At 43.0% G+C, this 144,179-nt stretch overlaps 1 protein-coding gene and 2 non-coding genes across 3 annotated transcripts; all 3 read right to left on the bottom strand.

The window, feature by feature from the left end:
• Positions 1-38,940: 38,940 nt before the first annotated feature.
• LOC119935750 (glutamyl aminopeptidase) lies at positions 38,941-123,825 on the bottom strand. Its single transcript, XM_038755228.1, has 20 exons — positions 122,996-123,825; positions 111,506-111,647; positions 109,852-109,983; positions 103,540-103,660; positions 97,282-97,436; positions 95,236-95,349; positions 81,802-81,936; positions 76,775-76,840; positions 70,554-70,619; positions 70,319-70,470; positions 65,145-65,224; positions 63,418-63,548; positions 63,230-63,285; positions 52,506-52,656; positions 48,505-48,578; positions 47,626-47,727; positions 47,361-47,531; positions 45,906-46,046; positions 41,916-41,994; positions 38,941-40,266 (listed from the first exon to the last, which is right to left on the bottom strand). Exons 1-20 carry the CDS (start codon positions 123,598-123,600, stop codon positions 40,129-40,131), a joined length of 2,811 nt encoding a protein of 936 aa, XP_038611156.1. The 5' UTR covers positions 123,601-123,825; the 3' UTR covers positions 38,941-40,128.
• On the bottom strand, positions 91,696-91,833 carry LOC119935979. Its single transcript, XR_005453574.1, has one exon. It is a non-coding gene; the product is annotated as a small nucleolar RNA SNORA7 (small nucleolar RNA).
• On the bottom strand, positions 120,972-121,109 carry LOC119935952. The gene has a single exon (XR_005453548.1). It is a non-coding gene; the product is annotated as a small nucleolar RNA SNORA7 (small nucleolar RNA).
• Positions 123,826-144,179: the final 20,354 nt, after the last annotated feature.

Here is a 144,179-nt window from a genome sequence, read left to right as displayed (position 1 = left end):
TCAGGGCCCCCGAAGGGACCTGATGACCTCTAGTCCGTCGCTAGAGGAGCAGGGTCCGCCCCAGGCTGCCGGACATAACCCCGGGGGGAGCCTCCCACTTGCATTTCCCACGCAAGGCCACCGATCGAGAGCCTGGAGCCGAAGCGAAGCCGGGGTCCTGGCTATGGGTGGGACGGGGGAGGGGGTGCGTGTGTGGCCTCGGGAGCCAGAGCTGGGACGTTTTACCATCCCTCTCTCTGGGCTTCGACTTGTCCGGCCCCCTCTCCCCCCTCCAGCCATCTCAGGGGACCCCCGGATTTGAGGCATTTGAGCCAAACCAAACCAGCGCGCCATGGCTTCATCTTTCTCAACCCTATCAGCTCCCTGCTCGGTGTACAAACACCCGGCCTCTCCCGGAATCGCTTTACAATTGTGGACCTTTGACACAACATGAGGCTCATGGACAGATTTACTCCTCGGGGGGGGGGGGGGGGGGGGGAGTGTAGGGGGGAGACTGGGGGATGGGGAGGAGCTGGGTGGAGGGGCCACTGATAATCGGGTCAGGCCTCTGCAGTGGGAGGGGGATTTAGCCCTAGTGGAGTTGGAGTCACCAGCCTCTAGGTGACTGAAGTTATTTTTAAGTACTCCTTGAGGATAGGACACCCGGGGCCCATCTTGAGAAGCAGCAAGTCATAGTGGATAGAGCCCGGGACTGGGAGTCGGAAGGTCATGGGTTCTAATCCCGGCTCCACCACTTGTCTGCTGTGTGACTTCGGGCAAATCACTTCACTGAGCCTCAGTTTCCTCATCTGGAAAATGGGGATTGAGACTGTGAGCTCCTTGTGGGATAGGGACTGTGTCCAACCCAATTGGCTCATATCCACTCCAGCGCTTAGTACATTGCCTGACACATAGTAAAACCTTAGCAAATGCCATTACTACTATTATTTATCTTTTGCAAGGGAGGGAGCTCTTCCCTGCGATCCCAGCCCCTCCTTCAGACACCCTCATCTCTCCCTTCAGATTACCCTCATATGTCCAGCACCCTCCTCCTTCCTTCTCCCAGATCCTGGCTGTCTCCACCTTCCCCTCAAAATGTACCATCCGGTCCTGGGCGGTGGCAAGACCCCCGTCCACCCCATAAAGCAAGTCTGGGAGATGGAGGCCTTCATGGCCTGCTTTGGCTTGGTTAGTACGACCTCAACTCCCTCCCTAAAGCAAGGAGGGGTGGCTGGTTGGATGGAGGGATCAATTGGGTTTGGACCAGGCCACCGGGAACACGGGCTGCAGTGTTAAAAGTGCACGACCTGCCATGGTCCCTCGTGTGCAAGTGTGTATATGTGAGCGCCCACACCACTGAAGAGGATTCCTTTTCAGGTCCCCTTTGGGGCCAGGTGGGACTTTGCTTTAAAGGAAAAGGGCGCGAACCTGGTTTGCTTGGAGTGCAGTGGAACCCGTTTCCAGCTGCTGTCCTCCCTCTTCCACCCACGGGTGTTGGTGTTTGTGTGTTGCAAAAAAATCTGATTACAAGAAATTGTGCTAGCATGCACAGTTGCCCCTTCATCCCTCCAGATCTCCTGAAAACCACCGCTTTGGAAATTCAACTCCAGCTTTCCAAGTGCTGAAATAATAATAATAATGATGATGGTATTTGTTAAGCACTTACTATGTGCCAAGCACGGTTCTAAGCGCTGGGATAGATACAAGGTAATCCGGTTGTCCCACATAGGGCGCACAGTCTTCATCCCCATTTTATAGAAGAGGTAACAGGCTCAGAGAAGTTAAGTGACTGGCCCAAAGTCACACAGCTGACAAGTGGAGGAGAAGGATTAGAACCCACGTCCTCTGACTCCCAAGCCTGAGCTCTTTCGACTAAGCCACGCTGCTTCTTGCAGCCCTGCTCCTCAGGGGCCCCCCAGGCCTTCGCTTCGTGGAGGATCTCGACCTCTCCCGCCCCCCACCCCCTGGGAAGGGGCGTCTCCCCCGCCTCCTCTCCCCCACCCTCCGAGGGCGCACAGGTAGTGCTCTGCGCACAGTAAGCGCTCAATAATAATAATAATGTTGGTATTTGTTAAGCTCTTACTATGTGCCAAGCACTGTTCTGAGCGCTGGGGGGATACAAGGTAATCAAGGTTGTCCCACGTGGGGCTCACAGTCAATCCCCATTTTACAGATGAGGGAACTAAGGCCCAGAGAAGTGAAGTGATTTGCCCAAAGTCACACAGCTGACAAGCGGCGGAGCCGGGATTAGAACCCACGACCTCTGATAACCAAGCCCCTGCTATTCCCACTAAGCCACGCTGCTTCTCTTATAAATACGATTGAATGGATGCTGGAGAAAATGCCCGGGGCTCAAACTCCGCGTTTCCCCGCGCAGCCTTACGCGCCGCCCCCGGCCCAGATGGAGAGTCCAGTAAGGGACCAGAGCCTCGGGAGATGTAGAGCCGGAGCCCAGGTCTCCGAGCCCGGACAAACCTGCCTCGATTTAGCTTCTTTCCTCCCCTCGAGACCCTCCCACAGCCAGGCCGTCCTGTTGAACATTAACCGTCGGAGCTGCTGGATAGTGTAAAGCGTTACGTATAAAAATGAATAATCCATCCGACCCTGCACACTAGCCCCTTCCAAGGACGGCCCACCTGGGTCAGCAGCCTCCCAGCTCTCCATCCGTGAATACCACCTCGACCCCAGGGAAAAGCCCGGGAAATGGGTAGGGCTCCCACCCATCGCTTTGCTTCCTCCAAGGTCCCCTGGGGAGTTTTCTTTTCTTGGTCGGTGGTCATTCATTCATTCAGTCGTATTTATTGAGCGCTTACGTGTGCAGAGCAATCAATCAATCGTATTTATTGAGCGCTTACTGTGTGCAGAGCACTGTACTAAGCGCTTCGGAAGTACAAGATGGCAACATATAGAGACAGTCCCTACCCAACAGTGGGCTCACAGTCTAAAAGGGGGAGACAGAGAACAAAACCAAACATACTAACAGAATAAAATAAATAGAATAGATATGTACAAGTAAAATAAAGAGTAATAAATATGTACAGACATATATACATATATACAGGTGCTGTGCACTGGACTAAGCGCTTGGGAAGTACAAATCGGCAACATATAGAGACTGTCCCTACCCAACAACGGGCTCACAGTCTAGAAGGGGGAAACAGACCACAAAACAAAACGGGTAAGACGGCTGTCAATACCATCAGAATAAATAGAATTATAGCTTTATACACATCATCAGAGGAGCATCGTGGCTTAGTGGAAAAGAGCACGGGCTTTGGAGTCAGAGGTTATGGGTTCAAATCCCGGCTCCACCAATTGTCAGATGTGTGACTTTGGGTAAGTCACTCAACTTCTCTGTGCCTCAGTTACCTCATCTGTAAAATCGGGATTAAGACTGTGAGCTCCCCGTGGGACAACCTGATCACCCTGTAACCTCCCCAGCGCTTAGAACAGTGCTTTGCACATAGTAAGAGCTTAATAAATGCTATTATTATTATTATTATCGTTAATAAAATAGATTAATAAATATGTACAAACAAACACAAGTGCTGTGGGGAGGGAAAGGGGGTAGGGTAGAGGGAGGGGGGCCGATGAGGAGGGGAGGAGGAGAGGAAAAAGGGGGGCTCAGTTTGGGAAGCCCTCCTGGAGGAGGTGAGCTCTCAGTAGGGCTTTGAAGGGAGGAAGAGAGCTAGCTTGGCAGATGTGTGGAGGGAGGGCATTCCAGGCCAGGGGAAGGACGTGGCTCAGTGGAAAGAGCCCGGGCTTTGGAGTCAGAGGTCAGGGGTTCAAATCCCGGCTCTGCCAACTGTCAGCTGTGTAGCACTGGGCAAGTCACTTAACTCCTCTGTGCCTCAGTTACCTCATCTGTAAAATGGGGATTGACTGTGAGCCCCCCGTGGGGCAACCTTATCACCTTGTAACCTCCCCAGCGCTTAGAACAATGCTTTGCACATAGTAAGTGCTTAATAATTGCCATCATTATCAAGGACGGGGGCTGGGGGGCGACGGCGAGACAGGAGAGAAGAGGCCCAATGAGGAGGTTAGCGGCAGAAGAGCGTAGGGTGCGGGCTGGGCTGGAGAAGGAGAGAAGGGAGGTGAGGTAGGAGGGGGCGAGGGGATGCCTGTCCTGCCCCATAGGAGGGGAGGAGGTGACCCCGAAACTAGGAAAGGGACGGAGAGGATACCCAGGCCGGGCAACCCTTGAAGAATCCAGCGGATTTCGGGAGCTTTGGGGCAGAGGTCGGGTGGAAAGCTGGGTCCTGGGCGTAGTAATAATAATAATGGTATTTGTTAAGCGCTTACTATGTGCCAAGCACTGTTCTGAGCGCTGGGGTAGATACAGGGTAATCAAGTTGTCCCACGTGGGGCTCACAGTATTAATCCCCATTTTACAGATGAGTCACAGAGTCACACAGCCGACAAGTGGCGGAGCCAGGATCAGAACCCACGACCTCTGACTCCCAAGCCCGTGCTCTTTCCACTAAACTACGCTGCTCTTCCTGGGTCGGGCAAGGGGGCAAGCCTTTGAAGGCAACCCAGGCCTACTCGGTGGCAAAGTTTCCCAAGGGAGGGATGGGTTGATTAAGAACGAGGTTCTCATCACGAGAGACGGTCTGACTTTGTTTCCTTAGGCTCAGGTTAGGGGACTTTAGCGCGCGCACTCATGTAAAGACACACAAACGCACACACATACACACTTTGTAGCATCCAGATACTCGGTGACAAGCATACACACGCGAGTGACACACATGGTGTGTGCGCTGTGGGTGTGAAATCGTCGCACAAATTTTTCACAATGCCTAGCTTCCCGAGTTGCCCAGAAGATGCTCGGATCCTTAACCCGCTTGATCCGGGCGGGTGAAAAGTGTGGGGAGAGTGGACAGTAAGCAACCCGCGCTGCAAAAGCGCTAAGCTGTAGTTTTAATAGAAATTATGGTATTTGTTAAGCGCTTACTATGTGTCAGGCACTGTACTAAGCGCTGGGGTGAGTACAAGCAAATCGGGTTGGGCACAGTCCCTGTCCCACGTGGGGCTCACAGTCTCAATTCTCATTTTACAGATGAGGGTACCTGAGGCACAGAGAAGTTAAACGATTTGCCCACGGTCACACAAGTGGTGGATTCAGGATTAGAACTCATGACCATCTCTACCCGTGCTCTACCCACCTCCCAGGACACCCAGTCACCTATTATAAGGGTGACTTCCAACTGACAACTTTGCAGTAATCCCGAAAATGACTCCTTGCTATCAGACGCGCCGTCCTCACCATCCAGCGCTTAGAACAGTGCTTGGCACATAGTAAGCGCTTAACAAATACCATTATTATTATTATTATTATTATCCTATAGTCCACGAGTGCGAGCACACACTCACACCTTTCCTACACCCTTGAATGCACACCCTACTTCCCTCCATCCGCTGTTCCTTTTTCCACCCAGGTTAGATTTTCTGGTGCCTAGAGCACGGGATCAGGAATCAGAGGACCTGGGTTCTAATTCCGGCTCTGCCGCTTATCTGCTCTGTGACCTTGGAAATATTAATTGTGATATTTGTTAATAGCTTACTGTGTGCCAAGCTCTGTTCTCCACGCGGGGGAAGATCCAAGATAATGGGGTCAGACGATAATCTCTATCCTTCACGGGGCTCACAGCCTAAGTAGGAGGGGAGCAGGTACTGAATTCTCACTTCAGAGATGAGGTAACTGAGGAACAGAGTAGTTAAGTGACTTGCCTAAGGTCACACAGCAGGCACGTGGCGGGGCTGGAATTAGAACCCAGTTCAAACAGTGCTTTGCACATAGTAAGCGCTTAATAAATGCCATTATTATTATTATTATTCCTCTGATTCCCAGACCCTCGCTCTTTCCCCTAGGCCACGCTGCCCCTCAAATCACTTAACTTCTCTGTGCCTCCATTACCTCATCTGTAAAATGGGGATTAAGACCGTTAGCCCCACGTGGATCATGCCCTGTGCCCAACTTGATTCTGTATCTTCTCCCAGCGCTTAGAGCAGTGTTTGGTACATAGCAAGAGCTTGACAAATACCATTAAAAAATCTATCCAGCTGCACGGAGTCAGGCTGATGGGGAATGCCCAGTACAGCCCTTTGTACACAGTAAGCACTCAATAAATATGATTGAATGATTGATACGGAGAGAAGCCACGCGACCAGGGAAGCAGCAAGGTGTAGTAGACAGACCAGGGGCCTGGGAATCAGAAGGTCATGAGTTCCAATCCCGGCTCACCACTTGTCTGCTGTGTGACCTTGGGCAAGTCGCTTCACTTCTCTGGGTCTCAGTCCCCTCATCTGTTAAATGGGGATTGAGACTGTGAGCCCCACGTGGGACAAGGACTGTGTCCAACCCGATTTGCTTGTATCCACCCAGAGTTTCGGATAGTGCCTGGCACAAAGTAAGGGCTGAACAGATACCAACACTATCAAAAGTGCTTAGTACAGTGCGTTGCACACAGTAAGCGCTCAATAAATGCGATAGAATGAATGAATGAGAAGCAGCGTGGTTCAGTGGAAAGAACACGGGCTTGGGAGCCAGAGGTCATGGGTTCTAATCCCGCCTCCGCCACTTGCCAGCTGTGTGACTTTGGGCAAATCCCTTCACTTCTCTGGGCCTCAGTTACCTCATCTGTAAAATGGGGATTAAAACTGTGAGCCCCACGTGGGACAACCTGATCCCACGTTGGGGAGGGGGTCGTCGGAGGAGAAAATGACCCTGTTATCCGACACCCTCGATCTATTTGGGTCTCAGCCGGGTAATTGACGGGCTTTAGTCTTCGGGTGACCGGAGACGCGTGTGACAAGGAAGGAATCCTCAGGGGAGACACGACCAGGGACAGAAACAACCAAGGAGCCGGATTTCTTTCTCTCCAAATGTCGTCCCAGCATGGTCAAGCCCCTCCAGGAGGTCATACTATTAATCGTATTTATTGAGTGCCGCGTACTGTACTAAGCGCTTGGGATGAGTAATAATAATAATAATGCTGGTATTTGTTAAGCTCTTCTTTTATGCCAGGCACTGTACTAAGCGGTGGGGTGGATACAAACAAATCGGGTTGGACACAGTCCCTGTCCCTCATTGGGTTTACAGTCTCAATCCCCATTTTACGGGTGAGGGAACTGAGGCACAACGAAGTAAAGTGACTTGCCCAAGGTCACACAGCAGACAAGTGGTGGAACCGGGATACAGTCTAACAGAGTCGGTAGACAATTTCCCTGCCCACAAGGAGTTTATGGTCTAGAAATAACGGTATTTGTCAAGGACCACTAGGTGCCAAGTACTGTACTGTACACTGGAGTGGGTACAAGACAATAATAATAATAATAATTAATAATAATAATAATAATAATAATAGTGGCATTTGTTAAACGCTTACTACGTAGCATGCACTGTACTAAGCGCTGGGGTGGATACAACCAAATCGGGTCAGACACAGTCCCAGTCCCACATGGGGCTCACAGTCTTCATCCCCATTTTACAGATGAGGTAACTGAGGCACAGAGAAGTTAAATGGCTTGCCCAAGGTCACACAGCAGACAAGTGGTGGAGCCGGGATTAGAACCCATGACCTTCTTCTGATTCCCAGGCCCGTGGTCTATCCACTATTCCATGCTGCTTCCCAGCGCTGCTTAAGGGCTTACTATGTGCCAGACACTGTACTAAGCTCTGGGTTGGATACAAGCAAATCGGGTTGAACACAGTTCCAGACCCACATGGGGCTCGTGGTCTCAATCCCCATTTTACAGATGAGGTAACTGAGGCAGAGAAGTAAGGTGACTTGCCCAAGGTCATCTAGCAGACAAGTGGCAGAGTCGGAATTGGAACTCATGACCTTCTGATTCCCAGGCCCGTGCTCTAACCACTACATCATGCTGTTTCAATCAGACCCAGGCCCTGCCCCACATGGGTCTAAGAGGGAGGGAGAGCTAGGATTTAATCCCCATTGTAGAGATGACAAAACTGAGGCATATAGAGAAGTTGACTTCCCCAAAGTAATAATAATAATGACACTTGTTAAGCGCTTACTATGTTCCAAGCAGTGTTCTAAGCACTGGGGGGATACAAGGTGATCGGGTTGTCCCACATGGGGCTCACAGTCTTAAACCCCATTTTCCAGATGAGGTAACTGAGGCTCAGAGAAGTTAAGTGACTTGCCCAAAGTCACACAGCTGACAAGTGGCGGAGGCGAGATTAGAACCTATGGCATCTGATTCCCAAGCCCGGGCTCTTTCCTCTGAGACACGCTGCTTCTCCAAGTGACACAAAGGGCAAGTGGCAGGGCAGTGTCGGGATTAGAACCCAGGTCTCCGGGCTCCCAGGCCTGCGCTATTTCCTCTAGGCCACACTGCTTCAGTCTAACGGCGGACAGGGCAGCTTATGCCCATCCGTCGAACCGGTTTCCAAGAGGAAGATGAGCTACATAATTAGGATTTTTCTCTCTGTCTCTCCCTCTCTTTTTCCTCTCTCTTTTTCCCCTTTCCTCGTCCCAGTTCGTCCTTCCCTCCCATTTTTCTGCATCCTCCCTCCCCCATCATTTCCCTGGCTCCCAGGTAGAACCTGTTGGGAAGGGATGGTCTCTATCTGTTACTGAATTCTACTGTCCCAAGCGCTTAGTACAGTGCTCTGCACACAGTAAGCGCGCAATAAATACGACTGAATGAATAAATCTGCGGCCACTAAGGCCACCTCGCCCTCTCCATCCACTGGCCAGTCCTGCGCTCAAGTTCGCCATCCCCTGCTCGTTTTCTTTGGATTGAAATGAGGCCGGAGTCCGGGATTTTCAAATGCGCATTCCCAAATCGGGAGGCGGGGGTTTCGGGATTCAGATGGAGCGAGCAACTATCCGAGAGTTTGCGGCCTTGTGAAAGCTCAGCCCCGTGGGAGTGGAAAAGTCCCCAGGGCCGGGCGCATCCGAAGCCTAGCGAAAAGCGCTTTCTATCTCCAGGACGTTTTAATTGCTAAAAGGGGAGAGCATATTCAGAAGGAGGTTTTCATTCCCTCCACTTTTCGGCTGCTTCCCGGACTGACACTCGTTACAGGGTGGAGTGAGACAAAGCGTCGCCTCCTGGAAAATTCACTTTTTTCCCCCTCTATAGCTGAGCGGTTTGTCCCAGAGGACCGCCTCGGGTCAGGTGATGAAAGTCCTCTGAGGGGAGACAATTTAGCGGGAATTGGAACTCACCGATTCGGTGTCAACAAAAATCCTCCAGTGATCTGAATTTTTTTCTCCCTTCCCTGGAATATGCACACGAGGGCGAAGAGGGCATGGATATAAAGAGATATAGATAGCTAATGTACATCTATAGATATAGAGATTCATATCTATATAGCTATCTCTATATATAGATAGAGGTATAGATGTATATATATATATAGCTATCTCTCTATATAGAGATAGCTATGTAAATATATATTTATATAGATATATCTCTACATAGAGAGCGATATCTATATATAGCTATATAGATATATATCTTTATAGATATCTCTCTATATATAGATATATATCTTCATAGATATCTCTCTATCATTAGAGACATATACCTTTAGATGCATGGATACATATCTATATAGATGCCTCTGTATCTATAGATAGCTATATAGATAGCTATAGATATAGATATGATACATCTATATCTATCTTTATAGCTACCTATAGATAGCTATATGGATTGCATATATATATAGATATATACACACACACACACACACACACACTCACAGGTATCGTATCTATATCTTAGCTAGTTGATAGGAAAGCTCATTTCAATAATCAAGAGCAGATTACTGTTATTTTTACTGCTATTGCAATGAATTACAGAAACCAAAGCATATTATTAAGGAAACTTTTAACACGGGAAGACCACTTGTTTTTCTGAAATAGTTTGAGAGCACAGTTTCCCAGGTATAGGGCGATGGACTTTACAACATTTTGAGTGCCACTGCAGAGCCCATATTTTTCTATTTCTATAAAGTTCTAGGAGCCATGATGTCGTGTTATCGACCCTATTTTTAACAGTGGAGGTCATTATACTTAGAAGCATGATTTAATTCAATTCTCATTTTAGAATATATTAAAAATATCTCAGCAGTAGTTAATAAAATTTCAGTGTATGCTATGGTGAGCATGGAATTTGGGAAGTTGAAATGTCAGCAAAGAAAAGATCACCTTAATTTCTAAAAATTCCCTTTGAGCAGGGAGTTTACATTTCAAAGCAGCATTTCTTAGGAAAATAATTAATTGGGTTTTTCTCTGAGCAATGGCCCTACCTGAGATCCGAAAAACACAAAATTTGCTGGCCAAAGAAATATAAACATAAATACTTGCTTGTCTACCCTTTAAACACTTTGATACCCGAGCCCCACAGCACTTAACATACACATTCTTATACTCTCCCATTTATCTTCTCTATAATTTATTTTAATCCCCCTTTAGGTTGTTAGCTCTTTGTGGGCAGGGATCATGCCTGCCAACTCTATTGTAGTACACTTTCCCTTGCATTTAGAACAGTGGTCTGCACAGAGTAAGTGCTCAATAAACACCATTAATGAATAAAAAAAATCTTTGCAGTCATTGCAATGAGCAACGAGCAATGATAATGCTTTCCAAACTCTTAGAAAACAAATATCTCTTTAAACGAGTGCCGCTACCTTCCTTCAGGTCTAAAGTCACTGCCCTTTTCAATAAGGCAATGAGGTAATGGGCCCAATCACATAAGATCTGCCACTAATAATAGTTGTGGTATTCGTTAAGTGCTTACTATGTGTGAAGCACTGTACTAAACACAGGAGTAGACGCAAGATAATCCAGTACCACGTGAGGCTCACAGTCTAAGTAGAAGGGAAAACAGGCATTGAATCCCCATTTGCCGATGAGGGAACTGAGGCCCAGAAAAGTTAAATGACTCGCCCAAGGCCACACAACAGGTATATGGTGGAGTCAGGATTAGAACCCAGGTACTCTGGAAAGGGTGGGAGTTGGGAGTAGAGGTTTGTGGAGGGGAAGCACAGCAACCATAGTGGGAATGGTGTGATAAAGAAGCAACATGGCCTAGTGGATAGAGCACAAGCTTGGAAGTGAGGAGGATCTGGGTTCTAATCCCTGCTCTGCCACTTGTCTGCTGTGTGACCTCAGGCAAGTCACTTAAATTCTCTATACCTCAGTTACCTCACCTGTAAAATGGGGATTAAGATTGTGAGCTCCATGTATATCTTCCCTAGCAATATGTGGTGCTACCTACCTACATAATACAATAGGTAAAAATACAGTGCCTGGCACATAGTAAATGCTTAACAAATATCATTAAAAAATAGGTAGCTCACGAAAACTAGCATGGAGATCCTGCGGAGGAGAGTCTCCAGGTCTGGTGAGAGGCTTGGGGCTGGAGGTGTCCTGAATCACTGTAGTGCTCTGGATTGCAGGGTGATTTAAGGGTAGCTGCTTCAGCTGAGTTTTGAGGAAGAACAGTGTGGTGTGTCTCTACTGCTGGTTGTTGATTGGCTAGAAACCCCTGACACATACCCAGGCACTTCTGATTACCAACCAACATCAATGCTGCCTTATTATTGTAGCTTCATTGACTCCCATCATTTAGTCATTGTTCTGCACATGTTAAAGACCACCAAAAGTTCTAGCTGTGAGTTCAGTTGGCCACATTCCATGTAATTGTATACCACCTGAGCACCACCCATCATAATTAGGCCGTTAGGTACCCCCCACAGCCAGGAGTGGCTTTTTTGGATTTCTCCCTGGAGGATTGGTGAATAGAACTAGATGGGCTTGTAGCATGCCAAAGAGGATGTTCTAACAGACTGGAGAACACCTCAGGAGTGTTTGCGGAGTCTGGTGGTGAAAATACCCAGTCCTTGGTTGAGGGGCAGAATGGCAACTACTGTGGACTGAAGGAAGCATAGGAAGCTTATTTCTGAAACCCACATCCTGTGAACTTGGGGGCCAAGATTTTAAAGGACTGCATTCCCCAGAATTCTCCAGGAGTCTGGAACTTTCTAGGCCAAAAAGAAATGAGCCAATTGGAGCTTAAGAGTAGATCAGTCAATCAGAAACCAAGAGAAGAATTTAAGTTCAGGATAGGTGGCTATGTGATTTCTCCTCTCTCCCTCTGAATCAATTAATCAATCAATCAATCATATTTATTGAGCACTTACTGTGTGCAGAGCACTGTACTAAGCGCTTGGGAAGTACAAGTTGGCAACATATAGAGACAGTCCCTACCCAACAGTGGGCTCACAGTCTAAAAGCAGTTGATGCCTCCAATGCATGGTAGGCCAATCCCAAATGCTCGGATTCAAGAAAACACATGTGTTATTAAAGCTTGAATATTGAAGCCTTAATAATAAAGGCAGTGTAAGATTTAGGATTTAACTTTTCTTTCCCTTTTCTTTCTCTCCTTTTTTAAAATTAAAACTAGATTCTTCTGCCTAAGACTTCTGTAGTGATTGGAGATTGGCTGGAGGGGCCATTAATTTTTCCTCAGTTCCTTCTATCATTAACTGATTGACCAACTTTCACAATATGCCACATGGATTACACTTACCGTGAGGTGGAACCTGGATATGAAGAGCTCAGACTGTCAGGGATGAAACAGTTTTTTTTTTTTTTGATATTCCCAGAATTAATCAAAGGATTGGAGAGCTGGCTTCCACAGAATATCACGATGGCAGGGTTAGTTGCTCCCATGACAGTGTTCTCGGTGATGCTTCCTTATTTTTCTTCATCCTTTTTTTTTTACTAAATCAGAGGAAGTGCCAGTCATTGTAGAATGCCAGGGGACCATAACAGTTTATATAGTAACACCAAACAGCTTATTGCTCCTTTTTTTAAAGCACCCCAAAACACATCAATATCAAAATTAACAGCATTTACTGGACACTGGAGTAGGTGCTGCAGAAATACACAGGGGTAAAGACATAATTCTTGCCCTCAGAGATGATGATGGTGATGTCAGTTGATGACTGCTTAAGGTTAGTAGAGATAATAATTATGACTGAGAGAATGGCTATAATAATACACATAGTGAATAAATGCATAAAACAACTAAATAGAGGAAAGCATGAGCTCTGAAGTAGCTGATAGGATGGAAAGACAGGGAAGGAGGTTGAGACCAAGATTGAGTCAAGTCAACATAACACAATCTAAATTGAATTCTTGGAGTGGGGATTCAATGACACTTTTCATGCCCTCCCTGTCTTTAGCCCAGCTAGCATTCCAGCACCTTTGCCCCTCCTCCAAATGAAAGCTGGGTCTAAGTAACCTAAAGCAGGGATTTCAAGTGGAGGTGCCATTTCAGCAATACTTATCACATCACTATGATGTTCAGAGGCCCAGAGTATGGATACTTAATTCTGTCATTATGTGAAACGCTACACATACAGGAAGACTTCCTCTGAAATCCTAGCTTTGCCAATATCACTTCAGAGTAGTGGAGTGAAAAGAGACAGGTAACACAAAAAAACGTAAGCAGAATATACTCCAGGGTCAGAACCCCGGTTCTGTGTCAGATTTTTACTGCTGCTTAGCCAAACAGTGTTATCCAGTTGGGTAATTTTCATGTGCCATTTAGACATCTTGGAGAAAGTTTTCACGGTAGTTTAGGGCTTCCTTCTTCTGAAGGAAATTTCACATTGGCCTAAGTGCTGATTTTTCACTTTCCTGTTGGGTGGTCTAGTGAAAAATTTTCCACTGTCTGTAGTTCTTGGGTCTATAGTTCTACCCCCACCCCCTGGGTCTTCCATAAACCCAAGGGTTTAAAATATTTAAATGTGTAATCTAAGAAGCGTTCTGCAAAATACAGACTCTGATTCAATGATATCCATTTTGGGATTTTTTTCCCATTAGGAAAAGGTTAAGGATTTCTCAGCCCATTCCATAGGCTAAAGACTGTGCCACATTTGGGTGTGAAAAATCACATTTCTTCCTTATCAGACTGATCCAAGCCCAGTCTCCTTGAAACTTCATCTGCTTTTTCCTACCCCCAATTTGTTTTTTGATCTTACTCTGAAAATGAACCTTTAAGACCTATCCTCAAAAATCACAAAGATTCATGTCCCTTTCTACACTTAGAACCTGCCTATTTAATAGAGGACTTTGATGTGCTTAGGGAAGAGAGAGATATTGAAAATTTCACCACTAGAGTTGAAGTTGCAGAGTCCTGCATTGTTTTCCCCGATTTATGTCTTAGTCATGTTTCAAGTTCCTTAATAGGAAAATGGAAATTATCATAATCCTTCTTCTCTATTTCTACAGGGTTTCAGACATTGAATGAATCCAGGTTTCAAAAGTTCTAGAATTATTTGTCTGAAGTATAGAAGTACTGTGCAAAAATGATCAATCAGTGGTCTTTACTGAGCATCTGCTCTGTCCAGAGCGCTGTACAAAGCTCTTTGGAGAGCATGCTAGCAACAAAAGACACAATGCCTGACCTCAGGGGATTTATAATCTAATGGAGGGGGGCAGGAAGATATTTACAAATAGAGGAAGCAGAAGGAAGAACAACGATGTAACAGGTAGTGATGCATGTATGTTAGGGTGAGGTAACTGAATAAATAATTTGATATGCAATTTAATATATGTATACACATAAGTGCTGAAGATGGCTGTAAGTACATATGCTTTAATAGTAATGACAATAATAATAAGATTAATAGTACTTGTTAAGTGCTTACTATGTGCACAGCACTGTACTAAGCCCTGGAGTAGATGCAAGATAATCAGGTCGTGCACAGTCTCTGTCTCACAAGGGACTCACAGTCTAACTAGGAGGGAATACTTTCCCAAGCACTTAACAGAGTGCTCTGCACATAGTAAGCCCTCAATAAATATCCTTGATTGATTGAAAGGAGGGAGTTAAGCTGAAATCTCGAGTTGTACTACCTAAGATGTCACCATAAAATCCTTAGGCAGTTCTATCATTACTCGCCTTCATTCCAAAATATATTTAATATGCACACATGTCAGGTGGATGATGTTGCAGCTTTAGAAACCTTTAAGAAAGTGATCATCTTCCTCAGGAACAATACAAATGGTAAGCTCAGGGGTCAGTGCATCTTAAAAGGCCCCTTGAAACACCTTAAAATTCTCTGATTCTGTGCCTGGCTTCCCCATTAGGGGTCATTTAACAAGCAAGACCATTCCAAAAGTCTTCCTATTTGGCATCAAATCACACTGGGTGGGAGGGAGCCACTCTGTGAGCAGGTTTGACAGTGGAAAGAGCCACATGCACACTCCACTAGACTGTAAGCTTGTTGAGGGCAGGGAACGTGTCCATTATTTTGTTATATTGTATTCTCCTGAGAGTTTAGTACAGAGCTCTGCACACAGTAAGTACGATTGACTGATTGATGGGACTGAACAATTCTAGATGGACCTCAACTGCCGAACTATTGAGCATGGTTGGTTTCCAAATGGATACCAATTGGAATGTCCTTTCTCTGCTATTCTGTGGTAATTATGCACTTCAAAGCTTTGGTAGACTGGGCTATAATCAATCTTTAATGTTTGATTTTACAAATTGCCCTCATTAACTCCCAACTTCTGGACTATTATCTACCCCTGAGAGACCTATATACTGCAAGCAAAAAAATGAGGTTTTCTTTGGCAAAATATCTTTACATCTCTTCCTTACCTCGATAATTCAGCTACCAGAGTTGATTTAGTTCAGTGGATTGAAGGAGTTGTGTCTATGTTGAATGGCTTTCTCTGCCACATGAAACTTTGTGAATGAGGAAAAAGAAGTTTATGGCAGGCATGTGTCAATTTTTTTATTCTGAGTGTGGGAGGAAAAAGGGTGGGGCTTGTAAGAGGTGGAAGGGAAAGAGTATGGCATTTGGGAATAGTGCTATTGGGTTTTTCCAGCCCCTTGAGATCTCTTAGCTCTTTTCAGACCTATTTAGAAGTTCTCAGACTGGGATGAGCTATATTGGGAGTCTTGCCCTAAAAATTGTGAAGGAAAAAAACCAGAAGATTGGTTTTGCTTCCCACAAACTAAGAACAGTTGGGGAACACACCTCTCTCTTCCCCCAAGAGGTCCCCCACAGAGTTGTCAGCTAAGGTAGTAGAGTTCTCTTCCTTCTGTTACACCTAGGCCTTTCTTCAGTCTAAGAATTAAAATGGCTTCTAAGGCAGGCATGATTCAACCACTGACAGCCAGAGAGACAGGGCCAGTGAATCAGTATGACTCATAAAGTTTAAAATTAACTATGCACACAACAAAGTGTAAAGTAGATGTGTGTAAACCATCTTCTCCAGTGTCACAAACAGCTCCAAGCTTAAAAGATGGCAGAGCATCTTCCGGGAGCTTGTGAGGCTCACCAAAGCATCCATTAAATGTCATGTATCTTAGTTATGAACATACAGTATTTCAGCCAACTGCTCCAGAGTACCAATTCCTCATCTTACTATGGCACATAGAAATAAGTTGCTTACCCAACATTACCCTTTGAATCACCGGCAGTTTGAGCACTTAACCAGGGTTTTCTGGATCTGAGTCAAAATTACTTTATTCCAGGTGGGTTCAAATTGTTCTTCACAGAGAGAAATCCTCTGTTACTTTTTTCTCTAAACAAAACTCAAGGTAAAAGATGTAAACTCCGTCTAGACTGTAAGCTCATTATGGGCAGGGAATGTGTCTCCTAATTCTATTGTATGGTACTCTTCTAAGTGCTCTGCACATAGTAAGCACTCTAAATACCACTGATTGACTGAATGGTTGATAAAACACGACATAGGAAAATGGTTCTAAATATTCCTGTTAAAAGACTATTTATGGCTCCATCATTCAAATGATCATCATCATCAGCATCGACAACAAGTATTATTAGTGCATTAAAGGCACTGTTAAGGCAAACACTCATTTTGCCATAATGTGCTGACACTTCAAAAGGATCATAAATGCTACCAGCATTTTTCAGATTTCTCATTAGAAAATGAACCCAGAGCTAAATACTTACTCTCTTTGCAGTTCAGGCCAATATCTTTTCTCATTTTCCTCTCTTGTTCAGTTTCTCCAGCAGAGTTGCGGAATGGATGAGTGCAAATGGGGTGAGCGTTGAAGATGAAAAGCATATATTGATTTGTTTTAAAAGGGCAATTTTCTTCCATGCTTAAGGTACTCCATATAACTTTCACTCGCAATAGGATGTGTTTATTCTTCTTTTTAAGCAGGAATTTTTAAACACATGAGGCATCGGTGGGCTAAGTTTACTTTGCCCCTTGCCCGGTGATTGGCTCTTATAAACATTCTTAAGTTTCTGCTGAGAAAAAACTTATAGTAAAGACTTTTCAATCTGAGAAGGGGTCTCCCCCAATTTTTTTCCTGTTATTATGAGCTCTAATCTCTCGGGGAAGGAGAACTGGGTTTGCAGAAGAGTGCAGATATTCGTGGAGGGGGTATAAGCCCTGAGGGTTTAAGTGTTCTTACCGGTGGGGTGGAGAGAGAACAAGGGAAGGAAGAGACCAGAGGGTGTTGCAGCTCAACTCTGCTTCTTTAAGGCAGGCACGGTCGTGTCCCTTCAACTTAACCCACAGAATCAGGTCTGGGTTTTTTTTTTTTTTTAATGTGATGTGGTCTGGATAGGTTAAAGGAGATATGACTAGAGAAGGAAATGCATTTAGAAATACTCCATCCTGCTAACTTGGGCCCTCACCTTTAAAAAAAAATTGCCATCAGCATACCAAAATTTTAGACACTGGTTCAAACAAAATTCTTAAGCTCTTTGTTGCATAACTGAAGAGGAATGTCTTTTTTTTTGAACTCCCTGGAAAACGTATTCAGATCAGTAGTTATCCTTTCCAGCTTCTGATCCACTGTGATGAACAGTGGGAAATTACAAATTTCTCTAGAGCTGAGGACCTATGTTTTTTGGGCAGATACAGGTTCTTTTTCCTTGCTGTGGAAGAAGGAGAGAAACTTCATCCATTCATTCATTCAATTGTATATATTGTGTGCTTACTCTGTGCAAGGCAGTGTACTAAGAGCTTGATGAAGGACAATATAAAAACAAACCTACACATTCCTGAAAAACTTTAGGAAAACCTCATTTTTCTCAATGGAAAAATTATCATCTGCATCATAGACTTTGAATACTTCACTTTTGTGAAACAACTAAACTAGGAAAAGGCTGAAATTTGAAAGATTTTCCATTTATAGTAGTAGGGTTTTAATAATAATAATAATCATAATAATGGCATTTTTTAACACTTACTACATGCAAAGCACTGTTCTAAGCACTGGGGAGGATACAAGGTGATCAGGTTGCCCCATGTGGGGCTCACAGTCTTAATCCCCATTTTCCAGATGAGGTAACTGAGGCATAGAGAAGTGAAGTGACTTGCCCAAAGTCACACAGCTGACAAGCAGCGGAGCTGGGATTAGAACCCATGACCTCTGGCTCCCAAACCCGGGCTCTTTTCACTGAGCCACGCTGCTTTCCTTACTTTGGTTTAAAGGCAATGCTACTGACGGTGAAACTGAATGTATCTTGGGAAGTCTGTTGTTCACTTGCTCATTTTATCCATGAAAATACAGTGGTGCACCTTTTCTGGCTCCTTGGCATTTGGGTGAGCATTGCTCAGACACCAGTCACGAAGAAAGGAAAGGTATGTCCTACCTCCAGCAAAACATGTGGTTGAGTGGTTTTTGCCATAGTGATAATGATTCGCTCTTCAATCTTCCACACTCTCTTGCCTGGTCCTCCTTTACCCAATCAATCAATCAATCAATCAATCTATGGTATTAATACGCTTACTGGGTGCAGAACACTGTACTAAGTACTTGGGAGAGTACAGTATAACAGAGTTGATAAACATGTTCCCTACCCACAAAGAGTTCTCAGTCTAGAGAGGGAGACAGACACTAATATAAATAAATTAGGGGTATGTACATAAAGTACCCACTGACAAGCATGGCAAATTTTTGAAGAGTTAGAAATTGTGAAGGTGAAAGCAAGATCCTTTAGGAAGGTATCAAACATTTTCAAGTACCGTTTGCAAAAAAATGAGTACATTTTAATGCAGTTTCAATTGAGCAGGGGTTAGCTTGAAAACTATTCAACTGACAGTAATTTTGAAGAACCAGCTGGATACTTTGGATAAAACCAACTAAGTGCCTCAGAAATAACACTGTTAGCAATCTATTATAAAATTGAAAGGATAATTATGTATTGGCCTACTTAGCATACAAACTTTTCATAGCAGCAGTTAACATCAATCAATCAATCCATGGTGCTTATTGAGCACTTACTGTGTGAAGAGAGCATTGTATTAATAGTGCTTGGGAGAGTAAAGTACTTCAGAGTTAGTAGATCTGTTCCCTGCCCACAACAAGCTACATCTCAGAACTCTAGAGAGAAGGTAATGTGAAATAAATGCAAAGTAAAAGCTCTATTCCCTTAATTATGCAAATTCATACTTCATAGCAATATTACGGACAACTGTTTTAAACCACTCAAATGGCAATAAGGGATAGAAACCAACTTTCCTGTCTTAAATGAGGCCTCTAGAATGCCTTTCTAGACTATTTGATTGATGATTTATTTTCTTTCTATGTTGACATCTTAAAATACATGTTCCTCTTCCAAATTTCCTAAAGTAATTCTCAAACCAGTGATCCCAACGTAGGCAAAATCACCATTGACATTAAAGGGGAGTTTTGTCTGCCTGTGGACTATGAGATCAGCTGCAATAATTTTTTGGTAATATTTTCCCTAAACGTTTCCATTTTAATTCTTATCAGCAATCAGAATCAACACACACAAAAGTAAATATTCCTATATCCCTGAAACATTATTTTATAGACCTTTAAAACTGTATATTATAACAGCTCATAAAACTTTGGGGTTTACTCTGTATATCAAGACTGCTCTGGGCTGTCTGTTATTTCAGACAGTGAGTCCTGGGTTATAGAGCAAATCTAAGTTTAATAGGTTGAGTGTCGGACACATCTACTGACAGCTTTGACCCTGACTACCTCTGTGACCTTGGATAAGCCATTTAATCTCTCTGCCTCAGTCTCCTTACCTGTAAAACAAGGATAAAAACGAATGACTACATACTTTACATAGCTGTGCAGATTAATTACTGTTTGGAAAGAAGTGTATATGTGCTATCTCTCTATATTATTATTAGACCTTGCATTGTGCTTACTGGTGAAAATAGGTGGGGGTAAAGAGGTTTGGGAAGGACACAGAGGAATTCAGTTAGGAATCTCCAGTCCCCACCCATATCCACATCATTTTCCAGGACACAAATACTTAAATAGAAATACAATCAGGCACCCACTCCTACTGGGACCACTATCTGCTGTTTGCTTTCCTAGAATCTGAACAAAAAACTGGCTTATCCTGTGGTATCCCAAAGTGCTTCCAGTATATCAACCTCTTTTAAAGAACTCTCAATAGCTGTCCTTTCCCCTTGCAGACAGTAGCTCAGAAAGAGAGAAAAAATCCCTTGCCAAAAACGTGTAGAGTATATCAAGTTTTAAGTCTAAACATCTATTTAAAGTTGAGTCACGTACCGCTAAAAATAGGAGATTATAGTGGAAATGTTGACAAGCCTGTCCCTCTAATGTCACCCGTGATAACTATTATAGCACTCTTTATGAATTTGGGAGTTTACGTTTACATCAGAAACTCAGAATCTAGCTGGTGTCGTTGCGGTGGTGGTGGCGGCGTGTAATTTTTAAAGGATTAGATCCAGTGCCAAGATTCAGTGTTTAATAATTCTTCCCCTCCCCCCCCGCTTCTCTCCTCTAACAGTTACAAACTTGTGAAAATTAGAGGGCTTGCGCTGGAGACGTTGTGGAACACCGCATACTTTGCACTTAAAATAATCTTCTTGCATTGTGTAATTTTCTTTTTCTACACGATTGTGATAAAAGGAGCATAGGTAAGCCTCAACAAATCTGTAAAACTGGTATGTTTTCATTTAGACTTTTCCCATGGATTACTTGATCTCCTCCTGCTCCCCCTAAAATTATCTAGGATTTCTTAACTCACTACTGGGTTACCTAAGCATCTGGGTCTCGTTTGTATTGACTAATATTCCGAAATGGAACTGCTCCCTCTAGCGGTGAGAACGGTTTCGTGTCCTCGCATATGCCGCCTGGTCCTTCGTTGTAACATGTCAATCAGTCGCATTTTTTGAGCGCTTATTGTGTGCAGAGAACTGTACTAAGCGCTTCGGAGAGTCTACAAGCCGTCATAGATTGTACTTGGGACTGTTAGTCATAAATATTTCATTTGGGTTTTAAAACATTAAATATTTAATTATTTATTATAGAGAAGCAGCACGGTCTAGGGGAAAGAGCACGGGCCTGGGATTTAGAGGATCTTGGTTTCAATCCCAGTTGCCTGCTGGATGACCTTGGGCAAGTCACTTGACTTTTCCGTGTCAGTTTCCTCATTTGTAAAATTCATTTTTGAGCGCGTACTGTGTGCAGAGCACTATACTAAGCGTTTGGAAAGTACAATTCAGCAACAAATAGAGACAATCCCTGCCCATAATGGGCTCGCAGTCTAGAAGGGGGGGAGGGAGACAGGCATCAAAACAAGTAAACAGGCATCAATAGTAAACAAGCATGGATTAAGGCTGTGAGTCCCATGTGGGACATGGACTGTGTCTAACCTGATTATCTTGTATTTACTCCAGTGCTTAGTACAGTGCTTGACACATGGTAAACCCTTAACAAATACCATAAAAATTGAACTTCTATAAAAAGTCTTCTGAGCATTGCGGAAGCCTTCTCTATTAGTCAATTAAATAACTCAGCTTTAGTGCATTATTTCAGAGATCTCTAAAACTCTTCAGGTGGCTGGGATGAAGCAATTCTTTTAATAATATTCATTTCATTTTAATGGCCACAGCTAGGTTCACTCCAGCTAGGAGAAGGAGATAAATGACTCTGGTCTTGTAGTCTAGAAAGCAGAGGTTTAAGCCCCAATATTGTTGCAGTATACCTAATATGATCATAGACAAGTCATTCAATTTCTCTAGGACTCAGTTTCTTCAGCTCTAAGAGGGGGTGGGGCTAATAACTGTTCCTCTCTAGGTAATAACTGTTCCTCTCTACTGCTTAGCAATGCTGGGATTATGTAGGAAATAAATGCCAGGAAATACTATGAATTGTTTGGAAGGTATTATTGAAATCCAAAGTACTAATTAATATTGCTTTGCCGCAATCATCAGGCTATTTCAGACAAAATCTAATTTTCTGTTGCCCAAATTTTCCAGGTAATTGTTTCCAATTTCCAATTTAATTTGCCAGCACAGACCTAAGGTGGAGGAATTGAGCCTAAAACTGTGTCTACACAGGCAGAACCAAGTACAGCGGACAGTCTCCAACATGCTTAGCCAATCTTGATAACTCAGCCCATTCTTTTCCCTTTCTCTTCAGTTGAAAGGGGTTTTCTGATCAGAATCACAGGGATGAATGTCCCAATTCTCCATTTCCTTCTGCCACATAGACACAACTGTTATCACAATGCAGTTTAATTTCAGTAAAGGTGGATGGCTTGTTACTAGCTCCAGCAATTCTTTTTCCCCCCATGAAATAATACCACAAACACCACTGATGGTTGTACAGCGCGTTTTACCTTCCAAGTACTTTCCAAACATTTATTAATCCTCACTGCTCTCGCTCGAGGCCCGTGCGAATTATTAATGAACAAAATACGGGGAAACCGAGCCTAGAATCATTGACTTGCAAGCATGGGGCAAGGGCTGGTAAGAAACAGAAAGCATCATCTAGAATCATTTACTTGCAAGCATGGGGCAAGGGCTGGTAAGAAAGAGAAAACCGTTGAAGGGATCGCGCTAATTAGTTGAAAATGAGCTAATATCACTTTTATGATTTAATTTCCTTTGAAGGTGAAACCTCTCCTCTGGCATTGCTCTCTGGTGAAAGCGACTGCCGAGTTTCCTCCCCCCCAGCCCTGCCCATCTTTTTTTCGGAAGGACTGAACGATTAGCAGGATTGCCATGGAAACGGGAGTGACTCAGTCGTGAGCAAAACCCTGCCCTCGTCCCGGAACTGGGGCGGGGAAACTAAGGCAGCGCGGGTCACTATCCAGAGATGGATGCGCAGGGAGCGGCCCATAGTAATAATAATAGTAATAATAATAATGACTGTATTTGTTAAGCGCTTACTATGTGCCAACCACTGTTCTAAGCGCTGCGGTAGATACAAGGCCATCAGGTTGTCCCACGTGGGGCTTACAGACTTACTCCCCATATACAGATGAGGTAACAGGCACATAGAAGTTAAGTGACTTGCCCAAGGTCACACAACTGATAAGTGGCGGGGTGCGGATTAGAACCCATGACCTCTTACTCCCAAGCCCGTGCTCTTTCCATTGAGACACGCTGCTTCTGATGGCATTTCTTAATCGCTTACTATGTAGTAGGCACTGTACTAAGCGCTAGGGTGGATACAAGCAAATCGGGTTGGACACAGTCCCTGTCCCACGTGGGGCTCACAGTCTCCATCCCCATTTTGCAGAGTAGATAACTGAGGCCCAGAGAGTAATAATAATAATAATAATAATGGTATATGGTAAGCGCTTACTATGTGCCAAGTACTGTTCAAAACGCTGGGATAGATACAAGGTAATCGGGTTGTCCCACGTGGGGCTCACAGTCTTAATTCCCATTTTACAGAGGAGGTAACTGAGGCCCAGAGAAGTGGCTTACCCAAGGTCACATAGCAGACAAGTAGTGAAGGAGGGATTAGAATCCATCATCATCATCAATCGTATTTATTGAGCGCTTACTATGTGCAGAGCACTGTACTAAGCGCTTGGGAAGTACAAATTAGCAACATAAAGAGACAGTCCCTACCCAACATTGGGCTCACAGTCTAAGACTGAGAGTCATGTCCTCTGACTCTCAAGCCCGTGTTCTTGCCACTAATTATTATTACTGTTATTATCCGATGGGACCCCCGGGGGCAAGGCGGGAATTCCTGTGGGCAGGGAAGGGGGCGAGCTGGGGGTTGCGTGGGGAGGGGGCAGCTAAGTGTCTCTGTCGGTGGGTTTGGGGCTGTTCTGGTCCTTTCCGCCCTCCTCGGGGAGCTGCATCTTGGACCCTCGTCCTCCCTGTCCTACTGGACGTCCGGGACGCCTTGGTCCCCAGGTCCGCGCCCCCAACGCCACCTCCTCCAGCTCCCCCTGGAGCTGACGCCCCCAGTCTCCAAGCAGGGCAAGGGAAAGTCGCAGCAGCCCAGGGATGGCCGGAACGGGAGGGACACGGAGGATGGGGAAGGGTCCCTGCAGCCCAGGGCCGGCCATGGGGTGGGGATGGAGAAAGAGTGCAGGTATTTGGGGGTTAAAGGGAATGGAGAAAGAGCTCAGAGATTTTGGGGTTGAAAGGGGTGGAGAAAGAGTGCAGCTATTTGGGGTTGAAGGGGATGGAGAAAGAGCGCAGAGATTTGAGGTTGAAGGGGATGGAGAAGGAGCGCAGAGATTTTTTTTTGGTATTTGTTAAGCGCTTACCAAAGCACTGTTCTAAACTCTGGGGGGAACACAAGAAGATGAGGTTGTCCCATGTGGGGCTCACAGTCTTAATCCCCATTTTACAGATGAGGGAACTGAGGCACAGAGAAGTGAAGTGACTTGCCCAAGGTCACCCAGCAGACATGTGGGGGAGGTGGGATACGAACCCATGACCTCTGCCTCCCAAGCCCGCGCTCTTTCCACTGAGCCATGAGGCTCAAGGGGATGGAGAAAGAGCGCAGAGATTTTGGGGTTGAAGGGAATGAAGAAAAAGCGCAGAGATTTGGGGTTGAAGGGGATGGATAAAGTGTGCAACTATTTGGGGTTGAAGGGGATGGAGAAAGAGCGCAGAGATTTGGGGGTTGAAGGGGATGGAGAAAGAGCTCAGAGATTTGAGGTTGAAGGGGCTGGAGAAAGAGCGCAGAGATTTGGGGGTTGAAGAGGATGGAGAAAGAGCGCAGAAATTGGGATTTAAGGGGATGGAGAAAGAGCGCAGAGATTTGAGGTTGAAGGGGATGGAGAAGGAGCACAGATACTGGGATTGAAGGGGATGGAGAAAGAGCACAGAGATTTGAGGTTGAAGGGGTTGGAGAGAGAACGCAGCGATTTGAGGTTGAAGGGGACGGAGAAAGAGCGCAGAGATTTGAGGTTGAAGGGGATGGAGAAAGAGCGCAGCGATTTGGGGTTGAAGGGGATGGAGAAAAAGCACAGATTTGGAGATGAGCTGGGACACTCTCCAGCGCCCTTGCAGTAGGAGCCCATGACCTTTGAGGCTCGGGTAAAGCGTGTCGGGGTGTCGAGGTAGAGTGGGGCTCTGGGAAGGGGCCGCTTCGGTTAGCACAAGGTGGGGAGGGGAGCAACGCGGGAAGCGGCTCCAGGGAAGCCTAACTTCTCCTCCCATCATTTCGGGGACACCCGCGCAAACAAGCCGAGGAGAGCCATGCCCTAAAGATGGGTGGCAGGGAAAGGGGGGAGAAAACACACCCATCCATCAGCATGTCATAGTGGCTAGAGCCCTGGCCTGGGATTCAGAAGGTCATGGGTTCTAATCCCGACTCCGCCCCTTGTCTGCTGTGTAATCTTGGGCAAATCCCTTCACTTCCCTCAGGTCCCTCATCTGTAAAATGGGGATGAAGAGTATGAGCCCTTTGTGAGACAGGGACTGTGTCCCAAATTGCCTGTCTACTGGGCTGGGTGTGGAACAAACAGAGAAACAGTATTCACTTTCTTCTCTCTCTCACAGTTGTGCTGCCCCACTGTGAAAAAAAATGTCAGTTCTTACAAAGACTGTAAGAACTGTAGGACTATGAGCTCATTCTGGGCAGGGAATGTGTTTGTTATATTGCTTTAGTGTACCCTCCCTAATACCAATAATAATAATAATAACAATAATGGTATTTGTTAAGAGTTTACTATGTGCCAAGCACTGTTCTAAGCGCTGGGGAGGTTACAAGGTGATGAGGTTGTCCCATGGGGGGTTTACAGTCTTAATCCCCATTTTACAGTTGAGGTAACTGAGGCCCGGAGAAGTTAAGTGACTTGCCCAAAGTCACACAGCTGACAATTGGTGGAGATGGAATTTGAACCCATGATCTCTGACTCCAAAGCCCATGCTCTTTCCATTGAGCCACGCTGCTTCTCTATGTGGATTAAGACTATGGGGATTAAAGATTCAGACTAAATGGGGATTAAGACTAAATGGGGATTAAGACTATGAGCCCCACGTGGGACAACCTGATTGCCTTGTATCTACCCCAGCGTTTAGAACAGTGCTTGGCAAATAGTAAACTCTTAACAAATACCATTATTGTTATTATTATTATTATTGTTATTAGGGAGGGTACACTAAAGCAATATAACAAACACATTCCCTGCCCAGAAATAGCTCATAGTCCTACAGTTCTTACAGTCTTTGTAAGAACTGGCATTTTTTTCGCAGTGGGGCAGCACAACTGTGGGAGAGAGAAGAAAGTGAATACTGTTTCTCTGTTTATTCCACACCCAGCCCAGTAGACAGGCAATTTGGGATATGTAGGATCAATTAAGCCTGGGGGATGTGGGATGCACCCTTTCTTCTTTTCTTTTTGTTTTCTTACCAGAGAGAGGTGATTGCTGTGGACCCAATTTCAATGCAGCATTCCCGTCTTTAATTCATCAGGCGTCATTTCTTTCAGCTAATCCATTGATCTTGGGAGTTTCAAGCAGCTAGATCATTGGGTTCAGCTCCAGTCCAAGTTGGAAATTAAAATAATGGTTCAGATTAATTATTTCTCACGTTTGAGTTTCTTTCCAATTTACGTTCCTTTCGAGTTTCTGAGGCTGTGAAATGCAGTTTTCCCAGCGAACGCACACACGAGACCTTGTATGTTCATAAGGATTTCTGGTTTCAATTTATATTATTCCTGCAATGCCAGACTGTAAAAACGCCTACTTGTCACTAGAGGCCGCTCTCAATTCACCGATGAGCCAAGAAAAAACCCCCACCAAGTTATTGAACACAAGTGAAAAAACTGAAAACATACGCTTAAATTTCTGGAAGGCACTCATTCTACACCATTTTTGTCATTAGATAGAGGTTTTCAAGTTAGGACATTTTTTGGTCTGGCTGTTGTGTCATTCACGAAGAAGAAGATGTTGTTTAAAACTAGAAATAATCCCAAAATGTCCATGTTCTACTATTATTTTCGTTATTATTAATAATTATAATAATTATGGAATTTGTTAAGTCCTTACTATGTGACAGACACTGTACTAAGAGCTGGGGTAGATACAAGCAAACTGGGTTGGACTCAGTCCTTAGTTCCCCTTCAGTATGGGGCTCACAGTCTTCATCATCAATCGTATTTATTGAGCGCTTACTATGTGCAGAGCACTGTACTAAGCGCTTGGGAAGTACAAATTGGCAACATATAGAGACAGTCCCTACCCAACAGTGGGCTCACAGTCTAAAAGTGGGCTCACAGTCTTAATACCCATTTTAGAGATGAGGAAACTGAAGCACAGAGAATTGCAGTAACTTGCCCAAGGCCACACAGCAGACAAGTGGCAGAGTCAGAATTAGAACCCATGACCTTCTGACTCCCAGGCTTTAGCCACTGCGCCATGAATTATATTCATTCTAACAGTTTTGACACCTGTCTACATGTTTGTTCTGTTTCCCCCTTCTAGACTGTGAGCCCGTTGTTGGGTAGGGACCATCTGTATATGTTGCCAACTTGTACTTCCCAAGCACTTAGTACAGTGCTGTGCACACAGTAAGCACTCAATACACAAGATTGAATGAATGAATGATTATCCAATATTAATATCTGCTTAGTATTCACCTGCTTAGGGAAGCAACGTGGCTCAGTGGAAAAAGCCCGGGCTTGGGAGTCAAAGGTCATGGGTTCTAATCCCAGCTCTGCCACTTGTCAACTGTGTGACTTTGGGCAAATCACTTAACTCCTCTGTGCCTCAGTTACCTCATCTGTAAAATGGAGATTAAGACTGAGAGCTCCATGTGGGACAACCTGATTACCTTGCACCCGCCCCCCCACCCCACCTGAGCTTAGAACAGTGCTTGGCACATAGTAAGTGCTTAAGAAATATTATTATTATTATTATTATTATTATACTTTCCTTGATAGAATCCTATTGGATAAAGTACTACGTTGGCCCAGTTCGAGGTCTCTTTTTTGCTCTCAACTGTTAAAACCATGTTTTTAAAATGGTTATGTTTAACACTTACTATGTGCCAGGCACTGTTGTAAGCGCTGGGGTGGATACAAGCTAATCAGGTTGGACACAGTCCATACCCCAACGTGAGGCTCACAGTCTTAATCCCCATGTTACAGACGACGTAAATGAGACACAGAGAAGTTAAGTGACTTGCCCACAGAGCCAGTACTAGATCCCAGGTCCTTTTGTCTTCCAGGCCCATGCTCTACCCACTAGACCATGCTGCTCTCATACACACGTAGCTGAAAAGGGAGCCAGCCTAGGGATATAATGCTCTCTGGGAATGGACTGCACCGCTAATCCTAATCTGGCTTCCGTCCCCTACACTCCCTTCTCAAAAGTCACAAATGACCTATCTATCCTAATCCTCCTTGACCTCTCAGCTGCCTTCGACATTGTGGATCACTCCCTTCTCCTCAACACGTTATCCAACCTTGGCTTCACGGACTCAGTCCTCTCCTGGTTCTCCTCTTATTGCTCTGGCCATTCATTTTCAGTCTCCTTTGGCTCCGGCCATTCATTTTCAGTCTCCTTTGCAGGCTCCTCCTCCCCCTCCCATCCCCTTACTGTAGGGGTTCCTCAAGGGTCAGTTCTTGGTCCCCTTCTGTTCCCTATCTACACTCACTCCCTTGGTGAACTCATTCACTCCCTTATCATCTCTAAGCTGATGACACCCAAACTTACATCTCCGCCCCTGCTCTCTCACCCTCCCTCTAGGCTCGTATCTCCCAAGATGCATGGCTCAGTGGAAAGAGCACGGGCTTTGGAGTCAGAGGTTGTGAGTGACTTTGGGCAAGTCACTTAACTTCTCTGTGCCTCAGTTACCTCATCTGTAAAATGGGGATTAAGACTGTGAGCCCCTTGTGGGACAACCTGATCACCTTGTAACCTCCCCAGCACTTAGAACAGTGCTTTGCACATAGTAGTAGCTTAATAAATGCCATCATCATCATCACCACGCACTTAGTACAGTGCTCTGTGCACAGTATACTCTCAATAAATACGATTGACTGAATGAATGAATCAGCTGTCTTGCAATGTCTTTCTCTGATCAGAGGGGAACTAGGCCAGAGAGTGTGGATGGCTCTGCCCAAACCAATATCATTACTGAAAAACACAATTTAAATGCATGTTCTTCTGGCTTTGGCAAGTCCCTCCCCATTGCCCTTAAATGTGCAAATAGGCCATACATTGATTGTTCCAAAGCTGGAGGCAACAGCAACTCTGGCAACACTCTGAATATTTGAGCATGCTTCTTAAGTGATAAAATACTCACCCCTAGTAGTTTGAGTCTAGAAAAGATTCCCTAGTTAGTTGTGCTATTTATTAAGCACTTGCTAAGTGTTAAGGATTGTGCTAAGTATTGGGGTAAATACCAGATAAGCAGATTGTACATGGTCTCATTTTGGGGCTGTGAGAAAGGGCAGACATTTAGGACAAAGGAACTTCCTTACCAAACTCAAACCTGGGTCATTAGATGCTTACTTTATCTTGCCACTTGATAGGATTGTACTATTGGTAGCATTATCTTTTTTTTTCTCATGGCATTTAAGCGCTTACTATGTGTCAAGTCACTTAACCTCTTTCCTAACAGTATCACTAAATGAGATCTCCTGCTTTCTCTCAAAATCCATCCCCTCTACCTGCACATTCAACCCCATTCCCTCACAATTTATCAAAACACTTGCCCCCTCCCTTCTTCCCTCCCTAACAGCCAACTTCAACTGTTTCCTCTCCAATGGCTTCTTCCCCACTGCTTTCAAACATGCCCATTTCTCCCTTATCTTAAAACAAAACAAAACAAAAACACTCCTTTGACCCCATGCCTCCCTCCATTTATGGTCCCATCTCCCTCTTACCATTCCTCTCCAAACTCCTTGAGCAAGCTGTCTACAGCCATTGCCTCAAATTCCTCTCCTCCAATTCTCTCTCTGACTCTCTCCAATTTGGCTTCCATCCCTTTCACTCCATTGAAACCACACTCTCAAAGGTCATCATTGATCTCCTTCTTGCCAAATCCAACGTCTTCTACTCCATCCTAATCCTCCTCAGCCTCTCAGCTGACTTTGACACTGTCGACCATTCCCTTCTGGAAACATTATCCAATTTTGGATTCATTGATAACTATCCTCTCCTGGTTCTCCTTCTATCTCTCTAGCTGCTCATTCTCAGTCTCTTTTGTGGGCTCCTCTTCTGTCTCTCACCCCCTAACTGTGGGTGTCCCTTAAAGTTCAGTTCTGGGTCCCCTTTTATTTTCCATTTATACCCACTCCCTTGGACAACTCATTCATTCCTTTCTTTCCTGGCTCTCTCTTCCTTTTTGCCAAAGTGTCCTGTTACTGTCTCTGATCTGACTGTTGTTTTATACCTACCCCAGTGCTTAGCACGTGACATGATCATTATTAAAGTCAGGTTACAGGAGTCTCTCTGATTCTCTAACATTTCTTTTGTATGAATCGCTCATGTTCTTTTTGCAAGAAAAGCACTGACATTCCAGAATAGTGTGAGTATGGAGGCAGCCATTGCAGCTCCTACATATTTTCGTTTTAAAGAAAAATGAAGTTGTCTGAATGTAAAAAAAAATAGAGTACCTTGTCATTTAAATTAAAACTCACCCTAGGCATGTATGTTTCGGTAAAACATAATTTAAGATGACATGCAGTTACATTTAAAGGAAAACAAAAACCCTCCTTGAGGCTACACTCCTTTGCCTCCCCTCCTCTTTCTGTTCCTCAGCTCTTCCCATTATTCTCCCTTTCACCATTACCCAACCCCACCCACTTGCTCTTGGGTATTTCCCATCAAAACAGATGGAAAAAGTAAACTGACACAATGCTTGACAACTGGCTGGGTTGAGATGAGGAAGATCGCTGTCTCTGGGATGTCTGACTTCTATTTTTCTCTTTCTGTAGGCAGGAGCAAGGAGGGAGTGATTGATTGCAGCTACAGTGCGTCCCAGGGTTTTCAGCTATTTTCCAGAGGCTGGCTGTCCAACACTGTGATAGTCGTCAACCTGAACTTGGACAGAACACTGGGGGAGAGAGAGGGATCGTTTTCTGTGCTTTTTGGTCAATTTCCACCTGCTAATGAGTGGCCTAGGCCACCTAAACCATCTGAAGATTTAAGTTTTCATTGGGTAACACAGAACAGAAAGTCTTTGCTTTCCTCTTCCAAGGGATACTGAGAAGATAAATCTGAGCGGAAGTCCAGTTCTCCACTTTTGCATGCAGGAAGGGGTTAGCTGTAGCTGACCAATGGAAAGCTGGAAAGGTAAGTCAAGTGGCTGTCGAATCATTTTTTTCCCTACCGTTTTGAGATAGCTAATTCCTTCAAATCCTGTCAGCTCCTGCCCCCAGTTTCCCATCCCTTACCCTCAGTCAGGAAAGAGCTAACGGCAGCAAGGCTCTTTTTGCACTCCAACTTTATAATCCTGCTTCCATTTCTTCCCAAGTAGTATGGTTGTGGAGGGGGTTGGTGAAAGGATGTTTTGTACTCAACCCCATGGGAGGTGACTCTGGCTATTTGGCTGCCCTTCTGTTTGTAAAAGGATAATAATAATAATTTCTTAAAAAAACTGGGGCATTACTTAAGTGATTACTCTGTGTCTAGCACTAGACTAAGAACAGAGCTTAGTATGAAAGACATTGTAAGTATTATACAAGTATACAAGATAATCCAAGTCAGGCTCAGACCTTGAAGCATATGGGGCTCCCAAGGTGAGTGGAGGACAGGTATTTAAGCCCTATTTTACAGATAAGGAAACTGAGGCACAGGGAAGTTAAGTGACTTGGAGTCTGACCCATGCCCACTGCCTCACCCCTTTCTCTTTCCCTCTTTCTTCCAGCCAGGAAGAGCTTTCAAATAAAAGTATTGAAAGGCACAGGTAGGTGTGCATTTGCCATGGGAAAAATAAAAGAAGTCAGATTTGGTGCTAAGACATTCCTGAAGAGTTTAGTCCTTGTTTAGGACTATCTGTTATTGAGAAATGCATTAGGGAGATGGAATCAACTCAAATGATCAAAAAGCCTCATTATGGTGATGCTCCTGACTCTGATCATGGCAAAAATAATCATTTCATATCCCTTATTAATTGTGATGCAAACTATTAAACTGAAGTCCCTGGAAGTAGAGTTGAAATAGTGATGGATAGACTTATACGCCAGGATCAGGTTGGATTTGTGAAAGACAGATTGATTGCAGATAATAAGAGGGAAGTATACAGCTTAATACTACTTGATAATAAAATGAAAATCCCCACCATAGTTGTAATCTGTTGCTGCTCAAAAGACATGGATAGGCCTGAGTGGCAGTTCTTTGCAAGTGAAACTAGACTTTCACTTAAATTTGGAGAGAACCTTTTTGGAGAAGATTTAGTTGGGCCACATTTTTGTGTTGGATTCTGCCAATGCTCCTATGTACAACAATAGGGCAGTACTATATATTTTACTGATTTTACAGATGTGAGAACTGAGGCACAAAGAAAGTGAAGTGACTTGTCCCAGGTCCCATAGCAGGCAAGTGACAGAGCAGGGATTAGAACCCAGGTCCTCGCACTCTCAGGCCACTGCTCTTCCACTGTGCCACTATGCTTCCCCACATGAGCCCAAGTAATCCAGTGACACAGCATAAGCCATGCTTTCAAAGTTTACATGATAGAATATGTGGGTTGGATGCTTAATAATAATAATAATAATTGTGATATTTGTTAAAGTGCTAACTGTGTCCCAGGCACTGTACTAAGTGCTGGGGTAGATACAAACTAATCAGGTTGGACATAGTCCCTGTCCCACATGGGGCTCACAATCTCAATCCCCATTTTACAGATGAAGTAACTGAGGCACAGAGGAGAGAAGTGACTTGCCCAAGGTCAGGCAGCAGACAAGTGACAGAGCCAGAATTATAACCCAGGTCCTCTAATTCCCATGTCCGTGCTCTCTACAAGAGGCCACACTGCATCTCCTGTTGCACATTGTTTTGTTCCTCTTCAGCAGGTATTCAGTATCCATCCCAAGTGGCCACCTCTGCCTTTTCAAGGGAAAGTTTTTAATTTTCCATCATGTGCTTTTCCTCTATTTGCCATTCTTTTCTTTATCCTCAGAAAATACTCGAGAGGTTTTGCATTATTGGAAGCTATCCCTTCTCAGGAGTGAAAATGAAGTTGCTTCCTCTTGGACCTTAAGAAATCTATGGGCTCAGGACCTGTTTTTTAAATAGCCACTGATTTTGATCTTGTGCAGACACAGTTACTGTATAATTGTCCATCCATACCTCAACAAGGCAGGAACCCATTCTGAAACAGCATGAAATAGTGGATAGAGCATGAACCTGGGAGTCAGGAGGTCATGGGTTCTAATCCTGGCTCTGTCACTTGTCTGCTGTGTGACCTAGGGGAAGTCATGTCACTTCTCTGTGCCTCAGTTCCCTTATCTGTAAAATGGGGATTGAGACTGTGAGCCCCATGTGGAACAGGGACTATGTTCAACCTGAAGATTTTATCTACCTTTTATCTTTTATCCACCCCAGCGCTAAGTACAGTGCCTGGGACACAGTAAATGCTTTTAGCAAATACCACAATTATTATTATTATTAATAATAAACATCCAACTCACGTGTTCTATCACGAAAACTTTGTGAGCATGGATTATGTGGGATGCATTTGGGGAAGCATAGTGGCCTCGTGGAAAGAGCAGAGGCCTGCTGTGAGACCTGGGACAAGACACTTTGCTTCCTGTGTGCCTCAGTTCTCACATCTCAAATTGGTAAAATATACAGTACTCTCCCAAGAGCTTAGTACAGTGAGCACACATTAAGTGCTCAATAAATGATTGACTGATATTTAGACTGTGAATCCCTTGTGGGAAAGAGACTGCATCTAACCTGATTACCTTTTGTCAACTCTGCTGCTGAAACAATGCTTGATAAGTCATAAATGCTTAACAAATATAATAGTAGCAACAACAGCAATAATATTCTTTTTGGTTGATGCTTTATAACACTCACTTCTTCATTGAATTCCTTTTCTCTGTTTCAGTGTACTTAAGAAAAGCAGTTTAATTCTCTTCTCCATTAATCTTCATGGCCCTAATACTTTTATCTTTACTAACATGGGAGTCTGTAACTTGAGGGAGAGATCAATGAAAGTTTTTCCTATTCTAGGCAGTCTGTTTCCTCCTTGTTCAAAACTTTTCATGAAGCCATTTGGAACCAATGAGAAATGCTACTTTCCAACCTGACCCTTTTCTTCTTCACTTTATCCCTTTTCCACTCATTTCCTGAAATCAATTTCACAGACAGGGACTCCCTTATCACTCTCATTTCAGTCAGATCCTCCTTCCCCTGACCCTGTTCACCTTTCTCCAGCTCATCAGCTCACTGCTAACTGTAGATAAGAACAATAATTGTGGTGTTTTTTAAGCACTTACTATGTGCCAAGCACTGGGGTAGATAGAGTGCAATCAGATCAGACACATTCCCTGTCCCACAGAAGGCTCACAGTTTAAAGGGGAGAGCAAGTATTTAATCTCAGTTTTACAGATGAGAAAACTGAGGCACAGAGAAGTTAAGTGACATGCCCCAAGTGACACAGCAGACAAGTGGCCAAGCCAGGACTAGAATTCAGGTCCTCTGACTTTCAGTCCTGTGTTTTTCTCCATTAGGCTACACTTCTCAATAAATGAGATCAGTGCAGGACCCTTCAGATCAGTGGCCTGGCAATGCCCAGCATCTCCAAAGTTCACCCTTTGTCCTGATTACCCTGCCTGACACTTCCCCCACCTCCTTCGTTAAATTGTATTATTTTAATGTGTTAAACGATTTACTGCTCTTGGAAAAAATGAACTAAGTCCTTCTTTTTCCCTGGGAGTAGTGACAAAACAACTTCTGGTCCATGGGTTATTCACAGCTCTGCCCGATGATTCCCAGCTATATGATATCAAAACTTGAGCTGTCTTTAGCAGTAACTGACAGTCTTGCAAAGCTGTACCAAAACATACATAGCTCTCGTCTCATATTGATCAAAGAGGACGAGGCTGATTCCAATGTAATTAGTTCCAAATGTGGTCAATGGCCATTCCGCCAACCCACTGAAAAGGTTGCAGGAAAATTCTGAAAATATTTTTTTCTGAGTTGCTTCTTTTGCACTCCCTTTTTCAGCCTGAATTTTCTGGGTTACTCTTGATCACCAAAGCTGCAGAAACAGGCACACTCTGGACTAAGGCTTATCTGTTGCTCTGGGAGACTGGTAGAAAGTAGAGTGACCTAGTGGACAGACCACAGGCCTGGGAGTCAGAAGGACCGAGTTCTAATCCTAACTCTGCCACTTGTCTGCTGTGTGACCTTGGGCAAGTCACTTAACTTCTCTGAGCTTCAGCTACCTCACCTGCAAGCCCCATATGGGATAGGGACTGTGTCCAACCCAATTTGCTTGATTCTACCTCAATGCTAATTACAGTGCCTTGCACATATTAAGTGCCTAACAAATAACAAAATTCTTATTATTAATTATTAGCACAAACCTAGGAAACAGGGGCCCCCAGGGTTCTAATCCCAGTTCTGCCACTGGCTTGCTGTGTGACTTTAAAAAAGTTCCTTCACTTTTCTGTGCTTTGGTTTCCTCATCTGTAAAATGGGAATTCAATACCTGTTCTCCCTCCTACTTAGACTGGGGGGCCCCATGTGGGACAGAGACTGGGTCTGACCTGATGATCTTTTATCCACCCCAGTGTTTAGTACAGAGCTTGGAACATAATAAGTGCTAAACAAATACCACAACCGTTATTCCCCCACCGCCTGTCCACCACTGGTACTTTACCAACCCTGACCTGAGGGTGTACCCAGAAAAATTGCAGATTGGGGTTGGATAATATATGTTGTGATGCTTTTGGGGTCAAGTGTGTGTTTGGGTGAAGCTAGTGCCAGACTGAATGAGAGAATGATAGAGGAGATTCTGGGACTGTGCAGATCTGTTCTAAGAAAGCCCTTTCCCTACTCCCTCTACTCCACCATTCCCACCTTCTTCCCTCCTTTGCCCTCTGCTCCAACCTGCCCCTCCAACCTCCTCCCCGAAGAGCACCGTACTGTCACAAGGGGAGGTAGAATAGAGGGGCAGTGACATTAATTATGTAGGCTTCTGCCTACATAGACTAGAAACTTAGAGTACTTTATGTATACCCATTCTCGCCCCTTCTCTGCAGACCCCCATCTTTTTCTGCCCTGAATTGGCCCGATGGACTCTTTTTCTGGTGCCTACCTGTAGTTATAAGCAACGAATTTCAGGCCCTGCCAGATAAAGAACTTACTCTGTGGGTTTGAGAAGGATGTGGGTGGATGGTCAGTAGGTGTGAGGGGTATATAAACGGAACATGCAGAACCCATGAGGTCTCTAACAATAATGATAGTCATAATTATTATTACGGTAGTGGTTAAGCACTTACTATGTACTAAGTACTGTTCCAAGTGCTGGAGTAGATACAAGTTATTCAGGTTGGACACAGTCTCTCGCAGTCATACTCTTAATCCCTATTTGACAGATGAGGGAACTGAGGCTCAGAGAAGGTGACTTGTCCAAGGTCACACGGCAGACACGTGGTGGAGCCGGAATTAGGACGCAGGTCCTTCTGATTCCCAGGCCCGTACTATCCACTTAGCCATATTGCATCACTGTCTGCATCAGCCAGTGTTATAGTTCCCAAACCCTATAAACTATAAATCACAGTCTCTCTCTCTCTCTCTCTCTCTCTCTCTCTCTCTCTTTTTCTCTCTGTTAAATTCTTCCTGAGGACCACCAGAGGGAGCCGGTACCAAGCAAACCTAACCCTTTTCTTCCAAAAAAGTCTAATAAAGGTTCATTTTCAGAGATGGCATACACCACCAATTTGCTAGAATACACCAGGCTGTAGTTTCTCAGATGTTTTGCTAAAAGTCAGCTTACTGAACAAGTTTACTTCTTTATGAAATATGAGAAACCCAGATGTTAAGGAAAAGAAACAAAGCTGGATAGGATTTTAAACATAATAATAATAATGATGATGGCATTTATTAAGCGCTTACTATGTGCAAAGCACTGTTCTAAGCGCTGGGGAGGTTACAAGGTGATCAGGTTGTCCCACGAGGGGCTCACAATTTTAATTCCCATTTTACAGGTGAGGTAACTGAGGCACAGAGAAGTGAAGTGACTTGCCCAAAGTCACACAGCTGACAGTTGGCGGAGCTCGGATTTGAACCCATGATCTCTGACTCCAAAGCCCAGACCCTTTCTACTGAGCCACAGAAGCTTGGCAGGGTTAAAATAAAACCCACTACTAAACTACCAAACGTCCACTGGTTTAATGTCAGCACTGCTCTTGCCTCTAACTCTGCCCTGATTAAGGTAAAATAAATAAGCAAATGAATTGCTGCCTTTTCCCAAATCATTGTTCGTGGCTCAGTGGAAAGAGCACGGGCTTGGAAGTCAGAGGTCACGGGTTAAAATCCCGGCTCCGCCGTTTGTCAGCTGTGTGACTTTGGGCAAGTCACTTCATTTCTCTGTGCCTCAGTTCCCTCATCCGTAAAATAGGGATGAAGACTGTGAGCCCCACGTGGGACAACCTGATCACCTTGTATCCTCCCCAGCGCTTAGAACAGTGCTTTGTACATAGTAAGCACTTAACAAATACCAACATTATTATTACTATTATTGTTGAATCCAAAGCCCATGTGTTTGTATTTTTTCCTATTCAGTAGTCAACTGGAGAAGCAGCATAGCCTAGTAGAGCAAGGGCCTGGAATCTGGATTCTAATTCTGACTCCTCCACTTGTCTGCTGTGTGACCTTGGGCAAGTCACTTAACTTCTCTGTGTCTCAGTTACTCATGGGGATCAAATTGTAAGCCCCATGTGGGAAAATGGACTGTGTCCCACCTGATTAGCTTGCATTTAACCCGGTGCTTTGGACAGTGGCTGGTACATAGCACGTGCTTAACAAATACCATAAAGAGTAGAACAAGTCAAGCTTTGGCAATTTTTTTTTAAGGGCAGGGCCCATGTTTGCCAACTCAGTTATAATGTAGTCTCCCAAGTGCTTAGTACAGTGCTCTGCGCACAGCAAGTTCTCAATAATTATGATTGATTATTGATTTCATTTCACCAGTCTAGTCAGTCAATCAATGATATTTATTGAGTGCTTACTGTGTGCAGAATACTGCACTAAGCACTTGGAAGAATACAGTACAATAGAGTTGGCAGAGACAATCCCTGCCCATAAGGAGCTTCACCCATGGAAGTGAAGAAGTCTTATGGTCCAAATCATGACACAAATGACCTCGGCACCAAATTGCTGTTTAGAAAGGCACCATGGCCTACTAGAGACAGCATGGGCTCAGTCATCAAGGGTCTTGGGTTCTAATCCCAGTTCTACCACTTGTCTGATGTGTGACCTTGGGCAAGTCATGTAACTTTTATAAAATGGGGATTTAGATATCTGTTCTCCCTCCTCCTGAGACAGTGAACCTCATGTGGGACAGGGACGGCATCTGACTTGATTATGGGCAGGGAACATGTCTACCCACCCCGTTACACTGAACTCAACTCAGTGCTTTTCATGCAATAAGTGCTCAATAAATACCAATGATTAATTATCTTCTTTGTTGTCCAGCTCTTAGTACAGTGTTTGGCACAGAGAAAGTGCTAACAAGTTCCACAATTATTATTTATTGCAATGGAATATTCTTGCCATTTTTCCCACTGAGCAGCTTCCCTATTTGTATTCGCATGGGCTTGCAGTTCACTGAGTTGAAAATATCAATTGATGAATTGATCACTGGTATTTATTGAGGGTGTACTGAATTTGAAAGGCAAAGTGCTTGGAAGAGTACAAAAGGAGAAAGAACTTTATCCCCTGCCTTCAAGAAGCTTACAGTCTAAATATGAATTTCCTCCTAAGGTCACATTTAGCTACGAGGAGTAAGATAGAAAGCAGAGTGATAAGACAGATGAGAAATGGGTAGATCTTGGACATAGATGATGCATACTAAATGCTAAACTCTCTAGATTCAGCTGAGGAAATGTTTGGTGAAAGAAATTACTCTGCAAAGCAGATTTTACATAGGAAAATTTTCAAATTTATTTGAAAAAGGAAGGGAGAGTTCTCTTGATTTTATGAAAGAAAAAAAATGGTTGGCCAATTGCTCTGGCTAATTCATACAATCGCTGAGTAAGACTTAAGCTCCTGTTACTTTGACAGGATTTAAAGTGGTAAAACAAATGTGAATAAAATGATATTAGGCTTGAAGAATTCTGAATAATAAAATAAAGATTAAGGTGGTGATATTGGTCCATCAAGTACTGGTATTTAATTTTAAAAAATCATTCAGGAGAGAAGATTAAGGGGTGTTTCTTGGGTGCTAGGAAAGTAAAGCTAAAATCAAAATGTTATATTTTCACAGGTTTAAGATACAAGGAATGATATTGAAAGCCACTGAAATGATTATTACAGTCTCTTCTGTTTAGAAAGAATTTTCTCTAAAGTACACTTAGATGGGATCCCTGAGTGTATTAAATACTCTGGTGGGTGTCTGCTATGCATAAACAAAGAGAAAGGGGTTTAAAGCTTTTTGAGTGAGGAGCAAACACAAACCATCTAGCAAACAAGAATATTTGTGCTTCTAACTCTCCTCACACAGCACTTGCAAGTCAAACTCCCAAATATTTTAAAAAGAACAACAAATTCACTCAACTGAAGTATGTGAAGGGAGCTTGATTTATTTCTAAGCTAGATGGGCTGTAAATTCAAATGGAAGGGAGAGGCCAAAGGGTGGCAAACTAGAGCCGAGGGTGATTTCTTTGTGTTTACAATAATTTTGGAAGTCCCACCCAGCTGAATTTACACCTCCTTCCAAAGAGGGGCCAGTTGAGCAACTATTTTGGCTTTTCCCTCTGTAAAATTTAAGAAGGCAGCCATGCGTCTATGTCATCTCTGTTTTGTTTCAACCACTCTATATTGTTTCTCACTGTTTCAAGAGTTTGCTTTCTAGGGGATTCTCCTGCCCCAGCTTCTGGGTATTTCTTGAAGAAGCTCTCCATCTGAAAGAGAAGGGGAAGAATGAAATGAAACCATCTGAAATGCTAGGTGAATGGTGGTTAATGAGTAGGTCCATGAGTAGATCTGGGGAAGCCAGAGATTCAGACATGAATTGGCTCTTATTTGATTACAGGCACATGGAAGTCAGAAGGACCTGCATTCTAATCCTGACTCTGCCACTTGTAAACTGTGTGACCTTGAGCAATTCATTCCACTTTTCTGTGCCTGAGTTACCGTCATCTGTAAAATTGCTACATGAACGTAAGCCCCATCTGGGACATGGATTGTGACCAACCTGATGAGCTTATCTACCTTAGCGCTTAGTTCAGGGCCTGGCACATAGGAAGCACTTAACAAATACCATAAAAAGGAGGTTCTTCTCTTCGCTACATGTGGGTTGAAACAGAAATCTTAGGACCATAGAAGAGTTGGTAGTTTGGTGGGTAGCCTGCTCAAACCCCGTGTTGACCCTGTATTATCGCCCATGTTTCCCACCTCAGTTATCCTTCACATCCTCAAAAATCTCCAGTGGCTACCAATCAGTCTGCGCATCAGGCAGAAACTCCTCACCCTGGGCTTCAAGGCTGTCCATCACCTCGCCCTCTCCTACCTCACCTCCCTTCTCTCCTTCTACAGCCCAGCCCGCACCCTCTGCTCCTCCGCCGCTAATCTCCTCACCGTACCTCGCTCTCACCTGTCCCGCCATCGACCCCCGGCCCACGTCATCCCCCGGGCCTGGAATGCCCTCCCTCTGCCCATCCGCCAAGCTAGCTCTCTTCCTCCCTTCAAGGCCCTGCTGAGAGCTCACCTCCTTCAGGAGGCCTTCCCAGACTGAGCCCCTTCCTTCCTCTCCCCCTCGTCCCCCTCTCCATCCCCCCATCTGACCTCCTTCCCTTCCCCACAGCACCTGTATATATGTATATATGTTTGTACATATTTATTACTCTATTTATTTATTTATTTATTTTATTTGTACATATCTATTCTATTTATTTTATTTTGTTAGTGTGTTTGGTTTTGTTCTCTGTCTCCCCCTTTTAGACTGTGAGCCCACTGTTGGGTAGGGACTGCCTCTATATGTTGCCAATTTGTACTTCCCAAGCGCTTAGTACAGTGCTCTGCACATAGTAAGCGCTCAATAAATACGATTGATGACGATGATGATGATCCTTCATAAGGAAGCAGCATGGCATAGTGGATAGAGCATAGGACTGGGAGTCAGAAGGTCATGGGTTCTAATCTCAGCTTTGCCACTTGTCTGCTTTGTGGCTTGGGGCAAGTTATTTAACTTTTCTGTGCCTCAGTTACCTCATCTGTAAAATGGGGATTAAGACTGTGAGCCCTATGCGGGACAGGAACTGTGTCCAACTCTGATTTGCTTGTATCCACCCATGCACTTAGGACAGTACCTGGCACATAGTAAGTGCTTAACAAATTCAACAGCAACAACAATAATAATAATTATTATTATCTAAAGAAACTTAGATGCATCCGAGTCTGTGGTATGACACCAAGCCTGTGAGCTCAGAACTATTTTTAGTTCCAGAATGCACAGCTGGGCAACAGTGGTTTGGGCAGAGGGGTCGATGTCAACATTCTTTCTCCCTTTCCTCCCCTGGCCCTGGCCACAAGGGACGTTTCAGTTTCCTACCTGCCAGAGCTGGGTTTCGGTGTTGAACGGTTCTGCTATGGTTATTATGCGGCCCAGGTTTCTGTCATTGAGAGTATATCTGAAAAGAGAGTCACATGAGTGATTTTTCTTCACTTTATCCATCTTATTTCAGCAGAGAACCCTGTTGTCCCTTGCTGGGAAGGCAATCAGACCATCAGAGGGGTTGGGATGTACGCAGAATTCCCACAGGACCCCTGTAAATCTTCTTGCTCTGATGGGGGAAAGACATAACTAACTGGAACATTACTTTTCTGTTCCACTTGGGCCAGCGTAAGAGTCCCAGTGGCCTAGAACAGCTAGGGATCCTAAGCTGGACAGTATGGTGCTTGGGTACACAGTCAGTGGTCAATCCATATCATTGATTGATTGATTGATTTTCCTTCCCTGCAATTTATTTTAATGTCTATCTCCCCCTCTAGACCCTAAATTCCCTGCAGGCAGAGACAATAACTATAAACTCTTATGGACTGTACTATTCCAAGTGCTTAGTACAGTGCTGTGCATGTAGTAAGTACTCAGTTAATATCATTGACTGATTAACTGATTGGACAGAGAAGGTCTGAGAGTTGAGAGGAGGTAATTGAGGAGTTTTCACTTCCACCAGGGCTTTCACTTATCAAAATGTTCCTTGGTATGTAGAAGAAGCATGGCCTTGTGGAGAGAGCACAGGCCCGGGAATCAGAAGGACTTGGGTTCAAATGCCGGTTCCCCCACTTGTCTGCTTTGTGACCTTGGGCAAGTCACTTGCCTTCTCTGGGTTTCAGTTCCCTCATCTGTAAAATGGGGATTAAGATTATGAGCACCATGTGGGATTCGACTGTGTCTAACGATTACCTTGCATCTACCTCAGCACTTAGTACAGTGCCTGGCACATAGTAAGTGCTTAACAGACACCATGAAAAAAAAAATCGATAGTGCCCAGGCCTGGGAGTCAGAAGGACCTGGGTTCTAATCCCAACTCTGCTACTTGTCGGCTGCATGATCTTGGGTGAGTCACTTAACTTCCCTGGGCCTCAGTTTCCTCATCTGTAAAATGAGGATTAAGATTATGAATACCATGAGGGACAAGGGCTTGTGTCCAACCTGATTACCTTGTACCTACTCCAGTGCTCAGAACAGTTTGACACAAGATAAGTGCTTAACAAATACTATTAAAATAAACAAGCAAACAAAAATACATAATGAAAAGTGAGCTCATTATGGGCAGGGAATGTATCCACTAATTCTGTTGTATTGTACTCTCCTAAATCCTTAGTACAGTGCTCTGCACAAAGTAAGTGCTCAATAGGGTGTCAGCGTGGCTCAGTGGAAAGAGCACGGGCTTTGGAGTCAGAGGTCATGGGTTCGAATACCGCTCCGCCACATGTCTGCCATGTGACCTTGGGGAAGTCACTTCACTTTTCTGAGCCTCAGTTACCTCATCTGTAAAATGGGGGCTAAGACTGTGAGCCCCACGTGGGACAAGTTGATCACCTTGTATTCCCCCCAGTGCTTAGAACAGTGCTCTGCACATAGTAAGCGCTTCACAAATGTCATTATTATTATTATTATTATTAAATACCATTGACTGATTGATTGACTGATTAAAAAAATAGCATGTGATGGGCTAGACTAGAAAAAAACTTTAAAGAACAGTTCTGGCTCGGAGATTGACATCAGCCTCATTTTTCTGCTTGAGACTAGGCTGTAGTTTTCTCCTCTTGCTGGCTATTACAAAGAATGATTTGAGGAGACAATGTTATTTTTATGTGATTTTCGTATGTCAAGGGTGACGTGAATTTAATCCTTTAATTGATCATTTTTACAGCATTTTTCTGAGTTATCAAAAGCTTCCCATCATTATAAGACTGAGAGGGGAATGCATAGAGGAATTTTGTCACTCCTCACATTGTTTCTCTTTATTTGGCTATCTTCCCACAGATTTTGGATCAGATTTTCCATTTTCATGGAATTTGGAAGCTGGGTTCCAAAGAGGAATCTAAAATGTCAAACTACCAGTGGGATAATTCAACATTGTGGTTTCAGCCCAAAACTTTGTGGCACTAATAAAAGGAAGTAATCAGTCTTCGAGGGCTTTAACTGGTGAGGGGATTTAGGACACATTGTGAAACTCGAGGAAGTTGATACATCTTCAGTGAAAATAGACGGGGCTGCTGCTAGAAGAAACAAAATACTTCATATAGATCTCAGAGAGGGAAAGGACTGGAAAGAAGCATGGAGGAAGCTTCCTGTTTGGCCCATGATGGTAGTCTAGTCTGTAAGGTCTTTGTGATTATGGATGGGGGCTACCTACTCTATTGTATAGTATTCCCCCAAGCACTCTGTACAATGCTTTGCACACAGTAAACACTAATATATATCACTGATCGATAGATTGATTAGCATTATCAGAAATTTCTTACAACTTCAGTATAGTTTGGGTAAAGGACTAAACATGTAGAAGCAGCGTGGCTTAATGGAAAGAGCACAGGTTTGGGAGTCAGAAGTCATGGGTTCTAATCCCATCTCCACCACTTGTCAGTTGTGTAACTTCTCTGTGCCTCAGTTACCTCATCTGTAAAATGGGGATTAAGACTGTGAGCCCAAGTGGGACAACCTGACAACCTTGTATCTACCCCAAGAATAGTGCCTGGCACATAGTAAGCACTTAACAAATATTATTATTATTATTATTTAGAAGGTGTTTGCCAAACACACTTGTCCATTTGGACTTGGCATTTGGGCTCTTACTTAGCTATTATGAGTGTTGTTACAGTGCTTTGCACATAGTAAGTGCTTAATAAATGCCATTATTATTATTATTACTAAGATGGTGTTTTTCCCTTTTTTAAAAAAGCAGGGAAATGCATGTTCCTACCAACATTTGGGATAGACTATGACTGCGGAATTAGAGAACACTCTTTCTAGAACACACACCTGTCTAGATCCAGAGTGACAGGGTGCAGGAATGAACAGTTGGGCATGTGAGCATAACATCAGACATGGTGAGTACTATAATGCATGATTTCCTTAATGTGAGGTTCTTAAAGAACTCAACTCCCAATTTAGAGGAGACCTGGAGAGACCAGCCTGAATCAGTTCAATTAATGGTATTTCTTAAGCGCTTATTGTGTGCAGAGCATTCATTCATTCATTCAATTGTATTTATTGAGTGTTTACTGTGTGCAGAGCACTGGACTAAGTGCCTGGGAAGTAAAAATCGGCAACATATGGAGACGGTCCCTACCCAACAACAGGCTCACAGTCTAGAAGGGGGAGACAGACAACAAAACAAAACAAGTAGACAGGTGTCAATACCATCAGAATAAATAGAATTATAGCTATATACACATTATTAAAAATAAAGAGTAATAAGTATGTACAAATATAAACAAGTGCTGTGGGGAGGGGAAGGGGGTAGGGCAGGGGGGGACGATGGGGGGAGGAGGGGGAGAGGAAAAGGGGGGCAGTCTCGGAAGGCCTCCTGGAGGAGGTGAGCTCTCAGTAGAGCTTTGAAGGGAGGAAGAGAGCTGGTTTGGCAGATGTGTGGAGGAAGGACGTGGGCCAGGTTGTTGACAGCAGGGCAGGTGAGAACGAGGCCCAATGAGGAGGTTAGCGGCAGAGGAGCGGAGTGAATGGGCTGGGCTGTAGAAGGAGAGAAGGGAGGTGAGGCGAGGTGATGGAGAGCTTTGAAGCCGAGAGTGAGGAGTTTTTGCTTCAGCACTGTACTAAGCACTTGGGAGAGTACAAGTAACAGATTAGGTAGACATGTTTCTTGCCCATAAGGAGCTTACATGCCCTCCTAAGAAATACTTAATGTTTGCAAGTGAGTTTTTTTGACAAGTGGAGCGAATCTATCCCAGTACTTAAAACAGTGGTTGACAAAGTAAGCGCTTAACAAATATAATAACAATAATGTAATAATGATAGTAGATGCTAAAAAGAGCTCAGCAAGACGCCAAGCCCAGATTGGAGTCCTCCGGGTCTCACCTTTTGACCAAGTAGTCCCAATTGAGTCGCACCCAATCCCAAGCCATAACCTTGCCGTAGGTGTTATATGAGATATACCGAATGACTGTAAACACATCTTGAGTTTTAATAATGCTGGAGTTGGTGAGGTAATCCAGGTATCTGGAAGAAGTCAAAGAGAAGTCATTTGCAAAATGGGCATTTACATTCACCTTGTACTTAAACCCCTCGGGGTGAGAAAATGATTCCCTCTGTTCTTTTTCCAGTGATTCAGTCCTCAAGTGACATCACCATGACCATGCTAGGTTTGTTTGGGATTTTTGTTAGGAGGTAGCTGTGCTTTGGGGTTGGGGAAGTTGCAGCGGCCCCCAGGGAAGAGCAGAAGAATTGGAGTCAGAAGAGCTGGATTCTAATCCTAGCTCTGACGTTGGCTTGGTGCCTGACTCTGGACAACTCATTTATCCTCTCTGGCATCAGTTCCCTTATATGTGTAAAATGGAGACAAGGTACTTCTCCCTCCTACTTAGACCATGAGCCCCATGTGGGACAAGGACTGCATTAAACCTGATTAACATGTATCCGTCCCAGTGCTTAGAACAGTGTTTGACATGTAGTAAGCACTTAACAACACTTAACAAATACCATTAAAAAAGTACCTGCTTTCCCACCTAGATTGTAAGATGTTCACTGTCCCTCATTATGTAGTATCTACCCCAGTGCTTGGCAATAAGTATTATTATTTTTATTACTGTTGTTCTTATTTGCTCTAGAACCTCAGGACCCAAATGCTCTGCTTACTGACTTCCTTCGATGGGCTCTTCCCCACTCTGATCCACCTCCGCAAACTTAGAGCAGCCATGCACTTGGTCTGGAGTGGTGGGGGACACAGCCATGAGCGACACTGCTCTGGAGCATCCAGAATGCTACAACGTTGTGTTGTTGTGATATCCAGAGGTTGCGGCTTCACTTTATCCTACCATCACACACCTGTCCTAAGCCCCATTCTCAGCACAAGTTGGTTCTCAGAGTAGGCTGAGATTTCAAGAAAGAGAGGAAATGAGCAAGTACGAAGTGAGAGGGGAAAGAGGGGAGGGTGGCCATTTCCTCTGGCTGAACTGTAAAAGAAAAAGAAACAGTTTCATGGTGGAGAAAGTGGCAGCCATCTTCATGCTGCTTGAGAAGCAGCATGGCCCAGTGTATAGAGCATGGCCCTGGGAGTCCAAAGGATGTGTGTTCTAATCCTGGCTCTACCACTTGTCTACTGTATGACCTTGGGCAAGTCACTTAATTTCTCTGTGCCTCATTTCCCTCATGTGTAAAATGGGGATTAAAACTATGAGCCCTATGTGGAACAGGGACTGTGTCCAACCCAATTTCCAGTGCTTAGTACCATGCCTGGCATACAGTAAGCACTTAAATACCACAATTATTTCTACTATTACTTAGAAAGCCCAACAATTTGAAACCTCCAACCACCTTGACAAAAGGGTAACATTCTTCACTGATGCTAGCCCATAAAGGAGCTTTTCTTTTTCTTGAGCTAATGTGGTTTGCTTGTATTTCTCAAGCATGTAGTTCCAGGATTTTTCATCGCCACTATTCTGCATGCCATAACGATAAACCAGGAGCCGGAGATTTACGGGTTGGCTGAAAAACAAGCATACAAACAAAAAAGACCTGTTAGAATTCCCCTGTTTTATCAGGCCCAGTTTTCACGGAATGGAAAGCTATGAATCTTTACCTTGTGCCTGTGAGCCACTTCTCAAATAAACTAGAAGCATTTTGCAAAGCTTCTTCATCTCCCATCTTGCATGCAAGGCCTAGGACTGATGCCCGAAGGAGTCTTAAAAGGAGAAGAGAAAACAAACTTCCGTCATGATAATAATAATAATTATTATGGTATTGGTTAAGTGTTTACTATGAGCCAGGACCTGTACTAAGTGCTGGGGTGGATACATGCAAATCAGGTTGGACACAGTCCCCGTCCCACATGGGGCTCACAGTTTTGATCCCCATTTTACAGATGAGGTAACTGAGGCCCAGAGAAGTGAAGTGACTTGCCCAAAGTCATACAGCAGACAAGTGGGGGAGCTGGGATTAGAATCCAGGTCCTTTCACTTCTATACCCATGCTCTTTCCACTAGGCCACGCTGGACCTAGTCCATGACATTACCCACATCTTTAAGTTAGACTGAAAATAGAGAGTCCTTTAATGGGAATTATGCTTTTTTGAGATCTCAGAAAGGTTCTAGGTCTAAGTAGACATCTAAGGGCAAGGAGAGAACTGTGATTTCCACAACAAATTGACAACTAGTTAAGAAAAAAAACAACCCACCAGCCCAAATCTACCCGTCAGAACAACAAGAGAGAGAAAAGTTTCTCCAGAAAAGTTAGGCTTTTTATGACAGGGCAGTGGGGCTGGGAGGGAAGTAAGTCTGATGGAACAACATTTAAGTCACTGAAGAACCCACTCCAGGTGATTGAAAGTAAATGTGGATGCTCCAATTATGCCTCTTCTAAGCCACAAAGGGGGACAGATCGTTGTCTCCTCTTTTTGGCATCTTGGCTTCTTGGATGGAGACTCTGATCCAGTGTTAATTAAAGAAAGACAAGGACTAACTTATTCAGATGTGATCCTTGATCTTCCCATCCCAGGCTGTCTGCAGTGGGTTTCACCTGTTCCTTGAAGTATTTCTGAAAGGAAAGCACCATTTTGGAATGAGCAATCTACCACTTGGTAAGAACAATTGTATTTGCTAAGTGCTTATTGTGTGCCAATCACTGGTGTAGATACAAGATAATCCGGCTGGGCACAGTCCCTGCCCCAGCACCAACTGTGTTCTCAGAGCAGGCTGAGACACAGTCCCTGTCCCACTTGGGGCTCTCAGTCTAAAGGGGAGGGAGAACAGGTGTTAAATCCCCATTTTACAGATGAGGAAACTGAAGCTCCAAGAGGCTAGGTGATTTGCCCAAGGTCACACAGCAGGCAGAGGTGGGATTCGAACCCAAGATTCTGGCCTCCCAGTCCTGTGCTTTTTACAGTAGGCCATACTGCCTTGCTTCTTCTTAGTATGCTCCTGACGACTTTGACACCTCTCTATGTGCTTTGTTTTGTTGTCTGTCTCCCCCTTCTAGACTGTGAGCCCATTGTTGGGTAGGGCCCATCTCTATCTGTTGCCGACTTGTACTTCCCAAGCGCATAGTACAGTGCTCTGCACACAGTAAGTGCTCAATAAATACGATTGAATGAATGAATGAATGAGTGACCCCGGTCTTTCCAAGGATGCTTGGATATGAATGGATTTCTGTTTGAAAGCACCAAGAGCTCTTTTGGTAGAAAAATGATTCATAAATAATGGTGTTATTAGAGCCAATTTTATAATAACGATAATAATTATGGTATTTGTTAAGTGCTTACTATGTGCCAGGCACTGTACTGAGCACTGGGGTGGATACAAGCAAATCAGGTTGAACACAGTCCCTATCTCAAGTGTGGCTCAGCTCTTTGTACGCAGGGATAGCGTCTATCAACTCTGCTGTATTGTACTTTTCCAAGTGCTTAGTTACATACTCTGCACACAGCATCCATTTGTAATTTATTTATTTATATTAATGTCTGTCCCCCCCTCTAGGCTATAAGCTCATTGTGGGCAGGGAATGTGTCTGTTATTGTATTGTACTCTCTCAAGTGCTTAATACAGTGCTCTGCACACAGTAAGTGCTCAGTAAATACGATTGACTATGTGCTTAATAGCAATAATTATGCTATAAGTTAAGTGTTTACTATGTACAAGGCACTGTACTAAGCACTGGGGTGGATACAAGCAAATTGGACTGGACACAGTCCACGCCCCACGTGGGCCTCACAGTCTCATTCCCCATTTTACAGATGAGGGAACTGAGGCACAGAGAAGTGAAGTGACTTGACCAAGGTCACGCAGCAGGCAAATAATAATAATAATAATGGCATTTATTAAGCACTTACTATGTGCAAAGCACTGTTCTAAGCGCTGAGGAGGTTATAAGGTGATCAGGTTGTCCCACAGGGGGGATCACAGTCTTAATCCCCATTTTACAGGTGAGGTAACTGAGGCACAGAGAAGTTAAGTGACTTGCCCAAAGTCACACAGCTGACAATTGGCAGAGCCAGGATTTGAACCCATGACCTCTGACTCCAAAGCCCATTCTCTTTTCCACTGAGCCATGCTGGAGGAGGTGGGATTAGAACCCAGGTCCTCTGATTCCCAGGACCTTGCTCTTTCCACCAGGCCACAGTGCTTTCCCTTAAAGCCAGAGTGAGAAAGTTTCAGAGAGGCGGAAGAGGAGATTTTTCCTTGATGGAGAATTACTTGTCACCTGTCTTCGGCCCACCCCACCTCCCACCTTCCTTTCCAAAGTTCTAGCTCCACAGCCAGCGGCATCACATCCTTCAACAGGTCACTGGGAGGGAATAACAGTTCCCCACAGCATCCCTACTTAAGACACCCCATTCTCCCAATACATAGGAGGAAGTATGGTCATTAATATTTTCATCTCAACTTCTCTGAGAAGATTTATCTGGGACTTTATAATGATATGTTTTTTTTTCCCCAATGGCATTTGTTCTTGAGATAAAAATCTTCTGGTTATGTGATAGGTATCCAGAAGTCCCTCTTAAAATGAGGAACTTGGATGGCCTAATGGAAACAATTTGTGCCAGGGAGTCAGAGGACCTGGGTTCTAATCCCAGCTCTGCCTCTTGCCTGCTGGGTGACCTTGGGCAAGTCACTGGATTTATCTGCATCTCAATTTCCTCATCTAATAATAATGGTATTTGCTAAGCACTTACTATGTGCTCTCTTAATATGGCTCAGTGGAAAGAGCACGGGCTTTGGAGTCAGAGGTCATGGGTTCAAATCCCGGCTCTGCCACTTGCCAGCTGTGTGACTTTGGGTATGTCACTTAACTTCTCTGTGCCTCAGTTACCTCATCTGTGAAGTGGGGATGAAGACTGTGAGCCCACTGTGGGACAACCTGATCACCTTGTAACCTCCCCAGCGCTTAGAACAGTGCTTGACACATAGTAAGCACTTAATAAATGCCATTATTATTATTATTATTAACCAGTGTTCTTAGTGCTGGGATAGATAGAAGACACTCAGGTTGGATGCCGTCCCTCTCCCACTTAGGGGTCACAATCTTAATCCCCATTTCATGGATAAGACACAAGTTAAGTGACTTGTCCCAGGTCTCACAGCAGAAAAGTGGCAGATCCAGGATTAGAACCCTGGTCCTTCTGACTCCCAAGTCTATGCTCTATCCACTAGGCCACACCGCCTGACTGAAAACCTGTTCTCCTCCTACTTAGACTGTGAGTAGGACATGGACTGTGTCCTACGTACCTAATTATCTTGCATCTACCGCAGCGCTCAGTTCAGTGGCTGGCGTATGGTAAGCACTTAAGAAATGCCACTAAAAAAGGGAAGGAACAGGGCCAAATTTAAATAGAAATGAGGTTGGACAGAAGTGGAAGTGCCTGGCTGCTTTCATATGCTGCTTGGACCTGTGTCCATCTCCCAAGGGATAAATGTGCTCATATAAAACCATAAATATGCATGGCTCACTTCTAATTTGGGTTTACTCCCATTCCAGAGCCAACTAGCACTCACCCCTACACCACCCCAAAATGCGAGAGGCCTGTATATTCCAGAAAGCAATCCAAGTGTGGCTTATGACTTGAACCCCTGTCAGGCCCTGCTAGTGCAAGAGTCATGGGAGGCGTGAGCTTAACTAAATGGAAATTATTATCATCATTATTATATTCATTAGGCTTTTACTATGTGCCAAGCACTGTACTAAGCCCTGGGGTAGATACAAGGTCATCAGGTTCCGCATGGGGCTTTCAGTCTAAGTAGGACGGAGAACTGGTATTGAATCCCCATTTTGCAGATGAAGGAACTGAGGCAATTGAGGAGTTAAGTGACTTGCCCAAGGTCACATAGCAAGTAAGTGGCAGAATTGGGATTAGAACCTAAGTCCTAAAAAGATTTCGAGGAGCCCTGGGGACTCGCTGTATCTTCTCTTTCTCTCCTCCTTCACCACGTCCTTCCTTGGGTGGCAATCATTTGTTGTTATTGATACCTGCTGTAACCATTCTGCAAACGCACATTGACTACTTCACTAAGAAATGTAACTAATCATCCAATTCGTTTTGGCTTTAGAGGCCATCTACGGCCCACAAACTCCCAGAAAACCCACTATGTGCTTCAGATTTAAGTTTCATTTCCCATCACATCACATTTCCAGACTGAGCCCCCTCCTTCCTCTCCCCCTCCTCCCCCTCCCCATCTCCCCGCCTTACCTCCTTCCCCTCCCCACAGCACCTGTATATATGTTTGTACATATTTATTACTCTATTTTTCTTATACATATTTACTATTCTATTTATTTTATTTTGTTAATATTTTTTTTTGTTGTTGTTGTCTGTCTCCCCCTTCTAGACTGTGAGCCCGCTGTTGGGTAGAGATTGTCTCTATATGTTGCCAACTTGTACTTCCCAAGCGCTTAGTACAGTGCTCTGCACACAGTAAGTGCTCAATAAATATGATTGAATGAATGAATAAATAACATCAGTGTCATCACCTCCAGCCGGGGATAGACGTCTTTGTCATCTTCTAGCATGCTGGTGAGGTAGGATATCGAAGCTATGACTCTGTGCCAGGGTAAATAATCTTCTTCCCTCTGCAGATATTGGGTCAGGTTGAGAGCAACACTGTAACTCAAAAGTTTACCCCTAAGAATGAAAAGCAAAGAGATTATTAATACAATTATTATTATTAAATTATTTGCTATGTGCCAAGCACTGTACTAAGTGCTAGGGGTAGATACAAGAAAATCAGGTCCTACATAGGGCTCACAGACCAGGTAGGAGGGAGACTCCCCATTTTGCAAATGAGGAATAGAGAAGTTAAATGACTTGCCCAAGTTCGCACTGCAGGTATGTGGCAGAGCTGGGATTAGAACCCAGGTCCTTTGACTTCCAGCTCCATGCTCTTTCTAAGAAGATTACATTGCTTCCCTATTAGAACAACCTTGGGTTCTAATCCCCGCTCTGCCACTTGCCTTCTGTGCGACCTTAGACAAGTCACTTAACTTCTCTGTGCCTCAGTTACCTCATCTGTAAAATGGGGTTAAAGACTGTGAGCCCCATGTGGGACAATCTGATTACCTTGTATCTAACCCAGTTCTTAGAACAGTGCCTGGCACATACTAGGCTTTTAACAAATACCATAAAAAAATTCAATTTCTCAATAAATGCGATTGAATGAATGAATGAAATATGCTCATTGTGGAGAAATACTGCATGTCTTAGAAATCCTGGTTCCTTTCATCAGTAATTGTAGGAAATTGTTCAGCAAAAGACATTTATTGAGTGCCTAGCTCAGTATCCTGTCTGAATGGCTGCAAAACTGTCAAATCCTTTCAGGCTAACGATGATATATTAGACTAGCATGCATTCATCAGTGAGGAGGAAACAGAGAACCTAGCAAATGCCCCTTTAAAAAAAATCACTCTAACCAAATCTAGTGATGAATGAAAAGGAGTATGTCTACTGTATTGTGATGAGTGAAGAATATTAGCAAAGATAATAAAAATGAAAACATATTTACCACCACCGACAATGGTTTATAAAAGTTGCAGCGAGTATCAATAGATTATGGGTTTTTATGATTTTATCTCATTTATCCCAGTTCCACCCACACTTTCCCCTCCAAGTTATTTAAAGAAATAGGATAAGGCCCCTGAAAAGCATGAAGAAAACTGATTTAGAAAAATTAAGCTTTTTGTTGCCAAATGGACATGAGGTTGACCTACAAGTTTGGGTGAAATTAAGTTTCACATTTGCATAATAAACTCTCAGTATCTCCACTTTTGTCCAATTTTGGAGTTTGGAAAGGTTGGTCTTGTCTTGTTTTATGCCGTCGAGTTGCTTCTTACCCATAGTGACACCACGGATGCAGCTCTCCCAGAACGTCCCGTTCTCCAACTGCAATCATTCTGGTAGAGTTTTCTTGGTAAAAATACGGAGGTTGTATACCATTGCTGCCTTCCACAGTAAGCTCGAGTCTCCGCCCTCGACTCTCTCCCATGCCGCTGCTGCCCAGCATGGGTGAGTTTCGTCAATTATCAATATTTTTATCCTAGGATTTTCATTTCCCCAGTTCTGTGCACGGCCGACTCCTCCTTTAAGTATTCCTTGTAGTAGCCATTCTTCCTGCTCTAATATTAAGCTCTCACTTTAGGATATGGATGGCTTAAAAAGTTCTGGATTGATGCTGAGATCCAATACTCTCAGCTAAGTCAGGTTGACATAACATGGCAGTGTGCATCTGTGGGTACTTGTGATATAGTGTGTGTTTGCTGAGCCATTTGGTGTTCTTTGCAAAGGCTGGAAATCAGCATTATTATTGAAGAATGATATGAGTAATTATGGTACTTGTTAGGCATTTGTTATACGCCAAGCACTGTTCCAAGGCTGGGGTAGATTCAAGTTAATCAGATTGGACACAATTCCTGTCTCACGCCTTAATCCCCATTTTACAGATGAGACAACTGAGGCACAGAGAAGTTAAGTTATTTGCCCAAGGTTACACAGCAGGCAAGTGGCAGAGGCAGGATTAGAACCCAGGTCCTTCTGACTCCCAGGCCCATGCTGTATTCACTAAACCATCCTCCTTCTTTGCCGGGCAGACACTGTATGGGAATCATTCAAATAAAAGTGAAAATAGATGCCTAAATTTTGAAATGACTCAGATTGAAACCTAATTTCTACCCCAATGTAAAATCTCCCCAATCACCATGTGAATGATATATTTTAAACCTAAACAATTCTATACCTTGAGGCAGCTTTGACATTGCATTAATTTTTTAAAAAACAACCCATTTAAGCAAATATTAATGATCCCATGAGATCCAGTACTCTAACTAGGGCTCAGTGAATAGCCACTGAACTGAGAACACTGAATTCTCCTAAGAAAGGCCAAACTGGTCATCCTAAGCATTCTTCTAGAGGTTCCTCTGAGGCGAAAGCAGAGGGATATTTTGGCTTCAGAAATTTTGAAGTTTTCTGGTGAATACTCTTTGGAATACGGAATTTCAGAAAATGAGGTTTTTCTCAATGGGAAATTAATTGAAAATCTTTTGAAGCATAATCCTTCTCAAAAACAATATCCAGAACCTTCACCGACACCAAATTCAGGGTCAGAATGGCTCAGGATGTTTCTTCATGCTATTTGGAAGGGCTTAGGTCTCTTGACTGTTAGCTCACTGTGGGCAGGGAACAAATCTACCAACTCTGTTGTATTATACTCTCTCTAGCACTTAGTACAGTGCTCTGCACAAAGTAAGTGCTCAATAAATGTGATTGATTAAGTCTAGCATAATCTATTTATACATACTAATGTCTGCCTCCCCACCTAAACTGAAAGCTTGTTGTGGGCAGGGAATATTTCTGTTTATTGTTATATTGTGCTCTCCCAAGTGTTTAGTAAAGTGCTCTGCACACCGTAAGCATTCAATAAATATGATTGAATGGATGAAAGTAAAAGCAGAGGGATGTTTTTGCCCCAGAAATTTTGAACCTTGCTGATCAGTACTCTTTGGCGTATGGAATTTTTTAAAAAGATGTTTTTTCACTGGGAAATTATTGAAAATCTTTACATGCATAAACCTTTTCAGAATGGCTCAGGATACTTCCTCATGCTATTTGTTAGGGCATAGGTCTCTTGATTATAAGCTCACTTAGGGCAGGAAACCTATCTGCCAACTCCATTGCATTGTACTTTCTCAAGCACATAGTATAGTGCTCTGCAAACAGTAAGTGCTCAATAAATACGATTGTTTGATTGATTAGCCCTAGCATAACAAAATGATAGTTGAGGATTGAGGGGCTTTAGGTCTGATTAGACTGATTGTATTTTATAAAGGAAATGGATGCTCCATTGAATCTCTATTGTAAGAGAGCTATTGTGTTTAATTCAATTTTTTTCAGCCTGAAGAAAGTTAGTTCTACTTTTTAGTGGGAAAGACTAGGTTTTGGCATTGCTTTTGGCAATTTCTAAGGACATTTTCCAAGAGCTTGTCATCTTGGTTCCCCAACCACTTTAACAAGATGAAATTAGAGGAATTAAATACTTGGTTTGTCTTTGAGCCTTATTCTTGGTTTCTACTTGAAACAGCTTTATGTGGGTTAAGATAAGGGGATTGTATTAGGCCCCATGGAGCTGATATTCTGAACTATTATGGGGCAGGGGAGCAAATAGCACAGTTTTGCAGATGAATCCCCTCAATCTAGTCTAATTTCCTCATAGACTAGTGACAGGCCTGATAGATGGGGAAGCCACTCTTATGACATTGTGGCCTTATCTCCACCCTTCCTTAAGAAGTTGAAGAGTTATTATTAAACAGCTCTTCCCCTTCTCCTTTGAGAACAGAAAAGAAAATGAGCTGACTTTGCTGCAGGAAGACTTAGCTACCCATGAGGGACTGCTTCATTCTTGTGTGGGAATATTGATCAGTTTGGGAGGTTGCGAAAAATCTTTCCTGGAGATCTTTGAACAGAACCCACATTCATCTGTCTGCGATTGGTGTGGAGGTTGAGGCAGAGACCAAATGACCTCTGAAGGTCTGGTCTGACATTAATATTTGAAAAAAAACCCCAAACCTCTAAGAATTATCTGGGTGGAGCATCAAAATCAAAATTGGACAGTCATAAAATATGATAGTGACTACTGGGAAGACATTGGATTGATATATTACTTCTTCTTCTACTACTACTACTATTCATAATAATAATTATGTTATTTGTTAAGTGCTTACTATGTGCCAAGCACTTTACTAAGTGCTGGGGTAGATATAAGATAATCAGGTCCTACACTAAGTAGGAGGGAGAACAGGTACTGAATCCCCACTTTGCGGATGAAGGAACTGAAGCACAGAGAAGTGACGTGACTTGCCCAAGGTCACACAGCAGGTACACGACAGAGCTGGGATTAGAACCCAGGTCCACATGATTAAAGTTGTTGGCCCAAGGCTCAAATGTGCATGCCTCTGGGTGAATCGATTAATCAACCCATCCATCAATGGCATTCATTGAACATTTACTGTGTTCAGAGCACTCTACTAAGCACTCAAGAGAGTACAATCGCTCCTTGTTATAACTAGGTCCCGGAACATGTATAGGGACAGTGGTCATGGGAGGGAACCTTAGGCTGGAAAAGAACATGTAATCCTGCTTTGGATATCTTTATCAATCGATGGTATTTATTGAGCACTTACTATAAGCCGAACACTGCACTTACTTGGCACTTGGGAGAGTACAATGCAACAGAGTTGGCACCCATGTTGCCTGCCCACAGGGGATTTACAGCCTAGAAAGCTATAGTGTATATAAATCAATCAATCAGTCAAAAAATCAGTGGTACTTATTGAGCGCTTACCATGGGCAGAGCAATGTACTAAGCACTTGGGAGAGTACAATAAAACATCAATGGTAGACACAGTGGTTGCCCACAAGGAGCTTCCAGTCTAGACAGCTACCAGCTACAAGAAGCAGCGTGGCTCAGTGGAAAGAGCATGGGCTGTGGGGTCAGAGGTCATGGGTTCAAATCCCAGCTCTGCCAATTGTCAGCTGTGTGACTTTGGGCAAGTCACTTCACTTCTCTGTGCCTCAATCACCTCATCTGTAAAAAGGGGATTAAGACTGTGAGCCCCCCGTGGGACAACCTGATCACCTTGTAACCTCCCCAGGGCTTAGAACAGCGCTTTGCACATAGTAAGTGTTTAATAAATGCCATTATCATCATTATTATTACAAAAAGAATAATCTTTATGTATTATGATTGCCCTTTACGCTCCCTACTGTGCATAGAGGAGAATTGACCTCAGCAATTGTATTTGTAATTGTATTTGTTAAAGTGCCTACTGTGTGCAAAGCACTGTTCTAATCACTGGGGTAGATACAAGGTAATCCGGTTGCGCACAGTCTCTGTCCCATATGTGATTCACAGTCTCAAAGAGAAGCTGCATGGTGTAGTGGATAGAGCAGGGGACTGGGGGTAAGAAGGTCATGGGTTCTAATTCTGACTCCACCATTTGTCTGCTGTGTGACCTTGTGCAAGTCACTTCACTTCTCCAGGCCTCAGTTACCTCACCTGTAAAAAATGGGGATTAAGACCGAGTCCAATTTGAGATAAGGACTGTGTCCAACCTGATTAATTTGTATCTACCCAAGCACTTAGAACAGTGCTTGGCACATAGTAAACACTTAAGTTCCATAATTATTATTATTAATCCCCATTTTAAAGACAGAGTAACTGAGGCACAGGGAAGTGAAGTGACTTGCCCAAGGTCACACAGCAGACAAGTGGCGGAGCCAGGATTAGAACACATATCCACCGACAAGACTGTCATCTTGCCAGTAGGTCATGCTGTCAAAGGTATTCATTGAGTACTGACTGTATGCAGAGCACTGTACAAAGTGCTTGGGAGAGTACAATACAAAAGAGTTGGTAGATATGATCCTATATGGAACAGCATACATTTTCTGGTTTTATTTTCTATTTTCCTATTCCATATGACTCTGCACCCGATCTAGGAAATATGAATTGAGAATCTGATACTGTATTTTCAAAACTTTAGTCTTTTTTTTTTCCCTTTGAGTGTTGAACCTTTGGAAACAAAGGACCTGCATTTTCTCTCTGGGTCCTTGACATGAAAGGCAAGATGGGAAATGTAACTTCTCCTGTCTGTTGCTGTCACTGCTTCCCTCCTAGGGCAGTGGAATAACTCAGTGAGATAACAAGAGGCAGAAAACTAACACCCTCCTTTAGGGCCCCCAGACTCAGTCTTCGTCAAGGCTTGGGTTTTCTGAACACTAGCATCACTCAGCCCTTTAAAATGTTATGGAGCTATGACCAAGGAGCTGAGTAAATGGAGGAAAAATCTTTCCATTTGCCTCAATGTGCTTCTTTATACACAGCTACTCAGCTAAAGCCTCACAAGAGCTCTTTAGGTTTATCCCAAAGCAAAAAGAACTATCTGCATTGTATTGGAGCCAGAGTTAAAGTACTGAGGTTATTATTGTGCCTTGTTATTTCAAATGGCCAAGATAATAAACTTGGAAAAAGATTATTGAAGATGCACAGGGGATGCTTTTCAAAGAAAGTTCTGAAGGGGTTTTATTACACGCTCAAGATACGCATTACCCTAGAACAGCTCTGAAGGAGGTAGTCTATTATCTGAGGTGCAGATCTGTATCGTACAGGCAGAAGAATCTTTCTGAATAGATTTACATCTCAGGAATCATTTTGAGGAGCTGTCTGCCAATCAGGTAAAAAAAGAAATCAGATTCTCTCAGGGACTTAGCTATTCTCTGGAGGTAGCTAAGTCACTATAGAAAACCCTTTCAGGTTATTGCTGTTCTTCCCCTGACTCTATCAGTATCATGTAAGCACTTAACTCTCCTTAGCACATATGTTCATGTCTTTTATACTTTATGACTTCTTCCTACCTAGACAAGAGAAGCAGTATGGCTCAATGGAAAGAGCCCGGGCTTTGGAGTCAGAGGTCATGGGTTCAAATCCCGGCTCCGCCAGTTGTCAGCTGTGTGACTTTGGGCAAATCACTTAACTTCTCTGGGCCTCAGTTACCTCATCTGCAAAAATGGGGATTAAGACTGTGAGCCCCCCGTGGGCCAAACTGATCACCTTGTAATCTCCCCAGCGCATAGAACAGTGCTTTGCACATAGTAAGTGCTTAATAAATGCCATTATTATTATTATTATTATTACCTGTAATAATAATGATAATAAATGGTACCTGTTAAGCATTTATGATGTACCAAGCACCATTCTAAACTCTGGAGTAGAACACAGTCCCTGTTCTACATGGGACTCACAGTCTTAATCCCCATTTTACAGATGAGGTAACTGAGGCCCAGAGAAGTGAAATGATTTGCTCAAGGTCCCAGCAGACAAGTGGTGGATTCTGGATTAGAACCCGGGTCCTTCTGACTCCCAGGGCCATGGTCTATCCACTAAGGCATACTGCTTCTGTAATGTAATATAGTGTCTCCCCCACTAGATTGCCAGTTCCTTGATGGCAAAGATCATATATATTAATTCTACTGCACTCTAAAAGTACCTAGTACAGCACAGTAGGTGCTCAGTAAATACTTTTGATTGACTAATTGGGTAACTTTGGTCCTGGGAAGATCACTGTTTGTTTCAATAGTAGTAATAGTAGTAGTAGGAATGATTTTAGTAATGGAAGTAGTATTGGTAGTAATGTGATTTATTCAGTTCTTAAGTACAACACACTATCGCAAGCACTTTGGAAAGTGCAACAGAAAGAAAAGACATCACAAGGAAGTCACATCTTATGGGGAAGACAGACATAGCAAACATTTACAAATAGTGAGAGCAGGAGGAAGAAGACAGATCAGTTAGGGAGTGGGACAAATATGCAAAGATGAAAGATAAGAATAATAATTGAATGTACAAATTAAATACATAGGTTCTAAAGGTGGGTATAAATATGTATGTGTTGGGGTGGCTTCTGAGTAGATATGATTTGTTACGATTTGGGTAGCAGCATGACCTAGTGGATAGAGCACAGGCCTAGGAGTCAGAAGGACCTGGGTTCTAGATCTGACTTCAACACTTGTCTGCTGTGTGATCTTGGCCAAGTCACTTCACTTATCTACATTTCAGTTCCCTCATCTGTAAAATGGGGATTAAGACTGTGAGCCCGACGTGGGACAAAAACTATTTCCAATCTAATTACCTTGTATCTACCCCAGTGCGTAGACTAGCGCCTGGCACAGAGTAAATGCTTATCAAATACCATTAAAAAATAATGGGAATTAATCAGGGAAGGCTTGCTGGAGGAGCTTGTATTTTAGGGGGCATTCTGAAGATGGGGTGGGCTGAGGTCTGACAGATTGGGATGAGGGGTAGGAATTCCAGCTAGAAGGGGCACTTGTGAGGAGCAGAGTGTGAGGTAGGTAGTCATAGGTGAAGAGAGCCAAGATGGTGAGGGCTTTGAAGCCATGCTTAAGAAGTTTTTGTTCAAGCAGCAATCAGACGTGTTTGAGGAGTGGAGAGACCTGTGATGAGTGAGATAACTCCAGGGAGATAATCTGAGCAGCATGAATTACGGACAGGGAAGTGGGAAGATTGGAAGTAGGGAGACCAAGGAAGAATCTGACCTAGGGATCAAACTTTGATAGGACTAGTGCTTGAATCAAGATGGTGGCTGGGTGAAGAGCAAGGAGCAAATCCAGGAAAGATTTTGGAGGAAGAATCACCAAGATTTAGCAGGGGCTGGAAGGTGAGGGGAGAAAGGTGGTAAGGAGTCAAGATTGACATCAAAGTGGTGGGTCTACCAAGTCTGTTATAGTTTACTCTGCCAAGTACTTAGTGCAGTGCTTTGCACATAAGTGCTCAGTAAATATGCTTGATTGACTGGGTTTCTGGGATAAGGAGGATGATGGTGATATGGGAAAACTGGAGGAAGGGGATGTTTAGGAGACAAGATGAAAAATATTTTCACCCCATAAATAGTCTGTTTCATCCCATAAATTTAAACAGCTGGATCAGTCCATTAATTTCAGAAAAGCTAGTAATAGTAATGATAATAATAATAATTGTGGTATTTGTTAAGCACTTATTGGTGGCAGTTCTAAGAGCTGGAGTAGATACAAAATAATCAGGTTGGACACTGTCCCTGCCCTGATAAGGCCTGCAGTCTTAATCCTGTTTTAAGGAATTGAGGCCCAGAGAAGTGAAATGATTTACCCAAGGTCACACAGCAGACACGTGGTGGAGCTGGGATTAGAACCCAGGTCCTTCAGACTCTCAGGCCCATGCTCTATCCACACTCCCAAACTTCTCCTAGTTTTCCCAACCTTAACCGTGGCTGCCAGCCCTGTAGCATTCACATGGTAGCCCGGAACATATTGCTGCACTTCTGAATGAGGTTGATGAGGCATGATGTTCTATGCTGTTGAAGTAAACCTGGTGCCCCCTTCACCCCCACCCTTCCTGTTCTTCTCTTACCACGTCATCTCTCTTCCTTGTGGTTAGAAGTTGATGTGTGCCATTTTAACACTTGGGTCTCCACCCCTGATCTTCCCTTAGCACTTATTGCATACCTCTACATGCTAAACTTCCTCCTATCTGTAATTTATTTTAGCGTCTGACTCTCCCACTAGACTCTAAGCTCACAGAGGGCAGGAATCATGTCTATTAATTCTAATATACTCTCCCAAGCACTTAGTTCAGTGACTTGCACAGAGCAGGTGCTCAAAAAATACTATTGTTTGAGATGTGGAAGAGGAACCAGGAAAAGAAACTTAATATACTCAATATATTCATTAATAATAATAATGGCATTTATTAAGTGCTTACTATGTGCAAAGCACTGCTCTAAGCGCTGGGGAAGTTACAAGGTGATCAGGTTGTCCCACTGGGGGCTCACAGTCTTAATCCCCATTTTACAGATGAGGCACAGAGAAGTTAAGTGACTTGCCCAAAGTCACACAGCTGACAAGTGGCATAGCTGGGATTTGAACCCATGACCTCTAACTCCAAAGCCCGTGCTCTTTCCACTAAGCCACGTGAACTGTAGCAAGCACTGTTGGAAGTTTCAATGGTCAGGATCCAGGGGCTTCTTTTTCTAGATAGTGAGGTTGAGCTGAGTCCATTTTAAGGGGAGGGAAGATAATCAGTTCTTTGTGTTACAGTAGGCAGGAACCTCAGAGTTTGGAAAATAATCCCTCCAGGGTATTTGGTGGTGAATTACTTGGTCTTGGCTAGCTATCCTGATTCATTCAGTGTTGAGTGCTTACAGTGTTTAGATCACTATACTAAGTGTTTGGGAGAGTAATAATAATAGTAATAATAATGGCACTTGTTAAGTGCTTACTATGTGTGAAGCACTGTGTTCTAAGCTTTGGGGTGGATACAAGGTGATCAGGTTGTCCCACGTGGGACTCACAGTCTTAATCCCCATTTTAAAGATGAGGTAACTGAAGCCCAGAGAAGTTGACTAGCCCAAAGTCACACAACTGACAAGCAGCAGGAGCCAGGATTAGAACCCATGACCTCTGACTCCCAAGCCCATGCTCTTTCCACTGAGCCACGATGTACGATACAACAGAATCGGCAGACGTTACCTGCCCACAAGGAATTTACAGTGTAGATAGAATTATATACTTGCTGGAGAGGGCCCTTTTTAATGATAACCAGGGAAAATGTACTTTATTAGGAATTATTTGAAACATGCTAAATTTATCAAATACCTACCTTGCCAGAGCAAAGGCGTCATCGATAAAACTCGCTCTATCACTAGGAGTGAACTCCTGGAGGGAAGATGACAGGGGGAGGAAGAAAGATAAGAAACAAATGGTGATTATGGGTAAAATAAAAACCCATAAAAATAGTAAATTTTCCCCTCCCAGAAACCCAAATTAAACACAGAGGCAACTGCTCACCTTGTGGTTATCTGAGAGATTTCTTGCTAATGCTTCCCAAGTTGAATTTTCATAATTGACACGATAAAACCCTATATGATTTGGGTTTACCTTCAGAAAATCACTTCCACCAGGGGGGCCCAAAGAGATTCCTGCCATAGCAAATAAACACTAATTAGAAACAGCTTTGCCTGTTTTGTACCCAGAGAGAAAGGGAATCCATTTGAGAAGACAAACGTTACTGTAAGGAGTCGATTTTGGTCAGAATCCAAAGCCACACAGCCTAATTCTTATTAGACTGCCTAATTGTAAAATAATAGCAGAATGGATAAGTTGAAAGAGAATTACTTCATATAATTGGGCATTCTAAATACTGTACTCTAGATTTACTCTGAACAGAAGCTGCCAAGCAAATAATACAATTCCTCAACTGTCAGTCTTCCATTAAAAGACAAAAGAGCTTAAAAGAGGGTAATCCTTTCTTTGTTGGAATAATCCACATCATTTACAGGGACATTTGCTGAATCACAGAAAGAATATTCTTGGGCAGCCTCGGGTGGGTAGAAAATGAATGTACCTAAATAAACATGGTGTGCGTTATTGCTTGAGATGATCATCATGGCAAAGCAGATACACTCAAAAGTGGGTCAAGGAGACCCATTCAGAAATCAAGTTCCAAATCACAAATTTTCTCCTGGTCAGTACGGCATCTTCTACTTTTCTGGGCCAGGTCATGGTTCTTCCTCTTTCTTTCCAGAGCAAATGATATCCCCTTCCACGCTCTTTTGGCAACGTCTATGCATTTTTCTTTTTATAAAGTTGGGGAGGTAGTTGAGCTGACACAATGGTTTGTTGAACCCTACCTTTTCAACTTTGTTCTCCTGTGAGCCTCTTGAAGGTTCTCACCCATGTATTCTTTTCCAGCACTTAGTACAGTGCTCTGCCCACAAAAAGCACTTAATATATACTATTAATACTAATAGAGTTTATAGCCTGGAAACACTCCCTTAAATGCCAGAGAGTCCACTTTCATTCATTCAGTCATATTTATTGAGCACTTACTGTGTGCAGAGCAATGTACTAAACTCCCTGGTGGACCTGTTCCCTGTTCACAAGGAGTTTACAGTTTAGAGGGCTCAAGATTTTCATTAGCAGCCCAGCAATTTACCTGGGCCATTTGGTTTTTTTAAGGTGGTTGCGATTAGTGTAGAAACATGGGTACATTTTCTTTTCATGCCCGTTTCTGCATGCCAGTTCTTGCACTGGTAGGGCATTTATTTGTTTTCCCTACTGCACATGCTCTGCAGGATTTCCTCTAGAATCCCCCTCCTTCCTCAGGATCATCAAGATTTTGACCCATTATGCCTGGTCATCCATGACCTGAGGCAACAAAGAAAAGAGCCAAGAAAAATATTTCATCCACTTGACTCTTACTTTAGTGTTTGCAAGCCCATTCTCCCATGGAAACAATAATTACTCCTTTGTCATGGTGGAAATAGGATGGGTTGAACAACTTAGCTGGTCTGATGGTAGACAGAAGCACAGATGAACCAAATCCCTCCCATCCTCCATCCATTACTAGTCTCGTACCATCACTAGGAATGCCAAAGGGATCTCCCACAATTAAAAATAATCCCCCCACATATGAGTTTAGGGGTGCTGGTGAGAGAGAAGGGTGTTTGGGTTTCATTGATACTTCTGTCACTTTTCTTTCCAAACGAACGATTAAACCATCACACAAAGTTTACCTGAATTTTCCGTCCTGTTGTAGAGTACTGTATCTGATGTGACACCAGTACTCCATTTAATTGGGATATTCCATGTGTATCTGAAAATTTAAGAAGATCTAGAGTTGTCATTTCCAGAAAGAGAGCAGCTTTAAAAAGCACATGCAAATGAAAAGTATACTAAGGGCACATGTGGCTTAACTCAATCATTGAATGAATTCAATTTTGTAATTATGTGAGGTTATTATTATTAATATCAATAATTAATAATAACGATGATGATAAAAACATTGTACTATTTGGTAAGCCCTTACTATGTACCAAGAATTGCAGTAGGTATAAGATATGCTGATTATACACAGTCCCTGTTCCACATTTTAAGTAGAGCAGATATTTTAATGCCTATTTTACAGATGAGGAAACTGAGGCAAAGACAGTAAGTGACTTGTCCAAGGTTACACAGCAGAAAAGTGGCAGAGTCAGGATTAGAACCCAGATCTCCTGACTCCCAGGCCTGTGGTGTTTCCATGAGGCCATACCCTGATTTAGCAAGTGACTTCTTGAAGGATGAAGAGCAAGCTCTTTAACTGCCCTTGATTGACAGAGGATTGATGAGATGATATAATGCACGTCTTGTGCTTTGGGGAAGAAAATACTTACAAAGGAGTTCCAAAGAAGAAGGCATTAAAAAAAATATATATATATATGTATATATATATATATGTATATATATATATATATATATATATATATATATATATATATATATATATATATATATATATATATATATATATAGGGGCTTCCTCTTAGAAGCATGGATGCCCAGTTGGATTTGCTGCCACAGGAAAACCCTAATTTACATTTGATCTCATCACTAGGTTTTGGGGTAAGGCCACCGGATTACTTTGTTTGCCCAAATGAGACCAAGGTGAATCTTCTGCCCTAGAGGTTTAGCCAGGCAAAAGAAATTAAAGGCAGGCATTGTAGCAGATGAAAAAAGCAAACAAGCCACCCTGAACAAACTGGAGTTGGAGTTTTGAGGGAACAGTGAATAATCTTAATAATAATAATAATGGTATTTGTTGAGCACTTACTATGCGCCAAGCACTGTACTAAGTGCTGGGGTGGATACAAGCAAACCATGTAGTCCCTGTCCCATGTGGGGCTCACAATCTGAAACCCCATTTTACAGATGAGGTAGCTGAGGCATAGAGAAGTGAAGGGACTTGCCCAGTGTCACACAGCAGAAAAGTGGTGGATACAGTGTTAGAACTTATGACATTCTGGCTCCCAGGCCCGTGTTCTAAGACAGCAGACAATTGTTCTGACTCTTGGCTGTATTTTTGTATTGATTTCAGCAGGAAATCAATTAATCAATCATATTTATTGAGCGCTTACTGTGTGCAGAGCACTGTACTAAGTGCTTGGGAAGTACAAGTTGGCAGCACATAGAGACAGTCCCTACCTAACAGTGGGCTCACAGTCTAGAAGGGAGAGACAGAGAACAAAACCAAACATACTAACAAAATAAAATAAATAGAATAGATATGTACAAGTAAAATAAATAGAGTAATAAATATGTACAAACATATATACATATATACAGGTGCTGTGGGGAAGGGAAGGAGGTAAGATGGGGGGATGGAGAAGGGGACGAGGGGGAGAGGAAGGAAGGGACTCAGTCTGGGAAGGCCTCCTGGAGGATGAAGAGAGCCTTGAAGGGCCTTGAAGGGATGAAGAGAGCTAGCTTGGCGGATGGGCAGAGGGAGGGCATTCCAGGCCCGGGGGATGACGTGGGCTGGGGGTCGATGGCGGGACAGGCGAGAACGAGGCACGGTGAGGAGATTAGCAGCGGAGGAGTGGAGGGTGCGGGTTGGGCTGTAGAAGGAGAGAAGGGAGGTGAGGTAGGAGGGGGCGAGGTGATGGAGAGCCTTGAAGCCCAGGGTGAGGAGTTTCTGCCTGATGCGCAGATTGATTGGTAGCCACTGGAGATTTTTGAGGAGGGGAGTAATATGCCCAGAGCGTTTCTGGACAAAGATAATCCGGGCAGCATCATGAAGTATGGATTGAAGTGGAGAGAGACACGAGGATTGATTGATTGAGTTCCATGATTTTTCCATGCTGTAGTGAGATCCTGCACTGCACTAGAATGGCAGAAGATGGACTTTGAACATAGAATGTCTTAACTTCAGCTTCTTTCCCAGACTCATTCATTCAGTTGTATTTATTTAGCACTTACTAACTCTTTCAAAGAAACCAACTATTCCCTAAAAATCATTCAAGGATTGACGTAGGGGTAAAAACCTTCAAGGCACTTTGTCATTGCTTGGGACTTGCCTTCACTATTATTATTATGATTATTATGAACTGGATGAGGACAAATTAGCCCAAAGTGAGTGTGGGAATCAAGATGGAGAGAACTACTTCAGTGAAGAGCCTGATACCAAATATCAGAGCAGTAGAAAATAGCTGGTTGTGCAAAAGCTTGGCTTTCTAGATTATGAGAGACCTAGCCTTTTCTATTGTACTCTTCAGTAAGAAAATATCCAAGGTAGTAGTGAAGGTGGTTGTCATTAGAGACATCCAAGCAGAGCAAGTATTGACTTTTTGCTAAGTGATGACTGAAGAAGCATACGCCCTCTGATCAAACTAAAGAAAATAAAAATATATGCTAGCAATTACAGATGGCTATAAAAAGGAAAATGTTACCATGATTTTCCAACCTAAGCCTTGACAAAACAAGACTTGACTAAGGGATTTCTAGTGAAGGAAAGATTATTTGGCAACCTTCTGCTCCCAAAATTTCTTTCAGTGAATGACAAATATTTAGAGGTAAACCTGAATCCAAGCCAAAGTTCCACAAGACCCATCCTTGTCTGTAATCAAATCTGTGAATAGGTGAGTTTGGCCAGAAGTTTTCTATGAATGGTAGGCAGGCATTGGGAAGCAATGACATGAAACTTCTGAAAGTGATTTTGTTTGCAATGATGGAAAAACAGTGCTATGCTCAAAGACTCTGGAAACATTAAAGACTGCCAGTCAGCTGGAAGTGGTAACTGTAACTGCCTAAAACGCATGGTTGATGTGGGCAACGGAAATTGTTATGCTCTTTCCTGTAGGATAGATGAGTGACTATGAAATTGACTAGTACCCAAAAGGAAGCCAGGTCTACAACCCTTACAGGTCAGGGATTATCTAAAGGAAAGGAGAAAGCTGAAAGAGATTTTTCTACCATTGCCTCTGCTAGAAAAAGAACAAGAGTGAACATCTTGAACTCAAATAGTTATAGAATATGCCTGGTATAATCACTCAGGATCAGTAGCAAATTCTGCCCAAGAAGTGTGGTGGTGAGAGTCTGGAACCACAGTCCTCCACTGCTGTAATAACTGTGGTATTTGTTAAGTGCTTACTATGTGCAAATCACTGTATTAACCACTGGGGTAGATAGCAGATGATCAGGGTGGACACAGTCCCTGTCTCACATGTGGCTTGCAGTGGGGAAGGGAAAACACATTTAATCCCTATTTTTAAAATGAGGAAACTGAACACAGAGAAGTGTAGTGACTTGCCCAAGGTCACCCAGGAGGGAAATGTCAGAACCGGGATTAGAACCCAGCTCCTGTGACTTGAAAACCTGTGCTCTTTCCATTAGATCACTCTGCTTCCCTCGGCAGCCCCACTTCCCTTCCCTCCTGCGAGGATGCAGGAGAGAAGATCCCTGTTTTGGGATCAAATTCATGGCAACAAGTTATGGGAGATGAGGCTGGATGATGCTTTTCCTAGCCCACCCCCCAATTTTAGCTAGTGACAGCACATTCTGATCATCAGAAAAGCAGTAAGGGACCACCAATGGAACCTGACTGAAGTTTAAGTGGGTCAGGGATGGGGCCTGATGCATATGCCTGCTTTTAATAATGATAATAATAATAATAATGGCATTTGTTAAGCATTTACTGTGTGCCAAGCACCTTCTAAGCACTGGGGTAGATAGAAGGTAATAGGGTTGTCCCACGTGGGGCTCACAATCTTAATCCTCATTTTACAGATGAGGTAACAGGCACAGAGAAGTTAAGTGGCTTGCCCAAGGTCACACAGCAGACAAGTGGTGGAGTCAGGATTAGAACCCATGTCCTCTGATTCGCAAGCCCATGGTTTTTCCACTAAACCGCGCTGCTTCTCCCTTCTTGCTGAGTTTACCAATGAACCTGTGCAGGGATTGATAAATCAATCAATCAATATGCCAAGCAGCCCCTTCCCCAGGACTACTGACTGGATAATACTGGTATTCCTGCTCAAACTTATTAGCTGTATTCTTGAAAACCCTCCTGTTATCAACCAGTCTGTGAGAGTGGTAAATAGGAGATTAGGGGGATATAGTTCATTTGAGCCCACTGTGGGCAGGGATTGTCTCTATTTGTGGCTGAATTGTTCTTCCCAATTCAGAACACAGTAAGAGCTCAATAAATACAACTGCATGAATGAATTAGTCAATAAACAATTAAAATAATGCACAGCTTATGTGTAACATGGACCATTTAAGAAAGCTGGGAAGAAAACAGAGACTTTGTTTCAAGCAGTCTGCATTGTTTGAACCTTTCTCTGACACTTCCCTAACACTTACTAAGTCACTAGCATTTTATAGGGAACCAACTTGCAAGGACCTAAAATCAGTTTCCAGTAAATTATGACTTTTAAGGTGGTACAGCTGGTTTGCCTTGCAAATCTCATAAAATATTGATAATAGGATTGCTCTGCTATCCAGTTGCACTATCACTCCCCATCTTCCTTCTCTGCTAGTTGTCTGCTGTGTGATCTTGGGCAAGTCACTTCACTTCTCTGGGCCTCAGTTACCTCATCTGTAAAATGGGGATTGAGACTGTGAGCCCCAGGTGGGACATGGACTGTGTCCAACCTGATTTGCTTGTATCCACCACAGAGCTTAACAAAGTGCCTGGCACATAGTTAGCACCTAACAAATACCATTATTATTATTATTATTCTCCTCCGCTTCCCCTCATTAGCTGAACAACAAAATTAAAAGCTATATTTTTTAGTTACACTATGGGAGTGCAGTTTCCATTTTCAGTGAAATTTAAGCATGTTCAGTTGTGACGCAGTCATTCCAAAGATTACTATTTTCCTCTCTCCATTATATGTGCATCTGTCCCCTTGCCTGTACCATAAAACCTTACTTTAAGTCAGAAGGTGGTTGCGTAGGATCTGCTTTGGGGTCTAGAAGGAAACGACTCTGTTTGATCTTGTTTTTGAGTTCCACAGTAATCACAGGATATCCCATCTGCCTGGTCCAGGTGTCCATTACCTCCTTCACTGGTTTATTACTTGCCTAGGGATGAGACAGGAGGGTAGTGAACCTCAGAGATGGCAAAGTCACTTTACAAATATAAAAAGCTAAAAAAAAATGTTCACCTCTGCCAGTTCTCTCCAAAAGTCTTCTGTTTTTGCATTCTGGAATTTGTATTTTTTCAGGTAGTTCTAAGAGTAAGAAAGGAAAGATATTACTGAAAATATTCAAGCTTTTCTCTTCTTTCTGCACTCTATCACCAAAAATGGGGCTCATTTTTTCATCCTAGGGCTGGAAATGCCAAACATCATAGCAGGTCAGCCAATATTTTTCTCGGCAGTGATATTTCTAAACCAACAGTACACCTTTCTCTTCAAAGAGATCTGCTTCTTTTTTGTTTGTTTTATCTTGTTTTGGGGAGCTGGTGGAGGGGGAGGGTGCTCTCCCCGCCTCTCCCCACCCCACAGCACTTGTGTATGTATCTACAATTTTATTTATTTATATTGATATCTCTTTACTTGTTTTGATGTCTGTCTTCCCCCTTCTAGACTTCAAGACTAGTGTGGCAGGGATTGTCTCTTTTGCTGAATTGTACTTTCCAAGTGCTTAGTACAGTGCTCTGCACACAGTAAGTGCTCAATAAATACAATGGAATGAATGAATGTAAAATGGGGATTAAAAACCTGTTCTCTCTCCTACTTGGAATGTGAGCCCCATGTGAGACAGGGACTGTGTCTGACCTGATTATCTTCTATCTATTACAGTTCTTGGGACAAAGTAAGCACTTAAAAAATACCACTATTAATATTATTATAATAAAAGTTGTCCACAGAATTGATTTTTCACTTGCCACTACTTCAATGACTAAGGATTCAAGTACTCTTATATGAACTCTAAGGGAGGCTGCTTCCTTTCTTTTTGCTTCTTGCTCCCTTGAGGTTTACCTTAGTCCCATCCAGACCGCAGGTATTGCACTCTGGAACACTCATTCAATTGTATTTATTGAGTGCTTACTATGTGCAGAGCACTGTACTAAGCGCTTGGGAAGTACAGGTCGGCAACATATAGAGACGGTCCCATGCATGAACCAGAATTGGTGTGGAGTTGGGTAGGTGAGATCCCAGATTTCTGGTCTGGGCAGACATAATAATAATACTAGTGGCATTTGTTAAGCCCTTACTATGTGCTAGGCACTGTACTAAGCGCTGGGGGGGAGGGTACAAATAAATTGGGTTGGACACAGTCCCTGTCCCACATAGGGCTCACAGTCTGAATCCCCATTTTACAGATGAGGTAACTGAGGCCCAGAGAAGTGAAGTGAGTTGTCTAAGGTCACACAGCAGACACATGCCAGAGTCAGGATTAGAACTCAGGTCCTTCTGACACCCAGGCCTGGGCTCTATCCACTAGTCCACACTGCTTTTGTGCTTTAGACATCTTGGCTAGAGGTCTGCAGCCCTCACTCTTTATAAGGTCAAGCTTCCCAGCTTCTCCCCTGGTCTTTCTGCAGGAGGTACTGTATCCTCACCCCTCTCCCAGGATAGGGGGTATCTGTGAGGGCCTAGGAGCAGGAGTTTGTGCTGGGGTGATGGAGCCTTTGTAAACTGATATACCCCTTCTCAGATTGTCCCGTAACTTTTTCTTAATTTTCTGCTTTTGAGGTAGGATCATCCTTCCAGGCCAAAAGATTTTTTGAAATTTGGGGTGAGGGCAAATCCATTCATCACTAAAAGTCTGTAGATCATTCTTTTTTTTTTTTTTTGCACCTGCTTTGCTCCTCTGATTAGTTTGCTGCTCATTGAAACTACCAGCAGAGGGCAACGCCGGATAGAAAGAAATAAAAATCGATTGTTTCCAATTCAGATATCTGGTTCTCACATGTCACAACACACCTCCATCACCCTGAACTGTTCCTGCACTTAGCAGACCGATGAGCAGAGCATCTTCCATTTTACCTGGAGAACTTTTATTTTACCATCACTTGAAAAGCAGCGTGGCTCAGTGGAAAGAGCACGGGCTTTGGAGTCAGAGGTCATGGGTTCAAATCCCTGCTCTGCCAATTGCCAGCTGTGTGACTTTGGGCAAGTCACTTCACTCATCTGTGCCTCAGTTACCTTATCTGTAAAATGAGGATTAAGACTGTGAGCCCACCGTGGGACAAACTGATCACCCCCCCCCCCCCAGCACTTAGAACAGTGCTTTGCACATAGTAAGCGCTTAATAAATGCCATCATCATTATTATTATTAATTGGGCCGAGTTTTCTCCTCAATTATGCTTTGCAGAAACTCACCTAAGGGTATTTTTCTTCCATTTCTTTCCTTTACCACAGTTCTGAAACATTTTTCACCCACAAGGATGTATGGTGAGGTGAATACACTTGCGATTGAATTCACGTACTTCTTCGCAACTTAATATCTCCCCTTCCTTGCGTTATTTACCACATAGAAAGACTACTTTCTTAATTTCTGAGAAGCAGCATGGCTCAGTGGAAAAAGCCCGGGCTTTGGAGTCAGAGGTCATGGGTTCGAATCCTGGCTCCACCACATGTCTGCTGTGTGACCTTGGGCAAGTCACTTAACTTCTCTGAGCCTCAGTTACATCATCTGCAAAATGGGGATGAAGACTGTGAGCCCCACGTGGGACAACCCGATCACCTTATATCCCCCAGCGCTTAGAACAGTGCTTTGCACATAGTAAGCGCTTAACAAATGTCATTATTATTATTAGAGATGGAGAAAAGTGTCAACAGATGATGCTTGTGAAGGTGAATGCTGAGAGGAGAGGAGGGGAAGGGAGATCAGAGGACTTGTTGCAGTGGGATATATCTTCCTAGGCTGGCACAAAGAGCCCCAGTGGCCTACACAACCAGTATTTTCCAAGCGCTTAGTACAGTGTTCTGCAGTGTGCTCTGCACACAATATGTGCTCAATAAATACAATTGAAGGAACTAATGAATGAACCCTGGCACTTCATTGCGGTCAGGGAATGTGTCTGTTTCTTGTTATATCATACTCTCCCAAGCGCTTAGTATAGTGCTCTGCACACCATAAGTACTCAATAAGTACGATTGAATGAATGAATGGACTTTAAGATAAGAGTGGCATTTCCACTAGCTGGGCCTGGGCTCTGGGTTGTTGCTCAGCTCTGGGAAAGACCCAGGTTGAAAGGGGAGAGGAGGGGAAGAGGAGGAAGAGGAGGAGGAAAGGATTTCCAGTTCCAACCTGGAATGAGGCCAACTTGTCAGCAGGAGAGCTGCAGGGACATGTTTGTGGAATATTCTAACGAAACAGGGTTCGCAGAAAGTTGGCCTGGGGTAAACACCCTGAAGCTTGTGAAACTGCAAACCTAATCGGTGTTGTATGTACGTGCTGGGGAGAGAGAGGGAAGGGAAGAGGAGAAGAAATGACTGGAGAAGGGAGAAGAGGAGGGAGGGAGAAGCGTTTGAGTTTTCTTTGATGGGGAAGATTCTATTTGCTCATTGCATTATTTTCCACGTTGGAAACCCAACAGAACCAATGAGTAACACAAACCCTTAAATCCCGATGGTTTTACCCGTGGCGTAACTCAGTTTAGAAAGGGAGAATGCTTGGGTGTCAAGAATGGACCTATTAGAAAGTAGTTTTTATACAGTGAATGTTCCTGGTGTAGTGGACTGGAGCACGGGCCTGGGAATCGGAAGGACTAGGGTTCTAATTCTGGCTCTGCCACCTGTCTGCTGTGTGACCTTAGGAAAATAATAATAACAACAATAATAATATTGGTATTTGTTAAGTGCTTACTGTGTGCCAAGCACTGTTCTAAGTGCTGAGCCCCTTCCTTCCTCTCCCCCTTGTCCCCCTCTCCATCCCCCCATCTTACCTCCTTCCCTTCCCCACAGCACCTGTATAAATGTATATATGTTTGTACATATTTATTACTCTATTTATTTATTTATTTATTTTACTTGTACATATCTACTCTATTTATTTTATTTTGTTAGTATGTTTGGTTTTGTTCTCTGTCTCCCCCTTTTAGACTGTGAGCCCACTGTTGGGTAGGGACTGTCTCTATATGTTGCCAACTTGTACTTCCCAAGCACTTAGTACAGTGCTCTGCACAAAGTAAGCACTCAATAAATACAACTGATGATGATGATGATGATGCTGGGGTGGAAACAAGGTAATCAGGTTGTTCCACGTGGGCTCACAGACTTAATCCCCATTTTACAGATGAGGTTAACTGAGGCACAGAGAAGTTAAGTGACTTGCCCAAAGTCACACAGCTAAGTGGCCAAGCCAAGATTAGAACCCATGACCTCTGACTCCCAAGCCCGTGCTCTTTCCATTAAGCCACGCTGTTACTAACTTCTCTGTGCCTCAGTTACCCCATCTGTAAAATGGGGATTAAGTCTTTGAGACCCATGTGAGGCAGGGACTGTGTCCAATCTGATTAGTTTGTATCTACCATAATGCTTAGTTCAATGCCTGACACATAGTAAGTGCATAACAAATGCCATAAAAAAATAAGAAGGTGGAACCTGGGGTATTCTTAGCTACACAGTCTGTCTATGACTGTCTTTTAGTAAATGTGATGTTGGAAGTTGGCATATATTGATAATTAGTATTTCCAACAAAACTAAGCCATAGGGTTCATATGGAAGAATTATTTATACTTTTATCTGTCCTTTCCCAGGGGAAGCAAACATGGAAAGGGGAAGCACCCTGGTCTTAATGAGCATTTTTATCCTCTTTAGTGATTGATAAGGTCAAGCTGAGCAGCAAAATGGTGGCCCAGGAATGGTAATAATAATGCTAATAATTTTGGCATTTGTTAAGCTCTTACTATGTGCCAGGAACTGTGCTAAGCACTGGGGTGGAAACAAGAAAACCAGGTTGGACTCAGTCTCTCTTCCACATGGGGCTCACAGTCTCAATCCCCATTTAACAGATGAGGTAACTGAGGCCCAGAGAAGTGAAGTGACTTGTCCAAGGTCTCGCAGCAGACAAGTGGTGCTCTATCCACCATGCCAGGCTACTTCTTGAGCATGGTCTTGAGTGTGGCTTCTTGAGCCAGAGGGTCCAGCTCAAACTGGAGCAGGGTAGTCAGTCATCATCAATTGTATTTATTGAGCGCTTACTGTGTGCAGAGCACTGTACTCAGTCGGAGTAGTGTCCCTACCACTTTGGTGCAGAGGCTCTTCTGGGACTCTTGGTTTTGTCTCTGCTGAGCACTGGGCTCAACTTCACGCTTGTGCACCAGTCCACCAAATTAACTGCAATTCCCAGCACCTTCTGGGTATTCCCATCTCCTCCAAGAGGCCTTCCCTGACTAAGCCTGCCTTTCTTCCCACTCCCTTCTGCATGGCTCTGACTTGCTGCTTTATTCATCTCCCCCTCCCAGATCCACAGCACTTATGTGAATATCTGGAATTTATTTATTTTTTATTAAAGTCTGTGTCCCCCTGTAATCTGTAAACTCGTTGTGGGCAGGGAATGTGTCTGTTCATTGTTTTATTGTACTCTCCCAAGCAACAAAGTAAACGCTCAATAAATTGAGCCGGCTGTTGGGTAGGGACCGTCTCTATATGTTGCCAACTTGTACTTCCCAAGCGTTTAGTACAGTGCTCTGCACACAGTAAGCGCTCAATAAATGCTATTGAATGAATGAATAAATACAATTGAATGAATGAATGAATCAATCAAACACTCAATCAATCATTGGTATTTATTGAGTGCTTCTTAGGTGCAGAGCACTTCGGAGAGTACAATACAACAGAGTTGACAGACATGTTCCCTTCCCACAACAATCTTACAGTCTAGATATACTAGAGAGTGGACCCAAGGTCACAGTACAGCACCTGCTTGAATAAGAAAATGGAATTTGCTTAAATCAAGTAAGGCTCATACTTGGCCTGTCTCTCCTCCCTTCATCCCCCACACAGGCCTGGGAGTCAGAAGACCTGGGTTCTAATCCCAGTTCTGCCAGTTGCATGTTTTATGACTGGGCAAGACACCTCACTTCTCTATGCATCAGTTTCCTTATCTGAAAAATGGGCCTGAAACACCTGTTCCCCTTCTCTCTTAGACTGTGAACCCAATCTGGGGCAGGGACTGGGCGTGATCCAAATATCTTGTCTCCAACACAGCGCCTGGCATGTAATAAGCATTAAATAAATAGACCAACTGTTATGATCAAGGGGATAAAACAGAATACTTGTTTGCCCAGTGGGTTGAAGCCAGACTGGATTCCAGAATTAAGGCCTGTGCAGTACTCAACAATATTTCTTGTGCAAACTTATTATATGCCAAGAATTTCACACACACACACACACACACACACACACACACACACACATACACACACACCTGACATCCAGTTTGAAAGTTCTCTGGTGTTATCCAATCTTCAAGCATTCGGAGAATTGACGCTCCCTAGAGGGATAGAGAAAGGGGTGAGAGGGGAAATTTCAGTCCATCGTGTTCAGAAACTGCTACTTTTCTGTTGAGGAAGAATAAGAAAGGTGTCTTGCCCTGAGAATTTGGGATTTTGTTGCTTCTTTGATTCATGGGTACATGAAATCACACAATCCTGCTAAAATTTTGGAATAAAAAGGTTAGCTGTGAACAATCAATTAAATATCCTTAACTGCGAAGTAACACATCGTATCATGTTCACTTCCTCTTGAATTTCTTGAGACGTCAAAAGGAGCTGGCAGACATTTGAGAGAAAGTAGTGTGACTCCTAACTTTCAGCGATATAGTGTTTGATCTGCTATTGCATTTCTCTAGGAGTACCAGAAGATCAATCAATCGTATTTATTGAGCGCTTACTGTGTGCAGAGCTAGGAATCATAGCATCATCATCAGAATCATAGAATCATCATCATTAGAAGATGCTAGGAAAAGTCCAGAGAAAACGTGGAAGAGGCAGACCAGCAGCTAGATGGATAGAACACATAACAATGATAACAGAAGAACCGTTAGCAAGGTTATAGATTATGGCAGAAGTTAGGACGATGTGGAAAAAATACTTTTCCATAGAGTCTCTATGAATCGGAAACGACTCCACAGCATTTGATGATAATAACCAGAAGATGGCGTTTTCTAGTACAAAATAATTCCAAAGATCACTAGATTTTAAGAGAACACAGTTTCCACGGTGAAACACGGAAGAGGGCAGATATGGGGTAAACCAGCTATGAAAACCTGTTTCCATATTATCAAGAAAATAGGCAAATGCGGATAGAACGAGGAGAATTTGGGATGATTGTCCAACAGGTTCAACTTGCCAGCCAGTCAGTCTGGGTATTTCAGAAGCTTCACTTTGATCTGTTTAAATGCTCTGCCAGCCATCCCAACTATTTAAACAGATCAATCTCAACAGAGACTGCTGATTTGATTCTGGCGTTTGTTTAACCTTTGGCACATTGTAGATTAGACTGAACTGGATTCTGCCAATCAGTCAGTGGTATTTATTGAGGGCTTACTGTGTCCAACCTGATTTGCTTCTATCCACCCCAGTGCTTAGTACAGTGCCTGGCACATAATAAGAGCTTAACAAACACCACAGTTATACTTGTCTGCTGTGAGACCTTGGACAAGTCACTTCATTTCTCTGTTCCTCAGTTCCCTCATCTGTAAAATGGGGATTAAGACTGTGAGCCCATCATGGGACAGGGACTGTATCCAACCCGATTTGCTAGTATCCACCCCATCACTTATTACAGTGCCTGGCACATAGTAAGGGCTTAACAAATCCCACAATTATTATTTTTATTATTATGTACAGAACACTGTACTAAGTGCATAGAAGAGTACAATACAGTAGAGTTGTGCATTTAGTTTCAGTATAATAAACAACTGTACAACATCCTGGTGGCCGAAAAAAATTACCGTATCTTTAACATGAATGAACACTTTGGGAGTAATCTAAACTCCAGTAGACTCTGTTTCAACAAGTATTAAGAGTATTTAGTGATAAGAGGTTCCAAAAGACTCTGTTTCAACAAGTATTTAGTATTTAGTGATAACACATTTCTAACATTTCTGTCAATCGTATTTATGGAGTGTATACTGTGTGCAGAGGACTATACTAAACACTTGAGTGAGTACAATAGAGTTAGAAGATGCAATCCCTACCCTCAAGGAGTTTACACTCCAATACTTCTTAGCATTTATAGATATATACATACACATGTAGTGGAGTATTAGAAATATTAGAATGTAAGCTCCTTGAGTGTAGGGATTATATCAATGAGTACTGGGTGGATACAGGCAAATTGGGTTGAACACAATCCCTGTCCCACATGGGGCTCACAGTCTCAATCCCCATTTTACAGATGAGGGAACTGAGGCACAGAGAAGTGAAGTGACTTACCCAAGGCCAAACAGCAGACAAGTGGCTGAGCTGGGATTAGAATGATACTCATGTGCATATCGATCTAGGTACCTTCCTTATTTATCAGTATTTTTATTTATCTTTTCGTCTTTCCATACTCTTCCTATTACCAACTATATCTTTGTTCTTCCTCCTGAACCCATTCTTTGTGATTCATTCTTGTCTGTTTGTCTTTGCCTTTAGGTGGTACATTATTTGAGGGCAGAGACTACAGTTTTAAAATCTACTGTACTCTCCCAAAGGCTTAGTATCATGTTCTGCTCTCCGAACATCCTCAACAGATACTCAACTGATTGATTGATTGGTCTATGGTGATGTGCTGTAAGAAGACTGCCAAAAGTAGGAAGATTGGTTTGACCAAAAGACAAAGGGAACTTTTGGGAAGACAAGTGCACTGTGCGATGTCACGGGAAAAAAATATGGGTCTTAGAAGCTGAGTGGAAAATCAGGAAATGCAAGAGTCTATAAATTTAGAAGCCTATATATAGGACAGGGAGGTGAACCTAGACCAGCTGCTGTTAGTATTAGTATTCGTGTTAAGTAATCATAGCATTTTCAACAGGCATAAGTAAACCCTACTCTGGCTTTCAGAGGTACCTGCACCATGACTATACAGTATTGATAATTAACAAGGTGTCTACACGGAGAAATAAAATAAATGAGAGTCTAACAGCTCAGTAAATACTGTAAGAAGACTTGCCAGAAGTAGGAAGGTCCACTGGACCGAAAGACAAAGGATACCTTGGATGTTTACTAAATTCTAGAAATTTTAAATAGATGGAAAAGTCCTCATCATGTACAGGCACAAAAGAAAGATAGGGCCACTTGTAAATCTCAGTGGAGATGGCACAAAAGCCTATTTTTTCAGTGTGAAGGGTGAAGCTGATATGACGCATCAGTGGTAGACTTCTGGAGATTCTAGAAGTTTCAAAGCTAAGGTAACTGCAGGGGGCACCTAGTAGTCCTTGCAGCTTTATTGAGTATCCTTAAATAATGAAAAATAGTTCCATCAGGGTTTGGAAGGATAGCATTTTGTGCAGGGCCAGGGGCCTCTGGGCTAAGGCAGGGAGGTTAGTGGGAACCCAGTTACCCTACGATGTGGTCCTCAGTAGCAAACTGCCACCTCTACTCCAACCCCCAAAGACACCCTCAAATGCTGACAGACAAAGCATACTACCTTTCCCATTGCTGCTCTTCCTGCAATGGAAGTCATTTTCTGTTCCTTTTGCAACTCTGGTCCCACCCAGGAACCACAACCTAATAAGCAGGGTACAGGGGCCACTGCCTCCAGCATAGGGAAGCAGCATAATACAATAATAATAATAATGATGATGAGGGTATTTGTTGAGCACTTACTGTGTGCCAGGCACTGTACTAAGTGCCGGGGTGAATACAGCATGGTCTAGCAGAAAGAGCATGTATCTGGGAGTCAGAGGACATGGGTTCTCATCCAGGCTCTGCCACATGTCTGCTGTGTGACTTTGGGCAACTCACTTCACTTCTCTGTGCCTCAGTTACCTCATTTGTAAAATGGCAATTAACAGTGTGAGCCCCATCGGGGACATCTTTTAGACTGTGAGCCCACTGTTGGGTAGGGACTGTCTCTATGTGTTGCCAATTTGTACTTCCCAAGCACTTAGTACAGTGCTCTGCACATAGTAAGCGCTCAATAAATACGATTGATTGATTGATTGATTGATTGACAGGGAGTGTGTCAACCTGATTGCCTTGTATCTACACCAGTGCTTAGATCAGTGCTTGACAAATACCACGATTGTTACTATTATATGTGGTCCATGCAGGTAATTGAGGTCCCTGTCAACTTGGCTAGCTTTGGTTAGTCAGGAAGGGGAGAGAGAGAAGTTGGGGTGGAAAACCACTCCCTCATCAGTCAATTCCTCCCCTTTCCCTGATTTCTAAAACCTCGACTGTGAGGAAATTGACTCAGGTTCTCACCAGCTATCTCCACAGAACATTTACTGTGTGCAAAGCACTATACTTAGAGCTGGGAAAGAAATACATCCATGAGATACAGCCACAGTTCCTGACACTAAAAGCCTCACAAGCCTCTAACTGCCTCTAAGTACTCTTCTGATCCCAGAGTCTATTTGAAGACACACTTCCCTAGGAAGTGGTCTGGGTTGGATAACTACTAGCCCCATTAGCAATAGGTAATAGTCCTACCAATTTGCAAATGCTAATTGAAAGTACATCATCACCCATGTATATGTTGGGCGCAAATTGTGGTATTTATCAAGCACTTACCGTGTGCGAAGCACTAATCGAAGTACGGGGATAGATACAAGGCAATCAGGTTGGACAAAGCCCCTGTTCCACATGGGGCTCAAAGTCTTAAGCCCCATTTTACAGATGAGATAACTGTGTGCAGGGCACTGTACCAAGCACTTGGAAGAGGACGATACAACAGAGTTGGTAGTAACATTCCCTGCCCACACTGAACTTACTGTCTAGACTACATGGAGTAGTGATTTTTTACCATGGTATTATATTGGCCTGAAAGAGTTATACAACTGCCAAAGGTGCTGAACATATACCTTGGGAGAAAACTAGGTTCATCGCAAACTAGGTTGCTTAGCATTGATTTCATTCAAAGTATGATACCTAACCCAAAAAGGATAGGGATAGGATAGGGATAGGGATAGGGCAAGTGTAGCAGCCTCAAAAGACAATTGCTCAGTATCAGATTGCCAATTATAAGATCCTTGATCATGCCTATTTACTCTATTGCACTATCCCAAGTGTTAAGTACAGTGCTTGATAATTGTACTGACTGATTGATTACAAAAAGCAGTGACCAGCTAACCTGATAGCCATTATTAAACTACAAGTCACTCCAGACTAATTTTTGTAGTCTTTTCCTTATTCTCCTGGAAGCTTCTGAATTTTAACATTTTTCTTTAGGTCTTTCAGGGTTTTCTTTCCTCTCCTTAGAACTACTCAGGAAGTTCTGGGAAAGGCATGGGACTTTTCTTACCTTACTGTAGGATATGCCATCAAATACCGATGTTATTTCTGCAGGGGTTGACACGGACACAACAATAGGGTGAGAAGATAGCAAAGAGTCATCTTCTTGTACAGGCAAGACATCATCTAGTAACATCTGATCAAGCTGGAAAAAATAGAATGAGGTAGGTAACTTTAACACTTCAAATTAATTCATATTATACTGAATTCCATTAGATTGCTCTTTGACGGCAGGGATCATGACAACCAATTCTATTGTACTGTACTTTCCCAAGTGCTTAATACCATGCTCTTCACAAAGAAAACAATCAATCAATCAATGTTATTTCTTGAGCCCTTACTGTGTGCAGAATACGGAACTAAGTACTTGAGAGAGCTGGTGGACATGTTCCCTGCTCACAGGGAGTTTACAGTCCAGAGGGGGAGATAAACATTAGTATAAATAAATTATGGATGTGTACATAAGTGCTGTGAAGCTGAGGGTAGGGTGATACCAAGTGCTAAATGGGTACAGATCCAAGTGGATAGAAGGTGCAGAAGGGAGAGGGAGTCAGCGAAAGAGGGCTTAATCAGGGAAGGCACCATGGAGGAGGTGGGCTTTGAAGGTGGGGAGAGTGGTGGGCTAGTGTATATGGATAGAGAGGGAGATCCAGGCCAGAGGGAGGACATGGGACAGAAGTCGGGGTTGGTATAGATGAGATCGGGGCATAGTGAGAAAGCTAGAGGAGTGAAGTGTGTAGACTAGGCTGAAGTAGGAGATTATTAAAGTAGGGTGGGAGTGGAGAAGTGCTTTAGTGCTTTAAAGCCAATGGGAAGGAATTTCTGTTTGATATGGAGGAGGATGGGCAACCACGCACTGGAGGTTCTCAAGAAGTGGGGAGATGTAGACCGAATAGTGTCTTGGAAAAATGATCTGGGCAGCAGAGTGACATATGGACTGGAGTGGGAAATGACAGGAGGCAGGAAGGTCAGCAAGAAGACAGATGCAGGAGTCTAGGCAGATAGGATAAATGGGTAGGAGAGGATCAGCATAGTAGCAGTTCAGATGGAGAGGAAAGGGTGAAGCAGCATGGCTCAGCGAAAAGAGCACGAGCTTTGGAGTCAGAGGTCATGGGTTCAAATCACGGCTTGGCCACTTAGCTGTGTGACTTTGGGCAAGTCACTTAACTTCTCTGTGCCTCAGTTACCTCATCTGTAAAATGGGGATTAAGACTGTAAGCCCCCCATGGGGCGACCTGATCACCTTTTAACCTCCCCAGTGCTTAGAACAGTGCTTTGCACATAGTAAGCACTTAATAAATGGCATTATTATTATTATTATTTTAGCACTGTGGTGATGGTAGAATTGAAAGGATTTGGTGACATTGAATATGAGGGTTGTGTGATAGAGATGAGTTGAGGGAAATACCAAGGGTTACAGGCTTGTGAGATAAAAAAAGATAGTGGTATTGCCTACAGTGATGGGAAAGGCACGGGGAGGAAAGGGTTTGAGTAGGAAGATAAAGAGTTCTATTTTAGACATGTTTAGTTTGAGGTGTTGTTGGACCATCCAAATAGAAATATTCTGAAGGCAGGAGGAAATAAAAGACAGCAGAGAAAGAGAGACGTGAGGGCTGGAGAGGTAAATTTGGAAATTATCCATGTAGAGATGGTATATGCAGCCCTAGGAGTGAATGAGTTCTCCAAGGGAGTGTGTGCTGATGGAGAATAGAAGGGAACCCAGAACTGAACCCTGAGGGACTCTCCCAGTTAGAGGGTACAGGATTTGAGGGTGGAGACTGAGTCTGAAAAAGAGACTGAGAAGGAGCAGCCAAAGAGATAGGTGGAGAATCAGTAGAAGAAAATATTAGGGAAGCCAAGGTTAGATAATGTTTCAAGGAGAAGGTGGTGGCACACAGTTTCAAAGGCAGCTAAGGGGTAGAGAAGGATCAGGTGGAGTAGAGGTCTTAGGATTTGGCAAGAAAAGGTCACTGGTGACTTTAAAGAGGGCAGTTTCCATGGAATGAAGGGGGCAGTAGCCATATTGGAGATGATCAAGGGGAGAATTGAAGGAGAGAAAGTGGAGGCAGCAGGTGTAGAAAACTTGCTAAGGAGTTTAGAGTGGAATGATTGGAGAGGGATAGGGCCATAACTGGAAAGAGCCATGGGGTCAAAGGAGGGTTTTTTTTTTTAGGATAGAGGAGACATGAGCATGTTTGAAAGCAGAGGGGAAGATGCCATTGAAAAATGAAGGGTTGAAAATAGCAGTCAGGGAGGGAAGAGCAAGTGTTTTGATAAGGTATGAAGGGGTGGATTGAGAGTACAGTTCAAGGGGGGTTGATTTTGAGAGGAAGTGGGAGAGCTCCTCTTGAGATACTGCTGGGGTGGGGGGACACTGGAGAGGAGCAGGGGGAATTTTAAGGAGGTTATGTTTGATGGCTTCAATTTTACTAATGAAGTATGTGGCCAGGTCATTAGGGGCAAGAGATGGGAATAGAAGGGCACAGGGAGTGTGAGGAGGTTGTTAAATGTCTGAAACAGCTGATGTAGGCAATGGGTGAGGGACTCAGTCAGGATGGAGAAATAATATTGCCGGGCAGAGAGGGCAGAATTTAAACAAGTGAGGATGAAGTAGAAGCAGCATTGCTCAGTGGAAAGAGCATGGGCTTTGGAGTCAGGGGTCAGGGGTTCGAATTCCGGCTCCACCAATTGTCAACTGTGTGACTTTGGGCAAGTCACTTAATTTCTCTGTGCCTCAGTTCCCTCATCTGTAAAATGGGGATTGAGACTGTGAGCCCCCCGTGGGACAACCTGATCTCCTTGTAACCTCCTCAGTGCTTAGAACAGTGCTTTGCACATAGTAAGTGATTAATAAATGCCATTAAAAAAAAAGTTTGGTCTTGTGTCTGGATTTCTGTCAGCAGGTTTCCGCAACTCAAGTGCAGGAGCAGAGGAAAAGTACTGTGGTGATGATCCAGAGTTGCGGGCTAGCAGTACGAGATTGGTGGAAGGACAGGGGAGTGAAAGAGTTGAGTTGAGTGGAAAGGATGATGTTAAAAGCATTGATTTGTGTGTCAGAGGAAGGTCGTTGGGGCACAAAGACCAAATGGGATATGATGACTTCAGAAAATTGGAGGGAGTCAAAAGATCAGAGGTCTGTGTCCAAGAACAGGACAGATTTGTGGGGAATGGCTGCGTGGTAGAGAAGGCAGGTAAGGAGGTTGTGATCAGATAGAGGGACTTCAGAGTTCCTGGAGATAGGGATTGTGCAGTGGCTAGAGATGATGAGATCAGGAATGTTTCCACATTGGTGAGTGGGTGCGTTGAGGTGAGATGAAGCAGGAGGTCAGTGGAGTTGAGGAGTAAAAAGAACAAAGATGTTGTTGGCAACAGGAATTTGTGCTCAGGCTATCTGGAGCATCTCTCCTTCCACAGTCAATCATATTTACGGAACATTTACTGTGTGCAAAGCTCTGTAATGATAATAATAATTATAGTAATTGTTAAGCACCTACTATGTTCCAAACACTGTTCTAAGTGCTGGGGTAGTATGAGTTAATCAGGTTGGATACAGTCCCTGTCCCACATTGGGCTTGCACTCTTAATCCCCATTTTCTACAGGTGAGGTAATTGAGGCCCAGAGAAGTTAAGTGACTCACCTAAGGTCTCAGAGCAGACATGTGGCAGATCCGGGATTAGAACCCGTGATCTCCTGACTCCCAAGCCCAGGCTATGTCCACTATGCCATGCTGCTGTATTAAGCACTTGGGAGAGTACAATATAACAGAGTTGGTAGACACACTCCTTGCCCACAGTCTGGAGGTCTGAGTGACGGGTGAAAAAAGGAAGTAAATTCAAGTGCAGGAGTGATGCAGCAGGGAATGGGAGAAAAGGGAATGAGGGTTTAGTTAGGAAAGGCCTATTGGAGGAGATGTGCCTTCAATAAGGCTTTGAAGGTGGGTAGAGTAATTGTCTGTTGGATATGATGATGCCACAGTAAATGGCGACCCCCTGGCTCTGAACCTGCCATATTCTGGACATGCCCAGATTAGAGGCATCTTTCCATGATTACCCTACTGCCCAGGCGCATGGATTCCCATGAAGACTAAATCAAACCCCAATTTTCTGTCTGCCTAATGCCTGATTTTTTTTTATCATATCTGCTGCCCAATTTTCCTTCAGGCCTCTCCCAGAGTTGGTTTCTCTATCTGGGTTATGCTACGCAAGTTTCGTGCTTTTTGTTGGTGCATTTTTGTCATCACCTAAGACAAATGGCCTCGCTTAACATTCTGTTTGCTTGTGTGCATTGTAACATAAAGAAAAAGCTTAGCAAAGTAAAATGGAGGGATGATTACAAAAGTTGCAGCTTGGAAATGAATTTCTAAAAGTAATTTCAGAGTTAGCAATTTTCACATCCTCCCTGCCATTTTTCTTTTTATTAAAAAAAAAAAACCATTGTAATTGGACTTCCACTGGTCTCCAATGAACAGGGGAAAATATAAGATCCAAGGATTAATAGAAGAGTAGGAAAATTGTTTTATTGCATCATTTAAAATTCTGACATTTTGGAAGTTCACTAATCCAGAAGTTTTGCAAACTGTTTCTCACTCATGTCCCCCAAACCCTCTGACAGTTCTAAAATCTCACTTCATGAATCTCTGTTGAGCTTTCAGCTAAGGGAAGAACCAGAGTTTAGCTGCTCCACTGCCTCTAAAAGGCAAACTGTTTTAAAAGAGAAATTCAGTATGTTCAATCCATTTACATTCCTCTGTTTGATGTCTGGAGGACTGAACTGTGCTCCAATAAAACTTCTAGGGGTGAAACCATGTCAAGTCACTTTTACCTTTAGGCAATGGTGTGCCCAGCCTTTTTTTAAAAATGGTATTTTTTAAGCACTATTTGCCAGGCACTTTACCAAGTGCTGGAGTAGATACAAGCTAGTGAGGTTGGACACAGTCCCTGCCTTATGGGACTCAGTTTTAATCCCCATTACACAGATGAGGTAACTGAGGCCCAGAGAAATGAAGTGACTTGCCAAAGGTCACACAGCAGACATGTGGCTGAATCAGGATTAGAACCCAGGTCCTTCTGACTACCAAGCCCATGCTCTAACCACTAAGCCACAGCCTATTTAGAAAAAAATGTATTTTTAAAGCCTTATTTTCCAGGTACTTTACTAAGCACTGGAGAAGATACAGGCTAATCAGGTTGTATTAGCTGTCCCCCATGGCTCACTGTTTTGATCCCCATTATAAAGATGGGGTAACTGAGGCACAGAGAAGTTAAGTGACTTCCCCAACCTCATGCAGCAGTTAGGTGGTGGATCCAAGATTAAAACTCAGGTTCTCTTACTCCCAGGCCCGTGCTGTACCCACTAGGTCATCCCAGTTCCGTTGGGTTATCCCCCGTCCTTCTGGGGGATATCCCAATGGCCACTTCTGCTGAACGCCTGGTTCACCTAAAACAGTTCCAGCAGTGTGGGCAGCATGGATGGGCACAGGTGGGAGAGAGCATCTTCACTCTACATCCCTCAGGACTTGACTAGCCATAGCAAGAGAAGAGGCATGGCTCATTGGCAAGAGCCCAGGCTTGGGAGTCAGAGGTCGTGGGTTCTAATCCCAGCTCCGCCACTTGTCAGCTTGGTGACTTTAGGCAAGTCACTTCACTTCTCTGTGCCTCAGTTCCCTCATCTGTAAAACGGGGTTTAAGACTGTGAGCCCCACGTGGGACAACCTGATTACCTTGTATCTCCTCCAGTGCTTAGAACAGTGTCTGGTACATAGTAAGCGCTTAAATACTCAAACTATTATAGCAGGGGCCAGTTGAGCTCAGCGCCATTGCTTATGCTGGCTGTGAGTCATTTTCAAGAGAAGCAGCAAGTATAGTGGATAGAACATGGGCCTGGGAGTTAGAAGGTCATGGGTTCTAATCCTGCCTTTGCCCCCTGTCTGCTGTGTGACCTTGGGCAAGTCACTTCAATTCTCTGTGTCTCAATTCCCTCATCTGTAAAATGGGAATTGAGACTGTGAGCCCCACATGGAACAGAGACTGTGTCCAACCTGATTTTCTTGTATCCACCCCAGCACATAAAGCAGTGTCTGGCACATAGTAAGAGCTTAACAAATACTACAGATGCTTAACAAATGATCAGATATGCAAAATTTCTGTTCCAACACCAAATTGCCCCAGTTCCTCCTATCCCATCCACCCATCTTCACTCTTTTCTGGTTCCTATTCCTAGATTGAGACCTTAAGCATCTCCATGAGGCAATCATCTCAAGTTTCCTGAGAACACAAGCTCCCATGGAAACAAACCAAAGGAAAAAAGCAGCAAGGAAGAGGCTATTAAGACCTAATTATCTTTAGGGCTCCCTATTCTGCCTCCTTCTGCCACAATTTATTTTAGATCCCAGATCCAAGGACCAGAGTTTATTGTCATGGCGACATTGGTCACGCATTTCACAACTTCTGATGGGTTTTAAATTCCTATTGCACAGTAATTAGCACTCCTGGTAATGAGGTTTCTGACTAGGATTTGGGGGAATGTTTGTACGATAAAAATATTTTAAATCCAATTAGGAACAATTATCCTTTGGCTCAAACCAAATAATTAGCAGAGGAAAGAGGAAGAGTGCTCAGTACAAGTAACACTGAGAATAAAAGCCCACTGGAAATGATTTACAGATGTTGGTTCCACCATGGGTATGGAGAAAAAGCCCAGTTGGATATGTGCCTGATGGATGAAAATCAAAGGGGGTGACAAATTAAATGAGCAGAATAAACCCCACCAAATTATTTTTTCCACAATTGTATACCCTCAAATCAACACCTACAACTCATCTGAGTGGTTTCTCTGTGGATACTGATGGTTTTCTGCTAATGTAGGCTGTAAGCTTTGAGGATGAGTGGAGTCAGAAATGAGTTCTACAGGGGAACCCCCTCACAAAGGTGTGTCGTTCATCAGTAGGATAGTAGGGTGATAAGAACAGACTAATAGATCCTGGCTGACCACAACTGACCAGTTTTATACACTGCAAAATTCCCTCTTGGACAAGACTCTTGATGAGCTGCTTAAGCGTTCTAGGAAGCCAGATGAAGCGTCTTGCCCTAGTGGATAGAGCATTGGCTTGGGAGTCAGAAGGACCTGGGTTCTAATCCCAGCTCCACCACTTGTCTGCTGTGTGACCTTGGGCAAGTCACTTCACTTCTCTATCCTCATCTGTAAAATGGGGATTAAGACTGCGAGTCCCATGAGGGACAGAGACTGCAAACAACCTGATTTTGCTTGTATCCAGCCCAGTGCTTAGTATAGTGCCTGGAATGTAGTAAGTACCTAACAAATACCACAGTTATTATTATTTTTATAAGCTAGGTATGAGTGTGAGTTTGTATGATTATCTACCTTAGTGTCAAATTTAGATTACTTTCAGATAGAACACCAAATAAAGTTATGTGAGATATCTGGTATCGATTCATTTTTAATCGGGGAAAACAGATTAGTTCTGATGTATTAGTTAATGTTCAAATCCTCTATTCCAATCCTCCCAGACACCTCTGCCACTTTCAACACTGGAGAACACCCTCTTCTCCTTGAAACACTATCCAACCTTGGCTTCACTGACACTCTCCTTTCTTGGGCCTCCTATCTCTCCAACTGCTCCTTCTCAGTCTCTTTTGCTGCATCTGCCTCTGCCTCCCACCCTCTGTCAGAGGGGGTCCCTCAAGATTCAGGTCTAGATGTCCTTCTATTTTCCATCTACACACTCTCTAGGAAAACTCATTTGCTCCCATGGCTTTAATTACCAACTCTAAGCAGATGATTCCCAGATCTACATCTCCAGTCCTGAACTCTCTTCTTCCCTACAATCTCTCATTTCCTCCTGCCTTCGGAACATATCTACCTCGATGTATTGCTGACACCTCAAATTAAACATATCCAAAACTGAACTCTTTATCTTCTCACCCAAACCCTGTCCTCCCCATCTTTCTCATTACTGCAGATAACACCAATATCCTATCTCACAAACCCATAACCTTGGCATTTTCCTTGGCCCGTTGCACCCACCCATTCAATCTGTCACCAAATCCTGTCGATTCTTCCTTCACAACATCGCTAAAATCCATCTTTTCCTCTCCATCTAAACTGCTACCATGCTAACCCAAGCACTTATTCTATCCCGGCTTGGCTACTGCATCTGCCTCCTGGCTGATCTACCAGCCTCCTGTCTCTCCTTACTCCAATCCATACTTGACTCTGCTGCACAGGTCAAAGCGTTCCATCCATGTCTCCCCAGTCTTCAAGGACCTCTTATGACTGCTCATCCACCTCTTCATCGAACAGAAATTCCTTACCATTGGCTTTAAAGAACTCAATCAGCTCACCCCATCCTATCTCACCTCACTAATCTCCTACTACAGTCCAGCCCACAAAACTTTGCTCCTCTAGCTTGCTTATTGAGCCCTGATCTTGTCTATTCACCACAGACTCCTTTTCCATGTCCACCCCCAGCCTGAAACTCCTTCCCCTTCCATATATGCCAGACCACCACTCTCTCCACTTCGAGAAAATTATTAAGGTCACATTTCCTTCAAGAGACCTTCCCCGATTAAATCAATCAATCGTATTTATTGAGCGCTTACTATGTGCAGAGCACTGTACTAAGCGCTTGGGAAGTACAAATTGGCATCACATAGAGACAGTCCCTACCCAACAGTGGGCTCACAGTCTAAAAGGGGGAGACAGAGAACAGAACCAAACATACCAACAAAATAAAATAAGTAGGATAGAAATGTACAAGTAAAATAAATAAATAAATAGATAAATAGAGTAATAAATATGTACAACCATATATACATATATACAGGTGCTGTGGGGAAGGGAAGGAGGTAAGACAGGAGGATGGAGAGGGGGACGAGGGGGAGAGGAAAGAAGGGGCTCAGTCTGGGAAGGCCTCCTGGAGGAGGTGAGCTCTCAGCAGGGCCTTGAAGGGAGGAAGAGAGCTAGCTTGGCGGATGGGCAGAGGGAGGGCATTCCAGGCCCGGGGGATGACGTGGGCCGGGGGTCGATGGCGGGACAGGCGAGAGCGAGGTACAGTGAGGAGATTAGTGGTGGAGGAGCGGAGGGTGCGGGCTGGGCAGTAGAAGGAGAGAAGGGAGGTGAGGTAGGAGGGGGCGAGGTGATGGACAGCCTTGAAGCCCAGGGTGAGGAGTTTCTGCTTGATGCGCAGATTGATCGGTAGCCATTGGAGGTTTTTGAGGAGGGGAGTAATATGTCCAGAGCGTTTCTGGACAAAGATAATCCGGGCAGCAGCATGAAGTATGGATTGAAGATTAAGAGATTAAACCCTCTTTCCCCCAGTCCACTCTCCATTCTGCATCATCTATGCACTTGAATCTGTGGCCTCTGGACATTTGCTATTCACCCTACCCCAACCCCACAGCATTTATGAACATTTCTTTAAATTATATACTGTAAATTATTTTTCCTATTAATGTCTATCTCCCCCTCTCCCTCCTTGCTCATTATGGGCAGGGAATGTGTTTTCTAATTCTGTAGCATTGCACTTTCCTAAGAGCTTAGTATGTGCTCTGCACACAGTAAGCACTCAATAAATAGCACTGGTTGATAAATAAACCAGATCTTTGTGAAAAAGTCTAGATTATTTACATTCTGAGTATGCAACCTCTTTCCTGATCTTGTCTTGTCTTATGCCGTTGAGTCGTTTGCGACCCATAGCAACATCATGGACACATCTCTCCCAGAACACCCTGCTCTAGATCAGTAGTCATTCTTGTAGTGTATCCACAGAGTTTTCTTGGTAAAAATACAAAAGTGGTTTACCATTGCTTCCTTCCACGCAGTAAACCTGAGTCTCCACCCTCGACTCTCTCCCGAGATGCTTCTAACCAGCATGGATGAGTTTTGACTTGCACCAGATTGTCTGCCACTTGCTAGCCACTGGCCAAGCTAGGAATGAAATGGGTATGCCTTTGTTTGACTCTCCCTCCCATAGCTGAGACTGGTAGAGTACTGGAAACTCTCCAGGTGCGATCCTGAGAGGGGTCTTTCCTGACACAGACTAATTTACCCTTTAGTGATTGAAGAATAAGAATGCCACATCCCACCTAGCAATTTATCATTTTTTTAATGGTACTTATTAAGGGCTTACTTTGTTCCAAGCACTTTGCTAAGCACTGGAGTAGATACGAAATGATCAGGTTGGACACAGTCCTTGCCCCATATGATGCTTACGGCCAAAATAGGAGGTAAAAGGACTTAATCCCCATTTTAAAGATGAGGAAACTGAAGAACAGAAAAGTGAAATGATTTGCAAGGTCACAAGCCCAACTCCTCTGATTCCCAGGTCTATGTTCTTTCCACTAAACCATGCGGTTTCACTCACTCACTTTCTTACTTAGGGCAATACATAATTATAATGAGAAAGTGAAAAGAAAAATGATGGTTTTGTTTCGCGGTCTGGGTATGACGTGGGTGAAATAGGCAGGATTAAAAAAGATCTTATTGCTCTGGGGATTTTTTTATTGTGTTTGAAAAACTGGTATAAATATAACCACCCACTCCATTTTAAATTGTGTTTAATTTATCTGGAATTTTGGTAACTATTTTTCCTACTGCACTTTTTAGGTCCCTTTAGGGAACTTTCCTTCCCATCCTATGATCCTTTCAACTCTTCTTGCAAAAGTACCAATTCAGATGACAATATACACTGCAGTATAATATTTCCGTTTCTTTGATATTTTTCTTTGAGAAACTCAAAAGAAATTGCTCTACTGTGCAATAAAGGAACTCAGTTTGCAGAAGAAAAGCTAGTTGTCAAAGCACTTGTCAAAGGGCACATGTCTTTTGGATCTGTGGTACTTTCCTAAGCACTTACTTCGGTGTGTTGCACCCAATAAATACCATTAATATTAGTAGTAGCGTGGCCCAGTGGGAAGAACACAGGTTTATACCATTAATTTATGGATTGAGGACCAGGGTTCTAATCCCAGGCTTTTCCACTTGCTTGCTATGCTCTGCCCACAGTAAGCGCTCAATAAATACAACTGAATGAATGAATGAATGCTGTGTGAAAGTTTCATGTGAATGAAAGCATCTAGTCACCTTGTCTCCTCCTCAAGTCTCTTCATGCCTTCAACTTATTTCCGACCCATAGCATCACCATGGACACGACTCTCCCATAACGCCCTGCTCTCCGTCTGCAATTGTTCTGGTAGTGTATCCATAGAGTTTTCTTGGTAAAAATATGGAATTGGTTTACCATTGCCTCCTTCTATGCAATAAACTTGAGTCTCCACCCTTGACTCTCTCCCTTCCTGCTGCTGCCCAGCATGCTGCTCTTTTACCTTGTCCATACACTTCACTCCTCTAATGCTAACCTACTCACTCTACCTCGATCTTGTCTATCTTTCCATTGACCCCTTGCCTATGTCCTTTCTCTGCCCTGGAATTATGGTCTCTTTCATATACGACTGAGAAGAACTTTCCCCACCTTCACGGCCTTATTAAAAATCACATCTCCTCCAAGAGGACTTCCCTGACTAAGCCCTCCTTTCCTCCTCTTCCAATCCCTTCTGCATCACCCTTACATTAGGATTTGTACACTTTTTTCAACCTTACCTCAGCCCAATAGCACTTTTGCACATATCCATAATTTAATTTATTCATTTATATTAATGTCGGTTTCCCCCTCTATACTGTCAGCTCACTGTGGGCAGGGATTCTGTCTACACACTCTGTTATACTGCATTCTCCCAAGCACTTAGTACAGTGCTCTGCAAACAGTAAGTGCTCAATAAATACCATTGATTGATTGACATAGGGCAGGACAACTTTTCTGTGCCCTAGTCTATAAAATGGGGCTATTCATTCAATCATATATATTGAGCGCTTACTGTGTGCAGAGCACTGTACTAAGCGCTTGGGAAGTACATGTTGGCAACATATGATACCTGTCTCCCTCCTACCTAGATTGAGAAGCAGTGTGGCTCAGTGGAAAGAGCATGGGCTTTGGAGTCAGAGGTCATGGGTTCAAATCCCAGCTCCGCCAATTGTCAGCTGTGTAACTTTGAGCAAGTCACTTAACTTCTCTGTGCCTCAGTTACCTCATCAGCAAAATGGGGATTAAGACTGTGAGCCCCCAGTGGGACAACCTGATCACCTTGTAACCTCCCCAGCACTTAGAACAGTGCTTTGCACATAGAAAGCACTTAATAAATGCCATCATCATCATCATCAGATTGTGAGCCCCATGTAGAACAGGGCCTACGTTCACCTGGTTTTATTGTATCTAACCTCAGCACTTAGAACAGTGGAGGACACATAGTAAGCAGTTAACCAACACCACAATTGTTATTATTCTTACTACTTAACCCACTACTGTTTGCTGGAGGGTGGTATTCCCATGGTGCAGAAGTAGCTTGTAATTTGTTCCGCTGACCGATATTTTTACCATCTCAACCAACGATCACCATATTGGAGGTATAAATGACAGGTTGGATTAAGAAGTGACATCTTCTCTAATTAGAAAAGCAGGAGAGAAGCTGAGCAGAGGACATTACAGAGTCAGAAGAAGAGCTCTGAAACTCATCATCAAAAAGCTGCAGAAAATTAAAGTGGACAGACATCTCACGTCAGAAAAAGGTTTGGGCCAGTTGATTTCTCTCCCTGTAGTACTTAGCTGGTAAAAGCAGGATCATTCTGGATGAGATAGGCCACCCAAAGACTCCTGAGTGATGGCTAGAGGTTTATGAAAATCCTTCCGGTTGGCCAGAGGCAATAATGCAAACAATTTTGGCAAAACCCACTTACTGATTAGTGCTTACCTGAATGTAACGTCTGGATGTGAAGTTCTGAACCTAGAGCTGGATGGGAGATCTCTTGGGAATACTAGACTCCTTCTAGACTCATTATGGGCAGGAAATGTGTCTACCAATTCTGTTTTATCGTACTTTCCCAAACTCTGCACACAATAAGTGCTCAATAAATATCATTGATGGTACAGCTGAGAAAGAAATTTCCCCACATTTGATATTTTTTCACAAAACTGTGTTGAATAATGATGCTAGCTCACTCAATTAGAGAATTTGAAACCCTTTGGTAAACTTTGGAATTCTGTCCAAAACTATGCAGATGCTACACTTACATAATCCATTCATTCAATCATTCAATAGTAATTATTGAGTGCTTACTGTGTGCAGTGCACTATACTAAGCGCTTGGGAAGTACAAATCGGCAACATATAGAGACAGTCCCTACCTAACAACAGGCTCACAGTCTAGAAGGGGGAGGTGAACCCTCCTTCCTCATGTCTTTACACCTCCCACAGGAACAGGTACTGCATGCTGCTAGTTAGAACATTTGACTTGTGACTGGTAACTCTGATTAGGGGTGTGATTGAGTTTCACATTGAAAACACCGGAATTTTACCTCTTTAGAAAGACTTACCATATTCCAGTCTCCTTCTGTGGCATTCACTCCCAGGAACTCAAAGAAGGAGGCAAATCCTTCGTTCAGCCACAGATCTTCCCACCAGTCCATGGTCACGGTATTTCCGAACCACTGAAATAATAAACATTAAAAAGAAAGCTCATGACTATGAAGGAGATAGAATGTAATTAGCAAACGTTCCTATATGGCTCTCTCACTGACACAAAACATCAAATACTACTGAGCTGATTATAAATTAGTAATTATTGACTGTTTTTCTGTGGGTTTCACATTTACCTGTTATTTAAAATATCCTGTTTTTACTCTTTATCATGTCACAGTCCTGATTTTGGTCCAGGAAAAGGGAAGGCTGGGTTCTACAGAAGCAGTGTGGCATAGTGGATAGAACCCAGGCCTGGGAGTCAGGAGGTCATGGGTTCTAATCCTGCCTCTGCTGCTTGTCTGCTGTAAGACCCTGGGCAAGTCACTTCACTTCTCTGTGCCTCAGTCACCTCATCTGTAAAATGAGGATTGAGACTGTGCACCCACATGGGACAGGGACTTAGTCCAACTTGATTTGCTTGTATTCACCCCAGCGCTTAGTACAGTGCCTGGCACAAAGTAAGTGCTTAACAAATGCTATCATTATTATTATTATTCTATTCCCACTTCTAAAATATGGGAATGCCTGTCTGCTGAGGTTATGCCAAAGGGATACACCAGCTTGGGCATTCATTTATTCATTCATTCAATCATACTTATTAAGCACTTTGTGCAAAACACTGTACTGAGCTCCTGGGAGAATACAATATAACAATAAAAGGGCACATTCTCTGCCTGACAACGAGTTTACAGTCTAGAGGATATGCTGGATCTAATCATCTCAAAATCCTGCTCCATCTCTAACTCCACAAACTCCCATCAAATGGTATTTATTGAGTGCTTACTTTATGGAAACACTGTACCAAGTGCTTGGGAGAGTATAGTTTAACAAAGTTGGTTGATGTGTTCCCTGCCCACAAAAAGCTTATAATTGAGAGGGGGAGACAGACATTAAAATAAGTTACGATATACACCTAAGGGCTGTGGGGCTGAGGGTGGAGTAAGCAAAGGGTACAAATCCTTGTGAGTGCAAGGGTGATACTGAAGGGAGAGGGGGTAGTCGTGGAAGTGAGTGGTCATGGGTTTGAATCCCAGCTTCTCCACTTGTCAGCTGTGTGACTTAAGGCAAGTCACTTAACTTCTCTGTCCCTCAGTTATCTCGTCTGTAAAATGGGGACTAAGACTGTGAGCCCCATGTGGGACAACCTTGTATCTACCCCAGTGCTTAGAACAATGCTTGACACATAGTAAGCGCTTAACAAATACCATCATTATTATTAGTAGTAACAGTGCTCTGCTTGGAATAAGGGCTCAGTAAATACTATTAATTGGTTGATTCTTGCTATCCTTCTTGTTTCTCAATAAAAGGTCTCTCACTTGCTATTAATCCGCCTCCTCCTGCTATGCCATAGACCTTCCCCCTCCTGGGAGTCAGAAGGTTGTGTGTTCTAGCTCCGGCTCTGCCACTTTTCTGCTGTGTGACCAAGGGGAAGTCGCTTCACTGCTCTGTTGCCTCTGTTACCTCATCTGTAAAATGGTGATTGAGACTGTGAGCCCCATATGGGGCAGGAACTGTGAGGGAGGACACAAAATTATTGCGGATTGGAGGATAAAGGGAATGGAAAAATGGAAATGAGGATGACTAAGTGCTTAAATAGTGGAGTACATATACAGAACTGCCACAACTTTAATAAGAGTTTACAAGGGCTGCCTTAATCTTACTGGTGGCTACACTCCCTAGGGAAAGTTTTCTTTGAGATGCAAATGGGAAAATCTTTTCATTTCTCAACCCTCTGCAATGGTGAACTGTAGTGCTTCCTGTTCCAGCAAATGAGAAGTGTTTTAGTGCAGGACTCAGAAAATTGACTATTTCTGAAATTGGTCATTTATTACTTGTCAGACTAAGATACCCTTCTTATTTTTCTGAATTTGTTATAAAGAGAGGTTTCTACAGCAGCATACCTGATGCACAAGTTCATGGGACACTACCGCTGCAACCCTCTGCTTGTTGGAAGAGGCAGATTCATTGGGATCATAAAGCAGGTTGGTTTCTCGGTAAGTGATCAGTCCCCAGTTTTCCATGGCCCCGGTGCCAAAATCTGGAATAGCTATTTTGTCTGGGACAAAAGAAAGAGAGATTAGTGTTCCTACTGTAAAACACTGGCTGTCTTTTCTCAGGTGCCGAGTATGGCAAATTTGGTTTTTTGACTGTCCTTTGGATAAAAAAAAAATCATTTTATTAGCATTTACTGTGTACAGACCACTGTACTAAGTACTTGGGAGAATACAGTATAACAGCATTAGTAGAAACGTTCCCTGCCCACAGTGAATCAGTATTTAAGAATAACAATAATAATAATTATTACTATGGTACTTGTTAAGCACTTACTACGTGCCAAGCACTGTTCTAAGTGCTGAGGTAGATGGAAATTTATCAGGTTGGACTCAGTCCCTCTCCCAGATTGGGTTTACATTCTTAATCCCCATTTTTGATAGATGGTAACTGAGGCACAGCGAAGTTAAGTGACTTGCCCACAGTCACACAGCAGACAAGTGGTGGAGCTGGGATTAGAATCCATGACCTTCTGGTTCCCAGGCCCATGCTTTATCTACTACCCCATGCTGCTTCTCTATCATTATCATTCTTATTGTAAGGAGAGCACTAAACTAAGGATTTGGGAGAGTACAATAAAAGACTAAAGACATATTCACTACCCTCAAGGAGTTTGTGGTTTTATGGGGCAGACAGACACAAAATTATTTATAGTTAGGAGGAAAAATCAATCAATCAATCAATTGTATTTATTGAGCGCTTACTATGTGCAGAGCACTGTACTAAGCGCTTGGGAAGTACAAGTTGGCAACATATAGAGACAGTCCCTACCCAACAGTGGGCTCACAGTCTAAAAGCGCTGGCACATTGTCAGCGCTTAATAAATATCATTATCATTAGGCTGGACACAGTCCCTGCCCAACATGGGGCTCACAGCCTTAATCCCCATTTTGCAGATGAAGTAACTGTGGCTCAGAGAAGTTAAGCGACTCCCCCAAGGTCACCCAGCAGGCACGTGGCAGAACTGATATTAAAACCCAGGTCTTCCATATCCCCAAAATCTGCTCTTTCCACTAAGGCACACTGTTTCTCATGCTGAGATGCGTGTTGAGGAGGGTGACCAGCATCCCATTGCCAGTCAGAAACAGAATAGTGCATGTTGACTTAGTAATGGTATGGCTGATGGTTTTAGCCTCTTATTTTTATTGACATATTTGGAATAGTTTGATTTCTCATTCCAGCTGCAAATAATCAATCAATCAATGGCATGTTTTGAGACCTTACTGTGTGCAGAGCACAGTACTAAGCACTTGGGACAATACAATAGAGCAATACAGAGTTGGTAGATGTGTTCCCTGCCCACAACAAGCTTGAAATACCTAAAATGGGGTTAAAATAACTCTTAAAAGACATACACCTCTCCAACCCAGATCTACATTGCAGGCAGTTTCCATTTCCTGTTATCTTCATCTTTGGATTTGGTTACTTTGGCTCCAACATGTGGGTTAGAGTGCAGAAAAAATCCCAAGTGAGAAACAGAGCAATGCCATTAAGTTTGAATCAGGATATGGTTTTTAACAGAAATGACATTCCAGTAAGCTCAATTTCATTATAGTTTGTTTAGTCTTAAACTTCATTTCCAGTAGATTCCATTCTTTTGGTGTGATTGTCGTACTAATTATTTTGATAAAACATCTCCATCATGCACTATTCTGTGGTGCGTTATTGCTCACAAACCCACACATGCAGTACATGCTGAATCTTCAGGGGCAACTATATATGAAAAAGGATATTCATATCACATTTTAACCTTCAATCTGCATGAACAAATTAAACCTTTGTCACCTAGAGAGGATTAGAAGGGATTGCTCTGTGCACATAAAGGTAATCTTTTATTTTGCAGTTATGTGTTAGAATCTTGTTCTCACCCACCTTGGAGCCCCTGGTCTCAGTTTGCCCACCAGATATGATGCATTTCATGTTTTTACACTAACTCTAGTTTTCTCTACAGTACCCTTGCCGAACACCATTGAAGGAACTCCAGGACAATTCCTGGAATGCATATATGCAAAAAAGCAACATGGCTAAGTGGATAGAACATGGCCCTGGGAGTCAAAAGGACCTGGATTCTAACCCTGGCTCTGTCATGTGCCTTCTGTATGACCTTGGGCAAGTCACTTCACTTCTCTATGCCTCAGTTACCTCATCTGGAAAACAGGGATTAAGAGTGTGAGCCCCATGTGGGACAGGGACCGTGTCCAACCTGATTAACTTGTATCTACCCCAGTGCTTACAACAATGCTTGGCCCATAGTAAGCTCTTAACAAGTACCATTATTATTGTTGTTATTATTATTAATAGTGTGCTTTGCTCCTGACTGCCCAGACTATGTGACAGCAGGCAAAATAGGACTCGGGGTCAGAGGACCTGAGTTCTGATCCTGGTTCCACCACTTCCCTGCTGTGTGACCTTGGGCAAGTCACTTGTGGACAAGGAATGTGTCTTACAACTCTGTTATATCGTACTATCCCAAGCTCATCATCATCATCAATCGTATTTATTGAGCGCTTACTATGTGCAGAGCACTGTACTAAGCGCTTGGGAAGTACAAATTGGCAACATATAGAGACAGTCCCTACCCAACAGTGGGCTCACAGTCTATAAGGGGGAGACAGAGCACAAAACCAAATGGCAGCAAACCTTGTGACTCCCAGGCCCCTACCCTGTCCCCATGCAGCAGACAAATGGCAGCAAACCTTGTGACTCCCAGGCCCCTACCCTGTCATCATCAATCGTATTTATTGAGTGCTTACTATGTGCAGAGCACTGTACTAAGCACTTGGGAAGTTCAATTTGGCAACATATAGACACAGTCCCTACCCAGCAGTGGGCTCACCGTCTAAAAGGGGGAGACAGAGAACAAAACCAAATGGCAGCAAACCTTGTGACTCCCAGGCCCCTACCCTGTCCCTACGCAGCAGACAAATGGCAGCAAACCTTGTGACTCCCAGGCCCCTACCCTGTCATCATCAATCGTATTTATTGAGCGCTTACTATGTGCAGAGCACTGTACTAAGCGCTTGGGAAGTACAAATTGGCAACATACAGAGACAGTCCCTACCCAACAGTGGACTCACAGTCTAAAAGGGGGAGACAGAGAACAAAACCAAATGGCAGCAAACCTTGTGACTCCCAGGCCCCTACCCTGTCCCCAAGCAGCAGACAAACGGCAGTAAACCTTGTGACTCCCAGGCCCCAGCCCTGTCCCCATGCAGCAGACAAACGGCAGCAAACCTTGTGACTCCCAGGCCCCTACCCTGTCATCATCAATCGTATTTATTGAGTGCTTACTATGTGCAGAGCACTGTACTAAGCACTTGGGAAGTTCAATTTGGCAACATATAGAGACAGTCCCTACCCAGCAGTGGGCTCACAGTCTAAAAGGGGGAGACAGAGAACAAAACCAAATGGCAGCAAAACTTGTGACTCCCAGGCCCCTACCCTGTCCCTACGCAGCAGACAAATGGCAGCAAACCCTGTTACTCCCAGGCCCCTACCCTGTCCCCATGCAGCAGACAAACGGCAGCAAACCTTGTGACTCCCAGGCCCCTACCCTGTCCTCATCAAAGCTCATAGTACATTTCTCTGAATCCAGTAAGCACTCAATAAATATGATTAACTGATTGACTAACCTCTTTTGTGTCTCAGTTTCCTCATCTGTAAAATGGAGATTAAATACCTGTTCTTTCTTCCCCTCAGATGAAGAGCTCAGATGGGTCAGGGAATGTTTCTGATCTGATTATTTTATATCTACCTCAATGCTTTGTAATGCTTGACAAATGTAAGTACTGAACAAATGCCATAATTAGTAAGACAGGGGCTGAGGCCAGTTTTCTATAGCTATTGGCCGGGCTTCTGCTTTTTCCTTGATTTAACACAATCCATGGCAGGGACAGCTGTTTAATTTTATGAAGCAAGATTTCCAGAAGGGTTTTTGTCTGTTCTCAAGTAGGGGTTACTACTACTAATAATTATGGTACTCGTTAAGCACTTACTGGATGCCAAGCACTGTTCTAAGCACTGGGGTAGATACAAGTCATTTAGGGTGGACACAGTCCCTTTCCCACATGGGGCTCACACTCAATCCCCATTTTATAGATGAGGCAACTGAGGCACAGAGAAGTTAAATGACTTGCCCAAGGTCACACAGCAGAAATGTGGCAGAGCTGGGATCTCACCTATCTCGCTGCCGACACATCACCCACATTCCGCCTGTGGCTTGGAATACCCTCCCTCTTCCAATCTGACAGACAATTACTCTCCCCCCGCTTCAAAGCCTTAGTGAAGGCACATCTCCAAGAGGCCTTCCCAGACAAAGCCCCATCTTTCCTCATCTCCCATTCCCTTCTCTTGCACCCTGACTTGTTCTTTTTGCTCTTCCCACCCCACAGCACTTATATATGTATCTGTAATTTTATGTATATATATATACATGTCTGTCTCCCCACAACACGCTAGACTGTAAGCTCGTTGCAGGTAGGGAATGTGTGTATTTATTGTTGTACTCTCCCAAGCTCTTAGTACAGTGCTGTGCACACAATAAGAGCTCAATAAATATGATTGAATGGATGAATGAATAGAAACCCAGGTCCTTCTGACTCCCAGGACTGTGCTCTATTCACTAAGCCACACTGCTTCTTTGCTCCTGTGGAGACCCAAATTGTCAAATCCTAAAGGACAAAAATGGCAAATTTTTAGCTATTTGAGCTGGTAAAAATAGTCTCAGGTAGAAGCTGTCAGTCATGCAGATTTCTGGACCAATTAGGGGGCTCCCCTTAAGCCCAAACCACCCTCTTTTGTCAAGTGACAAGAACTACCTGGTACATATCACCCTCTCATGGGATGAAAACAAGGCTGCTAATGCTTCACTTTTACCAAACATAAACAGGCTACCTTTTTTTTTTTCAAGAGAGACTCAATAGTGAATTATTTATTCCATGAAACATATAAGGGAGAAGTATAATTCAGTTTAAAATAATAAACATTTGAGAAACTCTTGATTGATAAACACGGAGTATTGGAAAAGAGAAGATAATACTAAATTGCATGTGTTAGTTTGCAATTTCCTGGTGGGCAGGTACTGTATCTTTATTTCAGATGAACTCTTCTAAGTGCGTAATACAGTGCTCTGCACAGAAGTGCTCAGTGAAAGCTACTGATAATCATAGCTGTATTCAGCATTTTAAAAGGGTGCTTTTTAAGTTTTAATGAAAAATAGTTTCTCCTCACCCTGCTTTGACAGTAATGGTTAAGTGACCTAAAATATGTAGCAGGAACTGAACAACCGGAACACCTGTGACCTGAAGCAGAGCAAGCCCCAGCTGTTCCCTCTTCAGAAACATCAGTGGGACACTCATTTTCCTTGGGAGTCCATCCTATGGATCAAGTTGCGAAGGCAGGACTGGAAATGAGGGATGTTTTTCTTCCCTGCTCCGATTTTCACCTCTATTGACCTTCAGTTCGGGTCCTTCACCAATGATGGAAGTTTTTGTAAAACTAGCATGTTATCCAGATTTTCACATGCTCTCCCAGCCGTGGTTTGCCTATTATCCATTTACTTTTGGAAAAAAAATTAAAAGTCCCACTTTATTTTCCCTACAGATTTGTGATGCTGAGCAACATGACGCATGAGAAAAAATGTTTGTGGCAGCAGCACTAGTGTATGACTTTAGTTGCCAGAAGTCAGACTTAGTCTTGACCAGTGGTGGAAAGAGGGAAATACATAGAAATCCAATTATCACACGTGCCAGGATGTTAATCCTGGAAAAGTGAATACAAAATCTACCAGTTGTGTGGTGAGGAGTTCCGGAATAAATCATTCCCTTCTCCTCCTCACCACATTTCCTCATCCCTAACTTTCTTCCTTCTCCTCCCCATTTCTCCCCTTCTCACCTTCCGTTTCCTCTTCCATCCCTACCCAATCTCCTTCTCCTCCTTTTCTTCTATCAAGGAAGGGCATCTTTCAGAGTAATATACAGAGTAGAGACCTGAGGTTAATTTTAGCTCTGACTAGTGGTATCTCAGCTCAGATAATGACTTAGATAAGAGAATTTAGGTGTCAATAAAGAGCAGCCTTATATAGCAAGGATAGTTAAAATGGTCCTTACCTAATTTGGGAAGGGCATACTGCATACCAAAGTATTTTTCAAAATAATCAAATACGATTTTCGTTACATTGGCAGCATATTCAGCTGTATTTAATTGCTGTTTCTGGGCATAGATCCTGAGCTGTAAAACAAAATAAAGCAAAGTGAGAATGAGTCTTCATTTGACAAAACACAGGAAAATGCATTATACACATGAGGGTTTGTTTGGCTTGGATCACAACATTGACGCAGTTAATTTCTTCCTGTTTGGAAGGCACACACTTAAACTTTAACTAAATAACATTTCTGTTTTCGATCTGGAGGTGTAACACATATTAATGAAGGCAAAGGTCCTTGGTGAGCTAGGTTGTGTAATCTTCCCTGACTTGTATTATGGTAACATCTTGTCAAACACTGAAAGAATTTCACTGGTCAGGGGCCACTAGTTGGATTTTGTGGTGTCTTTTCAGCTTTTTAAGGTACATTCCTGGGAGAAGCTTTATTCTGCCTACTCCATATCAGCTCACACTGAACTCTAGTCTCCTATATTATCACTTCTTTTGGGTCTCTTGAGGTACTGGAGAAGCTCTAGTAAACCCTTCCGGTCAGAGGAGCACCATTTAGTTCACCAAAGCATTATTTGATCCCTGTCAATTTATGATTTAATCAGTGGTATTTATTGAGCTCCTACTGTGTACTGAGCACCTACTCTGTAAGGCAGAGACAATATGGCCTAGTGGGAAGAGCATGGGCCTGGGAGACAGGAAAACCTGGGTTCAAATCCCAGCTCCATCACTTAATTCATTCAATCGTATTTATGGAGCACTTACTGTTTGCCAAAAGCATTTGGAAAAGTACAATACAATAAACAGTGACATTCTCTGCCCACAAAGAGCTTGCAGTCCAGAGGTGGGGAGACAAGACATAAATATAAATAAATACAATTACAGATATATAAATTAGTGCTGTGGGGCTGGGAGCGGGGGGGAAACAAAGAAACAAGTCAGGGCCAGGCAGGAGGGAGTGGGAGATGAAGAAAATTGGGGCTTTGTCTGGGAAGACCTCTTGGAGGAGATGTGCCTTCAATAAGGCTTTGAAGTGGAGGAGAGTAATTGTCAGATTGCCTGCTGGGTGACTTTGGGCAAGTCACTTAACTTCTCTGGGCCTTAGTTACCTCAACTGTAAAATGAGGATTAAGACTGTGAGCCCGATTTGAGACGGGAACTACGTCCAACCTGATTATCTTGTCTCTACCCCAGTGCTTAGTACAGTATCTGGCACATAGAAAACAGTTAAAAAATAGCATCCAAAAAAAAAGCACCGTTCTAACCATTTGTGAGTATACATTGCAATGGAACATTGATACCAGCTCTCAAGGAGGGAAGCAGTGTGGTCTAGTGGAAGAAGCATGGGTCTGTGTCCAACCTGATTAGCTTGTATCTATCCCAGAGCTTAGTTCAGTGCATGGCACATAGTAAGCGCTTAACAAATACCATTAAAAAAACAAAAAGATAAGTAAAAAAGGAGCCATCAATCTAGCCTGGCCCCTGATAGCCATATTTTATGCTGGAAAAAGGAATTTCATTAGATGTCCCCTATGTTACTCTGGGTCTATGACATAATGGAGTGACATAAGGGGGTGATATAACATCCTGGGTGTGGATTTGATGTAATCACATAGTGTTTCTCTCAGGGCACTCCTGAACCTGTCTCTTACTCTAGAGGGTCTGCATTCTCTTCTAACGTCAGGGTGAAATGGGGCATAGAATCAGAACATCATCTGAATTACCCTTTAGGAGTACAACATCCTACAACAGAAAATTGCCCATAAAAGCATCTGGTTCTGAATCAGAACCAGGCAGGGAACTGGATGGCTGAATACCAGACTGCCTGTTAGAAACAGCATGGCCTAGTGGATAGAACATGAGCCTGGGCATCAGAAGGACCTGGGTTCTAATCCCAACTCTACCACTCATCTGCTGTGTGACCTTGAGCAAGTCGCTTAACTTCTCTCTGCCCCCGTTACCTCTGCCTCAGTTACCTCATCTGTCCCATTGGGATCAAGATTGTGAGCCCCAAGTGGGACAGGGACTGTGTCCAACCCAATTTGCTTGAATCCACCCCAGAGCTTAGTGCAATGCCTGGCACATAGAAAGCACTTAACAAATACCGCAAGTATTATTATCATTATTATTATTAAAGCCACACAACTGGCCACCCTAGACTCTATGCCAGTGGTGGAAAGAGTTAATGAAACTTTCTAAGGCCCTCTTTCCTTGCTGTAGTGTTGACTGTGAGATCATCAGGCTCAGTGTGCTTGCCTGTTTTTCTGCCAACCCCTAGCCCACATCCTGCCTCTGGCCTGGAACGCCCTCCCTCCTCAAATCTGACAGACAACCTCTCTCCTCTGTTTCAAAGCCTTATTGAAAGCACATCTCCTCCAAGAGGCCTTCCCAAACTTAGCCCCACTTTTCCTCATCTCCCACTCCCTTCTGCATCACCCTGACTTGTTCCCTTTGCTCTCCCCCCCTCCCAATCCCACAACACATATACATATCTGTCACTTTATTTATTTGCACTGGTGTCTTGTCTCCCCCCCTCTAGACTGTAAGCTCATTGTGGGCAGGGAATAACACTGTTTATTGTTGCATTGTACTTTACCAAGTGTTTATTACAGTGCTCTGCACACAATAAGTGCTCAATAAATACGATTGATTGAATGAATGAATAAAAGGAAAATTGAAATGACTTTTGAAAAATTTTGACAAAAAGCAAAGCACCAGTGTTTAATATGCAAAGAAATCCTCAGGTTGAAAGAAAACATTTCTTTCTTGTAGGCTCGTGCTATAGACTGTAAGCTCATTATGGGCAGGGAACATTTCTGCTAATTCTGTTTGTACTGTACTCTCCCAAGTATTTACTATAGTGCTCTGCACACGATAAACATTCTATAAATACCATTGATTGATGGATTGAATCATTATGATAGCCTCAATTTTACCTGGTTCATACACTCTTTTCTGCTTTGCTTTGGCTCTCTAAAATGCATTCAATTTGAATTTCCCACTAAAATTTTTCACAGAAAAGTTTGGTCAATTTTGAAGCACTTCTGTTTTCAACTACAAATCCAGAAGTGCCTAAACCTTTGGTAGCCCAACTTATATGGATTGTAATTTGGAAGTGGGATGGAATTTTCTGAACTGTAAAAAGGTGGGAAACAGTAGGGATGCCTTAATTTTCTATGAATTGAAAATCAAAGAATCGTCACTAGCATAAGGGTTTTACCTGCTTAGAATGGGAAATAATCCATGTCGTATCGGAGGGTGGCAGACAATCTCCATCTGGGTTAACGACGAAGCAATACTCATTCATTCAACTGTATTTATTGAGAGCTTACTGTATGTAGAGCACTGTACTAATCATTTTGGAAGTACAAGTCGGCAACATATAGAGATGGTCCCTACCCAACAACGGGCTCACAGAGAATCGGTAACCCAAGAAGATCTAAGAAGAAAATCTGAACCAGGAGGATTTTCCCAGAATCCCTGGGTCAATGTTGGCCTCCAAATATCAAGTGGTATTTACAGATACATCCCTCAAGTGGAGTCATAGTAACAGGTCCTAGCTCCATTGTGAGTACTAAAACTGCCTTTATACAAGTGAAGGAGAATGTCAGAACAACACTGAGTTATTCAGGCAAAACTAATTCTGTTTTGAGGGACATTTTTTTGTGGGGGGGCATGGGAGGGAAGAAGAATGAGAATTAACTTGATGAACTGTCCAGTGATGAGAATCAGTCGAATAGCTGTTAGCCCCTTGGAGAAGCAGTGCAGTGTAGTGGATAGAGCTAGTAGTCTGAAGGACCTGGATTCCAATCCCGGTTCCACCACCTGTCTGCTGTGTGACTTTCGGCAAGCCACTTCACTTCTCTGTGCCTGTTACCTCATCTGTAAAATGGGGATTAAGACTGTGAACCCTCTGTGGGACAGGGACTGTGTCCAACCTCATTAATTCGTAACTACCCCAGTGCTTAGTACAGTGCCTGACGCTGTTAGCTCTTAACAAATACCACAAAAAAATACTGACTTTGCTCTGAAAATCACTCCAACCAATAAGGATGATATGCCTAGAATTTAATTGATTAGGAAGATTCCTTGAACGAGATAATCCCCTTTCGAGTCTGGAGGAGACAGAGAGATATGCAGCTGAATAATGGAATAGAGAAATGCACGCATCAGCAGAACAACCACATTCTTTCATTCATTCAATCATCTTTATTGAGTGCTTACTGTGTGCAGAGCACTGGACTAAGCACTTGGGAGAGTACAACAGAACAATAAACAGATGCATTCCCTGCCTACAACGAACTCACAGGCTACTGGAGCTTGTAGGCCAAACGAGATTGAGATAAATTCACTGTTTTATTTGGCAAGAAATGGTTACTGGCAGAAGTCAGCACAAGTGCACCACTATTAATATTTAGTAATATAATTAAATTAGAGAAGCAACATGGCACAGTGGATAGAGCATGGGCCCGGGAGTCAGAAGGTCATGGGTTCTAATCCTGGCTCTGCCATTCGTCTGCTGTGTGACCTTGGGCAAGTCACTTCTCCGGGCCTCAGTTACCTCATCTGTAAAATGGGGATTAAGACTGCGAGCCCCACGTGGGACAATCCGCCTACCTCATATCTACCCCGGTGTTTAGAACAGTGCCTGGCACATAGTAAGCGCTTAACATATACCATAATTTTTAATTTTTTTTAAAAAAAGCGCTTACTTCTTAATCGCTTACTACATACCAAACACTGTTCTAAGCACTGGAGTAGATACAAGTTAATCAGGTTAGACATGGTCCCTGTTCCACAAGAGGCTAACCCCCATTTTACAGATGAGGTAACTGAGGCCCAGAGAAGTTAAGTGACTTGCGCAAAGTCACACGGCAGACTTGTCCCTATTTCAATCTAGGTAACGGTTTCCTTTTTCTGGTCCAATTTGCTTCACCCTCAGCATCAGTAGACTTGAACAGTGTCTTTTTCTGGTCTAGGCCATAGTAATAATGATGATGATGGTAATCATCATCATCATCATATTCATTATCATGGCATTTGTTAAGCACTTGCTATGTCTCATGCACTGTTCAAAGCATTAGGATAGATATGAGTTAATAAAATAGGACACAGTCCCTTTCCCTGTGGGGCTCATAGTTTAAGTAGGAGGGAGAACAGGGATTGAATTCCCATTTGACAGATGAAGAAACTAAGGCACAGAAAAGTTAAGTGCTTTGCCTAAGGTCACACAGTAGGCAAGTGGCAGAGCCAAGGATAGAATTCAGGTCCTCTAACTCCCACGTCCATGCTCTTTTTCACTAGGCAGCATGGCTCCACGATGATGAAGTCCTTGACTACTGGGATGACCAGAGAAGGGAAGAGGGCCTTCAGTGATGGTAAGGGCCCTCTGAGTGCAGCTGTTAACTTTTACCTCCTCTTCTTCCTAGGAATTCCACCTTTTACCCAGGGTTCTGACTCCCTCACACCTCAGGGAGCTGGATGGGATGTGTAGGGATCTTTGTGGCCTACTGTGGACTGGGTATCTCATCCAGAAGTGGGGTAACCTCCATCTTCCCCTCAGTGACTCTAAGGATCTAGTCAAGCTAAAGATGTAGTAGAATCATAAATAGGTGACCGGAAACAGTGTTATCTCACTGCCAGAAGATCTCTTTGGCTCCATCCATGACTTTGTAATAATTATTAACAATAATAATAATAATAATAACAATTGTGGTATTAGTTAAGTGCTTACTATGTGCCAGGCACTATACTAAGCACCGGAGTGGATATAAGCAAATGGGGTTGGACACAGTCCCTGTCTCACATGGGGCGCCCAGTCTTGATCACCATTTTAAATATGAGGAAACTGAGGCACAGAGATGAGAAGTGGCATGCCCAGGGTCACAGAGCGGTCAAGTGGTGGAGCCGGGATTAGGACCCATGACCTTCTGATGCCCAGGCCCGTGCTCTATCCACTATGCCATGCTGCGTCATCTAAAAGTAATATGAAGAACTATGACGGGACTCAGAAATCAATCCCCTCAGAGATCGTCACTCAACCTTTTATCTTCCACCTACATTTACTAAAGGCTGGTTTGTATTCAAATTCTCTCTTGGGAGAGCAATGTGCTGAGAGGGAAATTCCTAGCTCTGGAGGCAATTGGATGGAATGTATCTTGAGGGTAAGTTCCTGTTCCCAAGGGAAAAGAAGGATAATGCAAGAGAAATGACAAATATGACAGGAAATCTAGATCGCTTAATGTGAATAGGATCAATGTAGACTCACAGGTATTCCTGAAGATGACTTCCTCTCTGTGAAGTCAAACTGATGCACAGCGAAGCATACCAGGTAAGTGCTCATCGGGACTGATTTCTCAAAAATTGTTCTTTTCCGGGCTGCATCAATATCTTCGATTTTCTAAAGGAATCAAAAGACCACACTCTATTTAAAATGATGGCCACCTAACTCCAGGGCAGGTCAATATCAGGCTGTCATGTGGAGTTCTAGTAAGGAATCCCTCTAAGAAACCTCTCTAAGAAACCCCTTCATTAATTTCTCTAGGCCCAAGCATTTTCTATATCCCAAGAAGGGTTTCCTAGGATTACAGGATATTCTGAATGGGCAAATTTCTTTCCAAACCCCTTCAGGTCATGATTCAAATTGTATTCTAATCCTCCTTTTATGAGCCAAGGAGTCTAAGCTGTGCTGCCAAACAAGAGACTTCAGCTATAGGAGAGACCGAGGTCCTCTTTACTACCAGACATGTTGGACTCTGAACTTTGTTGTTCATATTTTTTCCCCAATGCCTAGTACAATGCTTTGTAGCCAATTAATAAATATCACTACTACTACTACTACTGATAACAATAATGACATTTATCAAGCGCTTACTATGGGCAAGGCACTGTTCTAAGCGCTGGGGAGGTTACAAGGTGATCAGGTTGTCCCACGTGGGGCTCACAGTCTTCATCCCCATTTTACAGATGGGGTAACTGAGGCACAGAGAAGTTAAATGACTTGCCCAAAGTCACACAGCTGACAATTGGTGGAGCAGGTATTTGAACCCATGACCTCTGACTCCAAAGCCCGGGCTCTTTCCTCTGAGCCACGCTGCTTCTCTGCTGCAACAACTACTACTATTACTACTACTATACAGCCAGATGGTAGTAATCTTTTCTCACTCCACGGCTTTCAGGAAAGCATACTGTACCTCAATTGTATCTTTTTCCCCTTCTCCCTAGTTGTGGGGGTGAATGGCAGTGACACAACACCTCTTCTGTAGGGGTCTAGTGCACAGGATTACTATCCAAACTGGAGCCTATAGTCACCCTACAAATGGGAGACACTTACCCCGAAGGTGACCATTTTTGTTGCCCTTCCTATTCATCCCTTTCAGGCTAAAGCAGATCTAGATTTTCATGGGACCAGTCACTGTGGCCCAATTTTTCCACTAGGCTGTTTTATTTTGTGGATGTTCTAGAAGAAAACATGGTCTGAAGGACCACACGTGCATTTCAGAAACATTGTTTCGCTGCATCAGGAATCATTTGCTTTTGGAAGGCTATGTTCTCAATTGGTTAAAAGGCCATGTTCCTAGCAGGGTCCATTTTGGGTTGGCAGCTAATCTGTACCTAATCTATTCCCAAGAATCCACTCTGCTCCTTTAAGACTGTTAAATGGAAGATTCTCCCACATCCTTTATTTCTTGGGAAATCTGCAAGAGAGGAAGACCTGCAAATGCAGCCCACAGATAATCAAGACCAAAGGGAATGGATTGTTTTGGAATTCAGTAAGAATTGTTACCACATGGTTATCCTTTCTAACCCTTTTATAGTACAGCATTAAAGAGCTAACACATGCTGTTGCTTTGATTTGAAATGTCCTGACAACTGATAAATAGACTCTCTCCTCATCAGTAGTGTGTTTACAGCATACTTACCTCCACTGGCATGTTTGAAAGCGCACTATATGAAGCTGGGTGGACAATAGATATGTTGTATGTTGCCTTTTTGTTGGGCTCGTCAAAACACGGGAACGATTTTCGTGCGTCTGTTGGCTCATGATCAGTTGCCGCTATGCTCCTTGGAAACAAACCAACAATTAAAGCACACATTTATTGCTTTTTCTGAAGGGCCTCAGTGTTCCACATCATTTCCCCGCTCCAAAATACGTAATATCACTGTAAATCTTAGGTCATTCCCAAATAGAGCTTAAATGATCAAAATCAATTTGGGGTGGGGGGAGGGAATTTCTTCTCTTACTTTTAAAATCAGATTATATGAGGAAAAAGTCAAATTCTAAAGAAAATTCAGCAGTTGAGATTTCACTTTTTCTCTCAGGTTGCTTGTAACCACCACAGTACTTAGAAGAGTGCCTGGCACATAGTAAGCACTTAAATACCATTATTATTATTATCATTGTCCTGTAACTAAATGCCTATGAGTTGGAGATCAGCAACACCTCCAGTAAAACCTTAAAGGATGAGGAAGTTAATGCCAGCAGCCCAGTATCATGGATCTGGGAATAACTACACATGAAAACTGAAGAACCCAAATTAGAGAGGAAAACTTATTAAGACTGCAGCCTTCCTTCAGAGGAAGCAACAGCTGTGTTCTGTCAGTGTGGGAGAGAACATTCCAAGCTACAGTCCCTAGTGACACAATTCCACTGTCTCTTTAGGCTGTATAAGGTACAACTCACAGTTCCTATTCCAACTGGAAAATGGAAATGGGATCAAGGTAGCTAGGTCTGATTTTCTTTAGAGCTTTGACTGGGAATAATTGACCACTAAGGAATTTTTTTGTCCAAGGAATTTTTTTCCAAACTCCTTTAGGAAGAGCAGGCCATTCAGCCATGATCTTCCTGGGCAAGTACATTTGAAACCGAGAGTTAAAATGAACTTTAATGAGTGTTCAATGTGATTTTGTCCCCCAAAATAATTATTTAAAAATACCTGAATGCAATCCCAGCCTTTTCTGGCAAGAGTGTGCCACCTCACCAGGAATGTAGAACTCCACTTACAGGAAAAATGAATGAAAACTTTTCAAGCGATGAGGCAGAAAGGAAAATGGGGGTTACCAAACCTGTGCTTACCGAGGAGTTTAATTTAGAGATGCGTCTGCATGCTGGGAGAAATCAGAGGTTCAATTACCCATGTAGCAACCTTGATATCCCCCCAACGCCTGCCCTGCAGAAGATCTGTGCTACTAATGAGATAAACAGTCATCTGATTGTCACCTGGGACCCTTTCACTAAGGGGTAGGAACTGACAACCCTGTTTTTCCACTTCTGGAAAGCTGACAGGCTCAAAGTCCATCTGGTTTCAAGAAGATGAGGGAAAACTTTGGTCCCAGGACTCAGACACAGCAGGTGGTCTAGGAGTGTTCCCAGAATTTCCCTGCTCAGAGCTGTCAAATTGTCCCCCACAATATAATAATAATAATAATGATGATGATATTCATTAAGTGCTTATCATGTGCCAGGCACTGTACTAAGCACTGGGGTGGATATAAGCAAGCCAGGTTGGACACAGTCCTTGTCCTTTGTGGGGCTCACAGTCTCAATCCCTACTTTACAGATTAGGTAACTGAGACACAGAGAAGTTAAGTAACTTGCCCAAGGTCACACAGCAGACAAGTAGTGGAGCCATGATTAGAGCCCATTACCTTCTGACTCCCGTGTCCGTGCTCTACTACTCCACTATGCCATGCTGCTTCTCTAATAGGGAGCCACCAAATTGCAAACGGCTTGAGGGCACAGATTGTGTCTATTTAGTCTAGTGATACTCTCTCAAGTGCTTAGTACAGTGCTCTACACACAGCTGAGTGCTCAATAAATACCCTTGATTGATTGACTGATCCCGAATTTCCCCTTTCTATGAAAGCATGGGGCCTCAAAGGAAGGAAATTTTTAAGGGAGAGAGGAGGAAAAATTGGGTTGCAAGTTTTCACAGATTAACTTGGGCTGTAGACTAGTTCTCCCCCCATTAAAGCCCATCAGGGTTGGGTCAGGGGGCCAAATTTACCTTTGCAAATCTGCACCCAGATTTCCCCCCCCCGAAAAGCTGATGGCCTGTTTGCATTTCAGGGACTGGGAAAGGAAGATCAGCAGGCTCATTTTACAGAGACAATGTGACATCTGGTCTGATTCCCAGGGGAGCGTCCAGAGATGACCCATATTGGTGGTCCAACTTTCCATGAGGAAAGGGAGGGTGGAATGTAGGCTCACCAGAGGAATGAGAATGAGTGAAAGGTGACTTTAATATCTTGAATGTTCAAGGTGGAATTTGAGGAGGGAGTATTCTCATAGACTTCCTTGTGTGTGCTTCCCAATTGTCCAGGGAGCGGGCATGATCCAAAGCAGATGCCCAAGAGTGCTGTTTTCAGCCATTCTGTTCCCGACCTTAACACTTCCATTAGTTTGTCCATACTTTGGGGCCCTCAGGCCTTCTATGGGGTGGGGGTAGTGGGGAGGCCACTATAGCTAAGTGTATAGCTTAACATAGCATAGTGATTGAGCACAAACTCTTGCACAAAACCTGTTTTCCTTCCTTCTCTTTGTAAATTATTTTTGTGTCTGTCCCCCCATATTAAACTGTATATGCCCGTTGAAGACAGAGATCAAGCAATTGATAAACAAATACTATTGACTGCTTGACTGGAATGGCAAAGCCTAAAATGTTTTCTTTCAGGATGATGTGATGATCTTGGCAATGGGGCTCAGATAGAATAATCATAATTGTGGTATGGAATTGGTATTTCTTAGTACTAGGGGGAGATACAAGATCATCAGGTCCCACTTGGGGCTGGTAGTCTAAGTAGGTGGGAGAACAGGTATTGAATCCCATTTTGCAGATGAGGGAACAGAAAAGTTAAGTGACTTGTCCAAGATCACACAGCAGGCAAGTGGCAGATTTGGTATTAGAACCCAGGACCTTGGACTCACAGAACTACATTCTTTCTACTAGGCCATGCTGACACTAGCAGGGCTTGTCTCCATTAATCCTTGCTTCCTTCTCACCACTCCCTTCAGTGCATGTTAGCTAGGATGGAACATCAGCGTTTTCCAAAGAGGCAACATGAGTAAAGCTGAACTTCCCACTTTAAAATCCACTTAAGCAAAGCACACAATGGCCCTGCTGTAGCCTCTTTAATTAAGTGCATGTGTTCCTGGGGCCAGAATTGCGGCTTTAAATTTATTCCAGACTGTATATCTCACATTAAACCTGTGTCCAATGATCAACCATGATGGATGGAAGAGTTCTGTACCCATAAACTTTCAGGTCATATGGAATGCTGAGCATTTTTAGGCAGAATTTCTACAACTACTTGAGCTCCATTATAATAGCATTTCTCTCCTAATTAAAATGACACAGCACACATTTTAGCTCTACAGAAACACACCCACCTTCATTGGCAAACGAATTTTGAATGTTTCTATTGAGCTGGCTCTTCTTTGGTAATTTTTCTGTACTGAAGCACTTAAAGTTACATGATGGTGCTTTTACTATGAGCCTTGTCAGCCAACTTTCAATCATTCAAGAGCTGAATATTCTGACTCCTTGCTTCTCTTTTACTCTCCCTACTTTCTGTCTGTTGTCCATTTCAATGTTTGTTAGTACCTTTACCAGAGGTTTGGGGAGCAAAGATAGCAGGTGAAACTTATACTGGCCAATTAGCTACTTGTCAGCAGTTCTGGTTAAGGATTTAGTTTTAGCAGATAGGGGAAGAGATAAGGGAGGGCAAGAAGGTTCTTTTGGCTTAAATGAGATTCTGGGAATTATTAGAGTATTTCAATTACCTATGGTATACCTGTGTGAATATCTGAGAAACTTTTAAAAAAAGTCATTTAGCTTTATATTCTTGGCATGGAAAAAGGGACTTTCTCTACATTTAAATATTTAAAATAGCTTTTGCCTTTTAATGCATTTTCTTCTACCTTATTTGTGCATTGTTTGATAACTCTTTTTCCTTTTTCTTTGTGGCTGTGAGATGTTTCACCTTCCAAAAGTATCTTCAGTCCCAAAGACTGTATTATTGCTTGTACACTGGGGGAATCTGGCTGATGTTTTTATTTATCTCTGATGATTTCTTCTCCCCTCTGTGTCTTGGATCCCAGATGTCATTTACTCCTCCCACCTCAACTCCATTATGAAGTGTTGATTGCACTCCAAACAAGCTTGTTCTTGGTGTTTCTGTTACTTTCACTGCCTCAGATACTGCAGAACTGGCTGAAGTTAGAATATCTTACTGCAACAAGAAAAACAGCACTTGTTTTTTATTTAGCACAAAGAACTGGCACATAGTTCACTAACAAAAGTTTAGTGAACTGGCCAATATAACAAGGATAATAGGTAGCTAGCAGTGTTGCCCAGTGGGTACAGCATGTGCTTGGGAGTCAGAAGGACCTGGGTTCTAATTGGGCAATTGGGCAAATCGCTTTACTTCTCTGTGCCTCCTTTCCCTCATCTGTAAAATGGGGATTAAGACCGTGAACCCCAATGTGGGACAGGGATTGTGTACAACCTGATTTGCTTGTATCCACACGAGTGCTTAATACAGTGCCTGGCACATAGTAAGTGCTTAACAAATGCCATTACTATCATTATTACTTCAGTGACTTCCTCACTGTGTAGGAGAAGTTGGCTTTGGATACACACCCTGGAAAGTTACCCATATCTAAAAAAATTATTCCTGGAATTCAGAGTAACATTTAACATTATAGCATTATAGAGGTGGGAGGGACTGTGAATGATAACCTGGCCCAGTTCCTGTCTCCAGGAAGGTGAATGATTAAATCATGTGGGACAAATGATGTTTATTATTTTCTGAACTATTTCCAGAGATGGAGCCCTCACAGTTTCCTCTGTGAACCCACTCCTGTATTTTGACCATGCTTACAGTCAAGAAACCTTTCCTCATGTCAACCAGACTCTCCTTTTTACAATTCTTAGTGTTATTACTAATAATTAAAGTAACATAAATTAATAATACTAATTGTTAGCAAATAGTATTAGTGTTCATGTAATGACATTTATTTTTTGTTTTTTGGGTGGACACATGGTAAGTATTTAGTGAAGGAGCAGCATGGCTTAGTGGAAAAAGCATGGGCCTGGGGAGAACCAGGACCTGGGTTCTAATCCCACTCTGTCATGTGTCTTCTGTATAACCTTGGGCAAGGCATTTAACTTCTCTGTTCCTCAGTTACCTCATCTGTAAAATGGGGATTCAATGCTTGTGCTCCCTTCTACTTAGATTGTGAGCCCTGTGTGGGATGGGGATTGTGCCCATCCTGATCGTTCTGTATCTTCCCCAGAGCTTAGAATGATGCTTGACAAATACCACAGTTATTAAATACCATATTCACGGAGGAAAAACTGGTCAGTATCTCCCTCGTATATTTGAAAATAGTTAATCATTCTTCCTGTAACCTTCTCTTTTCTAGTTAAACAACTCTAATTCCTTTGATGTTTTCTCATAGGACCTAATGTGCATTCTTTAAAATGTCAGTTAGTTACTTTCCTCTGAACTTATGCAATTTCTTCATGTCCTTTTTCATGTGCAGTGAGCAGTTCAACATAACACTCTAAAACATATATGATCAAGGTAGGAAACAGAGAAAGAATTACTTGTGGTTTATGCTGCTAATATACCCCTATATCAGGTTGACTTCTGAATCAGTACTGCACTACCTGTTTGAATTTTCCTTGTGATGCTTTTCCTTCTGTGTCTGTGTTTAGTCAGTCTTTCCTGATCCACTATTAGTGACTTGGTTTGGCCTAAGTATTCTTCTTTTATGTATTTCTCATTCTGTTTTTGGTCCTTCCAAAGAGATAGTGCTCCAACACAATTTTGTGTCACCTGCAAGTGAGAATACTCTTTGTTCTTTCCCTTGGGCCATTAAATATTATGATTCCTTCTTAGCAAAAACAAAGGCTTCATATGTGTGTGGGTAAGCACTTTTTTTAAGATACAGTAACTGTCTTGTAGAAAAAAAACATTTTGGTCCTAATCTTAATTGTTATTATTATTTATTATTTTGGCATTTGTTAAGCACTTACTATGTGCCAAGCACTGTTCTAAGCACTGGGGTGGATACAAGGGGATCATGTTGTCCCACGTGGGGCTCACAGTCTCAATCCCCATTTTACAGATGAGGGAACTGAGGCACAGAGAAGTTAAGTGACTTGCCCAAGGTCACCCAGCAGACACTTGGCAGAGTGACTATCCTATTGGCAACATAGATGTATTGGTGTTGAATGTGTTGTGCAGCTGAAATTCAAGTTTTGGGGGTTTGGATCACTAGGCTCTCCTGAGTAGACCCAAGGAACTCTGATGTTTGTCTGTCCCTGCAACTGACAGACAGGTTGAAGGTCCCTCCATACTTATCCCCTTTTACCTTACCTTCTCCTCAATAGTTTCAGTGTCCATGGCCTAGAGGAAAGTGCAAAGCCTACCACCAGCAACTACAGGCAGAAGTGGCTGAATGAGTAATCTCTTGGCTGACTAGGAAACTCATTAAAGGCAGCAATAGGGGAAACCCCTCCACCTTTAATATGAGCTCACCCTACCACTTTTCAGACAGATCATACCAAAGACTAAAGAAAAGTACTAAGTGTGAATCCTCCTAATGAGTCAGGCATCATTTGTGAGTTTGCTTTTAAGGTATTTGTTAAGCACTTAGTATGTGGCAGGCACTGTTCTAAGTGCTGGGATAGCTGGCTTTAGCTACCACCTCTTTGCAGGTGATACCCAAATCTACATCTCCATCCCTGATCTCTCTCCTTCTCTCCAGTCTCACATCTCCTCTTGCCTTCAAGACATCTCTATTTGGATGTCTTCCCATCACCTCAAACTTAACATGTCCAAAACAGACCTCCTGATCTTCCCACCCAAAGCAGGTCCTCCCCTTGACTTTCCCATCAATGTAGATGGCACCACCATCCTTCATGTCTCACAAGCCCATATCCTTGGTGTTACCCTTGACTCCTCCCTTTCATTCAACCCACATATTCAATCCATCACTAAATCCTGTTGGTCTCACATTCACAGCATAGCTACAATCTGCCCTACCCTCTCCATCCAAACTGCTACCACATTAATACAATCACTCATCCTATCCCACTTGGATTACTGCATCAGCCTCCTTGCTGACCTTCCAGCCTCCTGGCTCTCCATACTTCACTCTGCTGCCCAGATCATTCTTTTACAAGTATGTTCAGGACATCACCCCTCTCCTCAAGAACCTCCAGTGGTTGCCTATATACTTCCACATCAAACAAAAACTTCTCACCATTGGCTTTAAAGCACTCTACTATCTATCCCCCTCCTACCTCACCTTGCTTCTCTCCTTCTAGAATCCAGCCCTCACACTTTGCTCCTGTAGTGCTAACCTTCTCACTGTGCCTCAATCTTGCCTTGACAGACAATTACCTTCCCCCCATTCAAAGCCTTATTGAAGGCACATCTCCTCCAAGAGGTCTTCCCAGACTAAGCCCCACCTATCCTCATCTCCCACTCCCTTCTGGGCCACCCTAACTTGCTTCTTTTCCTCTTTCTCTCTCCCAGCCCCACAGCACTTATTCATTCATTCATTCAATCATATTTATTAAGCACTTACTGTGTGCAGAGCACTGTACTAAGCACTTGGGAAGTACAAGTCAGCAACATATAGAGACAGTCCCTACCCAACTACGGGCTCACAGTCTAGAAGTTAGCCTCTAGACTGTAAATTCATTGTGGGCAGGGAATATATCTATTTATTGTTGTATTGTACTCTCCCAAGCACTTAAGACAGTGTTCTGCACACATTAAGCACTCAATAAATACAATTGAATGAATGAAAACAAGCTAATCAGGTTGGACAGAGTTCACGTCCCACATGGGGACTGCAATCTTAATCCCTGTTTTACAGATGAGGGAACTGAGGCACAGAGAAGTGAAGTGACTTGCCCTAGGTCACACAACAGACAAGGAGCGGAATGGGGATTACAACCCAGGTCCTTCTGACTCCCAGGCCACCAGGTCATGTTGCTTCTGGAGCGTTTCTGTTGTGGCAAATAGGATCCATGTATAATCCAGGAAATATTTCCAGCCCACAGATAGTCCCTCTTGATGCTGACATGACCCAAGTGTCATAGTTCTGGGAATGTCTGGTTATTGCAGAGGAACTTGACTTCTTTCCCAGCCTATCTCTGTGGCTGCCAACTCATATTATGTCCCACACGTCTTTTCAAAGCCTATCCCCAGAAAATTTAGAGATTAAAAAAAAACTCCTGCTCAGTTAGTATGTAATTAAAAGAGTAAGCCCAATGCCAGTACTCCTTCGTGAGCTAAATTTCACACTAAGCCAGAAAACTGACTTAGCATTCTGCCTAATTTCTGCTGTAAATTGCAAGCATAATGACAAACTTAGCAGTTCCCAGATAGAGTTCTTCTTTTTTATGAATTTCATGGGCATGAAGCATGCAGTAAGTTAATTGTGCAGTAACTCTACTGCTCTAATTCACCTCATTCATGCACCTCCATTTGTCCACTAGGTGGTAAACTCTGGGAGATTTGTCCTTGAACCCGTAAGGCTTGACATGCCAAAATTTGTGATAAGCCTTTTTATTGCCTAAGGGAAAAGAATTCCATTCAATCTAAATGAGAGGACCAAGGATGTGACAGAAGTTAAAAACAACAACAACAAAAAACCAACCCATGCTTACACACAAAGGCTGACACTGCTCTGTAGTATTAAAATGCTTACCTGATCAATGAATAAATAAGAGGAAGGATTTGACTCAGGCTTGTACTGGACGGCTTGGAAGTTCCTTTTTCCCTTAAAGTTCCTATTGAAAATCCTGTTTTTTTCCGACTACCCCTTTGCTTTTGAAAGAAATGTTGCCTTTCTTTCTCAAACATACTTTTGGCTTAGAAAGGATATCCCTGTGCCACAAGGCAATAGAAACAGTTAAAACTGATAAATAAATATGCTGAGTGCCAGATATTTGTTTGGCTTTTTAGTGCTTTATAGTACTCAATTGCAACTTGGGAATAAATCACGTAAGATATATGCTTAAACTTCCTTGAATATTGCAACTTTGGAAAAAAAAGGATATTTAATTTCAATTGTAAAGGTATTGTCAATCAAAAAAGCTGTTGAGCAGTTTTAAAATCATAATTTAAGAGGTGTCTTGCCTTGTCTTATGTCATCGAGTTGTCTCTGACCCATGGTGACACCATTGACACATCTCTCCCAGAATGCCCCCCCCTCCACTTGCAATCGTTCTGGTAGTGGGTCCATAAAGTTTTCTTAATAAAAATATGGAAGTGGTTTACCATTGCCTCCTTCTGCACAGTCAGTTTGAGTCTCCTCCCTTGACTCTCTCCCATGCTGCTGCTCCCCAGCATAGGTGAGTTTTGACTTGTAGCAGATTACCATCCACTCTCTAGCGACTGCCCAAGATAGGAATGGAATGGGTATACCTCTGCTTGACTCTCCCTCCCATAGTCAAAACTGGTTGAGTACTGGAAACTCTCCAGGAGTGACCCTGAGAGGGGTTAAGAGGTATACTGAATTACAATTTTTTTTCTGTGTCTCTGACAAGCATTGGACAGTATCTCTTTTTAAATGTGTTGTCTGATTGTGACATTGTTCCACATTTGTCTTCTAGCTCTTCCCTATGGTCAATGAGGAATTACATCTTTGAGCACTAACAGAAGCTTCCCTGTTTCTTCTTGTCTCCTCTCCATTCCTTCATTTCTTTCTATTGCTCTTTTTTCCCCCCTTGCCTGCCTTGTAATTTGGGAGATGGATACTGAATATTATTTATATAAATATATTCCCCATTGAGAGCCTGGCTAGTTTCAACCATAGGTTGGTATTTGAGGGAAACCGGGGAATAGAAAATGACCAGAGAACCAAGCCAGTCAGTTTTCAGTATCTTCCTTTTGCTTCCTTTCCTTAAAAATAGGCTCAACCCGGAGAAAGGGATCTTTCTGCTAAGGCCGCATTTTGCATTTGTCAGTCAGGACAAAGCAAGGCATTTCCAACGAGACTCCTCGTCCTGGTGTGGATGAGGGGAACACATGGGTCCCTGTCAGTCAATCGTATTTATTGAGCGCTTACCGTGTGCAGAGCACTGCACTAAGAACTTGGGAGAGTATGATACAACAATAAAGAGACACATTCCCTGCCCACAACAAACTGACAATCTAGAGGATGGAGACTGCTCTAATGGCTAAAGGTGTGAGAGCACCAGGGCTACAGGCTGGCATTCCCCATCCCAGCCCTGAGGCCTCTGTAGTGCCCAGAGCCAGGCCCACTCTCCGCTGATGGTGGCCAACTGGCAACCGGGAGTACTGCAGCTTGAGTTCCCTGTGCACCAGACTTGGGCAAGAGCTGGGCCCACACTGAAGCCAAGTCCACTCCTTGAACAATGCTCCAGGCCAGTAGCCCCCATTCCACCAGATCCCTAAGAAAATAGCAAAGAGTCTCCATTTGGAAATGATTCAAACCAGATTGGGAACACCAGAACTCACTCTATCCCCAGTGGCCCATTCTGGACCACTCTTCCTTCCTTCCTTCCTCCTCTGCTTCCTTCTTAACCTTCACAGCAGCAATTTTCCCAGCAAAGCCACTGTGTCCAAATTAGGAAGAAGGTGGCACCAACCTGCCATCTTTGGAATGGGATTTAACAAAGTGGCAGGAATGACCAACTAGCTGAGGATTCACTGAGCCTGGGGGCATCAGATGATGTTTCTTTTGCCTGCTTTTACCCTTTGAGAGATTTGATATTGAGTCATTCTACTTCCCCCACCTCCACATGCACACACACACATAAACACACTCCAGGTCTCAGTTTCTCTCATTGTAAAATGATAATATTATCATACACAATATGATATTGTGATCAAATGATAAGATAATATGATATGAAATGATATATATTAAAGTGGCAGTATTATCTGTGACGGACCCCTCCTAGACACTTGGGGAGAGTCAAGATCAATGCAATAAAGCTCAATGAAGAGATAAAAGGCATGTTATTATTCTAAATATCAATTAACATCTCTGATATCACACACTTGAGAAGGGGATTTCCAAATTCCAAATTCAATGACTTTCCCCAGCAGCTTAGCTAACTTTGGAAATGAGTGACATTTCTGACAAACATCGAAGGGAGGAGAAACTCCCTTATGTTTTTCTAAATTAAAGGCTCTTACTCACTTTTCCTTCTTAAACTGCCCAGACTGTCCTTTTAAATTTTATGTTCTGTGCCGGAAGTACAGATGGTGCCAGACTGTGTCTCCCTGAAGCAGACAGAACTCAAACCAAGTCGGAAAATGATGACAGATGAAATCACTGGAAAAATGAAAGTGAGGGAGGAATAAAGAGATAGAAAATAGGGGGAAAAATGTAAAAACAAGTTAAAATGGAAGTTTACTTGATGGTATTATCCTCGACGTAGGTAGTCCTATAGAAGCCCACGAGGGAGCCGTTCAGCCAGCCCACAAACTTCAGCGTGAGGAGGTAGGAACTGGGATCTAGAGTGTTTCTGGCCTCGATCACCACGTACTCCTGCTTTTTGTATTCGAAGCACTTCTCCAGAGCCACAAGCTGCCCGGAAGAGGACCGCAGGGTTGGTAGCTCGCTGACCCTGGTCTCTCGGATGTGAAGCCACAGATGCTTGGTAGCTTGGGAAACACTGATGGAGATAGTGACCGACCCTGTGTAAGTATCCTTTTCCATGTCCGTCTGGATCTCCAGATCGTAGTGCACGGGGGTGATGTAAGTGGGCAGTCTGAAATCACTCCATTGTCCATTCTCATCAGTACTAGCCGGACAGGGTCCATTCTCCGGGGGAGGAATCATGGTAGGTGGTGGTGGAGTCTGCCTTGAATCCTCCTTTGGTTTGCAAGATCTGGTCAGTCCCACTGAGAGTCCTACTATCAATCCCACGGCAACTACCGCAGCACAGATGATCGCCACGTGCTTGGCCTTTATGCAGTACCTTCCCGAATCTTTTTCCTCGAAATCCATATCTCTCATTCTCGCCCCCGAAGCCAACTTCGAACCATTCAAAAAAGAACAGCTCTGGTTTCACTTAACGCGGACAAACTTCTCCGGACTGACGGTCTGGATCTCGCTTGTCCCTGCTTCCTCACCTCTCTCTCTCTCTACCGCTTCCTTTCTCCTCACATTCCTAACAGGCACTCATTAATGAATGCTCAGTTAGCCCGGAGGGAAAATGTGGCCAAACGAGAGGAGTGGAGCTGTAGGGGAGGACGGTGGAGTCTGACAAAGAGGAACATTGTTGTGACTCTCCTTATAAGCAATATATCCCCCTACCCCTCCTGCTCTGGGCTGAGTTAAATATAAAACAGCGCTATGTTTATCAGCAATTGGGAGATGACCATATGCCAAAGTACTGTCAGCAGCTTTCAGAGAGAGAGAGAGAGAGAGGGAGAGTGAATGTGAGTTCACGGAGAGAGGTGTAATTGACCTTTGTCTCCATCTCAAACCCTTTGTCCCATTGTGCTTTTTGAGCAGGAACGATGCCTGTAAAGTTTACACTTCAGACCTTGAACCAAAATGTCTTTAGAGAACCTGAACGTATAGTCTTCAGCTTTTGAATCTGACTCTCTCCAGAGGCTGAATCCCTCCCTTTTTCTCAGTAAGTTTTGGAAATGCATGATCTGGGATCTTGAGGGGTAAGGGAGTCCTGTCCCCCACCTCCCCCCAGCCCAAATAACTCAGGGATGGGGGGCGGTCGGGTGGTTAGGGAATGGAATTAGGCAGAGCACATTGTGAGCGTGGGGAGCGAGAGGCAGGGAGATGGTGGGGGGAAAAATAAATAACAGCAGGGTTAATTTTCTTTTCGTTTTTGGAAAATAGGAAACATTTCTGTTATTTTCATTCAAACATACTTCTGGGGAAAAAATAATAACTGTAGAAGAAGGGGGATGTTTTTCTCAAGGGAAAAACCCTCTTGCTTTTTATAGTTTCCAAATTTCAAAGCTCCTCAACCATGCTGAGGTTTGAGTTAGTTTACGTTTGGCAAAATGCAGCTTCCTGATCTTTAGCAAAAACATGCTTGTGAAAAAGACATCCTGAGGCAAGCCTGGATATTTAGTAGCTCATAAAAATAAGGAACAATTTGAAGAGCCACTTAAATTTACTTTAAAGTGCCCGATGAGTAAAGAACAAAAAAGGAACTTGGAAACAACCTACCGGAGAAATCTCCAACCCCAAAGCATTTGAAGAATAGTTCAGAATAAGCGGGGCTCGCACACTCAAAACACATGAAACAACTTTTTCAGTTTCAGCCATTTCTGCTGTAAAATATCACATGTTTTACTGGACAAATACCACATTTTTACACCACTGGGGAAAGACTAGAAATACAAACCTGTGCTGCTGAGGCCAGCTTCATTGATGGTTCTGATCTGGGTCTAGTAATAATAATAATAACAACCACAATAATGAAAAAGTAGCAGAGTGACCTAGTGGATAGTACACTGGTCTTGGAGTCAGAAGGACCTGGGCTCTAATCCCGAATCCACTACATGTCAGCTGTGTGACCTTGGACAAATCACTTAACTTCTCTGGGCCTCAGTTACCTCATCTGTGAAATGGGGATTAATACTGTGAGCCTCATGTGGGACATGGACTATGTCTAATCTGATTACTTGGTACCTGCTCCAGAGTCTAGTACAGTGTCTGGCACCTAGTAAGTATTTAACAAGTTTCATAAGGAAGTAATAATAACTATGGTATGTATTAAGAGTTTACTATGTCTCAAAAACTGCTCTAAAATAATCAGATTGGACATACACCTAGTCCCACATGGAGCTCCCCGACTAAGTGGAAGGGGGTAGGATATAATCCCCATTTTATAGATGAGGAAACTGAGGCATAGAGAAGTTAAACAACGTGGCCATAATGATGGTGGGGATTATACCCTTAAAAAAATAAGTCTTCTAGAATGATTTCAAAGGGGATTGTTGAACTCCAGAGCTGGGCTGGATTCCATGGGTACACTGTGAGAAGGCTGTGGCAAATAAAACATAAACCACTGCAGAAAAAAAGAGAAATGCCTGAGCCAAGGTGAAACGGCTCTTCTATAAATGGTGCAATCGTGGCTACAGTTAAGTCAACTGAACTAAGAATCTCAAGGACGGAGAAATTCAACAGGAGAAGGAGAAACATTCTTCAAGATAACATAGATAGACTCTCTATCCCATTCAGGTCTTAGAATTTTGAAAACCTTCGTGGGAAGGACAGAAGCTGCAGTCAACAGACTCAGTCTTTTACCAGCCTGGATGCCTCCCCTCCTTCTCCTCCTGCCAGCTCTGGAGAAAACACCCTTTCTCACCTGAAGCTCCCTTGCAACATTCAGAATGTTGGGAAGACAGAGAAGCAGCGTGGCTTAGTGGCTAGACCACAAGCCTGGGAGTCAGAAATCGTGTGTTCGAATCCCAACTCCACCACACGTTTGCTGTGTGACCTTGGGTGAAGTTACTTCACTTCTCTGTGAATCAGTTACCTCATCTGTAAAATGGGGATTGAGACTGAGACCCCATGCGGGACAGGGACTGTGTTCAACCCAGTTTGCTTGTACCCACTGCAGTGCTTAGTACAATGCCTGGCACACAGTAAGCAATTAGCAAATAATAATAATAATAATAATGGCATTTATTACATGCTTACTATTTGCAAAACACTGTTCTAAGCACTGAATACCATAATTATTGTTATTATTATTATTAGTGTCTGCCTCCCCCACCTCTAGACTGTAAGCTCATTGTGGGCAGGGAATTTTGTCTGTTTATTGTTCTATTATACTCTCCCAAGTGCTTAGTACGGTGCTCTGCACACAATAAATGCTCAATAAATATGATTGACTGACTCAATCCTCCCAATGATGTTCCCATCACTGAAGACAGCGCCACCATCCTCCCTATCTCACGAGCCTATAACTTTGGCATTATCCTCAACGCATCTCTTTCATTCAACTCATATATTCAACCTGTCACCGAATCCCACTGGTTCAACCTTCATAATATTGCTGAAATCCACCTTTTCCTCTCCAAACTGCTACCATGTTAATCCAAGCACTTATCTACCCCACTTTAATTACTGTAATGGCCTTCTTGCTGATCTCCCTGCCTCCTTCCTATCTTTCCCCACTCTAGGCCATACTTCTCTCTGCTGCCCAGATCATGTTCCTACAGAAGACATTCAGTCCATGTTTCCTGACTCCTTAAGAACCTCCAGTGGTTGCCCATCCACCTCTACATCGAACAGAAATTTCTTACCATTGACTTTAAATCACTCAATTATCTTGTCCCCTCCTACCTCACCTTGCTGATTTTCTACTACAACCCAGCCAACACACATTGCTCCTTTAATGCCAACCAACTCACTATACCTCGATCTCACCTATTTAACCTCCGACCTCTCACCCATGTCCTGCATCCCAGACTGAGCCCCCTTTTTCCTCTCCCCCTCCCCATCCCCCCCGCCCTACCTCCTTCCCCTCCCTACGGCACCTGTATATATGTTTGTACAGATTTATTACTCTATTTTACTTGTACATATTTACTATTCTATTTATTTTGTCAATGATGTGCATCTAGCTTTACTTCTTCTTATTCTGATGACTTGACACCTGACCACATGCTTTGTTTTGTTGTCTGTCTCCCCCTTCTAGACTGTAAGCCCATAGTTGGGTAGGGACCGTCTTTATATGTTGCCAAATTGTACTTCCCAAATGCTTAGTACAGTGCTCTGCACACAGTAAGCGCTCAATAAGTATGATTGAATGAATGAATGAAATCTGGCCTGGAACACCTTCACATCTTCATATCCTCACCTCAATAATAATAATGGCATTTATTAAGCGCTTACTATGTGCAAAGCACTGTTCTAAGTGCTGGGGAGGTTACAAGGTGATCAGGTTGTCCCACAAGGGGCTCACAGTCTTAATCCCCATTTTACAGATGAGGTAACTGAGGCACAGAGAATTTAAGTGACTTGCCCAAAGTCACACAGCTGACAAGAGGTGGAGCCGGGATTTGAACCGACTACCTCTGACTCCAAAGCCCGTGCTCTTTCCACTGAGCCATGCTACTTCCCTCTAAACTTCTAACTCTAAACTCTAACCTTCTAAACCTTATTAAAAGCACATCCCCTCGAAGAGGCCTTCCCTGCCTGAGCCCTCATCTCCTTTTCACCCACTCCCTTCTGTGTCACTTCTTGCACTTGGATTCACACTCTGTGTTCACCCCTCCCTTAGCCTCACAGCATTTATGTACAGAACTCTAATGCATTTATTTATACTAATGTCTGTCTCCCCCACTACCCCAGATTACATGGCAGCCCTAAAAGGTAGAGTGAGCAAGGAGATCTTACCACCCCTATCTCATCAGGGATGAATCAGGAAGTGAGATTTTGCCTCTACTTACCCCTTAGTAGTAGTGCAAGCCCTCACACTTAAATAGGTTTGAACAGCCTATGCTACAGTGAAACATCACCCAAGCACTGTAATTGTAATCCTTGGAAAATGATGACATTTATGACCTTACTTCTTCTACTCTCCCAAGCACTTAGTATAATGCTCTGCACATAGTAAATGCTCAGTAATATGATTGATTGAACTACTGAGTCAATGGGGAATAGATTGGGTTCTTGAGCTCTCATTTTTTCCATACATCTATAAAAATAACATTTTGACAAGTATTAAGATGCTTAAACTGCAGGTTGAGAAACATCCTAGTAAATTATCTCTCTCCTCACCATTTGCTTCAAAGCTCTGCATCACCTCATCTCCTCCTACCTCACCTCCCTTCTCTCCTACAGCCCAGCCGGCACCCTCCGCTCCTCTGCTGCTAACCTCCACACTGTGCCTCGTTCTCGCCTGTCCCACCATCAACCACTGGCCCACATCTTATCTCTGGCCTGGAACTCCCTCCCTCCTCACATCCACCAAACTAGCACACTTCCACCCTTCAAAGCCCTACTGAAAGCTCACCTCCTCCAGGAGGCCTTCCCAGACTGAGCCCCCCTTTTCCTCTGCTCCTCCTTCCCTCCCCATTGCCCCACTCCCTCCCTCTGCTCTACCCTCCTCCCCACCCCACAGCACTTGTGTACATATGTATATATTTACTATTCTATTTATTTTATTAACGATGTGTATGTATCTATAATTCTATTTATTTATATTGATGCTATTGATTCCTGTCCACTTGCTTTGTTTTGTTTTGTTGTCTGTCTTCCCCCTTCTAGACTGTGAGCCTGTTGGGTAGGGATTGTCTCTGTTGCCAAATTGTACTTTCCAAGTGCTTAGTACAGTGCTCTGCACCCAGTAAGCACTCAATAAATATGACTGAATGAATGAATCGTGGCTCGGTGGAAAAAGCACGGGCTTTGGAGTCAGCGGTCATGGGTTCAAATCCTGACTCTGCCAATTGTCAGCTGTGTGACTTTGGGCTAGTCACTTAACTTCTCTGTGCCTCAGTTACCTCATCTGGAAAATGGGGATTAAGACTGTGAGCCCCCCCATGGGACAACCTGATCACCTTGTAACCTCCCCAGTGCTTAGAACAGGGCATTGCACATAGTAAGCGCTTAATACCATTATTATTATTATTATTATTATTATGAATGAATCTCCCAACTGCATCCTTTCATCCTGTTTCACTCACCACCCTCCCACCCCTTCAATTATTTTCCAGACTCCCAGGTATATCCTTTGTCTGAATCTCCTTAGGTGCTACTGCCAGTACACTCCGAATTCCAAAATTCTTACCAAATGTTCAGGCCCTATAATTATAATAAGAATAATTTTGGTATTTGTTAAGCATCTGTGTGACAGGCACTGTACTAAGCGCTCCGGTCCCTCGTGTAGGTAGAAGAGGGACCTACCTTCACTCCAAAGTTTTCTGGAGCGATAGGAATCAGACTGAAGAACAGGAATCTGCAGATAGGGGCCAGTACCTGGGCTTCCAACAGGCCAGTCCCAAGAGCCCACCTGAAAACTAGCATTCAGATTGGCCTTTAGGCTATCTTAAATGTAGGTATCTTTCTCCACCTTTTTGAACAGGTTTCATTGTTCTGTTATCAATGGATACATTAGTGCCAGAGTTAATTTACACTGTAATGAGAACTCTATTTCATTGGAGCTTTAAAAGCCCTGGCTGAAAAATTACCTGCGTTCTTTTCTTTTCTCTTCTTTTTTCTTTTCTTTTCTCTTCTTTTCTTTTTTCTTCCTTTCCTTTCCTTTTCTTATCTCTTCTCTGCTCTGCTCTTCTTTTTCTTTTCTTTTCTCTTCTTTCCTTCCCTCTTCTTTTTTCCTTTCCTTTCTTTTCCCTTTTCTCTTCTCATATTGTCTCGTCTTCTCTTCTCTCCTCTTTTCTTTTTCATTCATTCATTCATTCATACAATCAATCATATTCACTGAGGGCTTACTGTGTGCAGAGCACTGTACTAAGCACTTGGAAAGTACAATTGAGCAGTAAAGAGAGACAATCCCTGCCCACACCAGGCTCACAGTCTAGAAGGGGGAGATAGACATCAAAATAAGTAAAAAGGCAAGTAAACAGGTAAACAAGTAGACAGGCTTTTTCTAGGCTCTCTCCTCAATCCCTAGGAAGTTTATTTTAAACTGAACTTTTCAAACTGATTCTTAACAAGGTGAAACTCTGGGTCTTACAGGGTTGGGTAAGGGCATTTAAGCAGGCCTCAGGGAATTTATATTTTCTGAAGTGGTTCAGCATGAGGTTTTACTTATTTTTCTGCTGCCTCTTCCTTGAGCCAGATGCTTGAATTCTTTAAGCTACTCACTGGGGAATGGTCAGGTTCCTCATAAAGTTGTATATACTCTTTTGGGCCAATGAAAGTTTTAGTACTCAAGTAGAATTTGATTAAATGGAGTCCCAGGAGTTTAAAAGAGTTTATACAACTTCCCTTAATGCCCAGTTTACTTCTACAGACTGAAAATGTTGTTTCGGATACCTTCTTTTGGATTATCTGTGAGATGTTTTTCTAGTGGTTATTTCTCCCTGTCTTCGGAAATTTGTGTGTATAATTTTTGTAGGGAGAGAGCATAGGAAAACTTAATCTTTTCTGTTCTAGTCAGACCTTACATGTAATATACTAATGGTGATGATGATTAAGCGTCACATCTCCTCCAAGAGGCCTTCCCAGATTAAGCCCTCTTTTCCCTGGCTCCCTCTCCTTTCTACCATCTAGAAAGTTGTATCTGTGACTTTTGGGCACTTGATATTCACCCCACCCTCAACCCCACAGCACTTGTGTACGTATCTTTAAGTTATATACTGTAAATTACTTATTTACATTAATATCTATCTCCCACCCCCTAGACTTTTAAACTCTTTGTGGGCAGGGTGTCTGCCAACTCTGTTGTAGTATACTCTCCCAAGTGCTGACTACAATGCTCTGCACATAGTAAGTGTTCAGTAAATACCACTGATTGATTAATGATGATAATGGTAATTGTTAAGTACTTATTATGTGCCAAGCAAAGTTCTAAATACTAGGGTAGGTACAAGTTAATCAGGCTGGAAACAGTCCCTGTCTCACATGGGGCTTGCAATTTAAGGAGGAGGGAGGACCAGTTATTGAATTCCCATTTTACAGATGAGGAAACAGAGGCACAGAGAGGTTAAATGATTTGCCCAAGGTCACACAGCAGACAATAATGATATTTAAATACTATTCCTCTTAAAATTAAAGATTGACCTTGTCTTCGCCTCAAGCAATTCACATTCTGAGTTGTCCATTTCTGCCAAAGAAACATATTGGGCCTCCCTAATTATTATTTAAGACTCAGAACTGGTTGGTTAAAAAAATGTATGTTATGCTCTTTCACTAGCTAAAATGAATCAAGTTGTGTGTGTCTCTTGGAAGTGTAAAGACAACTGTACTTCTTTAACTATGCAATCAAGGCCATTTATGATTCTCTCTATTGTTTCTTTGGTTTGTGGTCTTTGAGACTTGGCAACTTTGCCTGGAGTGTTCTATAGTGAGTTCTCTAAGGAGCTGTCTTTTTCAATAAGGTTGACAGGTTTGGAGAGAATGCACAAAGCAAGGGAAAATGTAATTTTTGCCATGTATAATAATAACACCCCCTTTTTAGCCTTTCAATCATGTTTCTCTGAAAAATGCAAGTCTGAATTTTGTTTTTCTTCTTCACAGCAGATAATTCAGAGCAGGTTGAAAGATTCAGAGATTTGTATGCATTTGCTTCCCTATCTCCTTCTCCAGAAAATAAATGGCATCCCCCATCCCAAACCCTAGCTACATAGCTTCTGTACTGAAGTGAATAGATGAGATATTGCTTTACTTGTAAAAATATGTGGCTCCTGTTGCCTTTATTAGCAACATTTCATACACTTTATGTCCTCTCCAGATTTGTGTCCATTTTTCATTCAACGGCTAACATTAATTGTTTTATAGTTAATGAGAAATATAAATCCAAAGCCCCACAACTCTGCTTCTTGTAGATAGTCATTTCTTTTAAACTCCCAGAGATTAGTTTATAGCTTTACTTTTCAGCAGTGGCTCTTCCAGTGAATTAACTTTGGCACTGTTCATTTTGGTATTTTAACATCCACCTTCGAGATGGACCTTTCTTTAGGTGCCTTTGTAAGGATCAGGTCCCAGGTTCTTTGGAACATTAGATAATATACCAAACCACTTTTCATACTTCCATAATTATTGTGGTGTCATCTTTAAATATGAAGGTCAGAATTCTAAGTTAGATGCTCTAACAGCACTTAGAACAGTACTTTGCACATAGTAAGTGCTTAACAAACGCCATTATTATTATTATTACTATTATTATTATCCAACTTCATCCTCGGAAAATTTCCTGTTAACTCTTGCATCCGCAACTCATTCATGCCATGAGAATTTCATCATCTGAGCTTAAACATCTTTCAAAAAAAATCCTGCAGTAAGTTCTAGGTGTAACCGGTAAACTCTTCTGGAGGTTTTTGTTCTCTAGGTGGTCTTCTACTTAGAGTCTCCACAGCACTATCTTGATTTTTCTTCCTCTACTTAATATTGTGACACAGTTTACTCACATACATATTACATTGACTTCTACAGAAATCTCCACAGCACTGTCTTGATTTTTCTTCCTCTACTTTATATTGTGACACAGTTTACTCACATACATATTACATTGACTTCTAAAGAAATCTAGTTAAAGAGTTCAAGTACTTTATTGTTACTACCCTTTCAAAAATTTCAGACTCATTGTTTCACCATGCTACTTCCTCCTTCATCTGCTCCTTGTAAAACATCTTTGTAATATCTGCAACAGAATTTTATGTTGTTGCTAAATTCTTCTACCTAGGCAACACACTGCAGAGAAAAGAGGTAAAAATCAAAATCTAGAAGGCCAGTCCCCTCTCAGGGTTGCACATTGAAAGTTTCCAGTACTCTACCAGTCTCAACTACAGGAGGGAGAGTCAAGCAGGGGCCTATCCATTCCATTCCTAGCTTGGGCAGTGGCTAGCGAGTGGCAGGCAATCTGCTACATGTCAAAATTCACCCATGCTGGGCAGCAGCGGCATGGGAAAGAGTCAAAGGCGCAGACTCAAGTTTACTGCCTGGAACGAGACAATGGTAAACCTCTTCTGAATTTTTACCAAGAAAACTCTATGGATACACTACCAGAACCTTGGCAGATGGAGAGCGGGGTGTTCTGGGAGAGATGTGTCTGTAATGTCGCTATGGGTCGGAAAAGACTCAACGGCATAAGACAAGACAAGAAGGCTAATATGTAGTTTTGGAGATTGGCAGAGTGTGGTCCTAAGGAGAGCTTAAACTTCCAACCAAACTAAAGGCCTATAGGATTTGTAGGCAGCATTCAACCTTCTATTAAACTTTGAGATTTGAACAAAACACTTGAACTTACTGTACCTTGATCTCATCCATCTCACTACTGACCCATGGCCCACATCCTCCCCCTGACCTGAAACTACCTTCCCCTCCAAACAACAGATAACCACTCTCTCCAACCTTCAAACCCTTATTAAAATCACATCTTCACCAACAATTCTTCCCCGATTAAGCCATCTTTCCCCCTACTTCCTCTCCCTTCTGTCACCTTTGCCCTTGGCTCTGTGCCCTTTTATACATTTCACCCCACCCTCAGCCCCAAGCACTTTGTAGAACAGTGCCAGCATTTAGAACAGTGCTTTGCACATAGTAAGCGCTTAATAAATGCCATCATTATTGATATTATTATCTGTAATTTATTTATTTATTTTAATGCTATCTCCTGCTCTAGACTGTTATTGAGCTCTTCGTGGGCAGGGAATGTGTCTCCCAACTCTATTGTATTGTACTCTCCCAAGAGCTTAGTACAGTGCTCTGCCCACAGTAAGTGCTCAATAAATAACATTGATTGATTGATATCATCGGTGCTTATTGGTTCCTTCAATGACATATTTAGCTTGCTGTATTTAATATCAAATGGCTGCATAGGTTCACAAATAATCAGCACTGAAGCAAAAATCATTGCATCACTCTTTGCCCGGCAGAACACGTCAGGGCAATGGGAAGCAGAGTGGCCTAGTACATGATTCTGGAGTCAGATAATCTAAATTTTAATCCCACCTCCAACATTTGCCTGCTGTGTGACCTTGGGTAAGTCACTTAACTCCTCTTTGCCTCAGTTTCTTCATCTGTAAAATGAGAATTAAATACCTAGTCTACCTCCTTAAGACCGAGAGTCTCATGAGGGACAGGCACTGTATCTGACCTGGTTATCTTTCACCTACTCCAGTGCTTAGCACAATGTAAGCATTTTATTTATACCACAGTTATATTAGTACCAGATTTCACAGAAGTCCAGATCTGATAGGGGCCTATTATCTAAATAGCATTGAAATTATCTGAAAGCATGTATAGTAAAAGTAAACCAGACTCCAAATAATGTTGAAAGTGTATAATAAATCCCTACATAATTAAGTGCACTAGAATAAATTTTCCCATTATTGTCCATTACCATTTGTATAATTCTTCCCTGACTGCCAGAAGTATTTGCTGAGTGAAGGTAAAAATGGAATTCATCCTCCAAGATCTACAAAGGCATAATAATAATAATTGTAGTACTTGTTAAGAGCTTACTATATTCCAGGCACTGTACTAAGCACTGGGGTAGATACAAGGTAATTGGGTGGGACACAGTTCCTGTTCCACATGGGGCTCATAGTCTTAATCCCCATTTTATAGATGAGGAAATTGAGGCACAGAGAAGTTAAGTGAGACTTGCCCAGGTCACACAGCAGACAAGTGATGGAATGAGATTAGAACTCAGGTCCTTCTAATTCCCAGGCCTGTGCTTTTTCCACTAGGCCATGCTGCTTCTATAAATACATAAACAATGCATTTGTGTTTTTTCCTGAATACTTTCACATCAGGAAGCAATGGGTTACTATTAGTGCATTAAGTTGTGTTGTTGAAAACCAAAGTAAATGCTCTCTGATGGTAATTTGGTGATCTTCCTGAACTGACTTCCTCATTTTCCCTCCCAAATCCTCTTCTTTACCAAACTTTCCCAGGAAAATTGACACCACCATTCCCCTCATTGCTAAAGTCTACAAGCTTCACATTATTCTTGATATTTTCCTCTCTTTATTAAACCCTCAAATTTGGCCTGTTAGCAAAATTTGTCCATTTTTTCCCCACAATATTTCCAAAATTGTTCCCCCTCCAAAATTGCTCCCCATCCAAATACCACAATGGTCCTGATATTCTTCATATCTCTGCATGATTACTGGTCTCCCTTGTCTCCCACTGGTCTCCCTAACTCCAGACACTCCCATCTTCAGACCCAAACCTCACTCTGCTGCTCAGATTATTTTTCTAGAATGTCTTTCTGTACACATTTCTTCACTCCTCAGAAACCTCATTAAGCAAAAAGCCCTGTTCACTAGCTTTGAGGCACTCAATTAGTTTTCTCCTTCCAACGTGTCTATTCTCTTCATTCACTATACCCCAGTTCTTAAGATTTGTTCTTCTCAAGTTCTCTTCTCTGCCACAGCCAACCTCTTGCTCACACCTTTCTCCCTGACTGAAGCTCCCTTTTCACTCATTCATTCAATCATATTTATTGAGCACTTATAGTGTGAAGAGCACTGTACAAGAACTTAGGAAGTACAGGTCTGCAACATATAGATATGGTCCCTACCCAACAACAGACTCACAGCCTAGAAAGGGGAGACAGACAACAAAACAAAACATGTAGACAGGTGTCAAAACCTGAATAAATGGAATTATAGCTATATGGACACTATTAATAAAATAAATAGAGTAGTAAATATATACAAGTAAAATAAATTGAGTAATAAGTATGTACAAATATATACAAGTGCTCTAGGGCAGAGGGAGAGGGGGAGGAGGAGTGGAAAAAGGGGGCTCAATCAGGGAAGACTTCCTGGAGGATGTGAGCACTTAGTAGGGCTTTGAAGGGAGGAAGAGAGCTAGTTTAGTGGATGTGTGGAGGGAGGATTCAAATCCGTAAGACCATGATGCTCCTAAATTTCTGAAATCGCATGCTCCACTATGCCTTCCCACATGCATTTCTCATCTTCCCAATACAAGTCTCCCACATCTGCCACTTCTGCACCACTTCTTGTTTGCACTTGTGTGCTCACAATCTTTTATATATACTATATTACTTATGCTCTGACTCCTGTACTCTTTTATGCTCTTTTCTTCCTTCTTCTTAGTGGTAAATCATTTTAGTGTCCATCTCCTCCACTAGATTCTAAACTCTTTGAGGAAGGGGATCGTGCCTACCAACTATTCAATCAATCAGTGGTATTTATTGAGCACTTACTGTGTGCAGAGCACTGTTCTATGTGCTTGAGAGAGTAGAATACAACAGAGTTGGTAGAAATGTTCACTGCCCACAATGAATTTAAGGTCTAAAGGGGAGACAGACATTGATAAAATTAAATAAATTGTATTCTTGTACAATTGCACTATTGTACTCTCTCAAGTTCTGAGTATAATGCTCAGTACACAGTAGATGCTTAATAAATATTATTGTTTAATTCATTAATTGAATGACTGTTCTAAATTCAATTTATAAATCTACCATAATATGACTTCTTGTGGGCAGCCTCAGAAGAGATGCCAAGGTCTGAAAAAACAGAAATACAGTACCATTTTCCTACTCTTTCAATGGTTCCTTTCAAGCAGAGAATTGAAAGCCCTGAGAGTGAATTTGGCAAAGCCTACTCTGCAGAAAAATCAAAGGACTTTTAATGTGGCTAAAAGAAGGCTCCAGTGGTCAGGGATGATGATGATAATGATAATGACGCTGATTATTGCAATTGTTAAGTGCTTACTGTATTGTTCGTTGTGACAGGGAATGTGACTGCCAAGTCAATTGCGTTACATTCTCCCAAGCTCTTTGTACAATGCTCTGTACACAGTAAACGCTCAGTGAATATCACTGACAGATTGATTGATTTCTGGGAAAAGTCTAAGGAATCTGAGTCAGATATAGTCCACAGAAGCTCACAGTCTAAAGTTTTGGGGAAGAGTGACACCCTGAAGAAGAAATAGCCATGTAAATTGAGAAAAAAACCCAATAACAATTCAACAACCACAACAACCACAACAACAGCCACAAGAAAAGCAGCAGTGGGTTACTGCTGGGAGGAAAACCAGATCTCAATATACTCACCATTTCCAGCAGGCCTGTTCTTGGCCAATCAATCAATCAATCATATTTACTAAGTATTTACTAGGTGTAGAGAACTGTACTAAGTGCATGGGAGAGTGCAGTATAACAGTTAGTAGAAATGTTCTCTACCCACAGTGAGCTTAAAGTCTAGATGGGGAGACAGACATTACTATAAATACATAAATTATGGGTATGTACATAAGTGTTTTGGGACTGAGAAAGGGTTGAATAAAGGGTGCAAATGCAAGTGCAACGTTGACACAGAAGGGAGAGGGAGAAGAGGAAATGAGGGCTTAGTCAGGGAAGGCCTCTTGGAGGAGATGTGCTTTTAATAAGATTTTGAAGATGGGGAGAATGATCATCTGACCATTATATTTGAAGAGGAAGGGCATTCCAGGCCAGAGGCAATATGTGGGAGAGAGGTTGGCAATGAGATAGATGAGACTGAGGTATAGTGAGTAAGTTTTTTTTGGATTTTTTGGCATTTATTAAGTGCTTGCTATGTGCAAGGTGATCAGGTTGTCCCACGGAGGGTTCACAGTCTTCATCCCCATTTTGCAGATGAGATAACTGAGGCACAGAGAAGTGAAGTGACTTGCCCAAAGTCATACAGCTGACAAATGGCGGAGCCAGGATTTGAACCCTTGAACTCTGACTCCAAAGCCCGTGCTCTTTCCACTGAGCCATGCTGCTTCTCAAGTAAGTAAGTTGCATTAGAGGAGCAAAGTGTGTGGGATGGGTTGGAGTAACAATGATAATAATAATAACAATAATGATAATAATAATAACTGTGGTATTTGTTAAGCACTTACTATTTGCAAGGTGCTGTACTAAGCGCTGGGGTGGATACAAGGAAATTCGGTTGGACTTAGTTCCTGTCCCACGTCAGGCTCAGATGAGGTAACTGAGGTAGAGAGAAGTGACTTGCCCAGGGTCACACAGCAGACAAGTGGTAGAGTCGGGATTAGAACCCATGAACTCTGACTCCCAGTCCCGTGCTTTATCCACTATGCCAGGCTGCTAGAAAAGCAGTGAGGTAAGGTAGGAGGGGGCAAAGTGATTAAGTCCTTTAAAACCAACGGTAAGAAGTTTCTGTTTGATGTGGAGGTAGATGGACAACCACTGGAAGTTTTCAAAACTAAACTGTTTAAAGTTTTTTTCTTACAATTTAGATGCTATTGTTTTTGTTTATAGACACTTTATACTTTGCCAAAGTCATGTACATACCATCATTTTTAGTATAGTGAGTCTGTATATTATTTAACACTCAAAAAACAACTCTGGAACAGAAGAACTGTTGTAGTGGAATGGCTCTGTGCCTCACTGAGTCTAATTGCCCGTCTCTAGTGGATTGCATTTCTAGAAATCTCAGAAGAAAGTAAACTCAACAATTACGGTACTGATTGTGCAATAATACATGAGAATCCAAGGTCCTTATTTATTTCGTATGTCTTGAACCATCAGATTTAATGTCCTGGGACATTTTGATTTGGGTTAGTGAACCTTATTTATGCTACTCTTCTTCTGTGAACGAGTTTTCCAAAATTCTCCTTTGAAAACTGGACTGAGAGTTACATGAATTGCAACCAGAATCTTCCACATCAGGACATTTCCTTTTACAAAGGAATATCTTTTAACTTCGTGAATTTCCTCTTTTATGTATTCAATAGGAGTATAGCATAGTAGGAAGAGCACAGGCCTGAAAGTCAGAGGATGTGGGTTCTAATCCCGGCTGTGACACTTATTTGCTGGGTGACCTTGGACAAGTCACTTAACTTCTCTGGGCCTCAGTTACCTCATCTGTAAAATGGGGATTAAAACTGTGAGCCCCCTGTGGAACATGGACTGTGTCCAGCCTCAGTATCTTATATCAACCTCAGTACTTAGTAAAGTGACTGGCACATAGTAACTGCATAACAAGTACCATGAAAAAAAAATAGGAGAGGTGACATCTTTTTTTTTGCCATTCATTAGTAAGCAAGTTGTATTCTATGTCCTCTTACTCTTCTCTTTACCAAACTGCATATTTGTAGTCTTAGAAATCTCTTACTATATGGCCGGAGGTAGGAATGATGAAATAAAGTGAAATTTGGTTCTCATTCAATGCCAATGATAATAAGAATAATTATCATTTAGCGTACTAATTGAGCATCGACTTTGTGGCAAGTCCAGTAATATTCCAAAAGATTTCATAACATATTAATTCATTTGAGAATTTTGTCCATTTCTTTTCTGATAATTGAACCTGATGCTATCAATGATTTACCATCAAATTAGTAGATATGCTGACCAAGGAGAAGGCAGGGTTGTTAATAATTTTTCTGGTCGATGCGCTCTTCATGTTCATCTTCAAAATGCGCTGCAATCCTGGTCTCAATTCAAATCCTTTACAAGTTTATTGATTGTTGGGACATGACAGGCATTTAGCTAATGTTGATGAGGATGCTGATAATGTTGCCAGATTCATCTGCCTGAAAAGAGGCCAGGAATTGGAAGCTGTCAGTATTCGGTTTTGTTTTCCTCATGCAAGTATACTGTTAGTAATGGGTAAAGTTCATTCTGCTTTCTGTTACAAGTCTTCTTAAGTTCAGTATTGCTCAGATACCACTTGAATCTCTAAGGTCCCACTTAATTCTATTGAGCCTTATTCATTTCTCAAGTTTGAGCTGAAGTAGAAGTAGTATTGTAGTTGTAATACTATTTCAGTTAATCAGTCATACTTATTGAGTACTTACTGTGTGCAGTAACCAGCTGGTTATAAAGGGAAAGGGAGTGCCAGAACAGAGGCAGGATGAGGGTGAGGGGTCAGTGGCAACATAGATGTGATTGAGGGTCAGTGAGTAGGTTGTTAGAGGAGCGAAGTGAATGTGTGGGGTTGTAGTAGGAGTAGTGTCAGTGTGCAGGCTTTATATTAAACACTGGGAAATTATACTTGGGAGGGAATTAGACACTAGTCTTGTCCCTTTAGGGGCTCACAATCTAAAGACTACAAAGTGGGAGAAAGGACTAGGCAACACATGAGGAAAGATGAACGATAAAGCACTAATGTAACCAAAGACAAAGAAAGATACACAATGTAAAAACCCCAAACAGTAGGATGTAATGAGAATTAGCATAGTCTAGTGAAAAGAGCACAGGCCTGGGAATCAGAGGACATGTGTTCTAATCCCGGCTCGCCATTGCCTGCTGTGTGACCTTGGGCAAATCATTCAACTTTCCTGTGCCTCAGTTCCATCATCTGCAAAATGGGGATTCAATACCTGTTCTTCCCACTACTTAGACTATGAGCCCAATGTGAGAACTGATTATCTTGTTTCTACCTCAGTGCTTAATACAGTGCTTGATACAGAGTAAGCACTTGACACATATCATTATTATTATTATCATTATTACAGTGGCTTGAGGAGCAGAATTTCAGGCTCCTTGCAGCTCAGAGTTCAATAGTCACAACTACAGCTATATTCATCTCTCTAGCAACCACCGCTGCTTTTGTTCGCATGGTTCAAAGTTTTCTAGAGGCTTGCTGCAGCTGCAGCAGTTCTTCCCAGTGGGATGTGCAGAGAAGATCGGGATGGAGGACACAGGATGATGCCATGAAATCATGATGTTCCCTTCATTCTGAAGTCCTGATTAGATTAAGCCAGGTGGTTCGACTTCGAGGAGGCTAGGAGTACGGGTACTGAGACTTCTCGCTCTTAAGAATCAAGAAGTCACCTGGGACTATTTCCATTGAATTTGAAGGATTAAATTTCCACTATCAATTTCTTAATCTCCCACCTCTCCCATGCCCCCAATCATTCATTCAATCATATTTATTGAGTGCTTACTGTGCGCAGAGCACTGTACTAAACTCTTGGGAAAGTACAGTTCAACAATAAACAGACATGCTCCCTCTTCACAATAAGCTTACAATCTAGAGTGGGGCAGACAGACATCAACACAAATAAATTACAGATATGTACATGCACATGGTAAGTGTTCAGTAAATACGACTGAATGAATTGTACGAATGAATAAGTGCTGGGGGGCTGGGAGAGGGGAAGAACAAAGGGAGTATGTCAGGGCGACAAAAAAAAGAGTGGGAGAAGAGGAAGGGTGGGCCTAATCTGGGGAGGCCTCTTGGAGGCAAGGCCTTCTATAATCTAGAATGAGAAAAGGGCTAGAATGGAAATTTTTTCCTCAGGCCATCCTTGTGCCTCCTAATCAAACGGTCGATCAATTTGTCAATCAATCAGTCATATTTATTGAGTGTTTACCATGTGCAGAGGACTGTATTAAGAACTTTGGGAAGTACAGCAATAAGACAGAGTTGGTAGACCCACTCCCTGCCCACAACGAGCTTACCATCTAGAGGCAACACAAAGTTTTGGAATAAGAAATCACAAACACTTCCTGGACAATCCAAGGGAATAGGAGGCAGGAGAACTAGAGATTAAGGTCCCAATCTTTTTCACCATCCTTTCCCACTCCTAAACTGGTTGGTCAGGGCCTGGCAGTGGGAGTTCATAGAGAAGTCAGATAGAAACCCAACCCAGGGGTTTTAAAATTCAACTATAGTTTATTTTCTCATTCTCTTTGTGGAGAAACTGTGACTTGTGAAACACCCGCTCATTAGTAACAAATGCTGAGATTAGTAAATTCCACTTGCAAGGCACAATTCGTTTTCAGACTAAAATATATTTAAGCAAATAAATTAATGTGTTACACTTTCATGGAGCTTCTGGGAATTTTATCAGCAGTCTTTGTAGAAATCTCATTCTAAAACAACTTGGATGAGTCAGGAATACTGGCTAAGGGATTCTAACATTCAAGTACGAACAGCACCCTACGACATTCCTAGGTCATTTGAAATGTAGTGCAATTATACTTTACCAAACACACCTTAGAAGATTGTAAAAACCTTGAAGGCAGGAATCCTGTCTACCAGCACTACTGCACTCTTCTAGGCACTTATTACAATGCTGTGCATTCAGTAAGTGCCCAGTAAATACCATTTACTGATTAGGTTAATCCATCCAGGGGGACAAATAACATTTATGTCTCTTTCAGTTCAAACCCCTCAGTCCTGCAGCAAAGATGGACTACAAATCAATCAGTTAATCAATCAATGGGATTTATTGAGGGCTTACTCAATAAAGAAGCAACATGGTCTAGAAGACAGAGCACGGGCCTGGGAATCAGAAGCCTCTGGTTTCTATTCTTGGCTCCACCACTTGTCTGCTCTGTGGTCTTGGGCCAAGTTACCTAACTTCTCTGTGCCACAGTTCCTTCATCTGTAAAAATGGGGATTAAGACTGTAAGTCCTATGTGGATCAGGGACTTTGGCTTTAAATCACTCAATTTTCTTGCCCCCTCCCACCTCACCACTCCTACTACAACCCAGCCCACATACCTCGCTCCTCTAATGATAACCTTCTTACTGTACTTCGGTCTTGTCTATCTTGCCGCCGACCTGTCACCTATGTACTGCATCTGGCCTGGAATGCCCTCCCACCTCTTATAAGAGAGAAAATTACTCTCCCCACTTTCAAAGCCTTATTGAAGACCCATCTCCTCCAAGAGGCCTTCCCTGACTAAGCCCTCCTTTCTTCTTCTCCCACTCCCTTCTTCATCACCCTGTCTTGCTCCCTTTATTCATCCCTCCTCCCAGCCCCGCAATCCTATGAACATATCTGTAATTTATTTATTTATTCACATTAATGTCTGTCTCCCCCTCTAGACTGTAAGCTCACTGTGGGCAAGGAATGTGGGGGTTTATTGTAATATTGTACTCTCCCAAGCACTTAGTACAGTGCCTTGCACACAGTAAGCGCTCAGTAAATCCAATTGAATGAATGAAACTGGTTATCTCGCACCTACCCAAGAACAGTGCAGAAGCATATAGTAAGCATTTAACAAATACCATTATTATTATCATCATCACTGGGTGCAGTGCACTGTACAAAGTGCCACATTAACAACTGTTTCACCATGAGTATCAGGAACAGCCAAGATTCAATAGTTTACTTAGTTTAGTAAATGGGGAATTGCAAGGATATGGATTATTGAAGGAATTTGCATAAAAGAGAGGTCTGCCTCTTTAATGTGGTTTATTATTCCAGCTATACTTTTAAGCTTTTCTGATCTGTGAATGTTACTTAATCCTGATATACTCCTGAAATTTGTTGGACTCTATTGTGTCCCTAGTTTTTTTTTTAACTGTATCAAGAACATCACAGTCAGAGAAAGGAATAATGAGTTCCTCACTGCACTGAGAAATAAGGACAAAGGTATCATTAACACAGGCAGTTGACCAGGAGGAATGAAACAAAAGTAGCTCACAATGACCTGATTTTAATTAGCGGTTTTGCATCTGAAAGATTTACCAGCACTTTTAAAATTGCAAGCCTGCAAATTCTGATGGGGTTTGCATATAAATACAATCACTCATCCTATCCCACCTGGATTACTGCATCAGCCTCTTTGCTGACGTCCCAGACTCCTGTCTCCCCCAACTCCAGTCCACACTTCACTGCTGCCCGTATCATTTTTCTATGGAAACATTCAGGACGTGTCACCTCTCACCTCAAAAACCTCAAGGGGTTGGCCATCCTCCTGTGCATCAAACAAAAACTCCTCACCATTGGCTTTAAAGGCACTCCACAACCTAGCCCCCTCCTACCTCGCTTCGCTATTCTCCTTCTACAACGCAGTCCATCAACTTCACTCCTCTAAGGCTAATCTTCTCACTTTTTCACCCATGTTCTGCCTCTGGGCTGGATAGCCCTCCTTCCTCAAGTCTGACAATCACCTTCCCCTGCTTCAAAACCTTATTGAAGGCATAGCTCTTCCAAGAGTCCTTCCTAGGCTGGCCTCTTTCCTCTTCTCCCTCTCCCTTATGCATCGCCCCATCTTG

The sequence above is a fragment of the Tachyglossus aculeatus genome, chromosome 12 (assembly GCF_015852505.1).
Source record: "Tachyglossus aculeatus isolate mTacAcu1 chromosome 12, mTacAcu1.pri, whole genome shotgun sequence".
In the NCBI taxonomy this organism is placed as follows: domain Eukaryota; kingdom Metazoa; phylum Chordata; class Mammalia; order Monotremata; family Tachyglossidae; genus Tachyglossus; species Tachyglossus aculeatus.
This window is presented reverse-complemented; position numbering and strand designations above follow the sequence as displayed.

Excerpts from the sequence above, each read along its gene's own strand:
- LOC119935750 (XM_038755228.1), bottom strand. The coding sequence starts at position 123,600 with ATGAGAGATATGGATTTCGAGGAAAAAGATTCGGGAAGGTACTGCATA. Across the intron at positions 63,286-63,417 it reads ATCTCTCAGATAACCACAAG|GAGTTCACTCCTAGTGATAG; the intron begins GTGAGCAGTTGC and ends TCTTCCCTCCAG. Across the intron at positions 41,995-45,905 it reads TGGGACTACTTGGTCAAAAG|ATATACTCTCAATGACAGAA; the intron begins GTGAGACCCGGA and ends CTCTCTTTTCAG.